Source organism: Mesocricetus auratus, unplaced genomic scaffold (genome assembly GCF_017639785.1).
Source record: "Mesocricetus auratus isolate SY011 unplaced genomic scaffold, BCM_Maur_2.0 Super-Scaffold_100011, whole genome shotgun sequence".
NCBI classification, from domain to species: Eukaryota; Metazoa; Chordata; class Mammalia; order Rodentia; family Cricetidae; genus Mesocricetus; species Mesocricetus auratus.
In genome coordinates this window covers 74,070,953-74,204,039 of record NW_024429195.1, presented here as the reverse complement: position 1 = coordinate 74,204,039, position 133,087 = coordinate 74,070,953, and the positions used below count along the sequence as shown (strand labels likewise).

General features: G+C 43.1%; 1 protein-coding gene and 1 long non-coding RNA gene across 4 annotated transcripts; one reads left to right on the top strand and one right to left on the bottom strand.

Moving 5' to 3' along the window:
- Positions 1-19,454: 19,454 nt before the first annotated feature.
- Positions 19,455-30,037, bottom strand: LOC110340523. 2 transcript variants are annotated; one of them, XR_002382317.2, is made up of 3 exons: positions 29,410-30,037; positions 28,273-28,493; positions 19,455-22,471 (listed from the first exon to the last, which is right to left on the bottom strand). It is a non-coding gene; the product is annotated as an uncharacterized LOC110340523 (long non-coding RNA). The 2 variants fall into 2 exon arrangements; XR_005880526.1 differs by having other exon boundaries at positions 28,273-28,483.
- Positions 30,038-33,402: 3,365 nt separating this feature from the next.
- Ntn4 (netrin 4) lies at positions 33,403-131,834 on the top strand. 2 transcript variants are annotated; one of them, XM_013111922.3, is made up of 10 exons: positions 33,403-33,926; positions 36,935-37,464; positions 69,693-69,971; positions 92,018-92,144; positions 94,902-95,090; positions 117,138-117,351; positions 117,681-117,793; positions 123,697-123,765; positions 126,487-126,657; positions 130,243-131,834. In XM_013111922.3, exons 1-10 carry the CDS (start codon positions 33,872-33,874, stop codon positions 130,377-130,379), a joined length of 1,884 nt encoding a protein of 627 aa, XP_012967376.1. In that variant the 5' UTR covers positions 33,403-33,871; the 3' UTR covers positions 130,380-131,834. The 2 variants fall into 2 exon arrangements, with proteins under 2 accessions (XP_012967376.1, XP_012967375.1); XM_013111921.3 differs by having other exon boundaries at positions 117,678-117,793.
- The last annotated feature ends 1,253 nt before the right edge of the window (positions 131,835-133,087 follow it).

Genomic DNA, 133,087 nt, shown 5'->3' with positions numbered 1-133,087 from the left:
ATCCTCACAATGATCCTGCAGATATTGCTAACATCCACATCTTATTGAGGTTAACATAGATTATGAAACATATTTATAGTCACATGCTCGAAAATTACTTGGCCAGAATTTGATCCATTCGTCAGGAGTCAGAGTTGGGTCTCTGATCTTGAAACTGAAAACACAATTTTTTTGATGGTTGAATAACTGGATAAAATTTCATGTTCAGAAATTTCATTTATTTATTTTGGTTTTTATGAGACAGGGTTTCTCTGTATTATTTTGGAGGCTATCGGTCCAGCCCGGCCTCGAACTCACAGAGACCCGCCTGCCTCTGCCTCCCGAGTGCTGAGATTAAAGGCGTGCGCCACCACCGCCCGGCTCATGTTCAGAAATTTCATTTATTTTTTAATCAATATTCTTCAGGAAAAAAAGATCTCTGCATCTACAAGTATCTTCCTAAAAGAGCACTACTACAGTGCCTGTGAGACTTATTTTCTTCTATTTCAAAGGTGCAGCATTTCATGTATTAACTATGTGTTGATTGTAATTGCAGAGATATTAAAATACGTGCCTTAGCATAGGTAGTATATGTAAGGTGTGAATACAGATTCTCTGTATAGCAGTATTAACTTCTCTACCTGAGTCTACTGCAGTGGTTAAGCACACAAACTAGAGAGCCAGTTTACTTGATACCAAGTAGCACTGGGGAAATAACTTAATTCCTCCGATTTTAGATATCTCATCACAAAATGGGAACAATACTAATACACTTGTCATTCAAGATATACTTATGAGACCTAGCTAGGTATTTTAATTCAGTTTCTAGATCCTTTTGCAATAGATGGATCAGAGAAATTGTTTATAACATCTATCACTTGCTGCAATACAGCTCAGCCTAGAAGTGCAAGGCCTTGGTTTTGATTCCCTAACACTGAGAGAAACACACAGACACAGACACAGACACAGACACATACTCACACGCACACATGCACGCATGCACACGCACACACGCACGCACAATCTACCAGCCATCAAAGGGCAGCTGAGCAACTGAGGAGCAATTTAGCACTGATAGCACATGTTTCTGCTTACATTTTGTTTTCAAAGGCTGTATTCTGTTTTGTTTTGTTTTATCTGGAACTCTAATGTATCCCAGGAGGGCCTCCAACTTTCTAGGCAGAAGAAGACCACCTCAAACTCCCGATCCTTGTCCTTCACCGCCCAGGTGCTAGAATTACAGGTGTGTACAACCACATGTTCAGCTCATGCAGTGCTGGGAACTGAACCCAGGGCTCTCTGCCAACTGCACTGCGCCCCCAGCTCTTCAAAGGCTGCCTTTTAGTAAAAAGGTTTTCAATTGTCTTCAGTAGCCATTTGAAGGCTATCCTACAAACTACCGTCTTGCCACGTACTGGAAGTCTTATTTTGTCATCTTCCCTCAGTGATCCTAACTCTGATTTCTCATTGCTATCACACAAACAAAACTTCTTTAAAAATGTCATGCCTGTAGCCAAACGCTAAACTTCAAATTTCATGTTCTGCAGTGAGACCTGAGCCTTGGTAGGATTTGGATGCAGTCCCACAGCATTCTAATTTGTAGCCAGGAGTGGATGAGATCAATCGAGTCTTATCTGCACAGTTCCCCCACTCTCTTAGTAAGCTTCATGGGGAAAGACCTTGTGCTAACATTTCATTTTGTTTCTAATGAAACATCTGATCAATATTTGTGTCTGAGAATAAGAAGGAAAACCAGCATACATGACCCAGACTTCCCAACTCAATACACTACAAGCTGTTGTTACCAGTCAGCTGGCTGAGCCTGTTTTCATTTTTTAAAATTTTAACTTATGCAGATTGGGGTTTTGCCTGCGTGTGTGTCTGTGTGCTATGTGTGTATCAAGTTCCTTCAAGGGCCAGAAGAGGGCATCAGATTCCTGTAGCAGGATTTTTCTTTGGGGGCCATCAACCAGTTCCCAAATTATGGCAGGGAGGCTTATTATTAGTTGTGAACATTTGGCTTTAGCTTAGCTCTTATTTCTTGCTAGTTCTTATAACTTAACCTTTTCTCTTCATCTATGTTTTGCCTCGGGGCTTTTTAACTTTCTTTCTGTATGCCCAACTCAGCCTGGTGACTGGCAGCTGCCTGGCTGGCCACAGGCATCTCCGTTTTTTATTCTGCCTGGTTCTCTCCCCCTTCTTCTCCTCGTTTTTCTCACGAGCCTAGATTTCTCCTCCTAATTATTACTCTGTCTGCCCGCCAGCACCACCCCATCCCTCTCCTGCCTAGCTATTGGTTGTTCAGCTTTTTATTAGACCAATCAGGTGCCTTAGGCAGGCAAGGTGAACCAGCAACACATCTTTACATAGTTAAACAAATGTTATTGTTCCTAGGCAGGCCTCCGGTGTTGGTACCCTTCTTGTCCCTATAGCATCCAGTGTACAGCTCTATCAGGGCTAGGTGCCAGGATCCTGCCCTTAAGGCTTGGCAGTTCACTCAAGCTCCTCCAGTAACCCTGGCCAACAGTTTTTCATCTCTGGCTACTCAACGGCTTTCTGTCTTCATCACCCACGGCTCTCTGCTCTCTCTTACCATCTCTGTGCTGCCACCGCCATCCTTAGCTGCTGCCTCAAAGGTCTACAGAGCTTTCAGAGCAACAGTTGTTTGGCGTCTACCAGTCGCTGCTCTCCAGAGCTCTTCAGCACCGTGTCACCGCTACGCCACCACTTCGGCTACGCCACCACTTCCGCACTACCATGCTGTCTCTCCACCGTTGACCCGGGCCATTGTTCCACACTTTCCCCTCTGGGTCCTGGCTCAGCCTTCTCCAGTAATAATACAACTCAAACGCAAGGGCGAAAGCCCGGCTGGAAGAGGGGACTCGGGTCTGTAATCCCAGTGCTGGGAAAGTGAGTCCAAAACGAGCCTGGGCTACACTGTGAGCTAGCTGCTGGCCGACCTGGGCTACAGAGTAAGACCCTATTTCAAAAAGAATGGAAAGACCACAGTAGAAAAGTCCTTTCAATCGGGTTCAATAGTGCCACACCAGGGGACAGTGCAGAAGATTCTCTTCAGGTTGAAGCCAAGTAGCCTGCTAATCTAGCCAGAAGAGACGAAGGGCAAGGGCGTTTGCACCAATCACAGCATAGCCCTTCACAAAGAGGTGTGGTCGCCAACACCAACAAGTCTTCTGCTAGGCTGCTGGGATAAGTTGCTCGGCCTCTGCCCTGCGGAAGGCGTTAGAGGGGTCACACAGAAAGCTGCCTGAAGCAGCCATGACTTGTGTGGTGCCTCCTGGGGCCAAAGTTGCGCTTCAGCAGCAAGTAGCTGTGGTTGCCGCACAGCTACCTCAGACCATCTCCTGGAGTGTTCACAGCAGTTGGGATGCCATGAGGGCAATCCAACTGCCTGCCCAAGATAGACGGTTTGACCTAAAGGCCTCCGTTCTAGGTGGCTGGTCACCGGGGAAGGGTCTAGCAGCTCTCAGTTTGGGAGTCAAGTCTTGCTGGGGTCCCAACATCTTAGCTTATTTAAAGGAACACCGAGAGAAGTACTTACACTAAGGGCCTGTGAGTGACAGTATTTAACTGTGAGTCACTCTTAGTCAAATGCCTCTAAAGAGAGTAGTAGGCGTATTTTTGTCTCTTACAATTGCAGTCAGAAATAACTTGAAGGCTTATTACGTATTATATTTCATCACCAGACATTTATTTCATTGTCCTTATTAAACTAAATTTAATACCTATCTCTTCTATAAAAAACAAAGATTATATCTCTAACTTACTAATAACAGACCATGTCAAAGGTCCCTCAGCAAATTAATCAATTAACAAGTGCATGGCCACAAGCCAAGGGGATTTGCTGCCCTCTAGAGGGTACTGGGCTGTATATGCCAAGGTCCATGAAGAGGTAAAACACAAGTTTGTTTGATTTTTTTTTCATGGTCAAGGAAAAAGCATGGAGTCAATGAATGTAAGCATATAAGATTTTAATTTCTGTTCCAAGTTGACATGCTCATTCTCTTGCTCCTCATTTAATTTCTGTCAATATTTGGGGAACTGATATCCAACAAGTCATATTTTATGGCCATCGCCTACAAATAATATTTGGGACACGGTGAGACTAAAAGAGAGAGACTTGAGGGTTTCTTCACTACGGATAGCAAGGCTCGGGTGGGTGAAAAGGAAAAGCTCGCCCGCGGGGTGGGTCCTACATGGGGTGCAGCCGGGTGTGGGCATGTATCACCACCCTGCACTTGTCCGTCTCCCTCCATTTTGCTCACATGAGACCCTGGGTGGCTCACGCTGTCACGAGCAGACAGAACGGTGACCCAAGCTTTCTAACACACAAACCCCACTGCACGTTCATCATACGCACCAGAAATATTATTAAAGCGAAAATGTCTGAAGGCCCGAGAGAGACCAGACACCATGGGCTTTGCCAGAAGCTCAGTTAGTGCAGATGTAAGTCCTGTACGTGAAGTTACAGCAATGTTCACCACAGTAGAAATGAAAAAGATGTAGTTAAGAGGCACGGTTTTAATCTTTTTGTGTCAGCAATTGCGTGGTCCTAGTCAATTGAATAAGCAGCTCCCCTCCCCCATGCTGCAGAAGAGTCATCCACAGAGCTGTACCTGTCCATCAAGGTATATGAAGGGGGCCGGGGAGATGGCTCACTGGGTAGGAGTGCTTCCTGTGTAAGCATGAGGACCCGAGTTCAAATCCCTAGCACCCACATAAAAGCTGAGCTTTGTCAAATGTGCCTGTAACTCCAATATTGAGGGGTAGAGACAGGAGGATTCCAGGACCCTCTTGGCCAGCAGCCCATCTAAAACAATGAGCCACAGGTTCGAAGATAGGCCCCGCCTCAAGGGAATGAGTCAGACAGCAATAGAGGATAGCCAACCATCTCTTCTGGGCCCTACATGCATGTCCATGGATATATACATGTACACACAGGTGCCCATAAACACATATACCACATATATACAACATACACATAAACAAAGAAAGTTTATGGAAACACAGCGTTTGACATATAGTAGTGGCTCAACAAATGTGAGTCGATGATTAATGAGCCAAGTCTATAATGAAGAGTCAGAAGGTCACATGGAAGGCAGCGGAAAGAGAGGTCAACGTAAGAAGTGACAAGCCATCCCTGCCCGGCTTATTAGGCACATCAGCTTAGGCATTTTCGTCCTTCATCATCTTGGGAAATCCCTTGGTCCAGGGGGATCAGGGATGACTAGTCACTGTAGCTCAGAACCCAGACTAAGAGACTGGAAGTATCCTAAATGTTCACTGTGAGACCACTGATTCAGTGAACAACTACCATGCGGTGGCTAAGTCACCAGAGCCAGATGGCCAGTGTCACCAAGCTTCAGAAGCATGGTGAACTAAAGGGAGTGAGCTACAGGATTGCACAGCAGCATTTACAAAACCACAACATTGTGAGCATCTGTATGCAAATATGTAACACAATACAAAAAACGGTCGTGGGGATGAAATCAAGAGAGTTCATACAGCATCAGATATGCTGGCTTTGTTCTAGTGCTTACATATCTGAAGAAATTAATCAATGCATTAAGATTTGCCCAATCTGGGGGACAGGTACACAGGGAACAGATACTCAGGGAACAGATACACAGAGGACAGGGCGATAGATATAGAGGGGGATAGATTCACAGGGAACAGGTTCACAGGGGGACACGTGCACAAGGGGACACATTCACAGGGGGACACATTCACAGGGGGACAGGTACACAGGGGGACACATTCACAGGGGGCAGGTACACAGGGGGACACATTCACAGGGGGACAGGTACACAGGGGGCAGGTACACAGGGGGACACATTCACAGGGGGACAGGTACACAGGGGGACACATTCACAGGGGGACAGGTACATGACATAGGGGGATGGATTCAGAAGCATTATTTTATTCTCCATGCTATTTTTTTGCTTTGGGTGTTTTACTTTGGGTAAAATAATCAAAACAGTAGCATTAACATTTAAATTGAAAGTGACTTCAAAATCACTCTGAACATACAAAAATGGAAAACAAACAAACAAAAACATGTACCATTTTTTAAGAATTGGCCATTGGTCATTTAACCAAGCCAAACAACAGTATTAAAAAAAAAGCTAATGCCCCTGGTAGTGGAGCTCACTGACACTTCACCAACACTAGATGTCGTCTCACCTCAAGCCTTGGATTTAGCCTGAGCTTTTCTGGTACAAATGAACTGAGTTGGGCTGTTGTTTATCAAATTTTCCAGTTGGTGCAGAAAATGAAACTTCAAATTCACCAGGTTGTGCGTAAAGACACGAGGAACCACTAGGACACTTAAAACTTAATGTATTTACTTCAGGTTCTATATTAAAAACAAAGAGACTATTCTAAAACCTCCTGGTTCTGTCAGCCATGAAATTGCATGGGGGGATGACAGCCGGGAGTAATTCCCACAACTGTTTCCATTTATGCTACTCAGGCCATAGTTACAATAGAGATATTGGGAATTTGGGGTTTTTTGTTTGTTTATTTGTTTGTTCTTGTTTTATTGTTGCTTTTTTGGTCTGACTTTTGAGACAGGATTTCCCTGTGTAGCTCTGGCTGTCCTGGAACTCACTCTGTAGACCAGGCTGGCCTTGAACTCATGGAGATCCACCTGCCTCTGCCTCCTGAGAGCTGATATTAAATGCGTACGCCACCACCATCTGGTGAACATTTTGTTTTAACAGGACTTACTATGTAGCCCAGGTTGGTCCCTAACTTGAGAGTCTCTGCCCATATCCCTATTGCTAAGGCAACTATTGTTTTATTCAGTAACGTTCCACCAATGCAGGAGTCACACGGCTCTCATAAAGCACGCTTGCATTTCTCCTCCTATAGTGATGTGGCCACAGGCTCACAGTGAATCACCCTGACAATGGTTGCTTCTTTGATAAAATGTTTTGTCTGTGTATGCTAACTCCAGATGTCATATGTAAGAGTTCATGTTGCCGTTACTCTTGACGGCTTGAAAACCATTACCATTTAGAGCTACTCACTTGGGGAGAAGTTCAGTGTGGCCTGTGGTGGATGCTAGCCAGACTAGGGCAGACTGAAGGCGCCCTCCACTTCGTGGAGCTGCTCTTGAAGCCACTGCTGGGATCCATGGATTTCCTTTCTTATCTTTTCACTAATGATTGTAAATATATGAAGATCATGTGGCTTTTCCTCTCTTCACCCTCCACCCCCTTTAAAGGAGACAGAGTGTCCTCCTATTACTCAGGCTATCTTGAAATTCCCTACGTAGCCCAGAGTGGCCTCAAAGTCACAGCAGTCCTCCTGCCTCAGCTTCCTAAATTCTGAGATTATAGACATAAGTCACATGCCAGTCACTTTCTCCTTAGATACACAACAGAAATAGCTGGGATCAGAATAGTGTAATTTTAGAAACCTAAAATACATAATATTCATGATTAAGTTCTACCCCTTCCTCAAGGAATATAGGTGTTGAGTTAGCAGGACCATATGGTCCTCCTCAGTCAGTACCGAATGGATGAATGAATGAATGAATGAATGAATGAATGAGAAAATCCAATACCTAGGAATATGCTATTTTGGCTTTGGGATAAGAAACTTATTGCACTCCTGTTGGTTTTCTTTCCTTTTCTTTTGGGGAAAGGGCAGGGTTTATCTGTGGAACTCTGGAGTTCTGACTGTCCTGGAACTAGCATGTAGACCAGGCTGGCCTCAAACACATAGAGATCCGCCTGCCTCGGATGGGATTAAGGGTGTGCGCCACCAATGCTGGACCCAAGAGGAATTCTTAATTACAAACATTTTGATATTTGTGCAGAAAATTCTATCTGAAAAGAGACCCTGTGTGTTTTACCTGGGGAGTCCAAAACTTTTACAAATGAATAGAATAAATGTATTTGCCTTTGCATACAGAATTACTAACTCTGCCACCTTAAATTCACTTTATATGCTTAGAGAATCTGTTTCTATTTTGTTTTTGTTCAATGTCTCACCATATAGCCTAGGCTGGCCTGGAACTTGCTATGTGGGTCAGACTAGTCTCAAAGTGGTAATTGTCCCATCTCTGAATGCTGGGGCTACAGGCATCCACCACCGCACCTGACTGTAAGAGAATTTAAGGCCCGGACATGACTGTTTTTCATATTAAGCACAAACTAGGTGATAGTATGTTGTGACAGTTTTAACTTACTGAGATTCAGCTCCTTAAATTAGTACAGCAGTATTTGCATGAAACCAATTTGTACACCAGGCAGTGGTGGACCATATCTTTAATCCTAGAACTTGGGGTGCAGAGGCAGGCAGCTCTGTGTGAGTTTGAGGCCAGCCTGGTCTACAGAGCAAGTTCCAGGATAGGCTCCAAAGCTATAGAGAAACCCTGTCTTGGAAATACAAGCATCTGAGCTGACTTGCAGTGGAAGAGCCATTGGCCCCAGAAAGTGGTGAGTACCTAGGGCTGATTGTGGGCTCAACCACCAGGACATCTGCAGAGAGACGCGGAGTCAGCCACTCAGGAACTCCATGACCTGGGGGAATCATTGCAGCCTCACTGTTCCTCATCTGTAAAGTGGGAACAAGGACAGCATTTCTGGCCTAAGGTTCTTGTGGAAACAACCACCCAAGTCAGTGTTTGTTCAGACTACATCAGTACCTGGAGGATGGCATTTGACAGTAGATATTAAAATTAGCCTAGGAGGCCTTTAGGCTTACAGGGCTACATTCTATTATTATACTGATTTCCATAAGACAGGACTACCAGATGTACCCTAAAGATCCCTTATTCTTATGCCTTTGTGAAAGGTGTTTCTTGACACTTTTTAGCCTATTCAAAATTTAAAAGCCATCCTATCTACCCGCCCCCCTTCCCCTAGGCACTCTAGTCTCTGGGGTATTTTGCTTTATATGCGAAAGGTTTTATTTGTTCTTGTTTGAGGGGTTGTTTTGTTTTGTTGAGACTATGTCTTACTATATATATCCCAGGCCAGTCTTCAAACTGACAGTTTTCCTACTTCAGCCTCCTGGAGCACAGGGATGGCAGGCATGTGTCACCATAGCCTGTAATAGTATATAATATAGTGTATAACAATAAACCAATCTCACAGCAGGCCTCTAAAGAACATTCAGATGTTTCATACACACCAGCACATGAGCTAATTCTCACTGAATGAATAAAGACCACAGGAGAAGTTAAAATGGAAATCACTCTTGAATTATAGCAGAACGCAAGTTAAGTAGGCGATATATTTGACATTCACATGGTTACTAACCAGTCTCTACTTCTATAGAAATTTGGGGGTTCTAGTCCTCTCTTCTACCACTGTAGGCAAAGCGTTGGTAGATTAGCTGGTTCCCCTTCATTCCTTCTCTTCTGAAACGTGTGGTAAAGCAAAAATGCCTCAAGCAATCATTTGCGGATGGGGGGGGGGACAGCTGCGCGTGACAAACAACTGATGAGGTTTAAAAATGACTGGGAGGTGGGAAGTCAAATGCCCTTCCCAACTGATGCGCCAGCAAACAGTGTAAAGCTGATTCCTTATAAACCCCAGCTGGGAAGCGGAGCATGACACGTTTTTGGAGAGTCCCTTGATTTTCCACAACTGAGGCTTTAAAATTTGGTCTACAAATTAGAAACTATTCAGTCTGCTGAGAAGACATAGTTGGGGTTTAAAAATGGCATCCTTGGCAACCTGAGTTTAATGTAAATAGGAAAGCTGATCTCTTTGGATTCTTTTTGTTGCTGCTGTTGATTTTGTTTTATGAACCAGGATCTTGCTGTGGGACCCCAGTCCTGCTCACACACACCCTCTTCCTGCCTCAGCCTCCCAGGGCCTGGGAGTACAGGAGTGCCCCGCCATGCTGGGTATGCCGCTTCTTTCTAAGGCAATCCTTCTGGAAGATACTTTTGTATTTGTAATCCTTTTTTTCTATCATGCCTCTGAAGTTTTCCTGGAAGTGAACCAAATGGCATTCTTCATCATATTTCCCAAGGAGCTGTTATCACTAAAGTGTGGCTCTGATGCCACTGACACCTGCTGTGCAGCATGTGTTTGGTACCAGACAATGGATCCAACAAGATATTATTGCTCTATTTCAACAAAGGTGATGTCTGATTTTTTCTCCCATGTAAATATATATATATATACATGTATATGTACATATATATGCATGTGTGTGAATACATATGTATATATATATTTTTTTCTTATCTTCCTTTTCTTTTGTTTTGAGACTGAATCTTGCTGTATAACCCAGGCTGGCCTTGAACTTGTGACCCTTCCTCCCCAGTCTTCTCAGTGTTAGGATTACAGGTGTGTGCTAACACATCCTAGTGTTTTTCCTTTGGGGTTTGCATTACAGTCCAGAGATGATGTAATTATTTGTATCCCCCTGCTGTGCCATGGACTCCCGGGGAGTCTGTAGACATCAGTTCAGGCTCCTTTCCACTGGTTCTTACAAATCAGGCTTTTCCTGGGCAGAACACTCCAGTACCTTGGAACTCAGGTACCTTTCTCTCTGGCTTGCCTCCGTTGTTTAATTACTCTCCTTTGTGTATTCTAGGAAGCTGTTTCTGCTCTCAAAATTCTCAATGTGCTCAAAACACAGTTCTGTTGGCAAGAGGCTCACACTTCGCTTGTTTCCTTATGACAATGCCAACAGCTTTCTGGGTAACACTCAAGCCTCCACTTTTGTCATCATGACATCGGTGGGTGTCCCTTTCTGAATAACACCATTTCCTCAGTGTCATGCTGAACTCTTGTTTTTTTACTTATAATCTTAACTCTAGAACAGCGGCTCTCAGTGTCTGGGCTGAAACCTCTTTGGGAGTTAATGGCCCCTTTAAAGGGAATCACATATCAGACACTATGCACATCAGATATTTACATTACGACTCATAACAGTAGCAAAATTACAGTTATGAAGTACTAACAAAAAATTTATGGTGGGAGGGGTCATCTCAACATGAGGAGCTTTATTAAAGGATCACAGCACCAGGAAGGTTATGTTATATACTTATTAAGGTCATTCTGATTCCTTTGTTTTCTTTATACAAAGTGGGTCTGAGTAATCTTTTCTTAAAAACACTTTGCTGTAAAAAGACATGTGAGCAGGAAATAGGGAAGATTTTAGTCATTATTCCTTAAAAATTGCCATTTCTCTCAGCTAATTCACACAGGAAGCCTACGAGTTAAGCAGCATTAGAAAGCCATGAGTCACTGGCACCCTTCTCTGCTTGGGTTTAGCCTGTTGTTAATTCTAGAACTTCATAGACAGTAGTTACACAGAGAAACTAAAAACACATGCATGGACTTCCTAACCTCCATGATTTATGATGTTTAGCAATGTCTGTAGAAAAAGAAAGACAAAAATAGTCTAAGTATATACTACGATTGCTATAGTCTAACAGTTTGCTTTTGTTAGTTTGGGAATTAGCTTCTAAATTGTACACACATTGACATTTCAGCCTATGTCTGGGTTTTGAGAGAGGCAACAGACTGGGACAATGAAGGAGAGTGATCCTAAATATATGAGGATTAAAACAGAGTTAAGCAATGACCCTGTGGTTAAGAGCACTTGCTGCTCTTGTAGAGGACCTGGGTTATGAGTACTCACATCATAGCTAACAAACATCTGTAACTACAGTTCCAAGGGATCCAATGCCCTGTTTGGGACTCTGAGGGCTCCTGTACATATTTGTTACACATAAACTCACAAGAGCTTATATGCACATATGTACTTTTTTAAATTAAAGAATATAATATACTAAAATTAGGCTGGTAGACAAGCTTGAATTTCAATTATCAAATATATATTGGGGCACTCACAGTGAGAAAATACAAATTTTTCTCTGTGAACATTTTAGCAATAAATTTGGAAAATTCTATTGGCAAAGTATATTTTTCAGCTATATGGAGAAAATGTAAAACGGTTCACTTAAGTACATACTATGTGCAAGGCATAATTCCTAGACCTTTACATATATATTATTTATTTAATTCTCATAAAAACTATGTGATTGACACATGGTCTCAATTTGAAGATGACGGGCATGTAGAAGGGCCACAGTCTTCCCAAAGTCACTGTGGTAGTGAGAGGGTGTTACAGTTTGGGTCTGAGGTACCCTGCAAAGCTCCTATGTTGAATACTCAGTTCCCAGTGCAGCAGTGCTGAGAGACAGAGCCTTAACATTAGATCATGAGGTCACTGGCCTTATGCATGGATTAGTCCATGTATACACCCATAACTTAATGGGTACTGGAAAATGCTGAGAACTTCAGAAGGTAAGTCTTTGGAGGAAGTAGGTTGTGAGAGCAGGAATCTTGAAGGTTATACTTATCCCCAGAAATAACTACCTCCTCCTCCTCCTTCCCCTCCTCCTTCCCCTCCTTCTTCCCCTCCCCCTCCCCCCTCCTCCTCCTCCTTCTTCCTGCTTCAAGAGTTGATTGTCCCAGGTGTTTTTCACAGCAGTGACAAGTATGCTAATATAGATTGCCATCTAAAGTTAGAGCATGTGAGTTTTCTCATCCCATTTCCCAACACAATCAATAACCTCTTGATTCATTTTTGTTTCAGCAATTAGAATGTCTGGTTAAAAGAGCTAGTTGTGGTAGGTTGGTATTCTATTATAGCACACAAATGTGCTGTATATAGAATATACAAAAATATTAGTACCATCAGTTACTACACACTTGGTTCAGGAACTAAAGACCCAATAAAATTCCAATACTGAAAATTTCTATAGTCCAAAGAGATAACACACACACACACACACACACACACACACACACACACACACACACACACAGAGAGAGAGAGATTCCACTCTACTTGATAGAAAAAGTAAGTAGTCATTAATTTTTATTAAGTGCTTACTAGGAGCCAGGCATTATTAGTGGTGTTTAATCTTGCCACAATCCGAAAAGATACTAGTATTATTTTCTCATTTTATGAGTGAGCTTAAATGGGAGGCAGTGCGCTCACTATTTGTCCGTGGCTTTTCCGAACTTTAGTACTTCTTGTTTTACATGGGTGAGTGATTTAGAAACTTCGAGTTGACTTCTTCTGGTAAAGACGGTAGAAGTGTCTGACTTCCAAATGGTTCGGAGGATAACACAGCAGAAGAAGAACCAAAACAAAGCTCTGGAAGCCTTCGTGTGCAATCACCACTAACTAGCACATGGCAGACTTTAATGGGAAGACTATGGCCAGCTGTCTCCACCTCCCTCCTCCTCTGTCTTAACCTGTTCCACTGTGGTGCCCAAGTAGGCCAGACTAGGTGATTTATACACAGCACGAATCTATTTCTCAGAGTTCCGGGGAGTCTTTGTTTGGTGAGGGTTTGCTCTCTGCTTCGAAGATGGCACCTTTGGGTGACAGAAGGAGTAATAAAAGGGAAAACAGGCTTCCCAGGGCCGTCTATAAGGGGCACTAATCCCATCCAGAAGGTGGATGGGATTCACTTCACAGTTACATCACCTTGGACATTGGGTTTAGTCATGAACTTTTGAGGCACCCATGTAATAATGGTTTCTTCTGAGGAGATCTTGTGCAAGTTCACTTCCAAAGATAGTGTCTATGGGTGCATAGGGAATACCCCTGCCTTGTTTGTGCTCCTGAGGAGAGAGGGGAAGAGGTCACCATGAGGGGGAATAGAGAGGTAGTATCGAGAGATGCTTCTGCCTCCCCCCCCCAAGCATTTCCCATCATCTATTTGATGGTTCTGTTTGTACGGCAGACTTCTGTCAGCATCTTCTAAGCATATGAGAACTTTCTAGAACGAATGTGCTTGCATGAGAACTGACCTCCAGGCCCACCCAAGCTGTTATGGTGAGGTCACTTGAAGTCCTTGTTCTGGGTCTGTTTGCCGTCCTTTCCTGATGCGTCACCAAAGCTGTCTGGGAGTCACACCCACAAAAACAACTCAGAGGCAGATTTTTTCCTTAACCACTAAGGGCACCGGTGGAACAGGATATTTTTAACTAGGTCACATAGTTATCTAATTGATCATTCTTCCTCTACTTTCAACAGATATTTACCAAGAATTGATCCCTAGTGCCCTCTCTAATGGTGTCTGGTAGATGAATTAATCCTAGTGGATTTTCCTTGGTCATCCTTGGTCACATCATGGTATCAGCAAGCCTGGTGCCTTACTCAGAGCTGGGAAGACTGCTTTAAGACATCTTTCCAAGCCTTTCTTCATCTCCGTTTAGCTCATGTGCTAACAACATTGTCACTTGCAAATATCTCAGAGCATCCAAGCTTCATCCCCTTTATCTTGATTTGTACTCTGGCTCCATCCGATAATAGAGTTGCATATTTGCACACTCTGCTAGTCCCTTTGTGGTGCTATCCCCTGTGAGGACAAGGTCTGTGATACCTAGCTCCAAACAAAATAGCATAGCATACATCTCTCTCTCTCTCTCTCTCTCTCTCTCTCTCTCTCTGTGTGTGTGTGTGTGTGTGTGAGTGTATGTATGAAAGAGAGAGAGAGAGACAGAGACTAAACTTTAGATTTGTAGCTATAAGGACAGATTGTTGTACTCCTTGCTAACCTCAGTTATGACTTAACGGATTGCCTTTCTGAAGAGAGATTTATAGTTTTGGTCTGAAAAAACTAATTTTGACACACAGTGGACATGGAATAGAAGTTTTCTTTATTTATTTTACACTGTTTATTTTGGGGGGTTGTACGTTCGGAAGTTGGAGGACAACTTAGGGAGTTGGTTCTCTCTTTTCACTATATCCGTCCTGGGTATTGAACTCAGATCTTCAGTCTTGGCAGCAAGCAAAGGTATCCACTGAGCCATCTCACTAGCCCAGAATGAAAGGTATAATCAAAGCAATTATACTGTATGTATATGGTGACACTGAATATCGTTAAGAGTGGTATATCTCACCATGAAAGAATTATTGTTAGTCCCCCAATGTTTTTACAGGAAAAGGAAAAAGAATCCACCATTGGGCTTATTTAAACTTAGAGCTGGTCCAAACAGGATTTGTGGGCGTGCCATCATCACCATTTACCACCACAACTCATCAAAAAACGTTTTCAATACCACTAGTGAGAATTATTAATTGTAGGGTTTTTGTTAATTTATTTGCTTGTTTTCAAGATCTGGTTTCACTTTGTAAGCCTGACTGTCCTGGAACTCATTCTGTAGACCAGGCTGGCCTTGAACTCAGAAATCTGCCTGCCTCTGCCTCTCGAGTGCTGGGATTAAAGCGTGTACCCCCATCATCCAGCTAACTGTGGTATTTTTATATTGTTACTTTCCTCTAAAGAATATCTCCATTCTTTCCTTGTTTCTTTTTCCCATCCTCATTGCCCTGATATTAAATGAAGCAATACTTTTTCTTAATTACATAATATATCCCAGATATTTTCCTCTTGCAGCTGGTAATTTAAGCCTTCTTGACACACAATTAGGAGTGCTTTGGGAATCAGGCTTTAGCAGATTGTCATTGCTCCCTAGCAAGAGGTCCTACAGTCTTAACTAGAGATATGAGCCACACAGGGAAGGTTACCCTCTCAGCTCCATGGCTTGTGTCCAGTAACATTCCAGGTCACACCCCTCACATAGACATAAACGTCAACAGCATTCCCAATGTGGTACAACAGGACTCATCTCCATGGAGACACACCATTAGACATGAGAAAAGTAGAAGTTCAGGAGACATGAGCTCTGAGAGTAGGGAAGGTCAAGATACAGGCTCCCTTAAGAAAGAAGCAACTCAAGCAATTGCATGGTTGACATCTGAATCCTATCAGTGCAGAACACTGGGAGCTGGGTAGAAATAAGCATAATTTTAAGCACTCTGTTTACCTCACAAGACAATATGAGAAACCAGAAGTCCCCTAGTATGTGACTTTTCTAAACACACTACATGTTCTAGCCAATGTAGTTAGGAAAGAAAAACAAACAGGTTTTAAGACATCTTTAAAAGTCTTTGGGAAAGGCAAACTACTTAATTACACATGACATTGTTTAAACAGAAAAAAAAATCAATCTGGACAGATGATCAGAACTCAAGTTTTGGATGGCTGCTAGGTGTAAGATGAATGTACAAAATCCAGTAATTACCAGGCATCAAGCTCAAAGAGTTAGACAGTACTAGTTCCTAAAAGATGGCTCAGTGGATAGAGATGCTTGCAGCCAAGCCCGGCAACCTAAGCTTGAACCGTGGAACCCACACAGTGGAAGGAGAGAACTGCTTTTTGTAACCTCCATTATGGCACACCCCTCCCCAATAAAAAAATAAATCAATAACTATAAAAGTAAACATATATCATTCATGAAAAACAAACCAAAGTAGGTCTAAAGCCAATCTAATGAAACATCGGTACTACTTTTAATAAGAAAAGTTTATAAAACTACTGAGATGCCAGACGGTGGTGACTGCACTCCTTTAATCCCAGCACTCAGGAGGCAGAGGCAGGCGGATCTCTGTGAGTTCGAGACCAGCCTGGTCTACAAGAGCGAATTCCAGGACAGCCTCCAAAGCCACAGAGAAACCCTGTCTCGAAAAACCAAACCAAACCAAACCAAACAAAAACAAACAAACAAAAACAAAAACAAACAAAAAACCAACCAAACAAAAGCTACTGGGATATTTTTGAAAGGGCCTAATTGCACACTCTTAAATGTACAAATTCGGTTCCCTCAGCATATACGTCCACCTGAAACTGACTGCAAATATAGTATAATCCCAATTTAACCCGACCCGTGTGACTAGATGAACCGGAAATGATCCTCTGACGTAGGAAGTTAATCTTGGCTTCTCTGGAGAGCCTCGTAGAATCTATGGTATCTCTTGTAGAAAGTTATTCCCTGTAAATTCTGTTTCAAAAAGGATGACTGTTAAGATATGCTTTGCAAAAAATAATATATATATATTTCTTATCAAGATTTGGAATATTTGTGCCGACATTGGAAAATTAGTGTGTTACTTGACAAAGCAATTACCCTCTCAGGAGCAAGATAGCGTTCTCCATCTACCACTTGGAAGGAGAAGTCTTGAATCCCTGCCCAGTGCCCAGTATGGATATGGACCTTAGGCTTCCGGATATAGAGAAGAATGTTGTAGGGTTCACATTGCCACACATGAGAGCATCCCGGGGTATCTGAGTGACGGAACCTCACCCAAACGCTCCTTGTTAAAGTGTAACAGGTATGCCACCTGTCCCGTCAGAGGCCAGTAAGTGATCTTTGAACAGGGTCGGAGTTAAAGAGTAAACCCAGGCTTGACGCTTCTGCATTGTTAGAGCTGAAGGGCTCGGAACAGTGACGTGATGTGAGTGTGCACTCAGTGTTTGCTCCTGAGATCCGCGCACTGTTTACATTTGATGGCAGCACACATTAGCTTTGAAAAAGGCTTTCCAAATAGCCTGGTTGCTTTTGAAGCAGCTCTTAAAACTGTACCACTATACAAGCAGACGATCCTCTGTAATGCCAACAACACCGAGGCTCGGGTGTGTAGAGTGCAAAGAGGTTACAACATAAAAAGCTATAAAAGCCGAGTCTTGTTATTACCTTCCCGTTATGAATTACCACGAGCACAGCTTCGGAGCGTGAGACTGACATAAAAGCGTCATGTAGAATATGGAAAAAACCAACCGGTGACGTGGTGACTCCCCCTTTACCCCACTGGTCCTGGAGCACATCCTTTTCGTTATTGGAAAGAGTCGTCAGACACAAACTGAAAACTAGATGGAGAATGTGTCTGGCTGTGTCTCGCATTTTTAGTGCAAAATGAGTTTTACTTGCCTTTTCTTGCCTTGTTCGCTAGCTACTAAGAATGCTCTTTGAAAAGGGTGATCAGAGTAAAGCTGTATAGGACTTAAGCAGATAGATCAACTCGGTCTACCTGAGCTTTCTAGAACACTCCATCCTACAACTGTAATGAGCTGACTACTCTCAAACTCACGGGGAATATACAGCAGGATAGGCCATTTGCAACAACAGGAAACACAGGTTTTACTCTGAAACCACAATAGAATTAAACCAGAAAAAAGTTCTGAAAATAGCTGGAGGTTCCTCAAATATGAAAATTAACATGAAACATGATATGCTGTCGAGTAACCCATGGGCTAAGAGATGTCTGAAGAGTAACAATATTTCGAGTTAGCTGATCATGATGACTCACACCTGTAATGCCAGCCCTCTGGAGGGTGAAGCAAGAAGATCTGTCTGAGGGTTTCTATTGCTGTGACGAAACACCATGACCAAAAGGCAAGCTGGGGAAGAAGGAGTTTATTAGGCTCACACCTCAGCATTGCTGAAGGGAGTCAGGACAGGAACTCAAACAGGGTAGGATCCTGGAGACAGGAGCTGAGCAGAGGTCATGGAGGGGTGCTGCTCACTGGCTTGTGTCCCATGGCTTGTTCAGCCTGCTTCTTCCCTCCCTCCCTCCCTCCTTCCTTCCTTTCTTCTGTCCTTCCTTCCTTCCTTTCTTTCTTTCTTCCTTCCTTCCTCCATTTTCCCTCTTTCTCTCACTCTTTCTTTTTCTTTCCTTCTCTCTGTCTCTCTCTCTCTTTCTTTCTTTCTTTTTTTTTTTTGAGAAAGGGTTTCTCTGTGTAGCTCTGTAGACCAGGCTTGGTCTCAAACTCACAGAAATCACCCTGCCTCTGCCTCCCAAGTGCTGGGATTAAACGCATGTGCCACCACCACCCAGCTCAGCCTGTTTTCTTACAGAACCCAGGGATGGCACCACCCACCATGGGCTTGGCATCCGCCATTGTTCATTAAATGAGACAATGTCTTACAGCTGGATCTGGTCCAGGCATTTCCTCTGCTGAGGCTCCTTCCTCTTATGATTTGAGTTTGTGTCAAGTTGACATACAAATCCAGGCAGTACAACCTGCATGAGTTCTAGGCCAGCCTGGGATACAGAATGAGACCATGCCTCCAAAATAAATTCTTTAAGTAAGTGAAAATACAGCTTAAAGTTTGTGGAACATAACAAAAACAGTCATCAGAGGGAAGCTGGGAGCACTGGTTGCCTACTTTAGACCAGTGGTTCTAACCTTCCTAATGATGTAACTCTTTAATGCAGTTCCTCATGCTGTATCTGCCCCAACCATAAAATTATTTTATTGCTACTTCATAACTGTAATTTTGCTACTGTTATGTAAAATTGTAATGTAAATATCTGATATGCAACCTCCAAAAGGTCGCAAACCCCCAGTTGAGAACTGCTGCTTTAGACTGTGGGCATCCATCCTCCCCAGCAAGGCAGGAGATTCTGTCTTCAGAGGCTAATGAAAAGGAGAGATGAGACTAATTAGCAAACACAGGAAAAGAAGTTCTGCTTCAAGTACAATTCAATCATATGTGAATAAAAATACCACTTTTTCTCTTTTTGAGTTAGGGAAGATACTTTATATTTATTCATCTTTATTTCATGTACATTGGTGTTTTGCCATGAGTGTTGGGTCCCCAGGAACTGGAGTTGCAGACAGTTGTGAGTTGTCATGTGGGAATTGAACCAGGGTCCTCTGGAAGAGCAGCCAGTACCCTTAACTGCTGAGTCATCTCTCTAGCCCCTATTTTAAAGCATAATAATTATGCAGATATGGATAAGGCAAAAACAAACACCATATATTAGTGGTGACTGTACAAATGTATTGGTACAAATGCATTTAGATAACTGTGCAAATGTATTGGTAACTGTATAAGTTTGCAGAAGTTGTAAAGGGTATATAACCTTCTTAGAAATTTTGGAATGTAACCTAAATGTAGTTTGACTTGGTAGTTCCAATTTAGTGGATTATCATGAAACAATCCCAGACTGAGAAAATATTTAGTTCACACAGGCAGATACTAAAGTATTATTAATAAACTGAAAATAACCCATGTCCAAATAACTATTAATGAGAGTGAGACTCACACATTGGAATAGCAGATAGTCATAAAAATTGATCGTAAGACAGTATTTCTCAGTCTATGTTTCTCAGCCCCTCTGGGGGTCAAGCAACCATTTCACAGAGGTCATGTGTCAGATATACTGCGTCTCAGATATTTACATTAAGATTCATAACAGTATCAAAATTACAGGGGTCATCACAACATGATGAGCTGCATTAAAGGGTCACAGCATTGGGAAGGTTGAGAAGGTAAAGAATTATTAGTAACTTTGTCATATGGGGAAAGTAGCATGGAGGAGATATACCAAAAGAAAAGCTTTTCCTCTGTTTAATGGGTTCTCCTTTTACAGCTTTTCTGTTTCCCTTAAGCCCAGGGCGAGCTCAGTAGGTTTGCTAATGATCTCTGGAGTCTGGATGGGACCTCTCCTCTGACGCTTTGCTGCCTGTTCTCTCGTGTAAAACGAGGGTGACTCAAGTGTCTTCCCAGGTGATTGTCAGTCCAAAAGTTCTGCTCCTGTGGGCTTAGTGCTGGGCTTGCTGGGCCACCAAGGCCTCATCAAAGGCTAGCTATTGTCATTGGTTATACCCAGGGAGAAAGTTCCATCAACAGTAGGCACCCGAGGACAAGTTCACCCAGATTTGCCCAGGCTTGGCTCTCCCAGGGCTTTGTTTACTTAATCCTCTAACTGATCTGCAAATGTGAGGCTTTAGATAGCGATTGCAGGGTATGTTGTGTCCATAAAGGGGCAATTAAATTTTATATACATATAAAGTACACACTGGGGAAACATAAGCATCTTTGAGTCTCTTTATGTACTTTAAAGGTGCAGTGCCCCAAACACCCGGGACACGGAGAGAACTCAAAGCTACTGATTGTGGCTACTTATTACCTCAAGACTGCTGGCCCTGATTTCTTTTTTTTCAGAGCAAGAGATAACAATCTCTGTCTCCTTTATCCTGTGGGTGGGTGAGAGGCCATAAAATACAGTTTTTCACAGAACAAAATCTCCACAAGGTCATTAGTAGACTAGGAAATCCCCTGGTGGATCAGGATTCTTGTCGATATAAAATTTAATTTTATTTTAAAAATGTTAAAATAACTCCATCTAACTTTGTGCTCCAAACCACAGTTCTGGCACTCATAAATAGGACATTCATGCTCACTGTAACATTTTGGGGCAGGGGTTATTTGGCTCACAATTCCTGATCACAGTCCATCATTGAGGGAAGCCAAGGTTGGAGCCCAAAGCAGACACCTGGAGGCAGAAACTGAGATAGGGACCACGGAATGCTGCTTACTGACTTCTTCCCCATGGTTTTCTTATAGAACCCAGGACCAGCTGTCTAAGAGTCGCACTGCCCACGGAGTCCCGGGCCCTCCAACATCAATTGTTAATCAAGAAAATACTACAGGTAAGTCTTACAGAGCATTTTCTCAATTGGAAGTCCCTCTTTCCCAATGACTCTAGGTTGTCTCCAGTTGACATAAAGCTAAGTAACATTGAACCTATGACATTAAAGTTGCCTAAGATACTTGCATTTGAAATGACTACGGATGAGAAAAGGCAGGAAGTGAATACATAACGATAGAATTCAGGCATCACCGAGGACCAGGCTCCTCCCTAGCATCCTTACATAATTTACATAACTGCTCATCACGACAGAAATTCCTCTACTGTGTTGAGATGACATGGGAGCCACCGCAGGACAGGAGACAGGCAATGTGAAAGACTTAAGGTTTCAATTCTAAGGCCACCCCCACCTTCAAATAACTCCACTTGTTTCATTTGGGGATTTGTACCCAAGATTTCCCTGGGCAAAAGAGTTATGAAGCTAACATGGATTGAAAGTCGTGTCATTATTTAACTCACAGTAAGGCACTTTTTTCTTCACTGTTGTCCACTTACATGTGTGCTTGTCAGCAAGTCAGAGTTGCCCATCTCTACTAAGAACCCAAGGTGAGGAGAATCAAAACACAGGGTGCATAGCACAGCTCCTTCTTGGTTCTTATAGATCCTGATGGCCGGTGGGAATCTCACATTTCCCCCTTTGTTTCAGTATTTGTAGAACCCTAGTCAAGATCCTTAGGAGTCAAAAACGTGTTAGGAGACTGTTAGAAGTAAAAGTCAAAATATACAGTTTCTACTTGTTGACTTATGGGCTGTCCTTTTTTTTTCCACTGGGTAAGCAGTGTGTCTGATGGTAGAGAAACACACAAGCCAAAGACTAGCATGCAATTCCAAAATGAACATGGTTCTCACACACTTAATCATTTCATAATGTTACAGGTATGATCTCACTGGAAATCCACAGCCATCCTGGGACTTATGGGAACTGGTATTCCTTACGCTCCCCCACAGATGGGCTCAGAGTCTGAAGAGAAAGCTCAGAGAAGGTTCTGGGGCCTGAGCCCAGTTACTGAGTGGAGAGCTAGGGCTGCCTCTGTTTGCTGAGATTCCTCAGAGATGAGCGAAGGGTGTCCCCAGCTCCTTCTTTTTGTTTTAAAGAGTATTCTAGTGGAGAGAAAGCTTAAACATGGGAGCCCTGCTTTATTTCCACTGTTTCTACCCCCGAAAGCTTAAGTCACTCTTGATAAGCAGCAAGTTCCTGGAAACAAATAACAAATATCACTGTCAATTCCATTAAAAAACAAACAAACAAAAAACCCCACAAGCTTCAGTTAAACATGAGAATCTCAAATTATTCTTCAAATCACAATAGCGATTCACCCACCAACACTCTGCCTTCAAGACAGCCACCACGGAGCACTCTGATCAACAAGGCACATCTAGGTAGGTACGTGGACCATTTGCTTACCCAGGACTCTTCTTTCCTGCTAACCCTTGACACTCTTCATTTCAAGTTAAGGGTTGGGGTGAGTACCTTGAAGCAGAGAGAGAGAGAGAGAGAGAGAGAGAGAGAGAGAGAGAGAGAGAGAGAGAGAGAGAGAGAGAGAGAGAGAGAGGAGTGTGGACCAGCCAGTCAAAGGATGGCAAAGCATTTCGAAGTGATACAAGATTCTGAAAAGAAATCAAGGACAGGACAGGCACTTGGTATCTTAAGGACAGCAGGCTGTGTGGTGAGACTTCCCACTTTCCAAAAGAGATCTCCCCGTAACATTTTTGTTTTGTTTTGTTTTCCGAGACAGGGTTTCTCTGTGGCTTTGGAGTCTGTCCTAGAACTAGCTTGGCTCCCTGAGCATTTTTAAAGATTCCTGGGCTGGAGAGGTGGCTCAGGGATTAAGGGCACTGGCTTCTCTTCTGGAGGACCTGGGTTTGGTTCCCGCACCCGCACGCTAGCTTACAGCTGTCTACTACTCCAGTTTCAGAGGATCCAAGATGCTCTGACCTCTATAGCTACATGACATGTGGGCAAAACACCAGATGCATAAAATAATGAGAGAAGAAAAGACAGGTGGGGAGGAGGAAGAAAAAGAGAGGGAGGAGGGAGAGGAGGAGGAAGAGTGCCTCTTCCCTATTTGCAGTGAAACCAGGATCCATTCAAACATCCCTGAAATGCAACAGGGAGTGAGGAAACGACAAATCCTTCCTCTATAAGGAAGGAAGGTTTTGCATTAGAGGGACTAACCACCCGCAGGAAAACTTGCCGGTGTTCAAGAGCAATAAGCATCCTGTTCACTTTGGATTTAGGGGTTCGTTTCCACAAATCCATTGAGAAATCTTTGTGCGGCTAAGCAGAATCCCTGAATAGATAAGCTCTACCATAGACTGAGTAAGGTATTGTTAGAAGCATGAAGAAATACAAAGCAACTGATTTTTATATGAGCCAGAGCTGCTCAGTTTCCCTTACAGCTCATTCACAGATTCTTCAAAGTATATCAGCGTGAATAACCATTCGTGTAAGTCGTGAGGATGGTGTTAGGGTTTGACATCATTTAGTGAGGGTCTTCAGATGTTTCTGGGAACTGAATTCCTATCTACAAAGAGGTCTGTTCTGGAAATTTGAGGGTTAAAGAAAACTGTAATCATTTGCCTTCTAAATTGCATTGTAATCTTCTGAAATTTCACATTAAAAAATTCAGGTAGGTGTTTGATTGAAACTTCACAAGTTTAGAATTGGAGAATAGATTTGTTTGTTTGTTTGTTTGTTTTGAGACATTGCCTCACTCTGTATCCCAGGCTACCCTTGGACTCAAGGCAATCCTTCTGCCTCAGCTAACCAAGCATTGAAATTTCGGGTCACTGAACCCAGCTCCCAGGAGTCCTGATTTTACCACCCAGCAGGGCTCATCCACCCTCAACACAAGCATCCGTACCTTCCCAGTTGTTGGGTTTGGCTGAAATCCTCAATCTCATGTAGCTCTTCTGCCCTCCCAAAGCCTCAGAGTTCTGCTCACTGCTAATGTCCTTCTACATATGCCTCTCTTCAGGTACCACTGTATGCATTTTGGTGCTGTGTAAGTGTGTGTGCATGCAAGCATACGTGTATGCATGTGTGAAAGTGTGCAGGGTGTATGCACGTCCTGCATGGCTTCATGTGTCCAATCTATGTGCAAGTGGCCCAAAGGTCAAAAGAGTGCATCGATTCAGAGAGAACTGGAGAAACAGATGCTTGTGAGCCACCACGTGGGTCCTGGGAATTGAACCCTGGTCCTCTGCGAAGACAGTAAGAGCTCCTAACCACTGAGACATCTCTTTAGCTCCCGTTTATGCTTTTTTGAGTAGCCTGCCTTAAATAGCTGTAATTCTTAAATAAAGTGTAATTTCAAGAAATATATGGCATTGTTAAGGGAGAAGGTTATCTGTAATTTGTTACATTGATATCTCTTTCCATGCTTCTTCATCCATCCATCCATCCATCCATCCATCCACCCACCCATCCACCCACCCATCCATCCATCCATCCATCCATCCATCCATCCATCCACCCATCCACCCATCCACCCATCCACCCATCCACCCATCCACCCATCCATCCATCCATCCATCCATCCACCCATCCACCCATCCACCCATCCACCCATCCACCCATCCATCCACCCATCCACCCATCCACCCATCCACCCATCCACCCATCCATCCACCCATCCACCCATCCATCCACCCATCCATCTATCCGTTCATTTTAAGTACTAGGAGTCAAACCTAGGGCCTTATACACACGAGACAAGACTTCTACCATTGAACTACACCTTAGTCCTTTGCCTGTTTCCTAGGTGTGTTTCCCATCATCATACTTAAAGCATGTATTCAATATTGCTTCCTGTTTTCATTCAGTATAGAGGAGGGAAGCAGGGAAGAGAGGAAGAAAGATGTCACAGCAGTTATTATCAGGACTGGATTTCCAAGGGCCTGCCAGAGTCAGCCAGAAGGAGAGGAGACACCGCAGGAAGCTCACTATGGGTGGCAAGGAGCCCGGACAAACTGGTCCGGCATAGAAAGCCTGAATGCCAAGCCGAGCAGCATAAATCCATCTGCCAAGGGGCAAGGAGCCATGGGATATGCTAATTAGGGTGAAATTGCTAACTTTTGATGACATGCACAGACCCATGTTTTTGTGACATCCAACCTCCCTGTCTTTTTAATAGAATCCTGACTTGGCTAAGGGACTTTCTTTTAGTCTGGAGAAGCTAACTGACCCTGCTCTGGGTACACAGACATAAAGAAATGGGCAAGGCCTCTAGGAGAAAGCGTCTTAAGGTCAGGCTGGAGAAATGGCTCAGGAAGCAAAGGAGCTTGCTACCAAACCTGAGGGCCTGGGACGGATGCTCTGAACCTGTGCAGTTGAAGGAGATGATGAAAGGAGGGAACCAGTTCCCTAAAGTTGTGCTCTAACCTCCATGAACAAACACACATAAATAAGTATAACTATAAAAAAAAGATTGTGGCTTAGAGCAGTGGTTCTCAACCTTCCTAATACCATGGCCCTTTAGTACAGTTCCCTATGTTGTGATGACCCCAACCATAAATTGTTTCATTGCTACTGTTACAAATTGTAATGTTAATATCTGACGTGCAACCCCTGTGAAAGTGTCATTGGCCCTCCAAGGGCTTGTGATCCACAGGTTGAGAACTGCTGCCTTAGTGGTTAAGAGTACTATTTGCAGAAGACGTGGAATTGATTCCCAGCACCCACAAGGTGGTTCACAACCATTTGTAACACCAGTTCCAGGGGATCCAATATCTTCTAATCTCTGAGGTTAGCAGGCACACACATGGTGCACATACGCACATGTGGGCTAATGCCTGAATAAATATATTTCTTCTAAGATTCAGCTGGTACACACTCTTTTATCTTCTCTTTTCCCATTTATCTTCCCTGTAGATGGGCAGCCATACTGTGCCCATGAGGAAGAAAACCATACTAACCCCATGACTTCTTTGAATAGCGACACTGCTCGACTCTATGCTTCCTGATTTGTGTCATGTGAGGAAAATCAAGCCCCATTTTGCTAAGATAAACAGCTTAGTCATGCAACTAAATGCTATTCTATCAAATATAATAGTGTATCCATTTGGAAGGGAGATTCACAGTGGAGCACGAGTATTAAAATGTCTGAGAGATCCTATTTAACTTAGTCTGGCCTAATTAAATTTACCTGACTGCTGAATTATTCTTCCACAGAACATGTAGACCATCTTGCTGAATCTGGGTGTTCTATAGAAATTTGAAAAAGGGTACCTGTTTAATTTCAATCAAGGCAGAGAGAAAGCTAACTCTGTGAACCCCCCTCTCTCCCATGAACCCCAGCTAGCTGTAGCAGCTTGATGAATCAGGCTTAAGTGATAGCAAGTTCTAAATGTGTGACTTTAGTAGGCTTCAGTTTTCACACGAGAGAAACAGGGACTGTCTAAATGATTTATTTCCACCATTTTTTCCTCTGCTAATGTGTGTGTGTGTGTTGGGGTGTGCACACAGGTATTATGTGTGGAGATGTTGCACTCTACCTTATGTTTTTGAGACAGGGTCTCATCACTGAACCTGGAGATCGTCGATGCATATGTGGTTTTTACATGGGAGTGGGGATCTGAACTCAGGCCTGATGCTTGAATAGCAGGTGCTTTACTTACAGAACCATCTCCCCAGCCTCGATGTGGATGCTCTACTGCAAAATTATTAATGAGGTAAAATGATAATACTAATGGTAAGTATTCATAAGCTCCCTTCTCTTGAAGATAATAGATGAGACTGTAGTTCTATGCTGATGAATAGTAGTTAAAGTCTACTAAGATAGATTGTAAGGGAAACACTCTGAAGGAGGAAGATGATATGCTTAGTTTTGGAGTTGAAGTGAGCTCAGTTCAATGTTGAATTTAAGGTGTCTAGGTAGGCTTGCTCATAGACAGCTAGAGATAAATGAAGTGAGATCTGGGGGTGAGGAAGAGAGATGGTGGCGAGCCCATGGGCTTGGTGGGGTAAGCTGTCACCGTTAGGGCTTAAACACTCTGAATGCATTTGTCAAAGGGGGAGCTGGCAGCTAGTGGCAGACCACTCCCCTTAACCTGTACCCTGCCCGCTGCTCTTCTAAGAGGCGATGTAGGGAAAGCTCTGCCAGACACACAGGAGTTCAAAGCCCGAGTTCCAACTGAGAAGACAGCTGAGTCAGTAGAGTGCCCACTGTGATGCCCAGTGCCCATGTAAAGAGCCTGGCATGATGGTACATGCTTGACTTCTAAGGCTGGGGACACGGAGACAGGAGGATCTTTCAAGCTAGCCTGTACCCTCGCCCCAGATCATAGTGAGAGACCGTGCCTCAAAAAACAAGGTGGACAGCTGCTCCACCTAATGACCCCTAAGTTTGATCTCTAAACTCTGTACACACACATACACATATGTGTCCTTGCACACTCATGAACAAACATGTATACCAACACAAAACCCCAACTTGTCCATTTCCCCAGCTGTGGAGAACTTGGCTCAGTTATTCAACTTTTCTAATGCCTCATCATGGGAGTGCAGCTTGCCTCAAAGAGTCACTCTGCTGACTAAGGGCTGAGAGTAAGTGACAGTTGAATGTGCTGCCCCAGACAAGTTTATATCACCTTCTTTAAGACTCAGGAACACTGTGGAAGAAGGAGTGAAACAGTCATTAAAGTCATGAGCTCTCAACAATTATGAATGACTTTACCGGGTCTGCATAACAATGGGCAAGGATGGAGAGCTGGGCCTCTATCCCTCACTGTTGAAGTATTTCCTAAGAATAGATCCAGGGGGGTGGGGAGAGGGCTGGAGTGATGGCTCAGTGGTTAAGAGCACTGACTGTTCTTCCAGAGGACACAGGTTCAATTCCCAGCACCTACATGGCGGCTCACAACTGTCTGTAGCTCCAGTTCCAGAGGATATGACACCCTCACACAGACATTTATGCAGGCAAAACACCAACAGACATAAAATAAATATAAGAAAAGATTAGATTAAAAAGATTTAGGGAAAGAAGGAGTCAATACCTCAGCTGTATCTACCAGGCAGGGTCCAGTGGATAGTTCCAATCCAACAGTCACGCAGATGGCCCTCATTATTTATGATGATCATTTAATGCCAATTCCTTCATCCCTCCAGCTGGGGGTTGGCTCCTTCATGCTTTTATTTCCTGCAGAGAACTTCTCACAAAGTCGTTTTTAAAATTAAGCCAGGGCCACTATTTCTCCTACTGACGACCTGTGTATTACTCAAAAATGAAATTTCAAGTCAGGTCAAGAGTATATGATGGACTTACATTTTTATGTTTTGCATTTAACAAATACAAAATTATGTCTTGTGCTTTTCTGAACATTAACTCATGTGATGTTCATAACCTCCTTATGAATTAGATACTGTTGTCATCCCCATATAGAAATTTAGGAAGGACACACAAAACCATCAACTAACTTGCCCATGGTCAAACAGTAAGCAGGAGACCACGAAACATCAGAGTCCATATTTCATGCTCCTAACCACTACCCTACTATATCAAAGATATATATCAAGGGAATCCCCCATATTGACTAGTCTTTCATCCTCAAGACCTTTAGTGGTTGTTTCTTCTCTTTAGGTCCCTACATTAAAATATAAAGCAGTAGCTGACAGCACACATCTGTAACTCCAGGTTACTCAAGAGGCTGAGGCAGGAGGATTACCAGTTGAAATGTTGAACTCAGGACCATCCTGGATAACTTAGAGAATCTTGTCTCAAAATAAAATAAAAAAAGGAAGGTGTAGGCAAACTTGTCTGTCGTACTAGCCAGTTCCCAAATAACCACATAGAGAATATTAATTATAAATGTTTGCCTGATAGCTTAGGCTTATCTCCAGCCAGTTCATACAACTTCAATTAACCCAATTCTATCAATCTATGTGCTGCCCCAAGGTTCATTTATCTCATCTATGAACTTCCCATGTTGCTTCTCTCTCACGTGGCTGGAGACTCCTCAGACTCTGCCCTTCTTCCCAGCATTCTCTCTGCCCAGAAAATCCTTCCTAGCTATTGCCAATCAGCTTTTTATTAACAATGAGAGCAACACATTTTCACATGTGCAGAAGGATTATTCCACAGCAGGAAGGTGTGTGTGTGAGGGAGGTGTGTATCTCAGTGGAAGAGCTCTTACCTAATGTGATTGAAGCTGACAGTCTTTGAGAGGAGCATGGCTCCCGGCATTGGCGGATGCAGCGCCTTTGGTAGTGGCCATCTCTGCACGAGTAACAGAGGCATGAGCTGATTGCTTTCTGCTTTCTCGGTTCCATCTCATTAATTAGGACAGGAGAGGACAGGTGAGCATGTTTTGTGAAGAAAGGTACCGGTTACCTTCCTGGAAGAGCCGGTGTGTTTTCAAAGGCCTCCTCCTCCCTGGGATCGAGCAGCTGCAGCCAGGAAGCACGTGAAATGAGAAACAGTGCCATTGGCAAGAGGCTTAGATTAAAGCTTGAGGGAATTCCTAAAATGATGTTCCTAAAGGACCTGAAGGGCAGAGGCCAGGAAGAAAACGGAATGCAAGATGATTTCAGTGGGAACATTTCTCCATCCAGCCTTCTCCACAAGGTCTGCCAGCTCCAAAGAGAGAAAAGGTTGTATCCACAGAAGACTAATTAGCAACGAGATTCCACAAGCCTGGCCCTTGCACCATTACATTCATCAGGTGTTTACATATTTATGATCCAACTTTAGTGGTGACATCTCTCCTGTCACTTTCTCTTTGTACAATTCTCTATGGGTTAGAACACACACACACACACACACACACACACACACACATTCATGCAACGAGGGCAAAAGAGATAATGTTTCTTGACCCTTAAAGAAGGATACAAGATATAATGAAATAGGGCTCTTTACAAAGACCTCCCTTTCATTATTGATGTAGACTAGTGACACATGAGTGGAATAGCTTCATTCTGGAAGTAGATATTATTTTCTATTTAGGAGAAGAAGTTCGTTTGAGCAATTCTGAAAATTTTTTAGTTTTTAACTTTTTTGTTAGTGTGTGTGTGTTGATTGAACAACAGAGAACAAAACAGAACAAACAGAGAGTTTGGGGTCAGCCTGAGCTACGTCAATAGCAGGTTCCAGGCCAGGCCAATCTGGGCTATTTAATGAGACCTACTATCAACATATGGGGGGGGAGGGAGGGAGAGAGAGGGAGAGAGAGACAGAGACAGACAGAGAGAGAGCGAGAACTTGTATTTACTCTGTATAGTTACAAATGCCTATAAGAAGGTAAACGCCACAGTTACATAAAAGAGTCCTGAAAACAGAAGGATGCTTTGATTCTTTTGCTTACTGGAACGCTCAGAAGGAAAACTGCATGGCCAGTGGGCAAAGATTTCATGGTGAAAGCAGAGCTCCTGGTGGGGCTAGAAGTTGAGGCCCCAGCTTCAGTCATCAGGTTTTGTCCTGAGTTTTTATGAAGCAGCCTCTTCATCGCCCCTTGGTGCTTCATCTCTGGGCTAACAGGCCCTACACTGCTGGGGCTTTTACTAGCGGGGATAGACACTGCTGCTTACGCACCTGTCTTCATGTCTGCAGCTCCAGGTTCAGCATCCTCTCGATTACTACGCTGCCTTGGTTCATTCCTTCTCCTTAACAGGATCCTGCTGCATTTGAGCATGTTATCCTAATACACCAAGCCCCAGAAAGCACCCCCAGGAGACACATTGAGATTGGGGCAAAATTTTAAATATGGACCAGGGCCACTTGTGAGTTAAGTTCTTTGGTGTGTGGACTTTTTGACATCTATTTAAGATATTAGAGGACCTTTTAACATCTTTCCAAGTTGTCAGGAATATTCTCAATTAAATTTATCAAGACATGGAGCTGGAGAGTTGGCTCAACAGTTAAGAGCACTGGCTGCTCTTCCAGAGGCCCTGGGTTCAATACCCAGCACCCACATGGCAGCTCATACCTGCCTGTAACTCCAGTTCCATGGCAAAATATCGATGCAGACAAAAAATAAAAATAAACTTAAAAAATTTCAAGACATTTGAAAATTTGCTGTTGAAGTTCTGTGATTTCTCCAACCCTCTCTGTAATCCATGACACTTAGAAAATTCTGATCAGTTCTTGCAAATAACAAAAATCATAATCAGTGATGTCCTCATCCCTGAGAAGATTTTCTTAGGTTGGTCAACTCTCTTGAGTCCTTTCCGTAAAATGAAAATATAATCTGTAACAACTTAGACTAGAAAAGCATTTTTTAAGTAGTCATGGCTAGCCTCAAACTCGTTATATAGCCAAAGCTGGTCCTGAGAGCATGATCCTCCTGCCTCTACTATCAAGTGGGAGGATTCCAGGTGGGAACCACCACAAGGCATCCTAAGAGCATTTATTAGAATACTCACTACCTTTTCTTTTGAGATAGTCCACACATGAAGCATTGGTACAGAGAGCACACATTCCACTAGAATGCTGGAAGGCACTCTCATTTAGCTGGTTTTCTCCTCGGTTTCTATTCTTAGCATATAACAATAGTTTAGAGATAACTCAGTCAAAACATTTGGTGAACATCTATTGCATGCCTGACAAGTGTCTTCCATTAAGAATAATGAGCAAAATAAGAGAAAACATAATTGTGTCTTGTATAGACTAAGTGTCTAGCTGCCATTTAAGGAGCTTGCAGTTTTCTTAAAGGAGCATAAAACTAGTTACAAAGCAACCGGGGAAATTCGCAGCATTGGTGAAGACTGAAAATGCTTTGGAAATTCATAACCAGACATGGATTAGCTCTGCCTCAATATGTTGACTCAGAGATTAATAGTAAATACTGTCTTTCTCTTCCTTTATCTTGGCCAGTAGGCTAATATTTGGGCCAAGGGCCTTAGCCTGTTGTAATTTCCTATCGTTTGTTTAATAGAAAGAACAGTTGGAGCGGCATTTTAGCGACTTCATCGGTAGCATTATCTGTGCGAGCCAAAGAAGGCTCCAACATTGCCAGGATTTGAAAACTCACAGGGTTTGTTTTCCAAAGCTAATGGCGGCTCCCACGTCGTCTGCCACTTCCAGTTATTGGCCAAAAGAATAATTTTAACGCCTCCCAAGTGGCTTATACTAACCTCAAGTCAGTTCCTTCTGGGAGATAGGAACTTATATGTCCCCAGCTGGGTCTTTATAAATAACATCTACGAGTGTCCCCGAAGCTCCAATTGTCCCATCGATAATGTTGATGATTTATAACTGAATGTTATCTGAAAAGCAGTTTATTTTCTGGAAAATATTCAAAGGCAAACCCTGAATGCTGCAATACAAAATTGCATTCGACTTAACTTTTGCCAGTTTCCTGAGATGTGTAAGTAGAATTATATTTTCACAGCAGTTCCAGAAGTCCCAGGCTGAAGTGCTATTTAATCTCCTTCCATAAACACCAGCCCTGGGCTACAATTAGCTGCTTTGTGGTTGCTACTAAATTGCTCCCCGTAAGATATTTCATAACATTATCGTTCCCCTGAACACCGGTACTCTGAAAAATGTGCACCGAGGACCCAGGCGTTCTCTTTGTTATGTCCCTGCTCTAGACTGGGATGTTCTTAAAGAGCCCATTCCCTGGTCTGGGATCCTGGACTTTCAGACTCTTGAGTTTGATGAGAGATCTGGTATACACCCTCGGCTCCTGTAGGCAGCAGCTGTTAGCTGGGCTGCACCCCCCAAAAGGCGGCAAAGACTCAGACCACACTTGGCACCTGGTGCGCGCTCAGTGCGGGTACCCCAGGCTGAATTGGGGGTTCTGAACCCAGACCGTGGAGCTCCCAGAGAAAGGATGCCGTGGAGTGGAGGGATGTAGGCTTGTTTTTCTGGGTGATTTTGCAAAGTAGTAGTTCGCCTGTTTCGCGGGTTTTTAAGCCCCTTGGCATGCCCTGACCTGATCAGGAGAGAGTCAACTGCTCTCAGGAATGTTCCTGGAGAAGGTGGGAGACTGCTTCCCAGGCGAGGCCCGTGGGTGCTGGAGGGCACCCGCGAGGTCATGCGGGGAGATGCGCACAGCGGGGGCGGCCAGGACCCCTCCCGGGGCGCTGGTGACGACGACTGGACCGAGCCTCTTCACCGCCCGGGCTGTCAAGCGCGCGGGGGTGGGGGTGGGGGGAGGAAGGGGTGGAGGTGCGAGGGGAGGAGGAGGGCTGGCACCGGAGCGCCGCGGTGTCGGTGCAATAAAAATGCATCCCATGGAACTGCCCATGGAGAAGGACGGGACCGAGCCGCAGCGGCCACAGGAGGTGGGAAAAGCGGAGGAGGACGGCCGGGAGGCGGCGGCGGCCGGGAAGTGAAAGGTCTCGCAAAGTTCAGCGTTGGCTGCGGGCGCCGAGCCCCGGGCGAGCGGCTCACCCGCCCTCCCGGCCGCTCTGCGGGCAGCGGCCAGGCCGGCTATGGTCCCGGGGCTCCCGCCGCTCCTGAGCTGCCCGGGCCCCGCCAGGCCGGTGCGCGACGGTCACCCTGCCGCCCGGCGCGGCCCCGGCCCGCGGCTCCGTGCCCACGGTGCCCACTGAGCGAGTCTGGCGCCCCGGGAGGAGGAAGAACCACAGAGCCCCGGGTGCTCCCGAGGACCACTGCCGCTTCATCCCACCCGCTCCCGCCGCTGCCCGGCCATGGGGAGCTGCGCACGGCTGCTGCTGCTCTGGGGCTGCTCGGCGGTGGCCGCAGGTGGGTGGTGACGCGGCCGGGCCCCCACCCCTCTTCCCTTGCTCCTGTCCCCCACCCCCAAGCTCGGGGACTGGGGGATGTAGAGGACCCTGGACAGAGAGCCCTGAGCTCGGCTACCGAGGATGAAGCGAGTGGCCATGTTCCGTCTCCTTTGCCCGCGACTCCGCACTTTCAAACACTTGATTTTTTTTTTTCCCTGCAACTGAGATACACATGTCCTTGAATAACCAGATATTCTGGGTACGCCCTGCAGGAGATAGAGAGATCAGTGTTTCTTTCTGGGTTTGGCTTGAGAAAAAAACTGCCTTTGCACTTGGCGAGGGGAACAAAGGACCCAGCTCGCCATCCCCGGGCTCTCCATGGCCTGAGGAGTGACGAGCTTGCGTGGGCCGAGACCGCTTTCTCAGTTAGAGCGATCACCACCTTCCCGGATCTCACTCTGTGTACTTGGGAACCCAGGTAGGGCCACCTGGGGTGAGGGTGAGCGCCCTCTTCCCCGGGGCGGTGGCTGCAACGCAGTAGAACTCGTTGCTGGGGACCATGGGGGGTGATCACTCAGGTGGTGATTGCCCGGAGCTGGCTGACCGCCCCTGGGGAATTGGTACCCTGGTCGAGGCTCTGCAGGAGGTCGGAGGCGGGTCTGCTCCTTGGCTCAGTAACTGGACTATGGGCAACCGTCAGATGCCCTCTCCCTCCCACTAGGGTCCTGGCTCTCTTGGACTGCCCTTAGGCCACCGGTTCCAGGCTCGCTATTTCTGAGTCCCTGAGCCCATCTCTGCTTCTCGCCCTTCTTTCTCGCAGGCCACCTGGCTTTCAGTTGGGCTCGGTATAGCACAGTGGGGTACAGGATAAAGAGTATGAGGCACCCTGATTTCATTCTCCCTCAGATGGACTTGACTTGCTCCAGAAGGCAGAAGGTGTGGTTAGAGGAACCCACTGGAAGATTGGGAGCATTGTGGCAGGCATCTCTTGGGTTGGGCTGCTTCCACTCTCTTTCCTCAGAGCTGCTGGCTGGAGAGTCACCATCCTCCATCAGTGCATACCCCCCCTCCCTCGCCCCAGTCAGCTCTTTAGGGATCGCCACTGTTTTTGCTCACTGATAACTATTTATTACCAAATTATTAGGGCGTGGAAATTTTATTCATTATTTTTCCCAAGGATCAGTGAAACATCTCACTGTTAAAGATCTCCCTTGAATTCTTCCAGCTCACACTCCTTATTGTGCGCTACCCATCCACGCTCCCACGAAAAGTGAACTTTTCATAAACTCTCCCCCTTTCAAGCCATGTTATGACCAAAAACAAAAATAAGTAAATAAACCATGGGAGCAATCAAGAGGTTGTAAATAGACATCACAAGGCGGGTGTTGCAAGTCAAAGATACTTGTACAGGCAGTATGAGCTTTTCCCCCTGGAATGCTTCTCAGGTGAGTCATAGAACACAGTGTTTGTGTGTTTCTGGCCCCAGACAGCTGTTGTGCCCGCTAATCAGAACAATGGCAAACGGTCTGGGCATGGTGCATATGTTCATTTGACACTTAAGAAATAATGCCCGAGGAAACCCCTTATTTTGGTTGCAAGCCTGTGAGGTGGTGATTGTCACTGTGTGAAATCTCCCCTCTCCAGTCAAAGCTGTCATTTGGCTCCACCCAGTGCCCCGGTGATAACAATTCAGAGGTCTGTCTCTTAAACAGAAACATCCAATTAGCCGGAGTTTGGGCTTTGGTTTCCTTTCCCTTCTTTTCCTCTGTGTTTTAATTTTTCTTAAATGGACAATTTTTTTGCTTCTGGTAGTCACAATTAAAATGACAAACCCCAATTAAGGGATTATGACATGTAGCCAGAATGTGAATAAGTGGGTAGTGTTTACCACTCTAAGTACTCCTGAAGCATTAAGGTGGGTGGGAGCATTGGGAGGAAGCGTATGTCTCTTTAAGAGGATGTTTAGTTCATGACAGTTGTTAGAGGTACAGTTTGGTGTGCCAGACCATCAACAATCTCCAACTAAGCCAACAGGTAAGTATCATGCAACCTACCATAGGAAAAGACACTTAAGAAGCAGAAAGCAGGGACAGTAAGCTTTCTGGTCATTGGTAGTTTGGAGGTGGTTTTTCTTTTTTGTAGTTATATTTAGTTAGTATTAGACATGGACACCACACATTGCCATCTGAACTGAGGTGTCATCGTGTATTTATTAAATATCTTGTGTTGGATTTCCTAGAGAACTAATAAAGAAAATGAAGGAGACGGGGAGATCACTAGCTCAGTTGCTAAAATGCTTGTCACACAAACACCAGATGCTGAGTCACACCAAAAAGTGAGGTGTGGGAGGGCCCTCCAAGCCCCACACTGCAGAGGCCGGGACCAGTAGACCCAGCCTCACTGGCTAACTAGTCTAGCCTGCTTGACAGCTTGCAGGCCAGTGAGAGACCCTGTCTCAGAAAACGCAAGGTGAAGGACTGGAGAGAGGCTCAGTGACTGAGAGCACTTGCTGCCTTTGCAGAGGACATGGATTCTGTTCCTAGCACTGAATACTAGGACTCACAACTGTCCATAACTCCAATTCCAGGGGGTCCAGTACCCTCTTCTGGCTTCTTCATGCACCTGTGTACATGTGGTATACACACACACACACACACACACACACACACCGACACACATATACACACACAGACACACACATACACACACATGCACAGACACACACACATACACACAGACACACAGTATTCTGGCCTCCACATGTACATTGTGTACACTCACTTGTATACACATGCAATTGTACACACGAACACACTATCATCTATCAAGCACACACAAAATTGTGTGCATGAATCACTGTGCGTGTCCAACAGTGTTCATGGTCCAGTTTGGCGGCAGCTTCTCTTTATAGAAATGCCCAAGGTCTTTGGAGGACATCTTGACTGTTGCAGATAAATCAGGCACACAGCAGATCATGTCTATTTCCAATGGGTTTGTCTTGATTGACATATGCTCTCCCCTCCTTAGGATTGAGTGGAGTAGCTGGAGCTAATTCCCGCTGTGAGAAGGCCTGCAACCCTCGCATGGGGAACCTGGCTTTGGGAAGAAAACTCCGGGCAGACAGCACCTGTGGTCAGAATGCCACCGAACTGTTCTGCTTCTACAGTGAGAATGCTGACCTCACTTGCCGGCAGCCCAAATGCGACAAGTGCAACGCTGCCCACTCTCACCTGGCCCACCCGCCCTCTGCTATGGCAGACTCGTCCTTCAGGTTCCCCCGTACGTGGTGGCAGTCTGCGGAGGATGTGCACAGAGAAAAGATCCAGTTAGACCTGGAAGCAGAATTCTACTTTACTCACCTAATTATGGTGTTCAAGTCCCCCAGACCTGCAGCCATGGTGCTGGACCGGTCCCAGGACTTTGGAAAGACGTGGAAGCCTTACAAGTACTTTGCAACCAACTGCTCGGCTACTTTTGGCCTGGAAGATGATGTTGTCAAGAAGGGAGCTCTTTGCACGTCTAGATACTCAGATGCTTTTCCATGCACCGGAGGAGAGGTAAGGGCACGTGTTTCACTCTACACTGTATGGAAGGAGAGGTAGAAAAATGCTACCAGCCCACATTTTTTAAAAGCGTGAAGCTATACTTGTAGCAACATGAATGAAATTAGAATTTTTTGTGAGCTTTGTCATAAATTATTCCTCACCCTTGGACATGGATGTGTAGTTGTTCTCAAGCAGATTGCCCACTGGCTGGATTTTTGTCAGAATTCTAAGGTTCTGGGTTTTTCATTTGTACCATCCCTCTGTTCGGGATGCTTAAGGCTGCTGGTCCCTCCAGCTAGCATCGATATTTACGATGTTGCTGAGAAAGCCCGCTCATGAAGTTCGTGCTGACATGTTTTACTTGTAACATAAATAGGTAGTAAATAAAAACAAAGCCGGGGTGAGGAGGATATGTTCATCAAAAGACCATAAAGACAGCAGCTGAGAAGGTGGCTCGTTGGCGAAGAGCTTCCCTTGCAATAACGTTAGCTCAGAGCCCCCAGCAAAAAGCTGTGTGTGAGGATGTCCGCTTGCATCCTCAGTGCTGGGGAAGTAGAGACATCAGGGTCCATGGGAATTGTTGGCCTGCCACTGGCCAAATCAGCGAGGAATGGGCTCAAAAAGTAAGGGAGAGAGCCTGGGGAGACGGCTTGGTTGATAAAGTGCCCGAGATACAAGCATGAGGGTTTGAGTTCAGACCCTTGGCAACTATGTAAAAGCATGATGGATCCCCCAAGGCCTGCTGGCTGGCTGGCTAATCTATCCAATCAGCCAACTCTGGGTTCCGTGAGAGGTATTATCTCAAAAGATAAGGCTGATAGTTGAAAGATACTTGATGTCAACCTCTGGCCTCCGAATGCATACACATACACACACACACACACACACACACACACACACACACACGGAATGCATTACACACATACACACAAATAAGGTAGAGAAGTGATAGAGGAAGATGTCCACCATCAGCCCCTACTCTCCATGAGCAGGTATACATACATGTACATAGATACTACACATGCACACACATACACTACACACATACAAATAAGGTAGAAAAGTGATAAGGGAGGATGCTAGCCTTCTATGCCTGGCCTCCACACAAATGCACATGGATTCAAACATGTACACATACACAAACGTACACACACACACACCCTTAGAAGTTTGGTGTTAAGATGTGAGAATGTGTAGCAAGCAAAGGAAGATAGTTCCTTTTAATACAAAAGATGATGTGAGGCTCACATGTACATGAGCTCCACTAAGGGACTTGGGTCTGTCCTCTTTCCTGGCCCAAAGTCTAGCCATGTTCATTCTGTAAATCAGCCTTGCCATCTGCAGGTCTAGTTTCTATATATTTTCCTTCCCCGTGGGCAGAATAGGTCATTTTAACTTTCATAGAGACTCCCGGGGAAGCTCTTGCTAGGTATATGAGAGTACACACAAAGAACTCTATGAAAGCAAGCCAGGAGACGGATGCTTTCAACAACTAGATCAAGAAATGCCCATTAAAAAACCACAAGGAGGGTTGGAGAAATGGTTCAGCAGCTACAAGCAATGGTTACTCTTCCAGACGACCCAAGTTCAATTCTTAGCACCCACATGGTGGCTCACAACTGCAGCTCCAGTACTGGGGCTACAATGCCTTCTTCTGGTTTTCATGGGTACCAGGCACACACACGGTACACAGACATACAAATAGGCAAAACGTTTTTTAAATAAACTTCAAAATTAAAAATAAAAATGAAGGAAAATATTCAGAGAGAGAGTCATCTTTCTGATGCTGATAGCTACCATAAGTGATGTGCAGCCAGGGGTCATCTTACATAATCCCCTGGCATCAGGACTTTCAGTGATGTCTGGAGACACTGTTACCCTGTGAGGAGTGGTGATCACCATTGAGATCTAGTGGGTGGAAGCCAGGGTAGAGCTAAGTCCTAGACAATGCCCAGAACAGCATTCCCTACTTCTTCCCCAACAGAATTATCTAGTCCAAGATGTCAACACCACCGTGGTTGAGAAAGTAGGAGCTAGGTATTGGGCATGCATCCAATGCACATGACACAAAGGCTTTAGTCACCGAGATAAGCAGCTCGCAGGAGTCATTTCCACAACTACTCACCAGTTTCCCAGATGGCAGCATTTAACAAACATTTATCGAGTCCCTGCTGTGTGTCAAGTACTGTTCTCCTTGGTGCTACTAGTTCTGCTTTGGGTTGGTAGAGGATCTGTTTGGGGGGCCTGATGAAGAGTTTAGAGTGGGAATTCCTTCCCTGGGGTCTCAGACATAGAGTCCCAATGCTTGTTTCCATGGGTTCGCCTCCAAAGCATTCAAGGCCAGTGCTACTGGAACCAGAACCAGGAAAGACATGGTTCCCCACTGTTTCCCATTCTCCTCAGTAGCCCTTCAAGCTTGCTTAATATTGTAAGCCCTTTATGTGCTGTTCTGATGGACATGTTTAGAGATATGACCATAGGGAAGAAAAAGATAACATAGAGTCTGTTTTCTTATGTGGAGAACACTTTGTGTTAAAAACAAGTGAATGGGCCAGGCGGTGGTGGTGCGCACCTTTAATCCCAGCTCTCGGGAAGCAGAGACAGATGGGTCTGTGTGAGTTTGAGGCCAGCCTTGTCTACAAAGAGAATTCTAAAATAGGCCCCATAGCTACAGAGAAACCTTGTCTTGAAAAATCAAACATCAAGCCGGCGGTGGTGGCGCATGCCTTTAATCCCAGCACTCGGGAGACAGAGGCAGGCGGATCTCTGTGAGTTCGAGGCCGGGCTGGACCGACAGCCTCCAAAACAAAACAGAGAAACCCTGTCTCGTAAAACCAAAGGGGGGGAAAAAAAGAAAAAAGAAAAATCAAACATCAAAACAAAACATCATCATCAACAACAATAACAAACAAACACGTGAATGGTTTGAACTCTCAGACTGCTTTGGAGTTGAACCACAGGCTCATATCAGCTCTCCGTACCTCAGTGCTACTGGACTTCTTGTGTTTGCAAAAGCAACAAAAATAGTGCGTAGACAGATGACGGAGTCTGCTGACTAACAGGTGTCACACTGGATTAGCACAGTGGTTCCACAATTACTCAGAGCTGGCTAACACAGTACTTACCTGGGCTGTACTGGAAGTGCAAACTAAACTGTTGGATGGCTCAGCCAGTCAAGGTTTTGTCTTGCAAGCACAAGGACCTGTTTTCCATCCCAGAACCCACATGAAGAAGCAGGGCATGGTGCCACACACTTGTAATCCCTGCCCTGGGAAGGCAGAGACAGGCAGATTCTGAGGGCTTGTTGGCCAGGCAGTCCAGCCTAGTGGGTGAGCTTCAGGTCAGTGAGACCCTGTCATTAAAAAAGAAAAAGGTAGACAGCCCTGGAGGAACAACACCTAAGCCTTTCTGCTAGAATCCACACATGTATATGAGTACCTAAACACAAATGTGCACACACTCATGAACAATATCAAATAGTTATTGTCACCAATGCTCATATCACATTCCAAGCAGGGGCTACAATTTTTATCATGTGTTTCAATGAACATATACCATTTTTTATTTTTATTTTTTTGAGACAGGGTTTCTCTCTGTAGCTTTGTAGACCAGGCTGCCCTGGAACTCACAGACATCTGCCTGCCCCTGCCTCCCGAGTGCTGGGATTAAAGACATGTGCCACCACAACCTGGCTTCAGATACCATTTTAAAATCATGTTATAAACATTTTTTGTTAACCCTGCTATTTTAGCAGACTTCTGTTTTAATGACAAGGGAAACATGTTCAGTTTAGCATCCCCTAGAGCAGTATTTACAACAGTAATCTACTGCTGAATTTCTCCCCTAAACTTTCTCTTCTGAGTTAGCAAGCAAAAGAGCCTTGCTCCGTGTGGTGGCGGCACAGCCTTTAATCTCAGCACTTGGGAGGTAGAGACAGGTTGACCTCTGTGAGTTCCAGGATAGCCAAGGCTGCTACACAGAGAAATCATGTCTTAAAAAAGAAAGAAAGAAAGAAAGAAAGAAAAAAGGAGAGAGAGAGAGAGAGAGAGAGAGAGAGAGAGAGCCAGCCTTACTTCAAGATCAGAGCCAAAGGCGGCTTCCTAGTACCTATCAAGAACTGAACTCCCCTTGTCACTCTAGAGCAAAAGTTGAATGGAGTGAATTGTGCTGAGCTACAATTAATTTTGCAGCTAACACTGCAAATCACCAGGCTGTATCTTTGGAAACTCAGTGTTCAGAAAAACAAGCCAGCCACTCGGATTTCAAATAGGACATCTCAAGTTCCATATCTTGTTTGCTAATTACCTCATAGATCTGTATCTTCCTGAATTTTATATGACTTGTGTCTTCAGTAGGCAGGTGTAGTTGTGCCCCTGACATAGTTTAGCTTCCAGGGCTCATTCAGAAATCTGGAGTTGAGCTTTGAGATCTTCTAGCTGCGTGTCTAAAGAGTCCCATGCCTGCATTGAACAAAGCTGGAGGGACCACATTCTGAAAGCGGGCTGTGAGAACTTAGGTGCATTAACTCACCCAGGCTACTTTGTGGAGACGAATGCTGATGGTTTAACCCAGGGCCTTGAACATGCTAAGCAAGCTCTCTGCAGCGAGCCACACACTCAGCCTCAAAGGATGACTTTTTTAAACCATAAAGTTAAACCTGCTACACAGACTTCTGGAGGTGGCCAGTAATGTAAAAGGATGGGGTGTGGTTATTTTGTAAAAGCATACCTCCTACCCAGAGGATGAGTCTGTTGCTCAACAATTTACTGAAAGCTGTGGGACAGAGTTAGGAACAAAGGGTCTTTTGACCTGAAGTCCAGTATTTGTTCCATAATTGTGTTCTCCCAAAACTACTGTGCATCCCCGTCATCCCCATCTCCCCTCACTGTCTCAAAGACATTTATTTGATGCTATTCATTTGGATGATATATAGAAGAAAAAGAATTTTCCAAATAGCTTTTTCTCTTAAGAAACAATATCTTGAGATGTCAATGGAGTTTCAAGATGGACAGATTCAATGGTCAAGTTAGTCTAGGAAACACAGAATGGGGTCATGACCTATTCTCTGTTGCTATAACAGAATGCCTGAATCTAGGCAATTTTCAGGAATAGATGTAAATTTGGTTTATAGTTCTGGAGGTTGCCAAGTCCAACATCATGGTACCAGCGCCTGCTTAGCATTCTAATAAAGTCAAGGGCATCACATGTTTTCACAAAACAACTTGCTAGATTGGGTCTTATAAAACTACTAACCTCATCACCTTCTAATGCAATCCCAATTACTGCTTGAAGTTCCTACCTCTAATACTATCAACATATGAATTTGGAGCTTAAGTTTCCCACACATGAAATTTTGGTGAGCAAAGTCAAACATCTCCAACTCGGTTCAACAAAGTTAAACATCTGTAGACACAGACACTATCATTTGCCTTGCACACCACTGAGAGAAAAAGGAACATGGCATTCAATTCGACTGGTTTGGCCATGGCCCTCTTTCTGCAGCACTCCAGTTACAGTCTGTCAGGACTCCAGAGCTCCACGGTGCACCATGTGGGAAACCCTGCAGTGGAGGTAGGATGGGCTGCCACAGCCCCAGTGATGGCACAGGCAGGTCTGGGGCTCGGGTGGTTTGATTTCAAGACTCTCTGTCAACTAGGGGCTTAGTTTGACAGAGTCGTAGATAATAGCAAGCTTGGGACTAAAGATGGTGAGTTAATTGGCTCTTTCGGGATGAAAAGAGGCCTCCTAACATCATCCCTGGACAAAGAAAATGGAGGAAAGTGAGGAGAGATAGCAAATCACTCAGGGTCCCCTCGACTTCCAGGCTTCCTGCAAGTGGGATTTTGATCATGTGAACTGAAAGCAACTGTCATCTATCTCTCTGCTGACTCCCTGTTCCATTGACTGGTTCTATTAAAAGAACTCTACACAAAATTTGGATCACAACCAACTGGATCACCTAGATGTTTTTTTCCCCTCCAGAACATAATGAACATATCACTCTCAAAGAGAAAAGTCATAGGCAGCAATAAGAGAAGCCAAGAGCACAGAGGAGCTAGATCTCCAAGCAGTCCTGGAACAGACAAAGTCTGCTAACAAGGGTAGGGATTGTGTCAATCTTATTTATGACTGTTTCCTTGGCAAGCAGGACATTGCTTTGGTCACATAGGCAGTTGACAAATATGTAACTGGGATAAACGGAGGGATGAGCAATAAGCTGGAAAAGTGCAGAAAAGTGTTCTTAAATAGAACGAGAAGGCAAAACCAATGAGGGCTGAGCAGGAGGTGAGAGGCAGAAGTTCCAGCTGACATGGAGAAACTGAGGTGGGAATAATAGAAGACAAATGTACAGAGGGATGATTAATCAGGATGCCAATATCCACCTGCCCAGTCATTTAAATAACTTTTGAGCTGCTGTGTGTCAGGGCTCACTCTAGATTCTAGTGGTATATCATTGAACTGGACAGGATTTCCCTGTCCTAATGAAAACTTTAGATTCTAATGCAGGGGTAGATGGGTTGGGGAATTGAGAATAAATAAAATGTGGCGTGTACCAGAGTATGATAAATACTAAGGAGAAAATAAAACACAGGAGATGGAGAATGTCAACAAGGGGTGATACTCTTAACATTTGTTAAGTGATCTATGTTTGATAGAATGGACAATGACTGAGCTTCTGGAAAGTCCTTGATTGAACAACACCTGTAACTTAGGGACCTCTCCCTCTCTCTCTCTCTCTGTCTCTCTGTCTCTCTGTCTCTGTCTTTGTCTCTGTCTCTGTGTGTGTGTGTGTGTGTACTATGCATGTGTATGCACATCTGTGTGCATGCATATGTGTGCATCTGTATGCAAAGGCCAGAGGAGAACACTGACTGTCTTACACCATCAATCCCACCTTGTGTTTTGAGAAAGATTCTCTCACTGAACTTGAGCTCACTGGTTGGGCGAAAGTCCCAGGAACACCCCCCCACACACACACACCTCCCCAGAACCAGGATTCCTAGCTTTTACATGGGCTTCAGGAATAGAACTCAGAATCTCATACTTGTACAGCAAACACTTCACTGAGTCACGTGTCCCTCAACTTCTAAAAAACAAGTAAAATCGAAACTGAATGTTAATAATTATGGCACAGAGTGGTCAAAATCCATTTTTTTTTGGTAATCAGCCAAAACCCACTTCCCTAGGATGAGAGTATTTGAAAAGAACTTTAATGTCACCTGGTTGAGGGGGCAGTACTATGATGACAGGGGAGAAGAATACTACTCATGAGTGATTTGGAGGCTGGATTGTTTAAATGGCTTCCCTACAGCTACCCCACTGGACCCTGCCTTCCCAACCTCTTTTCCCACTACACATGCTACCCTGAAATGTGCCTGTGACAAGTTGGGTGCTGTATACATTCCTTTTCTTTGCGGTCCTAAAGCCTACTGAATGAGAGGCCATTTATCGACGGACACCTTTAGTAACCTAGGGCAGTGTATGACTAGTCCCCCAAATGCGTTGTGTAGATGGCATTCCATTGGAGATCCAAACATTTGGTTGTCTCTTTAGGATATTGACAAGTCTGAATTCTAATACATGGTGATGAAAGTCTGTAGTGAAAATGATCAGCTGACTGAGTTTTTATACGTATTTACATGTTTGTGCTGAACTATGCTGGGAGATTTTTTTATTTAAAGGGTAAGACAAACTAATACAGGAGTAGGAATGTGCTTTAAACAGTACTCTTTAGTTAGCAATTTTCCTCAGTTGCTGACATCTGCTCACACAACAGTGGCGGTGATATGCCATGAGGGTGAGCCAACATCTAAGTAGCCTTCCAGTGGGAAGAAACTTGTAAGCATACTGCATACTTGAGCTGGGCATGGTGGCTCACACCTTTAATGTCAGCACTGGGGAGGCAGAAGCAGAGGGATCTCTGTGAGTCTGAGACCAGCCTGGTCTACATAGTGAGTTCAGCAAAACAAGAAGAACCCCATTGGTCAGGCACCAACATGAATTGCATTTCATAGACATAAAAATGGAGAATTGGTGAGTCAGAGTAATTCAGTCAAGCAAGCGATGAGCTAGCCAATATGAGAGATGGGATAATGAGCTTACCTTGAAATTATTGATATGATTAAGTTCTAATATAACTTCAAAGTAGAGAAGGCAGCTGTCAGGATGACTCAGTAGCTTAGGATACTTGCGACAAGCCTGATGACCTAAGTTTGATCCTCAGAACACATAGATGGAAGGAGAGAACTCACTCTTGCAAATTGTCCTCTGACTCCACACATGTGCTGTCACATATAACCCCCCAATAAATAAATAGAACAAAACCGTTAAAGAAGAATTCATTAAGTAGGAGACAAAACTAAAACTAGACTGTGACTTTTAGGGATTGTAAACAATGTCCAGACTGACAAGTAATTTGAAATGAGTTGCATTGTATACTTTGGGTTAAGAAATGACTCTTTTCTTATGTTCTAAAAATACTTATAACAAGGGACAATTTGACATTAGATGATTTAAAACAGTGTTTCTCGACGGGCGTTGGTGGTGCACGCCTTTAATCCCAGCACTCGGGAGGCAGAGGCAGGCGGATCTCTGTGAGTTCAAGGCCAGCCTGGTCTATAAGAGCTAGTTCCAGGACAGCCTCCAAAACAATACAGAGAAACCCTGTCTCGAAAAACCAAAACAACAACAACAACAACAAAACCCAGTGGTTCTCCACCTTCCTAATGCTGCACCCCTTTAATACAGTTCCTCTTGTTGTAGTGGCCACCAACCAGAAAATCATTTTCATTGCTACTTCATAACTGTAAATTTGCTACTATTGTGAATCTTAATGTAAATATCCGTGTTTTCTGATGGTCTTAGGTGACCTCTGTGAAAAAGTCCAAAGGGATTGTGACCCATAGGTTAAGAACCATTGATTTAAAATAAGTCATACGTGGAGAAGTGTGCAACTTTCTAGTGTCATTGAGCATGCTTTTTGATTGGTTTGATTTTTGAGAGGGGGAGAGTACCTTTCACTTAGCTAGTACCTACTCAAAGAAGCTTTTCTAAGTTAATTATCTAATATATTGATGTGTCTGTCATCTTGAAGTTCATCCTCAGCTAAAACTGTATAATGTTATATCTATTCATTCATATACAGCATTTTGATTATATACAGTCTAAGGAATCCTTTCTCTAGGGATTTTAGCTAAAAATATATACTAGCACCTATTCTAAAAAAGATTCCTTCAATTTAAACAAACCTCACCCAGGGTGTTATTGGTTAAAATCATTTAAAGAAGCTATAGAAAAGGGGGAGGCAAACATAGATGTCTAGATGCCCGATTGAGGGGAGAGAATGCGTGTGTGGTGCGCGTGCTTGCTTGCGTGCGTGCATGTGTGTGTGTGTGCGCACACACATATACATGTACAAGTATGCAGACTAGAAGCTAACATCAGGCATCTTCTTCTATGTCTCTCCTTCTTATTTTTTGAAACAGGGTCTCTCACCTAATCTGGAGCTCACTAATTTAGCTTGACTGGCTGGCCAGCAAGTTCCAGGGACCTGCCTATCTCTACATAGTCACCATGGTGCTAGCTTGCATCACGTGCAGCTTTTATGCAGGTTCTGGAGACCCAGACTCATGTCTTCGTGCTCAGGCAAGCACTTTACCTGATGAGCCTAGCCGTGTCCCCAGCCACCTGAGTGAACTTTTCCTCCAACAAAATAACACCCTGGTGGCTTTTTAAAAAGTCTGTTTTTCATTAGTTTGTTTTGTACTCATTCTATTTGATGCTTTAACTTTGCCAATATTTGATCAGAATATTCTGGAAACTTTGAGAAATCAGATTGCAAAATGTCATTTTTTTGTAGTGAGTCATGGAAATATTAAGGCTTAATGAAGAACGTATGAGAGGTAGATACCTGGAAGTCAGGTGTGTTCAAACATATGAGGCAGCTTCAAGACATAGAGAACCCTCAAAACCAGAATAGGGATTAAGGGTATTAGGTGTTGGGAGCTCCGTAAACCTGTGAAGGTGACTCATACTAGCAACGTGGGAGTGACTGCTTCTCACCTGAGGTGGGAGGTGTGTGGGAACTTAGGGAGCTCTCTTCCTATTGCAACATGTGTTTGCTTATTGAGGGCCATTGTTCTTTATATCACTGTATTCAATCTGTGGATACCAGCCCCCAAAGCCCTCTCCAGCACGGATTCCCGTAAGAAGGACATGTCTCAGACGCATTTGTTGAACTCAATTGAATTAGATGAAAGTGACGAAAAAAATATTTATTGACTGTACTGGATGTCACATGTTTACTAAGTAGTGATTCTTTCAAAATATTCATGGTTCATTCTTACTCTCTGTAATAGAAAAAAAAAGCCCTTCTAACTTGCAGAGAGAAAGTTTGGGGGGTTCGTTCATTTGTTTGTTTGCTTGTCCCTGTAGACTTGGATGAGTGACAAGGAAAAATGCTAAGCAGGGAAAGGGGAGAGGATTGCAGAAAGGGGATGAATGTTTAGGCAGGGCCTCCAGGAAAACCCTCACGAAAACTGTAGAATGAAGTCCCAAAGGCAAGGTGGGAGCTGCCGGCCTGTGCAGGAAGAAGCGAGGGCCCTGGGCCTGCTGGCCGGGTGCTTTCAGAAGTGCGAGGCAGCCGATGCTGAGGCAGACTGGTCAAGACGTAGCAGAGCAGGTGAGATGGAGGTGATGGAGAGTGAGTAAACTGGGGACATCTCAGAAGCAGGCTCCACAGGGAGGTCCAGACTCACTTCCACATCAGTTAAAGTCAGACCACTATCTTCAGCAGCTTCCTATACTTAAAAAATAAACCCCAATTTGCACCACCAATTGATTTGACTTTTACAGTGTCATTAGTTTTTACCCTGAGTGCTATTAAGTTATTGGTGATTCTAAACAAATGATGGATACAATGCATTTTTTAAGAAAAGACTACCCAGGGAGGGAGGGTGGAGGAGGAGTTGGGGACCTGCAGGAATGCATGGCAGAAAAACAGACTAGATCTCATAGAGTTTAGATGGGCAGAAGAGAGTGGAGGGGCAAAAATGGTTGGATTTGGGTTACTGAGACACTCTCAGGAGTCCTAAGGCATTCACCCAAGTCAGTCTCCCTCACTTGCGGGACCTTTGTTGATTGCGCTTTGAATTCCGCTGTGGCAGGCCGGAAGGATGGGCCCATAAAACGACAAGTGAGGGGGAAGTGCAAGCAGCACTTTGGGTTTCCCCAAGAGGCACCAGGACAATCAAAGAGAAGGATGAACGGTGACTGGGACGGAGTGGCAGTGGATCCTTACGGGTCCAGTGTCTACGGATCCCCTCCATCAGTTACTTCTACTCCTCACGCACGGGCTTGAATTCTAACTCCAGCACATTTTAGATGGACGGAAGGATGGATGGCCGGATGGATGAATAGATGGCTGGATGACTAGATAGTTCATATTCATCCGTAAGGACTTTGCTTAGGCCCCATTCTTTCCCTAATCTCAGGGGTAGCTACATTGCACATGAGCATCACATGCGTGCGTCCCAGGACCCTACACTCACTTCTGTTGTAGCAGCCATCACATTCTTTTGTGAGCTCCTTAAAGAAGTGCAGACCATACCTGAGTGTCTAACGCGCTGCCTGCCATTCGGGAGCTATTCACGAAATAAAGGAACTCTGAGATTATTAATATTACTGATGACAACTTCGTCTTTTTGTGATTTAAAGCACCTTTCTGGCAGAGAACCGGGTATAGGGCACATAAGTAGTGTGCTTGAGAAGCCACTTGCCAAATGCCTCTTAAATATGCCACTCGGGATGACAGATCCTCAGGAGGACAGAGGACAAGTATAGCTTTTCACAAAGATGATGTCATGGGTTCCATTCTTTTGCAAACCCAAGCCGCAGGCTCTGTTTCTAGTCACCTGAGGCCTGCCTGGTATGAAGGAAAAACTCCCGACTAGTCCCACCTCTTGGAGACAGCACAAGGTACGTGGAAAGGTTCACTCCAGGGAGTCATTCCGTTTTGTCGTCAGTGTCACTGCAAATGCCTGGGCAGGGGCCTCGTGCATGCGCTCCTGCAGTACTGCCAACTGGGCTCTCGCCACACTGCTGTGTTTATGGCACGGGGAGTTGTTTGGGAATTCTGGAGAATGAGCCTCGCGATGCTATCTGTCCCTGGATGAGCTTCCTTGGCTGTTGGCTTGCTTGTATAAAGCCAGGCTTGTCCCTCTCTCCCCGAAAGACCTACTCTTTCAAGTAAGCCAAATCCAACATCCACCTCACCTGCTTATCTAGAGCTCAGAGGAAACAGTAGTCGAGAGAAAAACCATTTTTGGAGAAAGAGTTTAAATATTGGCAGGGTGGTGGTACACACTTTTAATCCCAGCACCCAGGAGACAGAGGCAGGCGGATCTCTGGGTTCAAGGCCAGCCTGGTCTATGGAGTGAGTTCCAGAACAGCCAGGGCTACACAGAGAAACCATGTCTTGGAAAATCAAAGAGAGAGAGAGAGAGAGAGAGAGAGAGAGAGAGAGAGAGAGAGAGAGAGAGAGAGAGAGAGAGAGAGAGACAGAGACAGAGACAGAGAGAGAGAGACAGAGAGAGAGAGAGAGAGAGAGAGAGAGAGAGAGAGAGAGAGAGAGTCTTAACTGTGTCTGGTCTTCTCCAGTTGCCCATACATTGTGTGTTTAAGGACTTGATAATCTATTTCAGAGTTTTAACACACGTCTCCTAAGGATGACTAATAACTGAAAGGTGGAGATAGTTGCCTTGCAGACTAGTTGGAGAGTCTGGAGCGCTGGCTGACAGGAAGGGAATGGGAAGGAAGAAGCTGACCATAAAGGCTGGATCTGATCTCCCAGACTCGATCCCATGAGAACTGGAGCAGCTCCGGGCAAGGGTGACAGAGCCAGAGTTATAGGAGGGAAATGCAGGGACCAGCATGAGAAACCCTTAAGCAAAACTCAGAAGATTAATTTCAGTAGGGATACATGTAAATTCCTCTGCTCAAAACTCGGCTGACCTACTACCACCAGGGAGGTGTGACTGACTTATCAGCCATTCATGTGAAAAGTGGGGGGGAAACCCTGAGGGTTTTAGTTGACTGTGATTTCAGTGTGAATCATCAACATATCGGGACTGCCAGAAAACCTGAATGCAATCTTAGGCCACATTAGCAGAGGAGCAGCACTCAGACAAAGGAGAGAATAGCCCTCTGTCCTCCTCTCAGAGCACAGCTAGAATATCACGCTCAGGTCAAGATTTTCCTATTTAGAGACCGTCGAGCAGAGCTAGTGAGAGCAATTAGAACCCTTGTTATATAATGAACAATTAACTTGGGGTATTTCGCCTAGGAGAGGATTTATGGATGCTCAGGGATTGGCAGCATTCTTCAGATATTTGAAGAGGGATTAAATGGACTCCGATGCTTTCAGAAGGCAAGAGTATGACCAGAGAGAGACTTTCTGAAAACCTAAACGTATCCCGAATCAGAGTGTACTCGCCAATTTCTTGTGCCGGGAATGTTTCAGGAAAAAAAAAAAAATCTAAGGACCCACGGAGGGAGCCTCACGTGCAGAGCTGGCAGTCTCAGGACTTCTGACTCTGTCCCCTCCCAGCTCTGAATGCATTCATTTCGACTTAAGAAATTCTTTACATCCTTCCCGTTTGAGGGCGGAGGTCTGGTGATAGGTACTTACCCAGCACGGCAGAGCTGGGCTGCTGATGTGGCCAGCTGAGCCGCCCCCTCTGCTGCTGCAGACTCTCAAGCTGCAGTGGAAGGGAAGGCCTGCTTCTTAACCATTAACCCCTAGGAAGTCATTCAACAGCCAGGGGAAGGGAACGAAGATGGAGAAAATGAATCCCTACTGTCCAGGTTTTTGCATTGTACGGATGGGGGTTCATTTCATCCTTATTTTGTAATAGATCAGATGCCATGTGGCCGTTTGAGAGAGGAGCTGGAGCCCCCATCTGGCCTGTGCCAGGGGCCAGCAGTTCTGGCTTTTACATCCTGATTCTTCTGCTGTCCGCTCCAGATGAGGCTCTGTCATCTCACACTGCAGTGTAACCTAAGTAACTGCCTCCTTATTCAAGGGACCTTCAGTTCTTTTTTATAAACTGGGTCAACATAAGACTCAGGTATCTCATATGTAACTGTGCTTTTATAAATGACTGAGTACTGTGTAATTACTAGTAATAAATCTCTATCGCATTACTAGTGAAGATGACACTTGGGGACACTTCATTTGGTGACCAAGCAGATATTTGGTTCTAGGGATGCAGTAACAAACAGAATACATTCCACTTCTAAAGTCTAAGCAATAGATGTAAGTGGATCTTTCTTTTTAAAAATTATTGTTGTAATTCAGTTGGGCAGTGATGGTGTACAACTTTAATCCAAGAACTTGGGAGACAGAGGCAGGTGGATCTCAGTGAATTCAAGGCCAGCCTGGTCTACAAAGTGAGTTCCAGGACAGCTAGGACCTTCAGACAGAGATACTCTGTCTAAAAAAAAAAGATTGTATTTCATGTGAATTAGTGTTTGCCTGAATATGTCTATATAGCACAGGTATGAGCATCATATAGGTGCTGGGAATTGAATCTAGGACCTCTGGAAGAGCATCCAGTGCTCCTAACCACTGAGCTATCTTTTTGGACCCCTAAATAGACTCCTTTACAACAATAGTCAGTTATAAATTAGGGACTTCTTGTAGTAACTTTGAGCATTTGTCAATGTCCCCTAGATCATCGAGGATCTATCATTTTACCTTAGTGCTTTTAGACATTTAGTGGAGAACAAACATTCGTCTTGGTTATTTAGTAGTAGATAAATAAACATAAAGAATTATATGCTTTTTTTAAGCCATAGACCAACCATCTTGTTGGACAGTAACACAGTTGCTAACAATGTTAGATTTAGAGAGCAATGTCCAAATCAGGCTGAAAGGACAATTCATATCTCTTTGGTCCATATTTAGGTCTGCCTATCTCCTGTGACTTTACAAATTATTTTAACATTGTATCATGAATTTCAAGTACAAGATAAAGAGCTAAATTTTAAGAGATATTTTTAGGTGGCAGATGAAAGCATGAGCCTGAGCAAGACTGAAAGAAATGGACCCACCTACACCTTTTTGGTATTCCAGACTCCTGAAGTAGTTTCTAAGTAACCTTATCTGGAGGCTGCTTTGTAGCGAGCTTACAGTGAGCAACAGTTAGCTCTCAGCCCTCTGGGCTCCCTCCCTAGTCTTCAGCTAAGTGTAATAATGCTTTATGACATTACATGAAAGGTTTGTTGTTAAGATGAATGAACTTTTCAAATAATGTGCTTTTCAGCTGGGTGGTGGTGGTGCACACCTTTAATCCCAGCACTTGGGAGGAAGAGGCAAGTGGATCTCTGTTAGTTCAAGGCCAGCCTGGTCTACAAGAGCTCAAGAGCTAGTTCCAGAACAGGTTCCAAAGCTACAGAGAAACCCTGTATCGAAAAACCAAACATGTTCAAATTTCTCTTAAGGTGTTTTTCAAGTTAGTCAGGGAGTTAGAACATGTTTACAGGATTATCAGTTTAAAATGTAGTAAACAGAACACATACACACACACACACACACACACACACACACACACACACACACACACACACACACACCTTTTTTCTGAAAACCTTTAGGAAAGATGTCCCAGGCTCACATGAAAGTCCACAGCCAGGAGTTCCGTGGTGCTTCTTTTTTAGTTTTTTAGCTTTCCCCTTTGAAAGCCCAACTAACAATGTACTTAGCCATTTCTGCGTGGTCTTGTGTAGCAGATTCTGCGAGCAAAGCCCATGCAGCTGGCTGCAACTCCAGGAGCTATACCACTTATGCCGCTGCCCTTGGTGCTGCGCTCTTCAGAGGCCATCTTAACCTTATGGTCAGTTTCTAGCTAGTCATCTGCATCTCCTGAGCTGCTGGGGAATTCTGCAAAGACACTGCAGGTCTTTTACCCAGAAAGTTAAGTTGGTGACTGCCCCCCTTAACTATTTGAAGGATTTCTATACTGAAGACTAAATAGGCTTATGTTGTATGGCCCCAAGGTAAGTATTAGACATCATGTAGGACAGGGGGAACAATTTATGTTTCACATGTAACTATTGAATACTTAGACTCATTTAGTTTCCCCAGACCTCCACTCCTGTGTGGCTTCAGTTTTATCTGCCCTTCTCCCAATGAATTTAGTTAGCATGTGACCAGAAATATCACTTTCTTGGGATCGAAATAATGCAAGGCAGATGTTATAGAAATGTGTAGATGATGATTTTATATTGTAATTCAGATATAAACTGACTCTTCCCCTCCACCACGTCCCAATATAATAACCTTTGTTGTCAGTCTCGAATGGTTGTTTTACCCTGACTGGAGGTGACAGCATAAAAGCCTACACAAGCCTGTGTCTTGAAATCAGCACTCAGCCTTCTCATGCCACAGTCCCCGCTGAAGAACTACACCCGCCAAAAGCACCGCAAATCTTTTCAAACTGCATATTGCTCAAGTTCCAGAAAACCTTTGACATCCATTACGATTTAAAAGCACAGTCAGAAAAAGAAATGTTCAGAAACAGAGGTACATGCTTGGCATCACAGAAGGAAAAAATGAGAGTATGTTCATCGGTGGCTTAGGCACAGAAATAAAAGAGGCCGTTTGCTACTCATCCAGAGGGGTAGATGGTGTAGAAACTATGTGGCATGAAATGTGTAGACAGTTTACCCAGAGAAGGAAAGCTAAGTTGATGACCACTTCTAACCATTTGAAGGATTTTTCCATATTGAACATAAAATGAATTTACTTTGTTTATCTCCAATATAGTGTCAGAAATGACAAGACAGACTAGAGCTTAATGCAGATCTTCTGATAATGAAAACCATCCAGCAGTGGAATGTGCTGCTCAATGAGGGCAGGACCTCGTATCAAGTGGGGGGTTCATACCAAATCAGTGGGTCTCATAGCAAGTGGGTGGGACTCACAGCAAGTGGGTGGGTCTCACAGCAAGTGGGTGGGTCTCACAGCAAGTAGGTGGGACTCACAGCAAGTGGGTGGGACTCACATCAAGTGGGTAGGTCTCATATCATGAGTAGGTATCAGCCTGTTAAGAAATTAGGATTAAGTAGTCTTTTGTTCCCTTCTGTTTCCTAAAAAAATAAATAAATAGAATTGTTCCATAGCATTTTTGATGGAGCTCAATTTTCAAGAATTAAGGGGCAATTGGAATCTTGTGGCGTTCATTTTTCAAAAATTAGAGACATCTGCAAACCATATGTGATAGCACATGCCTGTAACTCCCAGCATTTGGAGGCTGAGGAGGAGTAAGTAGAGGCCTGAGCTACACAGTGAGTCCAAAGACAGTCTGGACTACATAGGGAGACTGTTGCTTGTCTTGCTTTTGCAACAAAATACCCAACAAAAGCAACTCAAGGAAGAAGAGTGTATTTCGCAGCCATCACGATGGAGAGGTCAGAGTGACAGGGACTTGGAACAGCTGGTCACCTTGCATCTACAGTCAGCAAGTCAAGAATGCTTAGCTGCCTTTCTTCTTTGTTTGGTGCAACAATCCATCTCATCAGAAGGTGCCACCCACATTGGGGGCAGTCTTCCCACTTCATGTAATCTAGAAAATCCCCGAGACAAAGCCAGCAACGTGCTCCCGTGATGATTCTAAGACCTGCTGAGTTGATAACCAAGCTTATTCATCACAGAGACACTGTCTCATCAAAGAAGAAAAAAGGGAACAAAACCAGGAGTCACTTGAGACAGTATGTATGGTTGATTTTCTTCTTCAGTATTATAACCTGGGTACTGTGTGAAATACAGTACCGAATGGTTCCTCTCTCAAAAAGCTTAATAACATAGACCTGAGATTCTCATCTTATTTCATCATGGGTTTGTCGTCATTTAAAAATAAAATTTGCATTACACTTTAAAGACATATGTGGGCTATAGTGAGAATTTATACTAACTAGGCTTGCAATTTGGCCAGGTTAGGAATGGTTTCTTTCTTTCTTTCTTTCTTTTTTTTTTACTATCAAAATGAACAGGATAGAAACTATTTGTTTAGGGGCTACAGGGATGGCTCAGCAATTAAGAGCACAGGCTACTCTTCCAGAAGACACCCACATGGCAGCTCACACCTGTCTACAACTCCAGCTCCAGTTTGGAACCCTCACACAGACTTTTGTGCAGGTATATGACACCTTTGAACATGAAATAAACATAAATTATAAAAATGTATTTAAAAAGAAACTATTTATGTCTGTGTGTGTGTTTCTGGGGAGTCAAATGTAGGCCCTAACATACACTAAGCATACATATATTCTTCCACTGAGATATGTCCCCCAGCCCATCTGTAGGAGCTGAGATGAGGTTTCACTTGTTAGCCTACTTCTTTGAGCCTAGAATTTCTACCATGAGCATTTTTGCTTAGAAACTCGACGGCTTGTAAGCATCCTTAAAACTCTGTGATTTGAACTCTTCCCTAGAAATCTCTATTCTGTGGGCAGAGGAAAACATAGCCTGCTTTTATGGTATTGTTTTCTCTCTTTAGGAGTTGTACGAATCCGTTTAGCCATATCCCAGAATGCTTGAGGATGTGAGTACAAATGGGAGAAGGTTTGTGCTTTACTTTTGAAAGGCTAGTTAGCCGCTGACCTTTCTGTTCACAAGTCTTTCCTCCTAGACAGCTTTCTGTTCTTTCCCTTAATTCAGCTCTTGAAACTAATCCTCATACTTCATACTGGAACTTAGTGGGGAAAGCTATGTGGGCCTATTATCTACTGGGAAAACTTTTCACGGAGGTAATTAATACTGCTCTTCAAGGTTGCCTACCAGTGAAGGGCCAAGTGGCCCTGTCCTACCTACTACTCCAATAACAGCAAATATTGGTCTGTGGCCTAAGGCAAGTTGTGAGAACCTTTTGAAGTTCATGTGTTTGGTAGCCAGGGTCTCCCCACCAGGGAAACAGGGTTTGAAGTTTGTTTCTCAACCTTAGTCAGGATATTTGATTATTCCTGAAAAATCTGAAAAGAGGAAAGAACATTCTAGCGTTATGTTTGTGTTATGGAAATCTCCCATTATGCACACTCATGTTCAACAAGGGAGTTCATGTAACTGGTTTTCTGTATCACTATAGGGAGGTAGGGAGGTAGACAGACAGACAGACAGACAGACAGATAGATAGATAGATGATAGACAGACAGGCAGGCAGGAAGGCAGATAGATACAGATACCTCCTCCTTTAATGTACTTCATTCAAAAAAATCTCTATTGCCCCGCCTCAGAAAAGAAATCCGTTTTCACTTCCACCACACTTCTTCATTAGAATACCTTGTGGTCATAATGAAATGGCCAAGGCAAAGAGGAGTCTAAAAGCTGATTATGTTGATGGATGAAAACAAGGCTAAAGCCTAGGGAAAAGCATGGCTCTGCTGTTCAGACACTGAGCATGTCTCCTAACACAACAAAGTACAGACGACAAACTCTGCAACTGTTCAAAGGAAAAGAATCTCAACTAGAATCCTCAGCCCTTCAGAGAGGCAGGGAGGTGGAGCCTGGAAGGGCAAACAAGGAAAGAAGAAATGCATTTCCTGCTAGCACTAAGTCAGGTAGAGGTTTTCCCTTTTGTCTCCTTCCTAACATTCCACAAGTACAATTTCCTAAAAGTTGTAGCTCTGATATGGGATTTCAGTTTTGGCCTATGAAGGATTATCAGCTACAAGATTTAGTTCCCTGCAGCTTAAAACTAAAAATATAACAAGCAAACTCCATAATATACTTGTTTTCAGGTTCTAGACATAGACAACACAAGATTGAGATCTGAGAAAGGAGAAACAAACATGGCAGGCCTTAGGGTTGCCTCTGTTTACCAGTGGTTTACTAACAGGACATTTCCAAGCCTCAGCATGAAGAGGGAAACCCAGATTCTAGTGGCTGTGTTGAGGATTCAAAGAGGAACACGTGGAAGAAAGTCAAGACTGCACATTCCTTGAGGGTGGGTTACTTGTGTGTGGGGGGGTGGCTAAGAGATCAGTTCAAAGGTTAACTCAGACTTTTGGCTGAATTCCAAGCTGAATATGTACATCCTAACCCTCCACAAGCTTGCAGGGAGCACTTGCAGAAAGTTGTAGCTGAATAATACTGAGAGTGTCTTAAAATGTGGTAAACAGCTGGTCTTCCCCCTACACAACATCAAAGACGTCACAATTCACAGGCATCAGGCAGAGTGGTTACAAGGATTCTCAGAGAGCTTTAGTGGTGGAACTAAAGCTAGAAGATTCATTCTACCAAAGGAGATGGCTCAGTGGGTAAGAGTGCTCGCTTGGCAAGTGTGGGGATCTGAGTTTGAATCCCCAGCACCCACATAAAAATCGAGGCAAGGCTGCACGTGTGTATAACCCCAGCACTGAGAGAGCAGATGAACAGATCCTGGCACTAACTGGCTAGCCAACCTTGTAAACGGGTGAGCTTTTCCTTCAGCAAGAGACAGCTTCAAGGCAGTGATATAGAGAACAACAGGGAAGACACCCAATGTCCTGTGCTATCTAGCACATATTCAAAAAGAGCTCATTTATCACAATTAAACTAATTTTATACCTCATAAGTCTAACCCATCCATGAGAGGTGCAACAAAATCTACCGAGTAACAATGTAAAATTCACAATGCCTGATCTCTAAACAAAAACTATCAAGTAAGAAAAAGAAACTCTTCACCAGGAGAAAAGTTAATAGAACCATACCCAGCCAAACAACATAGCCAACAGAATCAGCAGGCAAGGACATAAAAGCAATTATTGTAAGTATATTCCACGTGTCCAAGAAAACATGAGCATGTTGAAAGCAGCCATGGGATACATGCAAAAGATTCAAAGAGAAGGTCTAGAAGTGAAACACACACTATCCAAAATGAAAAAAAATCACATATTCTTCAAGACATTAAAAGTAGAAGATGTGGTACAGAAAAAAAGTTTGTCATCAGTAGAAACTACAAAAGAATGCAGACCAGAGGTAAAAGGAGATTGAGCAAAATAATAAAGCAACATTGAATTGTGGGAGAACATCAGTTCTTCAAAGATTCATGCAATTAGAGTCTAAAAGAAGCAGAAGGAAAAAAATGAAGGAATGATGGGGAAACTTTTCCAAACTTGGTGACTGCTGTCAATCTACAGACCTAAGAAGCTCAATGAATCTCAGGTTAAAAAAACAACAACAACAAAGAATGAGACAAGTACCAAGGCTGCCAACACAATTCAAGAAAGAAAAGGCTAGCATTTCCAAAAATGGTGTCCATATAATTAGACCTGTAAAACTTAAAACCCAAATCAAAAAATTCTCAAGAGTTTTAATGTTCCAATAGTCGGTTCATACTAAGTAAAAGCTGACCTGAAACAGACTATCGGCTCAAATAGAAGAGCTCAAATCCATAAATCTTTGTTTGTTTGTTTGTTTTTCAAGACAGGGTTTCTCTGTGTTGTTGTGGAGCCTGTCCTGGAACCCGCTCTGTAGACCAGGCTGGTCTCAAATGTATAGAGATCTGCCTGCCTCTGCCTCCCGAGTGCTGGGATTAAAGGTGTGTGCCACCAACACCTGGCTTAAATCCATAAATCTTATAAAAGAAGTTATATGTGACCTAGGGTTGAGCAAAATATTTCATAGATGGGGTATAAGAAGCACCAACTGTCAAAGAAAAATACAAAAAAAACTTTTTAAAAATGAAAAGACTTTGCTTATTAAAACACTTATATGTCATCCTATGAGAAAGATTTTAAAACTTTATGTCTGAATGTGTTTTTATGTAATAATTCATGAAAATCATAACTCAAGGAAAGTAACAAACACAGGTGAAAGGTTTGGATAGACACTAAATCAAAGACATGAGCCAAAACATAAAACAATGCATAATCCAGGAAGCCAATGGAAAACCACAGATTAAAATCACCACGAGATAGTGTCCAGATTCCCTGCAAAGTGACAATGACTGATAAACAAGTGTTGACAAGGGTATGTCGCAGCTGAAGCTTCTCATCATGAACCCATAGCAGAAATACAACCGTGCTCAACACTCCAGCCGAAGCCTGGATGTTCCTTACACACAGACGCTTCATTCACCACACCACCTACCGATTCCCCTCCTGGGAAAAGCAGTGGCTTCTATTCTCATTACAACTTCTATGGGATGCTTTAATGCACAAACATCTCAGATGCCTCTCGACTAACGAATGGATAAGTGACTGCTGATATTCCTCTGTTTCTTTCTGGTTTGTGAGTCCTGGTCCCATAGTCTTTCTTGAAACCTTTACAGACTGACCCTTATTCTCTCTGAGCTGTCAAAAGTATTCTGCATTCAGCAGGGTGTGGCAGCTCACACCTTTAGTTCTAGGGCCCAGGCCAGCCTTTCTACGTAGTTCCAGGCCAGCCAGGGCTACATAGTGAGACTCTGTCTCAAAACAAGCAACAACAAATAACCTCTGTATCCAGCCAAACCAGGCAAGGTTTCCAGTCTTTCCCCCCTTTAGATTTGCACCAGCCATTGTGGCTTTTTCTTTCTTTGAATCTTTGGACATACATTTTTCCTATGACGTTACATTCATCCCTGGCCCTTTCTTAGATTTTCTCCTGGATCTTTTCTTCCTGCTGATCTCTACCCATGGCGGCCCTCGAAGTTTGGCCTTTGTCTTCTCATTTCTCTTCTGGCGTTCACTAACTTGCCTCTCACACTTGGCCCCTCTTCTCCTGACCTCCCTGGCAGCTGCCTCTGCCCTGGTTCTTGTCTTTGTCATGTTAATTCTTCAGGAGGTAGACTCCAGTCTTTTCTCTGCACTGGTCACCTATTCACTCTTCTATAGCCAAAGTTAGCTGAATTTGGACTCCAACAACCTGGTTCAGATGTTAGTTGTGTCACTTCCCAGATACATGACCTTGAACAAGTTAACTTTTTTTTCAGAGTTCCTTTATCTGAAAGATGAGAATGAATAACACCATTGCCAATACCCTAGGTGTACTTTAAGGGTGAAATGAGATAAAGGAGAATGAAAGCTGTTTATAAACTAGAAACCATTGTCAAGCCTGACTGTGAGTTTTCACAAACACGTATCTGTAGCATGTTCTAAGCTTTGCTTGTACACGGAGCGTAAGTCCCCATAGAGCTCATGGCCTAGAAAGGAATAGAAACAATTAAACAGGTTTTTTAAAAAGCATGATAACTTCCAAGTCTGGAAGGAATAATACATACCTGAGATGGCACATGAGAGGACATCTAAGCTGGACTTATGATGAAAAGGGACAATGAAGACAGAGTCCCTAAATATAATGGCATGGGAGATAATACCAGCAAGACAGTGGGAGGTGGCCAAGTTACAGGGTGGCGATGGATGAGGATAGCAGAGGGTGTATTCCAGGTCAGGAACTCCTTTGGAAAGGAGCTTTCTAGGAACAGAATGAGGTTCAATATGGCAGAAAAGGGGGAGAAAGGAGGTCATACATGATTTCCTGTCACAGGGCAAGCAACTAGAAGCCCCTGTTGATCCAGGATGTGAGCCAAGCCTGCTCTTAAGAAGTGGTCATCAGTACTGAAGCACTACGCAGGCAGACAAACAGAATCTGAGAGGCTTGTCATCAAGTCCTAGACATGGACTGGCGTCCACCAATTGGTCTGTGTCCCAACGAAAGCAATGTCCCCAGGGAAACACTACGTGTCAGTCAGTTTCATTTGTTAAGTGTAGTGATTTCTTTTCAAGATATCTCTACATCTGCTACTTTTGTCAAAAAAAAAAAAAGAAAGAAAGAAAGAAAAAGAAAAAAATTGTTCCCAGCTTCCTCATGTGCCACACAGGAACAGGGATTGTCACTTTCCCAAGAGTACGGTCAATCCCAGCCCCAGCCACTATTACAATAGCAAGTAGAGGTCTGATATAGCATATGCAACCTTTTCTAATTCCATAGTTTAAATTCAACTTAGACCAGGAATGACCAGCTACAATGTAGAATTAGTGGGGAAAATCCTTAAGGGGGAGGCTGAAATCCTGGGTTCTGGTCCTAACTATCAGCAACTTGCTCTCTGATCTTGTAAATCACTCTGAGCTTGGCAGGACTGGATCATTGATCCTAAGCGTTCTTCTATAGTTTGGGTCCTTTGATTCTAAGTGCTGAGTAAAGGAAATGCTAGGATTCCATACTTATTGGGGAATTGGGGACATTTGTTTTCCACCTCATCTCTGTTTTTACTTTGCTCCTCTGTTGTTTCTTGTTGCTCCTTTGGGACCTGTCTTTCTCCTTCTCTGAAGATATTTAAGATGGGGCCCTTTCATCACTCGAAAACCGTAAATATGTCCTTGAAACACGCAAAGAGGCTTTTGTGTACTTACAACTGGAGGTTATTATCGGACAAGCAAGTCACTTGAGTGCACAGCATTCCTCCGGCCGCCCCACTGAGAGCTTTATTGGGTTCTGTTGCTCTATCTTAGCAGATAAGACTCTCCCACTTTAAAAGGTGGGCTATCTGATGAAGCAGGGTGCCTAATGCTCCAGGAGTGTAAGCAAAAGGATTCTGGAGCTGCCCAGAAGTCAGACATACTTCTCCAAGACAAGTAGGTGCTTCGCTTAAAGTGTTACAGTCAAGGACAAATGTTCTAAAATTAAAACAACCAGCTGTTCGACTGCAGACGCCCACATGTCAATTATGCTGTCCTCTCCTTATCTAGCCTTAAAAGAATTTCTGCTCTCTGCAAGCCTTTTGAAAAGCCTGAAACTTCGCAGACTTTCCAGGAGGAACCCTGGCCATGAAGGCAGAACCTGTTATGGAGCATGCTAGAGGGTGTGCTCGTTGCATTTCTCAGGTGGATGCGAAACCCATCGACTTCGATGATGGCAGGCAGCTGGCTGCAGACGTCAAGGGGACTTTATTCATCAACCAATAAAAGCAACACATATTCACAGCATACAGAAGGACATCCCACAGAAGGGAAGTAGGCTTTCCAAGGTTGCTCTCAAATTTCCAGCTGGGTCTTGATCAACATATATGAAATATAACTGCCACTGGGTGTGGTGGCTTGCACCTATAATCCTAACACTGGGGATACAGAGACTGAAGCAGGAGGATTGACCTGAGTTCAAGGCCAGCTTGGGTTATTTAGTGAGTTTCAGGCTAGCTTGTACTATAGAGTATGACCCTGCTTCAATTCTACTACTCATCACAATCATAATCATAATAAAATTAAATTCAAAAACAAAAACCAATACCTATGCTACAGAAAGCACCCTCCCCATAAAGGGAAGAGGGAATAGTTCCCATAGGTCACCCAGGCTACACAGAACCAGCATGGATCTTGTAATGCATTATAGACTAATTAGAGGGTGTTCCTGCCTCTGCAGAGAAGCAGATTGTGCCTGATACTTCAGTCAGTGTTCTATGACTGTAAATAGACACCATGACCAATGTAACTTGTAAAAGAAAGCATTTTGTTGGGAGCTTGCTTGCAGTTTCAGAGGGCTGAAGAGAGGAACTGGGCCAGGTCTGGGCTTTGGAAACTTCAAAGCCTACTCCCTAATGACACACCTCCTTCAGTAAGGCCACTCCTAATCCTTCCTGGGAACTAAACATTTAAATACATGAGCCTCTGGGGTCATTCTCATTTAATCACAACATATACTAACAAGTATATAGGGTTTACCTAACAAACTTAAAAATAAGCCTCGAAAGGATCCAGCTCTGGTCAACTAGTTTGATTGCACCCCAGGATAAAGGCCAAGACTACCAAATTACCCAGCACCCAACAAAGTAAGCCTCACAGTGTCTTGCAGCCAATCAAGACTTGCAAAGAACAAAAAGTCAATACACGACGGGAAGAAAAGACGCACCCATGGAAACATGGAAAAGATGATGACAAGCCTGTGTCTCTTGTCACTGAAGTGAAGGACATTCTGACTGGTACTAGAAGACACCACAGAAGACGAGAATTGGTAATTATGATCCAATAAACTATAAAGGGAGGAAAGACCCAGAAAAAGAAGTGGGGTATCAATGAACCATGAGAAAACTTCAAGCAACTTAATATGCGCGTAGTTGAAATTCACATGAGAAAGAGAAATGGAGAGGAAAAAAGAAATGATGGATGACACTTTTTTGTTAGAATATAACCATAAACTCACAGATCAAAGAAGTACAACAAAATACATGAAAACACAAGAAAAATACCCAAAAGGCATATCATAACCAAATTGCTTAAAGACCAACAGTAAAAAGAAAAACTAAAATCAGCCAGAGCAAAACATAGCACACTGTGTGAAGAGGAACAAATGAGGGAATGGCAAGGCTTTTGCCTTAATCAATGCCATCAAGAAGACAATGAAGATAGAATATAAAAGAATGGAACAAAAACAATTGCCACTTAGAATTCTATACCCAGCAAAACTTTCTTTCAAAGTGAAGATGGAATGGAGACTTTTTCAGACCTAGAAAGGTCTCCCTTGCCTGACAAAAAGTTCATCACCAGCCAGTTTGTACTTCCAGGAAATGTTAAAGGACTCTCTTCAGATAAGAAAACTGATACCAGATCAGCATCTACAGCTACAAAAGGAGAAAATATCATCAAAAATGGAAAATGTGACTACGTATGAAAATTTGTTTTTCTTGTTTTTAAATTTTCCTCAAAGAGGACTGTCTTTTCAAAGCAGAAGTATCAATAATATGTTTTGGAGGCTATAATATATGGAGAACCAAAATGCAGAACAGCAGCACAAAGTTTAGGGGTGGCGAATAGGAACATACTGGACCGTAACACAAGTGTCAGCAAGTGTGAAGTAACACCCAATGTATTTGGAGATTAACATAGTTTTGAATAACTCACAGGTCAAAGAAGAAATCAAAAGCATTTTGACCTGAGTGGAAATGAAGAAGCAGCAGATAGAAGCTGGAGGGTGTAACACAGAAGCCCTGGGGGGAAAGTCTCACAGCAGCAACTCAGGTTCTCCTGGTGTGGGAATAGCAAGTGGGAAGCAGGGAGTAAGGAAATGGGAAAACCGGGGCAAACGATGGAGACAAAAACTGCTTCTCTGAGAGCGTGAACTTCAGATTCCACTAAGGAAGAAATGCAACTATGATCCCAAAGCATCCTTGCTCCACACGTAAGAAAACACACCAAAGATCTCATATTTGTATATTTGAGGGTTTACTCATCTCCACCTCATTCTTTTCCTTATAAGTACAAAAATCACAGGCAGTGGTGCCTTTCATCCCAGCACTTGGGAGGCAGAGGCAGGTGGATCTCTGTGAGTTCAAGGCCAGCCTGGTCTACAGAGCGAGTGCCAGGACAGTCAGGGTTACACAGGGAAACCCTGTCTTGAGAGTTGGGGCGATGGAGGAGTTCAGGCAAGACCAGGGATTGGATAGGAGAGGATCCAAGATTCATTCAGAAGGGCAGATCTTTTTAAATTATGCGTTTTCTTGGCCCCATTGATTTTACTTTTGGAAGTTAGGAAAATACCAACTACGTCCACATTTCACTTACAGTGTTGTTCATTGTATTTGGTTACATGGAGAAGGAAACAGCCTCATTGCCTAACAATAGCAGCCTAGCTAAATAAATTATGTCATCCATACAATGGCATTCTAAGCAGGTTTTTTTTTAACTGTGTGGCAATGTTTCTTACTCTCTCTTCTGCATCAGAATTACCTAGAGGGCCCACTGAAACACAGAGTGCTCAGCCAAGCTTGTAGAGTCCCTGATTTAGTTGACCTGAGATAGGGCTCAAGAATTTGCTTTTCTAAAAAGTTCCCCAAGGGTGCTGTAGATCCAAGGGCTACCTTTTCAGAACTACTGGTGTAGAGGCATATTTCCTGAACTGGAAGAATACTCACCAACTGTACAGAACTGTTGGCACTCTATACAGGAGTTTAGGGCGAAAGATATGAATATCAAGTTCATATTCCTGGCTGTCTGTGGCAAACACATAGTGTGGGAACTTAATTGCCTTCTAAAGTATGAACAGAACTTCTCTGTGATGAGCAGAGTGTCAGTAACTAAAACACAATAAAAATAAAATCACTTAATCTAAGGAGAAAGAATCACGAGGCACCGGGTATCGGCCCTAACAGGCTGGAAGGAGACCTCGTCTTCATCAGCCTCCTTGTTGGGAGTGTGCGTTCAGGAATACCTGGAGGCAGATCAACGATGGATCAAGCCCCTGGCACCTCCTGCTCTCCATCGGGCCCAAACAAGAAGAGGCTTCTGGGATACGGACGGCCCCACAGTGCCTTACTTCTCTTCTGTAGTGGCACACAGGCTTGTTCCGGGTGGGACCCAAGGGCCACCTGCCAGGACTTTGCAGCATCTGGATTGGCGTACTTTTTGTTTCCTGATGTAGGCTAGATCCCCTTCCCAGAGTATCAGATTAAGGCGTCTCCTCTCAGGGGCGGGAGGGGGGGAGGGAGATTTCATGGTTTAAATTCCTGTTGGCTTTTGTGTCTGCGGCACTCTGCTGTCTCCTTCCCAGCACGCAGCCTCAGGGGTCATGATGTCCCTTCCCTGCTGATACCAGCGTGCCAACTGTGGTGTCATGCTCACCCAGCACAGAGTCACCATTCAGCCTCCCTGGACTGCGCTCAGGAAGCAAAAGGGCCTCCAAGTTTCCCTAAGCCTTGCCGGCTCTTCGGATCTTCCTCCCCCTGTGCTGGTGCTGACCGACTCTCAGGGTGAGCCGGTGGGGAGGGAGAGGCAGTCCGGGTAAATGTCAAGAATGTGAAGGGTAAACACGTGACCGGAACAGAGTGCAAACAGCTGCCACCAATGTCCAGGAAGAGGAAGGGTGGGTGGGCAGACAGAGCATGAAGCACTGAGGCTTCTCAGTGGGCACTGCTTGGCTGGCACCGGGTCGTGCCTCTCTATGCCTGCGTGAAGAGCTAAAAGAAATGCCAGGGTCGACTTTACAGCCCACGATGGCTCCAGCTTTTGGGAGTTTTGTTTGCTAAGTGTCTCAAATATATGAAGTATGTTCTGAATTCTGTCTTTAAGAAGCAAACTCATGATTTCTACGATGACTACCAACTATGTGACATAGTATTTGTTGGAAAACTTGATTCCTTGCTGTGTCCTTTCCCAGCAACTGCACCCGTGGGCAAGAATGGACCAGAATATATTTAAGATAACATGTGTCTAGGTTTGAGGTGTTTAAAAATGCGTGCACTGGTTAGTTAATAATGCGGCCTCTCTTTGTTACTTCTGCGCCAAGTCCTTGCCTCTCCTGCTTGCTGTGAAATTCAGCACAGGGTCTATATGGGGGCTCCACACAGACAGAGGGTGCTTACAGTCTCACCATTACTCAGGTGCAGAGGGGAGTTTTGTAATTCATTTTAGTCATTTATCAAAAATGCACTAGACACCTACAAAGTGGCTCCTGTGATGCTGGAACTGCCCCCAGGAAGTTTTCACTCCCTCCTGGGAAGACATCAGATCAAAAAGAGCTCTAAGTAGACTGTAAGGTACTAAAGTACTGTTTACTGTGAGTACTATAAGTACTTTCAGGTACTAAGCACAGGTACTGTAAGTACTGTTTACTGTTAGTACCATAAGTAGACTGTCAGGTACTAAGCACAGGCACTATAAATACTAAGGACCAAAATCGGGCAGGGTCATTGAAGACCGTTTTATTCTGAAGAAACTGCGTCTTTGGCAGGGTGGGGAGGATGGTTAAGCTAGAGTGAGAGGTAATTTAGTCTTCTCTTTTACGCTGAAGAGTCATTTTGGTTACTGACTGTATAAAGGTTAAGTGTACACAGTGTTCGGTGAGGTCCTCCACAGCCGATTCCCTGCCTTTTCCTGCTTTTGCTATAAAGCACATTTCTTTTGGGGGGGTAGAGTGGGGAAGGATACAGGGTTCCTCTGTGTGGGCCAGGCTGGCCTTAAACTAGGTGATCTACCTGCCTCTGCCTCTTGAGAACTGGGATTAAAGGCGAGTGACATTATGCCTGGGCATTTCCTTCCTTCCTTCCTTCCTTCCTTCCTTCCTTCCTTCCTTCTTTCCTTCCTTTCTTCCTTCCTTCCCTCCTTCCTTCCTTCCCTCCTTCCTTCCTTTTTTTAAGTTACAATATTTATTTCTTTTATGCATGTGAGTGTCTTGCTTCCATGCATATGTGTGCTGCACACGTGTGTCTGATGCTTGTGGAGTGCCGGAAAGAGCGCTGGATCTCTAAAAGCTGGCGTCACCGACGTGTGTGAGCCACCACGTGGGTGCTGAGAGCTAAACTCGGGTCCTTTACAAGAGTCACAAGCACTCTCAGCTGCTGTGCCATCTCTCCAACCCCCTAAAATTCGTTTCTACAATGAAAATTTTATACCTAAACAGCCTTAAGAGAAAGTTATTTTTCAAGAAGAAAGAGAGAGAGCGAGTGACAGCAGCGCTGAGGATAGAGAGCTTTCCAGCAGGGGAGCATGTGCAAGGCCCCTTGGCCTGATCAGAGACAACTTTAAAAAATATGTTTCCATAAAGTCACTTGAATACATTTCCCCCAAGCAGTAGCTTTTCCAAAGCCTACATTTGATAATTATTTTTGTATGACTTAGTTGTCAAAATATTTATTTTTATTTACTATTATTAAGAGTTTTTAGCTGGCCAATGATGGTGCTTGCCTTTAATCCCAGCACTCGGGACGCAGAGGCAGGCAGATCTCTGTGAGTTCCAGACCAGCCTGGTCTACAAGAGCGAGTTCCAGGACAGGCTCCAAAGCCACAGAGAAACCAAACAAAACAACAAAAAAAGAGTTTTTAAGTTCTCACAGCCCAAAAGATACTCTCAACATGCATAATGCTCAAGGCTGCCCAGGGTTTATTGTCTTTATAAAACTTGTGTAGTAAGCATGCTTTTAAATACTGTTTCATGTCATAATACCTCAGAATCTCTCATATCCCTTGTTTCTGTTGTCTGTGATGTCCTCTCCTACCAACCTTGCTCCTCCAGGTGACAGGCAAATTGGGGATCAGGTACCACTCGTGTCAGAACCACTTTATGACCCTAGTAGAACCTCATGCATGGCCAAAGGTTTCTTCCCAGTAGCCAAAGCCCACCCCTCTGAGCCTTCCTCCCTCCAACTTCCTTTCCCAAACTTCAGAGTCCATCTGTAACCCCCACCAGAGAAGTGGTCTCATTAACCAGGTGGCTTATTTACCCAGGAGCACCAAACTGATGGGGGCACTTTTCTCCTTACACTTGGATATAAATGACTTCTAACTCATTTCAGAAATCAATCTGCCCTCAAGGGCAGCACATTCACCTTCTGTTAGTCTGTTAGGGATATCCTTCTTTAAAGTGCCACAAATGTGGGATTCAGTCCCAGATAAGGAAAACCACAAATATTTGCAGAATAGCAATGATGGCCCCAATTGTTAATCAATTAGTCTTTGAAAGGGTTAAGTTTCACTCAGAAACACAAGCTCCTGTGTGTTTTACAGGCTTTACAGCTGCTTCTAACTGGCTCTCCTGTTTGATTTTTGACTACTTTGCTATTTATTTACTGAAGTGGTCGGCATCCAACAAACCCAGGGCCTCCCCTGTGCTACCCACAAGCCCTTATTCTTTACAGGTACAGTCTGTGCCCTGGCCTGGGAAGTGATGTTATCTTTTCAGAACAAGCGATGACTCTGATGGGGTACCTGGCCACACATCCCCACTGGCTCCCTGCAGTGGGAGACACCTCACAAACGCCTCTCAAGGCCTCCCTCTCTGCATGTCAGTCTGCCATTTGTTTCCTGCATTCTCGGCCCTCTGTCCTTGTTCACTCGTCTTGGTTTGGTTTTGGTTTTGGTTTGATACAGGGTCTCTCTATGTTGTCCTGGCTGGTCTCAAACTCTTGGCTCGTGTGAGCCTCTTGCCTCAACTCCTATTTGCCACCATGCCAGGCTTATTGTTCTTCCTGGAAGAAGTCAAGCCTGGCTCTGCTACAAGGCCTTGAAGCTTGCTGTTGCTCAGATGCTCTTCCCGGTGACCTCTGCAAGGCCACCTTCATCTCAAGAGCCACGTCTCCGTGGGTTACTCACAGGGTAATTCTGCATCCCAACAGAAGGCACACCTGTTCCTTAGAATAACAGGGTGGCTCTTCTCCAGGTGTGATCAAGGTCTAAACGCCTCAGGTTATCTTATCATTCGCAGATAACCAAGGGTATAAATCAAACTGGGACTACAGTGGTCAAACAATGCAGGACTTGCACACAGCCTGTACACACATGGTGCTTTCTTCTCTCCACAGGTTATTTTCAGGGCTCTGTCACCGCCATATGACATAGAAAACCCTTACAGTACCAGAGTTCAGGAGCAGCTGAAGATCACCAACCTCCGTGTGCAGATGCTCAAGAGACAGCCCTGCCCTTGTCAGGGAAACGACCTGAATGCCAAGCCCCAACACTTCACACACTACGCAATCTATGACTTCATTGCCAAGGGCAGCTGCTTCTGCAACGGCCATGCTGATCAGTGTGTACCTGTTGATGGCTTCAGACCTGTCAAGGCTCCAGGAGCATTCCATATGGTAGGTAACAAAAAAAAAAAAACCTAGAAGTTATCTTCGGCTTTGGGGACTATGATCTAACTTCCCTGAGCTGATATCTGCCTAACAGTGCTTCTCATTTCCTCCTTGGTATCCACCCCTCCCACTCCCTACTCAACCCACAAAGTACTACTGACTTGTTTTTGAAACTTCAATTTTGGAATTACAGTCAAGTGTGATAACTAGATTCCTTGGGAAACATCCATGGCAGTTTTTTTGTGCCATGACCTTTGGATCTGAAGCATAATGTGAGCAATAGATCTGAAGCGTAATGTGAGCAATAATGCAAAGCAGGCATAATCATATTTGCAGCATCTCACACGCGAGCTGCCTTTGGCTACGGTAAATAGGGACCACTGCTGAGATTATGGAGTGAGGAAAACAAGGTCTTCACTTCAATGTCTGGTGGCTTTTCTGCCCATCAGTAGGACGAGTAGCAATTCTCTGTGAGAAGCAGCCTGAACTCCCTTCGCGGGAAGGCAGAGCTAACTTCTCTTACTTCCACGCTCTCAGAACACAGACAAACGCCTCACATTCATTTCCCTGCAAACGTCCTTGGGCCCTCCCTTTGAGAGCGTAACTTCCTGAGACCAGGGAATGTGTTTTCAGGATATCCATATGCTCAGGACCCAGCAGGTTACCTGAGCTACAAGCAGGTGCACAGTAAGGGAATATAGAACACAGAAGAAGATTTAAAAGAAAAAAAAAATCGGTATTGGTCATCTTTCCTATCCACCAAAACAGGAAAGGTCTCGGACATCAAGTACTTCAGAAGTATGGGTGGAGTTAGAAAGAAAGAAAAAAAAACGAGTAGGAAAACTCTTAAGTCTTTTTTTTTCTTTATCTTTTCGAAATTAATTTTTAGCTTAGCATACAAAGTAACGGATTTCACTGTGATATTTTCACACTTGCATGCCGTTATACTTTAGACTTATTCCGCCTCTTCTCTTCCCCTCCTCAGCTCTTGCTGTCTGTCTCTCCTCCCCAGAAGTCCTTGACACATCCATTCTATTTAGAAATTTTCTTCCAAAATAGTACCCTTTCTGCCATTCTGACACACACACACACACACACACACACACACACACACACACACAGGTGCGTATGTACATGCATACATATAAAGTCTAACCCTAGATTCTGCACATGAGAGAAGGTATGTGCTGTCTTTATGAGTGGGGCTTACTTTATTTAACACACACACACACACACACACATGCACGCATGTATACAGGTGCATATGTACATGCATACATATAAAGTCTAACCCTAGATTCTGCACATGAGAGAAGGTATGTGCTGTCTTTATGAGTGGGGCTTACTTTATTTAACACACACACACACACACGCACGCACGCACGCATGTATACAGGTGCGTATGTACATGCATACATATATAAGTCTAACCCTAGATTCTGCACATGAGAGAAGGTATGTGCTGTCTTTATGAGTGGGGCTTACTTTATTTAACACACACACACACACACACACGCATGTATACAGGTGCGTATGTACATGCATACATATATAAGTCTAACCCTAGATTCTGCACATGAGAGAAGGTATGTGCTGTCTTTATGAGTGGGGCTTACTTTATTTAACACACACACACACGCACGCATGTATACAGGTGCGTATGTACATGCATACATATAAAGTCTAACCCTAGATTCTGCACATGAGAGAAGGTATGTGCTGTCTTTATGAGTGGGGCTTACTTTATTTAACACACACACACACACAGGTGCATATGTACATGCATACATATAAAGTCTAACCCTAGATTCTGCACATGAGAGAAGGTATGTGCTGTCTATATGAGTGGGGCTTACTTTATTTAACAAAATGGTCTTCCATCCACTTTCTTGCAAATGTCACGATCTCACCCTTTACAGCCCAGTTCAATTGTACAGAGTTTGTGCATCTCATCACCCAGTCAGCGGCTGACGGTCTCCCGGGCTGGTCTCCTGGCTAGTTAATTTTGTTGCAGTATGGTTCAAATACAAATGACTGAGATACTCCAGACACAAGTAACTGATTCAGCAGGGATGCCCAACATTTTGGCTTCCCTCAGCCAAATGTTGTCACCTACAAGGGTCATACTTGAGACCTGCACAATCAAATCACATGACAGGAAAATAAAAGCTCATAATGTTATGAGTACCTTTTTGACTTGTGTGCTGGCTGGGTCACATTTATGGTATAGCAGAAAGCAGGCTGCCTGTGGGCTACACTGTGAACATCTGTCAACCAGAAAGCTCGTGTGAGAAAGAGTGCTCCCACATCTTGGTGACTCATGGAAAGATGCACGGGCCTTTTGTTCCCTCTGCTGTCTTGTTCTCCAAGCCATGCAGGACTACGTCCCAGCAGACTCCTGAGAAAATGGACAGACGGAAGCCTTGGGGCCCCAGCACATGGCACAGAAAGGGTACTCGATGAGTATCTGTGGAAGGAATGACCTTTTAGACAACAAGAACCCCTTACCAACCAGACTAAGTTGCCAGAGCAGCGCATTTGAGTGCACAGATTTGAAAGCAGTTATTTCTTTTTCTTTTTCATTCTGTTGAAATCCATAAGGAAAAATTACTCAAACATAACTGATTTTTTAAATATAGAAACTTTAAAGTCAAATTATTCTAGACAATATTCTGTCACCCAGAGAATTATCAAACAATAAAGGAAAGCTGAGCGACTGAGAAAGAGAGATCAGATAGTCAGTATCTATCCATGTCAAAAGGATGGAGTGAGCCCAGTTCTACAGGAAGATCCTATGGAATGGAAGGCTTGTCTCCTGACTAGTCTTGAAAGCAATTTCATTTTAAAATAGTCCTAGTTTCTGGCATCTCTGCAGACTGAGCTTCAGCCGCAGGGGGTTAGCCCAATGTACCTGAACTAAGCATGTACCTGACTAAAACAGGGCAGGCCAAGACAAACCTGGAGCTAGCACCAGGAGATGGGCAGAACCCAAGACAAGTGGCCAGGACTGTCAGCCACCGGCTTCAGTCCTGTCTTTAAAACCAGAAAAAAAAATCCATAACTATTGGACACTGAAATGGTTGGACACATGCTCGAATGCAATTTTATTTTATTTTTCTGGATTTGTGAAGAGTTGGTAAGTTGAGTGTCGCTTACCTGAAATACTTGAGACTAGAAATATTTGGGGTTTTTGGATAGTTCCCATATACACAATAAGATTATCCTGGGAATGGAGTCTGAATCCTAACATGAAATTCATTTATGTTTAATGTGGACCTTATACACAGAGTGTGAAGATAATTGTATACAATAGTTACAGTGCATCCATGTTTAGGCCATGACCCATCACATAGGTCAAGTGTGGAATTGTGTACTTGTGCTATCTTAACGATGCCCAGAAAGTCCTGGATTTGGGATTCAGAATGTTGGATTAGGGGTGTTTAAGTTGTTTTAAATTTGGAAATTGGGGCTCAGGAAATGACTCAGTTGCCAAAATGTTTGCTGAGTAAGCATGAGAGCTTGAGTTTTGATCCCTGGAGTCCAGTAAGAAGCCAAGCATGGCAGCACACGTCTGCAACAGGGCGGAGTAGAAGTGGGTGGTTCCTAGAACCTCACTGGCCAGGTAGCCTAGCTGAATTGCTGAGCTCCAGGATGACTGTCTGAAAACGAAGGTAGAATGAGGAAGACATCTAATATTGATCTCTGGCCTCCACATATTTTGCACATACATGTACACACAAAAATATTTACACCACACACGTACAAATCCTAAATCTGGACATTGTTGCCTCTTTTGACTTGCTGAGTTCTTATTCTTAGAAAGAATAATCCTTGACCTCAGTGGCACATACAATGGTCAAATGTCATTTCATGTGTGCATGTTTGTCAACACTATTTATTGTATGCATTTGACTTACAACAACAGCTGGATTAATAACGTATGACTTCAGAGTGGTGTCTGGCCTCTTAAGAAATGTTATTCTTTTATCGGTCACTTCATCATAGGTATGTTCATATAAGTGGGAGTCGTTGCAGCACATTCTTTTTTCTTTTTTTTTCTCTTTCGGAGTAGCTCTTGACGTGTAGTTCCTGAAACAACACTGTCCACATTTCCCATCAGCTTGTGCAAAGTGCAAATCTTTAGACTCTATCCTGGAGTGACTGCATCAGGAACACTGGGGTCTGTTGAACAAGTCTTCCAGGTGACCAGGGCATTTCAGTCTGAGGTGACTGGTTTAAAAGCTATGTGCAGCAAACAGTGATCCTAGGAGTCACTATAATAACAGAGTCTGATTTTCTAGACTAGATTCTTTTCACTAAGATTTTGGAAAATAGTTTTTTCTTTTCATTCTATGTGTATGCATGTTTGGCCTGCATTCATCCACATGGATGCCTGCTGAATCCCCTGACTTGGTATCCCAGATGTTGCAAGCCACCGTGTGGATGCTAAGACTCAATCCCCAGTCTTCTGCAAGTGCAATAGATGCTCTCCACAGCTGAGGCTGTCTCTCCAGCCCCAGGCTAGAATTCTTAATGGATGATGGTAGTGACTTAGGGAAGTTCATGGAAATGACTCCTGTCCTATTGTCTTAAGCTATCTAAGACTGCAGTGTCATTCCTTGTCTGTAGAAGGGAGATTCCAGTAGGCAGCTACGTGTCTTTCAAGAATACCACTTCCTCCCTCTTCCCAGATCCATCCCAGCCAGCTTTTACCAGCTGCATTTCCCTTCCTTTTTCCAGAAGGCAGAACATTGCAGTGACTTAGCCAGGAGCGCCAGCCAGCCATGATTATGACTCATCACAGCTTTCACTAGGTTCTTATACTTAGCTTCCATATACAACGAGGATAACGTCTGCTTCCATAGTTGCTGCGTGGATTAAAAAGTATGAGGTTTCAGGCTTGGTGATACATGCCTGTGCTCCCAGGCCTCAGGATCCTGAGGCAGGAGGATTCCAAGCTTGAGGTCAGGCTGGACTGTATCCTGAATGCTGTCTCGGGAAACGGAACATAAACCGTAATGGCCGATGTCATCTCTAGGGTAAACACTTCTTTCCCATCACCTGATCTCAGGCACCGCTACTGCTTTTCCTACATACGCTTCTTCCCAGTTACAACAAAAATAAAGCAAGGCTTATGTGCTACTGGGTGTGTTTACAAGGCTAGGGGGTTTGTGGCTCGAGGAACTGTGCTTTGACTCCAGCCTGTTGAGAGCCCAGAAACTATGCGAGGGGAAGACCTATGGCTTCTTCTCTTTGCATCTGAGAACTCATTTAGTTCCTAGTTTTTTGTCTTTTTTTCCCTAGTAGCTGGTGATTTTACAGCTGTTGGATGATGGATGGCAATGAAAAGGAACATGGAAGTTTTTTTGTTTTTGTTTTTAACTGAAATATCCAATCCACTGGATAACACCAGATACCATGGAGTACCATGGGAAATTAATTAAATGCCTTGAGCTATGCTTGTTAAGGTGGATTTATAGTTCATAGTGAGAAACACATTTAAAAAGAATTATTTTGACTACTGCATTCTAAATTTAAGACTCAATACTGATATTTGGGAAACCATACCAGCTGGGTTTGTGGACAAGGTAACCTAGTCAGCTAGCAGTGTGAGGTCTGCTTGAGACTCATTCAGTAGTTTTTTGTTTTGTTTTGTTTTTGGTTTGGTTTGGTTTTTGAGATGGGTTTCTCTGTGTAGCCCTAGCTATCCTGGAACTCGCTCTGTAGATCAGGCTAGCCCCAAATTCACAAAGATCCTCCTGCCTCTGCCTCCTGAGTGCCAGTATTAAAAGCATGTGCCATCACAGCCCAGCAATAGTTTTTTGTTTGTTTGCTTGCTTGCTTGTTTGTTTTCTTTTTGCAACTGAATATGAGTACACTTATGCATGTTTGTACAACTCAAGTATCATAAATACAAAACAAATTTAAGTCCACAATTCCATCATCTTTCAAAAATATCCTGTATTATAAATAACCCCTGAGATGGCCCAGGGGTTAAGTGTACTGGCTGCCATCCAGGAACCTGGGTTCTGAGTATCTACATGACTGCTTAAAACAGCCTATAACTCCAATCCCAGGGGATTCGATACCCTCACTGGGCCTCTGTAGGCACCACACACACACAAGGTACACATACATGTATGTAAGCAAGACACTCATACACATAAAATTAAAAGAAAAAAATGAATAAAAAGAAAATGCTGTTTGTGAAATATATTATCAGAAAACTAATCTTTAAGGTTTTGTGAAAAAGAACAGAAAGTTTTAAACAATGTTATTAAATGACATGTCTGAATTGAGATTTTAAAATCATTTTTCTACAGTAGGCTACATATCCATATTTGGAAGTGAACATCTGTGGGTTAGTTTTAGGTCTTAGCATATAAAAAAAAGCAAAACAAAACAAACAAAAAAAACAAACAAAAAAAACCCCACCAAGCTATCATGGACTATCAATACCAATAATTGCCATTTATTGGATGTTTGTGTTATAACAAGTCTTGGGCTATCATGCTACAAAAGCCACTGAATTTAATCTTCACAACAGCCATATAATATATCATCATTTTTTTTTCATAGAAGAGGAACTAAGGATTGTTGCTCCAAAGGACGCTGTAACGATAATCGACACAATTACTGAAAGTAAAACTAAGTATTTATTGTAGAAATTACTCACAAGATACCAAACAAGTAACCCAGATGAGCCAAGTAGTCCCCCCCTGCTGCCGAACCGGAAGCCGAACTCCGGGACAAGAGACCAAGACTTCCTGTGTGCTGTCTTTTATGCCTTCCCCCGTAACGCCCCCTAGCCATGCCCAAAAGTGGGCCTGGCTAGTGATGTAGTTCACCGCCTACATACGTATATGTCTTTACGTCCGGCCGTATACATCTCTAGTCATGCCTAAAGTGGGTGTGGTTAGCGGTCTGGTAAACCACCCTTTTATTACCTCATCTGTATGCGCCTCTAGTAAGTCACATGGTTAATGGCGGCATACAGACTTCCTCCTACAAAGGATGGAAATGTCTACTGGCTTCCCAAAAGCTACTAAGGGGATGGCCACACTAAATTTACCTGTCAAGACTCAAAAGCTCATTCTCTTATTGTTATACTGTGAAAGACATGAATCCAATTATGGCTAACTGGCTAAGAACGGAGGAAAGAGGGAAGGGAGGATGAGAGGGAAGAGAAGATGATGATGGGTTATGACAATGCACTGTGGAACCTAAACCTAGTAAGGATGGAAGAGAGGACACACAAGTAAAGAGTTTAAGTGCCCTATAAAGCTCTTGACATCCATTATTTCATGTGATGCTTGGCACATTGTTTAGTTTTTTGAGACAGGTTTCAAGACAGCTCCGGCTGTCTTGGAACTCACTCTATAAACCAGGCTGGCCTTCGACTCACAGAGATCTCCCTTTGCTTCTCACGTGCTGGGATTGAAGGCATGCAACACCACACCAGCCAAGAAAAAAAACACAACAAACAAACAAAACAACAACAACCCCTTATTGGAAGGACTCTTATAGAGATAGGAAATCTATCCAGGTTGTCTACCTTTAAATATGGCAGGCTATTTTAGGATCAATCTCCTTCTCTTCCATTCATCAACCAGTGAAATAGTCCAAAGAAAAGAAAGTTTAAAAAGACAGAGAGAAAGAAAGAATGTAAGCAATAACTTGGATATTGGAGTTGAACATCTACAATGTAAATAATTTACATGTGGCTGTCTTTTAGGGTTTAGGGTGATGGCTATCCCTCAGTTGATTAGGGAGAGGATTTTCTGGATCTAAGAGCCTTTACTTCCATCTGTGGTCCTACACCATTTTTTGCGGCTGACAAAAGCAGCCTCCATCCCAGTTGTTTCATTTGTCACACAAAGACCTGGAAGAATAGGTGGCCCTGTCACCAACATGATGGCAATGTATTCCTAACATTAAGGAGACATAAATCCGTCCCATTTTGCCCAGGTCGTGTGAGACCTTTCTTAGTTCATGTCAAGGTCTTACCCTCTTGTTCCAACACCCTTGAGTTAGCAGATAGCTCTGCCAGCTGTCCTTTGACAACGAGCAGTCACTCAGAGTGGTGAGGGACTACAAAGTGGCGTTAAAAAGTGTTCTGCACTCGTGAAATAATACCTTATGGGGTTTCTCTCAAGACCGCTCATAGAATACGTAAATGTCTATTTATAGACCTTCAGTTATTTCACAGTGAGGTAAGGTAAGGGGATAAAAATACCTGAAAGCTAAGATGCTGATGTCATAGCCACCACTTCTAACAGGGGAATATAAAGTCAGTGGAGAAGTGAGGTAGAGGTTCCAAAATGCTCATTCACCTTTTCAAGAGTGTGATTTGAAGAAATCATAGCCATATATTTGGGTCAAAAATTGGCAATGTAGAAAAACGAAAGCAAATCTCATAGTTTGAACTACTAAAAATGGGGAATGGACAACACAAATTTGGCATTTTCTTTCTTTAAAGTGCCCGCTGGTAGGTAAAGACCATCTTTATTAAAGGGTCGCAGCATTAGGAATGTTGAGAACACTGCCTCTTAAGCTTCATATTGATTGCTTAGTGTTTTCGGTTGATTATTATTGTGGTTTTATGAAAGCAATACGTAAAGAACAAAACATATTCTAGAATCACCTCAAGAAAAGATAAATCCTCTCAGGAAAGCATTGCAAACATTTGCAATCATACAGATATTAACAATGGTCAGAGGCACACTTCCTCAAAGAATGCTAAACTGTCTTCAGTGCTTCTAATAATTGGAATTCTCTAAAGTTATATAAAGGAAAAATACATAGTTAATTCCTGACACCAACAGTGTTTTTCCTTCTCTCAGTCTTTTGTTGTTGGAACATGCCCACTGAACAAAATAATGGTCACTGTGCCATTGTTTTTCTTAAACTTTTTTTCAGGATAGAGGTGGAATAAACATTCTTGGAACATTTTTAATGTGATTTTTCTTGGTTTATCAAAAACATAACAGATGTCTATTTCTATTTTTTAATGGATTTTAATAATAAAATTCCACTTTAATCTTGACTTAACTCACTTTTTCTCCCCATAAAAAGTGTTTGTGCGAACACAGTGAAAGGAGGTGTTCCACAGAGGCCAGAAGAGGACATTGGAGCCTCTCAAGTTGGAGTTCCAGGCCTTTGTAAACTGCCCAGTGTGTGGACTAGGAACCCAGTTCTAGTCCCTTGCAAAATACAGCAAGCACTCTAAAACTGACCCCATAAGTTGTGTAACTTTTTAAAAAACCAAATAACTTACAAATACGATCACATATATTATCTTAAATACATCATTTATTCCTCAAAATAATATATAATACTGGCTTTGTAGTTAATTTATTATAATAGATATTTTTAAAATTCTTTTCCTATTACTTAAGTTTCATACTATAGAAATTTGTGTTTTTAATTAAGATATACCTTTAGATAATTTTTGTTCAGGCTTTGCACTATTTTTCTGTTAGGAAAAGAAGTTATACTTTTATTAAGGAAAAAAGAGAATGGTATGTTCTTGTTTATACAAGTTTATTCTAACTCAAATCTAGATGACTATACAATTTGAAACTCAGTTTAACATCAGAAAATCAACCAGCGTAATCTGCCATAACATAAGCAAAAGGCAAAAATCTACCTCATCTTCTCAATAGATGTGGGGAAAGCATTTGACAAAAGTCCAACATCCTCTCAAACATAATGACGAAAAGCACTCAGTAGACTAGGACTAGAGAGGCCATCCTCCACACAGTAAAGGTTATCTACATTGGACAGCACACATAATGGTGGAAAAACAGAGCTTTCCCTCCACTCTCAGGAATGAGACAAGTATTCCTGTTCTCACTGCCTGGATAACTTTGTGCCGGAAACTCCAGGCTAGGCAAATAGTACAGATAGAAAAATTGGTAGACATGGAATTTAAGGCCATCCTCTGTGGTAAAGAGAGCTGCAGTTGCAGAAAGCCTGAGACTCTGTCTCAGAAAATAAAAACAAAATAAAACAATACAATGAAAAGGACAATGAATAGTCTGTCCAAAAACTGGTGAGCATATTTCAAAAATATATTTGGACCTATACCACACACCTTGCAGAAGGTAACTCAAAATGGACCAACAGACCTAACACAGGGTTAGCATTGTAACCTCTTAGAAAGAAACATGGATTAACTGTGACTTTGCTTTGGGACATTCAGAAGCACAAGCAACAGCAACAATAATAAATAATAATAATAACCTTTTATCTCAACACTCAGGAGGCAGAGGCAGATGGATCTCTGTAAGTTCAAGCCAGCCAGGACTACATAGAGACCCTATCTCAAAATAAAACAAAACAAAATAAATACATTTGACTTCATTGGAATCAAAAACTGCTGAACAAAGGACACTATCAAGAAAGATGCTGGGCGTTGGTGGCGCACGCCTTTAATCCCAGCACTCGGGAGGCAGAGGCAGACAGATCTCTGAGTTCCAGGCCAGCCTGATCTACAGAGCCAGTGCCAGGACAGGCTCCAAAGATACACAGAGAAACCCTGTCTCAAAAAACAAAAAGAAAAGTGGAAAGATGGTCTAAATAGAATGACAGGAGAATTCTTCCAAATCATCTCTCCATGAGGTTCTAATATCCATAGTGTATGTAAAGAATTGTCACAGCTCAACAGCAGAAAACCAACCTAGTTTTCAGAGGGGAACACCCACGCACAGACATTCCTTTAGGGAATTCACGCAAAGGGTCGGCATGTGTGCGGAAAGGCTCTCAGTATCTTGAGTCATTTAGATGGATACAAATCAGAACGACCATGAGACACCACTTCACATTCGCTACACAGCAGTCACCAAAAGAATAAACAGTAACAAGTGACAGTGAAGACATGGAGAGCAAACTGACAGACTGCTGAGGAGAGCAGTCCGGCATTTCCTCAGAGGCTTGAAGACAGAGCTGTTGTGTGATCCAGAGATGTTTCTCTCCCCTGTGAATTGGAAATATGTTTACATGAGATCTTGAACATGAGTGTTCAAAGCAGCGTTATGCGTAGCAGCAAAAGAGTTGATTCCACACAATGCCTCTCACTTGATGAACACAGCACACCCATAGGCCAGTATCATCCAGCCTTTTTTTAAAGATTTATTTATTTATTACATATACAGTGTTCTGCCTACATGCCAGAAGACGGCATCAGATTGAATTGTAGATGGTTGTGAGCCACCATGTGGTTGCTGGGAATTGAACTCAGGATCCCTGGAAGAGCAGTCAGTGCTCTTAACCTCTGAGCCATCTCTCCAGAGCATCCAGCCTTAATAAGGAATGAAGTTCCAATACACACTTCAACACGGCTAGATCCCGTAAACATTAAACTACGCAAAAGAAGCGAGACACAAAAACCCATGGTCTATTTTTCCCTTTTACATGAAATGTACAAAGGGGGGAAAATGCATAAAGGCAAAATAAGTTGGCCAAGTGCTCCGACTCAGCAAAATGGGGGCGTGCCGGCCTCATAGTGTACTTTTAGAGAGATGGAAAGCTCTACACTTGTGTTAGCTTGCACAACATCTTCTATACTGAAAACCGTAGTGTTACACCCCAAAAAGATGAAATTGGCAAATTCTTTGGGAATATTACCTCAAAAAGAGAACACAGCTGTTACAACAGTCTCTCTGAATCAAACCCAGCGGATGTCCATAGAAGAATTTGCACACTGGATGTATTTCTTTTCTAGTCTTGGTCCTAAAGCTAGCTGTTTAAAAAAAACAAAAACAAAAACAAAGACAAAGACAAAAAAAAAAAAAAAAAACTGTGTCTTTGAAGGAGACCGGAGCTTTCACTACCTGTGGCTGCTGTTTCTGGCCACACTCAGATGAGCACAGCTTTTTTAACAGTTCTGTCAGAGCTGCCAAGCGAATGGAACTTTTAAGTGACTTGCTTCTACCTCAGTCTTTCCTATGAGCACGCCTAAAATAAACACAGATTACACTGTACAGCACTCATGAAGAAACAGTCGATTTTCTACTATGAAGAGAAGTCTTTGAATAAATCAGTTCAACAGCAAGAAACTGTGGAAGAACATATGCCCTAGCAACTAGCTTCTTGTGCTACAGTCCGAGGCTCATTTATCTCAAGCAAGTCAACTTCTGTGACGCCCTCTGCACTGTATAGAACACTGAGTGACAGACAGACAGAGCTGTCAAGGAAGAGGAGAAACGGTGGGAAATTCAAACTAGAATGAATTAAGAAGGGGGAGGGGTGTAAGAGAATGCAAAGTAGTTGGTAGCAAGGAATTTTCCTTTAAAATAAGCCAAAGCTATGTGAGCACATTGAACAAGTGTCATTGAGGTGAAAAGTACTTAGTAAACCACCACGCTCTCATAGAATTTTCCTGCCCCCCACTCATTATGAAAACTCATCTAAATCCTAAAAGATGTTGAGCAAGATCCTACAAAACCTTCCTTCAGCCTCACGACAAATTGCTTCACAGAAATCGCTTACAAAATGAGTTCTATTCACTCTCTCTCTCTCTCTCTCTCTCTCTCTCTCTCTCTCTCTCTCTCTCTCTCTCTCTCGTTCTTATGTAACACAGGATGGCAACAGCGTGTGGGAAGATGCATGTCACTAATTTCACTGTAGCTATTCCCTCCTGAGATTGTGAAATTAAATGACTGCTAAGAAACTGAAATTGAGATCTTCCTTTTATTCCCTCAAAGAGATTACATCATAAGCAGCTATTTTAAATATTCGTGGGAAGGATTTAAAAAACAAAATCCCCTTGATGGCATCAGTGTTCTAAGATAGAACTTGGGGTGTCTGGAGGCCTCTTGGGGAGTCTGTCTTGTGCGCTGCTGAAGATTTGCTATGAGAAGTATGAAGTGTGACGTCAAATGAAGAAAACAACACTTAACAGAGCCCTGCAGGCACTCGAGACAGCTGGGTGGCCACTAGCATCTGTCCCCAGAACTGAGTGAGCCTGGCGGTCAGGCACTAGTTTGAAAGACATTTATAATTAACTGTCTACCAAGGAAGGGCTTTCTTATACAAAGCACTATAGGAGATTGCAGGGGAAACGTAGCAGTATTTATCCAATTAAAAAAAACTCTTTGCTGTATTATTAGAAGTTAAAGAAACTGGAAGGTATAGAGCCAGCTTCATAATCTGAAGCAATGGGGTCTCAGATACAATAAAAGAGGTGTCAAGAGCATGTTACTCTACGGCCGTTTCCTGCATGCAGATCTAAAGCCCAACAATGTGTACACACTCGCCCAACTCACTTGGATGATTTAGTTAAATAACATATCTGTAGACAGAATAAGTTTAACTTAGTACTCATAAATATTTTTTAAATCCACTGGAAGCAAAAAAAAAAAATAATAAAGAGTTCTCTGTGATGCAAAGAGGGAGAAATGTGGGGTCCCCTCCTAAATCAGCGGAGATATCATCTTATCTAAATGCCTCTTCAGAGCCTCCTGGGCTCTGCAGTTCAATGGTGTTATTTACACTTTTACATCAGAGAGAGGATCAAGCACCTAGTGATGCTGAAATGAAGAAGCTATCAGAATTATTTTTGTAAAAATATAAGACATTCAAAACTCACTTATCTTTATAAAACATGTTGAAATCCTATCTTTAGAAGTAAATCCTTAAGGACTTTCTTTTCTTCTGTTTGTTTTTTTTTTAGACTGGGTCTACACCATTTAGCTCTGGCAGATATAGAGCTGTCTAGGCCTGGACTGACCTTACCTTGTGGTCCCCCACCTCCGCCTCCCAGAATGCTGGGTGTCAGGTTGTACACAACACACTCAGCCTTTTTATTATTCTTATTCTTCAGAGATAGAGTGTGCCCCAGGCTGCTCCTGAATAGTGGTATTCATTCACTCCTGCCTCAGAGCCCCAAGAAGCCGAGACTACAAGGACAAGCCACCAACCATGTTTGGCTTCAAGTAGTCTTTGAAAAACAAGAAAAAGAAAGGAAAGAGGGAAGGAAGGAAGGAAGGAAGGAAGGAAGGAAGGATGGAAGGAAGGAAGGAAGGAAGGAAGGAAGGAAGGAAGGAAAGGAGGGGGAAAGGGAAGAAAGGAGAGGGGAAAGAGACAGAGGAGAGAGCGAGGGAGAGACAGCCATAGATTGAGTCTGGAATATGGCTCAGTTGGTAGAGCACTGTGGCAGTGACCAGATCCTGTCTCCACAAAACAAAACAGCCACTTCACAGATACCAAAGTTAGATTATCAGAACCAGTTAGACGTTATAGCAATCAAATGAAAATTTTAAAAATATACACATATTTAGGCAAATACAAAAATACAGAATGCTGATGTAAGTCAGGCATGGTGGCCCAGACCTAAAATCTCAGCACTTGGAATGCTGAGGCAGGAGAATTGCTTCGAGTGAGAGGCAAGCCTGGACTGCACAGTAAGTTGAAATAATAATTTGCATTCTTTCAACACAACTTACTCTCTAATACAACTGATTTGGACTTCTATGGCTAAGAAACATTTGAATTACTGGTTTTCTATAACTTATATCAATGTAAAACAGCTCAATGAAAATAAAACTCAGAATCAACCCAGAAAGCTTCACTAGCTAGGGCACTAGCATTTAAGAGTTTTTCTTCACAGCTTTTTTTTTCCAGCACAAGGAATCTGACTAAGTAAATAGAGGAGGGGACAAACAGATCCTTCAGGGAGTGAAGTTTCCAAATGAAGGCTATCTGGGCCTCTACTGTCCACAACTACAAACAGAAGTACTAGTGATCCCCGGCCTAAAAAGGAGAGACTTGCTTTGCTCTATTTAATTCTCTACAAAGTAGAAGAGCATCTCACTTTACAATTACTTAAGAGCCCAACATTTAAATTGCTCTGTTCCCTAACAAAAAAACAAAAACAAAAACCCATGGTATTGAGTCACTACTATATTTTTAAAACAATGAGAATAATTAACTTCTTTTGTTTGGGCTTTTTAAAAAAAACTGAATGTGTTTGAGCTGCAGCAATAATTCAGCTGTTAAGAGCACTACAACTTGTGAGACAAGCTTGTTTCTAATTTAAATAAAAAACAAAAACAGCAATGAAAAAAGAGCACTAGAACTAGCTGTAGATCTGCCTGCCTCTGCCTCCTGAGTGCTGGGATTAAAGGTGTGCACCACCACTGGTCAGTCAGACCAGTTTTAAGTGCACAGACAGAAAGGGTTTGTGTACAAGCAACGAGTTTCTTATATTCTCCATTCCTACTTGCTGGATACTTACTTGTGGCAGGTGTGGAAAACTGTGGCCAATCTTCCCATATTCCCTTACCCTCAAAACAGCCTGGTTTCACCACAAATCCCAGCCAACTCGGTCCTAAGCATTCTGTTATTTTTTTTAAAGTGTGAGTCTGTATGAGTATATGTGTGTGTGTGTGTATGTGTGTGTGTACATAGACATATGCATACCTACACGCAGGCACATGCATGCCACAGCACAAGTGTGGTGGTCAGAGGACAACTTGTAGGAGTTGGTTCTCTCATCACACCCTGTGGGTTTCAGAGGTGAGATTCAGGTCATAGCCTGGGCGGGCAGCATCCTCACCCACTGAACAATCTCACCAGCTCCCAAAAGCTCTTGAAGGGCAAACTGGCTTGGGACACACCAAGTGGATCCCTAGAAATCTACTCTCTAGGGATTACAAGCGGGGGTTAGGTTGGGAACTCAGGAGTAAGACAACTAAAATTCAACCCATTCTGCCACTTTTTGAAGTTTTGACATTGGGACAAATTATCTAAGTCCTCTGGGCTTTGGTTTAATTCATTCTGAAACTGGGCAATGCCAATTATTCTTGCCTTCTAATAAGGTTTTTGTGTGAACCAAGTTAATTAATATTTATAATGGTGCCTAGAAAACCGCATGGCATGTTGTAGAAGCTGTGCAGTACAATCACTACTGTTGTTATTATTATTATTATTTACCGTCATCCGTGGCAGATCCATGTTGCAGCAGGTCTCTCAGATATGCAGCTGAGACACTCAGATATGAACTAATATAGCCTTTACAGAGAACACCTTACTCATGACAGTTTGCCAAACGACTGTAGGGAACTCATGCCCACTTCACATGCAAAGCTAACTCCCAGCCTTCTTTGCAGTTTTAAATTAATGGCTAAAGTCCTCAACATCCTGCCAAACATATATCAACTGAAAGAAAAATTAGCGCATATTTACTGATAATCTATTATACTCTAGTTACTGGAAATTCAAAGAAACCGAAGGCACTGTTCCCTGCAAGAAGTCTACAATCAGTAGAGAGAGATAAGCATTTTGTTTCTCACTCAAGAGTGCAAAAAGCTCAGCACTTCCTTCATAAATTTGCATTGGCCCCATTCACGCTTTTTCCTAAGTGTCAGTCAAGGACTGGTCTTGGCAAATTAATGAAGGAGGCAAAGTCTGTCTTTGGCCCCTTTCCCCTCTGTCTAAGACATTCCTTCCTCCAGAAGTCCAATCCTCCTCCAAATAACTCCATCTTCCGTGGTAGGATTAAGAACCGATATTTCTAATCTCTGCTGCTAGGGTTTTCACTAATCGCTTAAGGTATATTTTTATCAAGAGCTCTGGAACCTGACACATCACTAGAGCTGGAAGAACAGACCTCTCCAAGAAGCATTTCAGGGTTCAAGCTAGAAAAAAAGGACAGTCTTAACTGGGAACCAATTTTCATTCTGCATTTGTAATCACTTTTCCCTCTCTACCTGTCTGCACAGCCCACGCTTCCCGATACAAGCTGTTTGCTTTAGGGTTCTGGTACAGCCCAAAGAATAAACTACACAGCTCCCTGTTTTCGTTGCCTTCTTCCTGTCTGTATTATCAGGCAAGGATTGGGACTCCCTTCAACCTATTTTGTCCACCCTGACAGAACGCTTCAAGCTCCTTCCCACCACTCGTTATGAAGTTCTGTCTTCCCCATAGAACTCTTGCTTCTGCTAAATTAAAACACGCAAGCAAACCTCTCGTGAGGAAGGGCATGTTTCATTTTCTAATGAAAGACATCTTTTCCTCGAAGACCTTCCTATCCATGGACTGTAGTGCAGCATTGCTGTGCTTTTGCCCCATATAAGAAGAGCAGATTCCAGCAGGCTAGCCTGTTAGAATTTTTCTCTTTTCATGCAGAAGAAGTTTGTTCCTTTAGAAGCTAATCCTTTTCTCTAAGAGGGATATACTATCTCCTCGGAAATTAACCAGTTTTTCTTCCAATTTGCTCTTAAAAGGATATACAACTTCTTTTCACTCTAGGTAATCAGAGTTAAACAGAGGCCATTGCCACCATCAAGTGTGCGTTCTTGGCTCACAGACTCTGTTCTTTTTCACAAATGTTTAAGTTTTAATGATAATAATATTCATTTTCTACTGGAATTCAACATTGACAGTAATGAAAATAAAACCATGTGTATATAAATAATCACAGACAAGAAAATTACTCCATTTTTGAAATTCAACCAAATTTCTTAATATGTGATTGTAAAACATGCTTCCAGTAGCTTGCACGACTGTTTTCTGTAGGATCTGAACAAAAGACTCAAACTCTGGTTGCACCTCCTTTCTCAGAAATGGTAGGGATCTGATTTTGTCAGACATTTCCTAAAGAAATTAACATGAGTCCCATGAAACATTAGCCCTTTTGATATGGTGAAGTCCACAGGCACATCATCTTAGCCCTTTTGATACGGAGACACATCATCACTAGGTAACAAAGTACATGGTTATTGGGGAAGAATAATTAGAACAATCTTTCCTCTAAGATGACTTCAGCGGTCTCTAAGCCAAGTGAAACTCCATCTCCAGACTATTCATGTTCATTTATCTGTGCTACACAGGGCAAGAGATAAGAAATGTGCTCTTGGCTCTTCTGTGTTTCATGTCAGAGTTTCTGACTTTGGTGAGAGGGCAACAGGCCCTCTGATGGCTCAGAAAGGACTGTGGATATTGACTAGATGCCTACAGCTGGACAGCTTCCAGACTACAAAGATGCAGGCCTTGACATTGCACTATTTTTTAAGGACTCCAAACATTTTTAAAGGTCGTCTAAACCAATCTTCCATTTAATACTGAAATAGTCTATAACATCTTTGTACTGAAGAGATGGCTCAGCGATCAAGAGCACATATTGCTCTTGAAGAGGACCCGTTTTTGGTTCCTAGCACCCATTTAGAGGTTCACAACTGCTTATAACTCCAGTTTCAGGGGATCTGACACCCTCTTCTAGAGTCTGAAGGTACCAGCATTCACGTATGTACACACTGGTGTGCAGACACACAGATACATATATAATTAAAAACAAAAATCAATGTTTTAATCTACATTTAAAAATCTACATACAAATAAAAGTTATTGATACTAACTATAACCAGATTCCCATCATCTCTTGCCATGAGTAATGTCCTCAGTTACATGACAGAAGACAAATGAACCAATAAAAATCTTCTGACAGCCTGAAAGGCAATCGTGCCTGATTTTTGGCCCCACCTAAATTCTTATTTTGCAGCTTCAAATATGAAAAGATATTTTCCTTATCTCTCTGGTTTTAACACACGATTACTGTAACAAAACTGCACCGTTCATAATGAACACATTGGTCCAGTAATTCCTTGAGTGGCTTGTTTCAAGTTTGTACAAGTGGAGGAATGTGCTAAAAATGAGTAGGAAATAGGTTTATTTTAGTGGTAAAGAGACTTGTGTGCAATTATAAAAGCTTTGACTGGGAGCTGGGAGGTGGTAGCACAAGACCCAGCATTCAAGAGGCAGACAAACAGATCTCTGTGAGTTCAAGGCCAGCTGGTCTACAGTAAGTTCCAAAACAGTCAATACTATATACAGAGAAATCCTGTCCAGTGGTGGGGGGTGGGGGGGTTGCTTTGGACATTGAAAGAGAAAAGTATTCTTGAAATTAACAGAGGTATTTCTGAAACTCCTACAAAATTCAAATACCTCGATTAATTACAAGTTGTGGTTTTGTGGTCAAGATTCTCATTTTCCAGTTAGACAACCAGACAGCAATGTTAGATGAACTCTTCGGTGCATAGCTCTGTCTTCTTATTCTTTACCTAGTTTATGTTTATGTACGAAATAGGAGTTATGTTTAACTTATTACCAAAGTTTCCTTTTCCTGTTTGTTCCTGGGGAATGCCTAGTTTTACTTGCACATTTTTCACGAGCATCAAATAGTGGGTGATCTTTCAAGCTTGAACAGCAGCAGCTGCATCGCTGAGGAAGGGTTTCTCGTCTCAAACTGTCTGGGTAATGATTTACAGCTATTTTTGGTAATTCTCAAAATGACAGCTCCTTGAATTTTTCTATGTGCAGAAAAATTTGCTGTCCCAGCGTCTTCAGACCCTGGGAGGTCCATTTCAGTCCTTGGCAGATGGGAACAAAGGAACGCTCTGGATGAAACAGGCCTGTCAATATTATCCTGTGATACATGTGAATGTTTGACGAGGTTGCCCCCAAATGTCTGTGAGCTCCTGTGGACTAGGATTTGGGGGACAAAATACCCTATGAGTTGGGTAAAATTATGTATAGGGTTTGGACATTCCAAGACTGAACTTGATAAACTGGATTCTTGGCAACAGTTGAGTTTCTGTAAAGAAAATTAGTAATACCTTTCAATATCATAAATGGATGCCAAAAGGGTTGAAAAGATACAAACAAGGAATAAAAATAATTACCTTTTAAACAGTGTCACTGGCTACTGGGAGACATAAGCTGGGGGCAGGGGTGAACAAACTTATTCTTGAAGGTGAACAAAAGCAAGTGTAGCTAATACGCTCCCCAATTATTTCTTTACTTAAAAATCTTTTGTACCTGCATTATACACAGGATAAATTCCAGACTCTTGGAGCTGACATTTAACGAATGCCATGATCATTCTAGACCAAGCCTGTGTCCCTAATGCATACTCTGGTTGATTTATTGACTGTTCTTTGGACATCCCTTTGCAATTCTCATCATCGCATTTCCATCCATGATGCAAATCCTGCATAGCCTTCAAGACCCAGCCTCAAAGTCCACACTTGCTCACAGATTTCCCTTACACATTGGTTTACTTTATTACATAGCCTGGGAAGTTTCTTCTCAGCTTGTCAGAAATGCAGCCTGATCAAACCCCATGCCTTTCTTAGTGCCCTCCACATCTGTCAACCTATGATCAATTGTAAATCTTTTGAGTCCCAACATCGTTTTCATTCTTTTGCATTTATTTATTGTCTTGGAAATCTTTGTGCTCCAATTGTACTATGTCCTTTCCTTTATAGAAATTTATTTTAATTATGTATATATGTGTGCATGAACACACCCATGGGCAGGTGCACACACAAGAGTGCAGGTGTCTAGAAAGGCCAGAGGTGTTGGATTCCTCTGGAGCTGGACCTACAGGCAGCTGCGAGCTTCCTGACATGGTTGCTGGGAATTCAACTAGGGTTGGGTCCTCTTGAAAAGCAGTACATGCTCCTAACCATTGTGCCATCTCTCAAACCACCCAAATCCTTTTTTATTATTATTATTACTATTATTATTATTACTATTACTACTACTACTACTACTACTACTACTACTACTACTACTACTTTACCTGTATGCGCACCACATGCAGTGCCGGTTGCCCACAAAGGCCAAAAGGTGTTAGATCTCTGGGTCTGGAGTTATAGATGGTTGTGAGCCACCATGTAGGCGCTGGGAATCAAACTTCTAGAAGAGCAGCCAGTGCTCTGAACCACTGAGCCATCTCTCCACAACCACCAACTCCTCGTTCTTTCTTAAAGAAAAGAAATGCTGTGGCTTGGGAAATGGTCCTGCAGTTAAAAGTGCCTTGGGCTTTTCCAGAGGACCCGAGTTCAGTTCCCAGGCCAGGAAGCTCACAATAGCCTGTAACTTCAGCTCAAAGAACCCAGCTTCCTTTTCTGGCCTCTGAAAGCAACTGAACACATGTGACATATATTAGAATACACATATAAGTAAAAATAACTAGAAAGGTGATATTTTGAGTACCAAACTCAGTGTACCATAGTGATTGTACCTTCTAGATCACCAATAAATATTCAATGACAGATTGACATGATTTGTTACCTTTATGCTGAATTGTTTTAAATACTGTTTTTCAACAGAAACTTGCAGATTCATAGTTATAGACCCCATTCAAAGCTACTTTACCAAGTTTCTTGTCTATGGTCACTGTATCAGTATCCCGGTAATTCTTACTAGGTGACACTAATGTTGTCAGTGAAATAAGGGCCAAAAATATCTCCTTATGAATTCTACCAAAGCATCCTTCTCTGAGAAACACACTATGTTAGATGAACCTCAAGGATTCAATTGTGGCCGGCGTTGGTGGCGCACGCCTTTAATCCCAGCACTCCTGAGACAGAGGCAGGCAGATTCTGTGAGTTTGAGACCAGCCTGGTCTACAAGAGCTAGTTCCAGGATAGCCTCCAAAGCCACAGAGAAACTCTGCTTTGAAAAACCAAAACAAAAAAAGCATATGAATCTTTTTTCTTTTCTTTTCTTTTCTTTTTTTTTTTGGTAGGGGTCTAGGAATTGAACCCAGGAGTCTTACACATGCTAGACACATACCCTACCACAAAGATACATATTCCTAACATGTTATGTAGAACAAGTCCTTAATTGCATTTTAAGGCACTAGAAATATACACATATATTCAAATGTTGATATTAATATTTTTAAAAAGACTACAAATTTCTAAATTTTCTACAGTAAAGATGCACTATTTATTTTAAACTAAGAATTTTTTTAACTAAGGATATTAAAATTGACTTAAATACTTAGCCAATACTGCAGAGTTTCTTATTAGGGTCATAGATCCTATAGCCAAGAAAACGTATTGTTTCTTTTGAGGGGAGAGGGGTTAATCACAAGACAGTCAAAAACAATTATTCCTCATGCTAGCTAACTTCTTCAAAAAAAAAAAGTGAATTAATGCCTTCCTGCTGAAAGCAACGGGTGCCACGAGATGAAGGGAGAGTTTCTTCCTTGGTGACGCGGCCCATGCTCCCAGCTCTGACTTGACGTGGTTGCTTTGCAGGTGCATGGGAAGTGCATGTGCAAACACAACACAGCGGGCAGCCACTGCCAACATTGTGCCCCGCTGTACAATGACCGGCCCTGGGAGGCAGCAGACGGCAGAACAGGGGCTCCTAACGAGTGCAGGAGTAAGTATCAAAAGCCTTCTTTGTAGAATGCACTTATCTGTGAATTCCTTCTTATCTCTTGAAACACAATATAAAGTGGTAGGTGACAGAAGCTATACGAAATATACCCACATCATTGGCCAGCGTGACTCCAGCCACTGGAAACTGTTAGTTCGTAGAGCTACCAATAGGACTGAGTGGTCAAGGATGTGCTGTCTATTTGCTTGGACACTTGTGGGACCTAAATGCTGTCCTTGAGAACTTGACATGATACAAACATGAGCAGACACCCGAGCAACTAAGGGTTATAGCGTGCGACTGCGCTCATAGCTGCGATACTGGATGCTAACCATGAAGCAGCTCTTTTAAATTCAGTTCACAACACCACCCGAGAGAGCAGATGGTATCAGTCCTGTTTTAGAAATCAGGAAACTGAGGCTCTGTAAGGTTAGACGTCTGGCCAGAGATAGAAAAAGAAGGAATAAGGACTTGATCCCCAGTCTTTGGGGTCCATCAGATTCTTTCCCCACTGATGGATTAGACCTGAAACTAAACCAGCACGTCAAGGATGGGATTGTTTTACTAGGACTAATTTGGGGTTTGCATATGGAGAAGGGAAGATAGGGCATAGGAAATGAACCATTTTTCCATTTGTAGTTTACAGTGTTCTGTCTGGTCCAATGGTAGCAGGCTATCATTCAAATGGGCAGATGTTCTGAGAAACACGTGCCCACAGAAATGTTTCCAGTCCCAACACTATTTTGGGAGGATTTTTAAATCGTGTGTCTACTCATGTTTGTGCCATGTCAGGTTCTCGTGGACAGCATTTAGGTCCCCCAAAGTGTCCAAGCAAATAGCATGTTCTTGCCCACTCAATCCTTTGGCAGCTTTGAAACTGTTTGTACCGTGAACAAATCTCCAAGAAGTCTCTCCCCACACACAATCTGGAATCAGAATGCATTTATTTCTAAGAAATATAAAGGATTTCCTCTAAGCATAAATATCAAACTATCATCTGCCTTTTAAAGATACGAGTCTGGGAAAAATACCATGACATGTGGAGGAAACAATGAAAAAAAAATAGCTCTAGGATTTTCAAATACAGTTGACTTCCAGGATAAGGGTGGGGATGTCTGGATTCTTTTCCTAAATCACTTATCAAGAGAATCTAAAGAATTTCTCCTAAATTCCTAGAGTGCCATTCTGGTCCTTTCCATGGAAACCCACTGCATATCTAAATACACAGACACAGAGACGTGTCACTTGGAGCTAAAGCCTGATAAGTTTAGAGATGTCATTGAGAAATTATTACATAAGGAGCACGGAGGTCCCTCTATAAACCGAGGCTTCAGTAGTGGACTTCCTTATACTCACCAAATGACAACAACTGAGAAATGTCACTCCATAGACAATAACTTAAACCAGGTCTGATGGCTCAGGCCTGTGATCTCAGGTACTTGAAAGGCTGAGGCAGGAGAATCCCAAAGTTAAAGCCTGCCAGGACTATAAAGTGACTTCAAGGATAGCCTAGGTAACTAAGTAAGACTCTATCTCAAAATAAAAAGTAAAAAGGTGGGCCAAAAATAGGACTCAAATTGTAAAGATGCTTGCCACCAAGCCTGATGACCTGAGTTCAATCCCCAGGCTCTACACAGTAGAAGGAAGAGGGCACCTGAGTTCCAGCTGGAACCCACATGGTGGAAGGAGAGAACTGATCCCTAAAGTTGTCCTTTGATATGCAAACGTGTGTGCAGTGGTGTGTACACACACACAAACACACACATATACATACACGCACGCATGTATGCACACACAATAGCACATGTTAAGCCCTGGGTTTAATCTTAGTTCCACAAGAGAGAGATACTTAGGCTCTGTTCACTGTCCACCAGATGTTTCTTTCTAGGCTCATGGGTGAGCCTGAATTATGGTTTGTATCTGCAACATACCCTGTATTTTTCAAATAATGCCAAGAGTCTTAGGTTTTTCTCCACTAAGAGATCCACTGATCCTCAGAAGGTAGCAGAAATAGAAATGGTCAAGTATTACCATCAAAGAGGAAAACAGGTGACCTCTCAAATATCTTTCCAAAAGAAACACCCACCTCAGTCTACAGGGTTACCAGAATATCTTTGCCTCAATGGACATATCTTCACTTTGATAAATGATTTAATTTCCTTTTCTGTTGCTGTGATAAAATACTCTGACAAAAGCCATATAAGGGGTTTATTTTGGCTTACAGTTCAAGGGCACAGTCCATCACGGCAGGAAAGTGGAGTACAGGAACTTGAAGAGGATGGCCACATTGTATCCACAGTCAGGAAGCAGGCAACGGGGAATGCATACTAGTACTCAACTGTTTTCTCCATTTTGTACAATCCAAACTCCATGCCCAAAGATTGGCCTGGTCCACAATTATGATGGCTCCTTCCACACCAATTAACATAATGAAGATAATCTCCAGACATGCTGAGGCCAATTTCCCAAGTGATCTAGAGTCTGTCCAGTTAGCAATTAACTCTAACCATCACAATGACCTTCATGCATATACTAACACTTTGAAATACCAATATACAATGGAAAACAGAAATCTAGATAAGAAGCATAAAATTAAAGTGGCACCCTGATCAAGGGAAAGCAAGATATTTCCTTAGATATTCCTTTTTGTATTAAATAAATAAAATTTCAGTGTAACAATGACTTCATTCTATTTTAACATCTCAACCATGAGAGAACCTGCTGCAGTGTTTAGTCCCTCCTGTGCTGTTTTACCGCCAGCCTGCAAGTGCAACGGGCATGCCGACACCTGTCACTTCGACATCAATGTGTGGGAGGCGTCAGGGAATCGCAGCGGTGGTGTCTGCAACAACTGTCAGCACAATACTGAAGGACAGCACTGTCAGCGCTGTAAGCCGGGTTTCTACCGTGACCTCAGGAGACCCTTCTCTGCCCCAGATGCTTGCAAAGGTAAGCATGGCGCCTAAGGTGATCTATGCAAACGAGACATATCTTACTGTCCTTCCCTTTGCAGGCCCAAGGGAGAAAGTTTATGAAATCCTCAGACAGTACACACGGAGATATCAGATAATTTATTATCAATAGGAGCCAAGAATTTTCAAGCTGTTCAGTCAAAACAGTCTAATATTCATGAAGGGAATCTCCCTTCCTTCCCCCGAGAAAGAAGTTTCCTTAGCGCCACAAGAGAACATGAGACCTAGTAAGAGCAATGAAGACGGGGGGAAATATCAGTAAAGAGGACACAGTGAGTAAGAATATGCTGATGGAATTGAGTGGTCACCTACACTTTGGCTATGTGACCTTGAACACCTGAAAAAAAAAACCAAGGATTTTCATGCCATGATGAATGTATTTCAGCTGACACTGCTCAAGTGTACCCTGTCGTCATGACTAATGCAGGGAGTAATAGTTTTATGTTCTCTCTTAAAACGCGGGATGCACAGGTAGGTTCTGCTTCTCTGCTGGCATAGCTCCCAGAAGTTCACTTGAAGAGAGTAGATTAAGAGGTCTGCTTCCCGTGTGTAGCATTGCCATATGTGAGTACGAAGCAGGCAGAGGGAGCCAAAGCATCGTCCACTGGGGTGCAAAGCTTCAATAACCACGATGGACCTGCAGGCCTCTCAACTAGAGGCTGTTAGACAAGAGAAACCACTTGCCTGTCAATGGTGGTTGATGATCATGTCCTTTATTTTAATGAGGACTCTGGCTTGAAATCAATGACGTGAAGAGATCAATACAATGGGAAACAGCACTCTGGGACACCGCCACCCAACCCCACTCCACCCTACCCAGCCCCCCTTTTAAAAGGAAAAAACACATTTCTCTTAAAAATATATAATATCTTAGCCGATCGTGATGGCACATGCTGGTAGGATTTGCTGAAGGGGGTGGAGGCAGGGGGATCACAGGTTTGAGGCCAGCCTGGACTAAAAATACATGTTTTGAACTTGAGGGAGATGGTGAAATCGCCACACGCAGTTTGGTGGGTTTCTTGTGGCAAGCTTCGTCTCGTGAGCAGTGGAGGGTAGAGAACAGCATAGCTCATCGTTTCCTTGCAACTCTGAATCCGCCTCAGAGTGCAGCGGATTTTGAAGATGTAGCTATTTTTTTTAAGATTCATTTTTATCTTATGTGTACTATTGGAACTGAAACAAAAAATTCTTACCTAAAGTGCTGACTAAAAGAACTGCACAGAAAAGTGCTTCAATATGGAGAATGTTCAACCCAACACCATTTGTATTAGGTGTGTTTAAAGAGGTGGGAATGTGTATATGTATAAATGCATATCCCATAGCCTCAGACCACTAGTCCAAATGTCTAAAAATCAAAGTGCATTACCCAGCAAATTAAAGAGGAAAAGAAAAAGCATTTGTCATTGAATAACCTAGATAGCTCTCATAGGAAAATAGGCAACGTTTTCTAATGTGTATAATATTTTCTTCAAATATAACACTGTTCAGTGTACCTAATGTATTCACTTATTTATCCATCCATCCATTCATTTGGTGACTATCTATTGAGGGCCTATTATGTGCTGAGAGCTTAGGAAGCATCAGGGAACAAAACAGAAATCCTTACCCGGGAAGATATATATTCTAGTACAAGAGACAAGCAGTAAATACGATTGCTAAGTATATAATGTCAGGTAATAATGGGCTGGAGAGATGACTCCATTAAAGGGACAGGCTCACAACCAAAAATATAAGAAGGTATTAAGTGCTGGCATTACCAAAATAGGAAACGTAGATCATGGCGAGTGGGGATGACAATTTCACACAGTACAGCAGGAAGAGGAAGGACAATGTCACACAGTACAGCAGGAAGAGGAAGGACAATGTCACACAGCACAGTAGGAAGAGGAAGGACAATGTCACACAGTACAGCAGGAAGAGGAAGGACAATGTCACACAGCACAGCAGGAAGAGGAAGGACAATTTCACACAGTACAGCAGAAGAGGAAGGACAATGTCACATAGTACAGCAGGAAGAGGAAGGACAATGTCACACAGCACAGCAGGAAGAGGAAGGGCAATTTCACACAGTACAGTAGGAAGAGGAAGGACAATGTCACACAGTACAGCAGGAAGAGGAATGACAAAGTGTGATACTGAGCAGGACAAGAAGGGAGTTGGGTCTCATGCTTGGATAGGTAAGATGAGCCAAGATTTGAAGACAATGAGAAATGTCTAGGCAGAGGGGACACCTAAAGCAAGTATTCCAAGACAGGAAGGTGCCGACTCTGTCCAAAGACAATCATGGAGGTCAATGTGGCTGCATTAGAACAGGAGTTAGGGAGTTGGGGAAGATGAGACTAGAGAAATGGCTTGGGGCGATTTATACGTGCTGATGGACAACCATGCAAGCACTTCTGTAACACGCCTTCTAATAGGTCTTAATAGTAAAAACCCGGAGCCAGATATTAGAGGGTGAAAGCTGAAAGATCAGAGAAGCAGAGCATTCCCTAGAGCTCTTACCGCTACGAAATCTTCCGCTGAAAAGAGACCAAGTTCCTGTCTCCCCCCTCCTATATTCCTCTCTCTGCCCAGCCATCTCACTTCCTGTCTGTCTGTACAGCCCTCCAGACCTCTGTGCTTACCTAATAACTAGCTCTGCCCTCTGATCTTCAGGCAAGCTTTCCTGATTGTACAAACGAGATATCACCACACACTTCAGCTTTGACTCGGACAAAAATGATGAGCTGTGCAGTGTCTGAGGAGAGAATGTGGCTTCGCTTCAAAGGACAGTTCTTGTATTATACAAGGGTGACATCTGTCTCACTCGTACTTCTCCCATTGGACTTAATGAAAATGACCAAACTAGTGATCTCTCAAATGTCACCCCTGGGGGAGTACTAGCAGTGTCAACAGGGAGGCGTTAGATGTGCAAATGCTTAGGCACCAACAAAGACCCACAAATTCAGAAAGTCGGTTGATGGGACTCGAGAATCTGAATTTTAACAAACCCTCCAGGTCACAGGTCACACTGTATCCCCCTCCCCCATAATTGTATATTGGTTAAAACAATCTCAATCTCTAACAATTCACTAACATCTGAGCATCATTATGGGATAGCAAATAGTCATTTCCATTAGAGAGAAAACCAAACAGAACAGTGAAAGAAACTCAGGAAGGTTCTTGGTGTTGGCTAGATTTTAGAGAGCCCTGACTGCCATCTTAAACATCTTGATGATCACTGAGAAGGGCGTAGTGGTTCACACCTTTAATCCCAGCACTTGGGAGGCAGACAGAGGCAGGTGGATCTCAGTGAGTTTAAGGTTATCCCTGGTCTACATAGTGAGTTCGAGGACAGCCAGAGCTATGTAATGACAACTTATCTTAAAAAAATAAATAGAAAAAAAAGTTAATGTTCAGTTTCCAGAACACAGGAAGCCATTGCAAAGAAAATTTTAATTAGTAAAGTATTATTGAAAGGTTCAGGCATTACTCTGGCCTGCCCTGTTACCTGGCAGAATGCACTCAGGCAGCACTCTGGCCAGTCCAGAGTTCCATGAGAACCAGTCTGCATGCAGGTGCAAAGGACTCCTTTAAAAGGACAGACCCCTGCCCACTTACTCCCACTTACTCTCCTTTCTCATCTCATCTTCTCCCTTACCTTACTCTCTCTGTCATGTCTGTCTCCCCCCTATCAGTCTCGCTATAATAAACTATGATTAATATGCTCTCCATGGCTTGTGCTATATCACACCGGTCCTGGTTCCTTAATTAACAACAATTTTATATTTGCAATATATTATAGTGATGTATAATTGATTCATCTTAAAGCATTCTATGTTATTCACTGTCTTAGTTTTAAATGTCTGCGTGTGTGTGTGTGTCTGCACATGTGCATGTAGGGGGCCAGAGGACAACTTTCAGGGGTTGGTTCCTGTTTTCCTTATTGAGGCAGGGCCTCTCCTGCTTCTGTGGGCTTCCAGACTTCAGCCCACAAGCATCCAGCAGATTTCACTCTTCCCATCTCTATCTCTCTTCTCACCATAGGAATTCGAGAACTGCGAATGTGCTCCACCGCATCTGCCCTGTTTTAAAAGATTTTATCTTAGTTTTAATTCTGTGGATGTATGTCTGTGTGTAGCTATGTGCACAGGAATGCAGGTGACCCCAGGGACCAGAAGAGGGCATCTGATCCCTCTGAGATGGGGTTAGGGTGGTTGAGCCACCCAAGGTGGGTCCTGAGAACCAGACTAAATTCTTCTGCTAGAGCAACAAGCGCTCTTAATTGCCAAGCCATTTTTCTAGCCCCTACCCCCTCCTGATCCTGTTTTTGTTTTGTTTTGTTTGTTTTTTAATTATGGGTCCCAGGGATAAAGTTCAAGTAGTCAGGCTTGCATGGCAAGCACTTTCGCCCTCTAAACCATCTCTCTGGCCCTTACCATTTTTTTTTATTTTGTTTTGATTTTATAAAATAAAAAGACAAAAAAAAGATACAAGAAGGATTAAAACAAGGGAAACTCATTTTTGAATGACAAAGCTGATGACCCATAAGATCTGCTGTGTATGTGACGTACAGACATGAGTTACCCTTATAGAGAATCACTATAGTTGGGAACTTTCTCTCCATCAGTTTCTACTTTCATGGAATGAAGTATCAAAAACCAGGCTGCTTTAAAAGAAGAAAATCCAAACTATTTCCTTGTGTGGTTCCAACAACAGCATGTACGATCTTACTCAGACTAACAATTTAACTGTTTTTGTTCTACTGAGTTCACCAAGGCAGAAGAGTAACCTGCCCTCAGTGTGTGGTCCAGACACCAATCTCATTGGCATCCTCTGGTAGCTGCTGAGAAACACTGAGCCCCTGATCCCACTCCAGGTGAAGTCAAAACTTCACTCTGACAATTCTTCACGTGGCTTTATTGTATTAGCAGTTGAGAGGTCTGCAAAATGCCTTCCAATGAAGATTAAAAATATGCGTGCACTTTCTAGAGTTAAACTGCGTAAATGAGTTAGCAGAATATCTACTTAAACCAGCATACAAATCAACCAAACATTCTTTTCTGTGTGCTTATAAACTTAGAATTTTAAAATAAATTTGAAGAAGTTTTACTGAGAGAAAAACAGAAATCTAGATAGATATGTTTGATCTTCAGCAGAACTCTAATTCCATGAAGTGTTAGCAGAAATTACAAGAAGGGATGTTTTCCTATGACTGTCAATTTAGGAAGTGAGTTGACTAAAGTTTTCTTTACCACGAGACTCCTCGAGGCCCAATTTGCTGCCGTTCACTAGAAATCTTTTTGTATAGTGGCTATATCTATGTGCAGGCTTCACTTAAAGACATTTATTGTCCCCTCTCCAGGCACCAGGTCTGTAAGATGTCAGGGCCTTCCTGAACAGGCTGGGAAGACATTTAGAGGAACAGAACCCTTCAATACAGTGGCAGTGACCTGATGGGTGGGCCAGCCCTGGTTGACACTCACTAAGTGCACAGTATTCTCTGTTCACTCTCCAACGGGCTGAATGTGAACTCATTGAACTTTTTCAAAGTGCTTTGCTATGGTACCATTATGATCGCTGTGTTGTGGGAGGGAAGACACACTGCGTGCCCTGGGGAGAGGGTGGGAATAGAAATGAGGACAGTTTGAGGAAGGCGTTCTCAGGAAATCCCCTACAGTGTTTCTTCATGGGCCTTGTTTGTTTCCTCTGAAATTATTGTCCTGCTTTCCAACGCTGATGAGCGCCTCTGTGGCCTTGAATGGGTTAGCTAAGGAATGAAGTGAATTGATGACATCCCTCCTTATAGCAGCTCCCATGCATTTTGTGGGATGTCACCTGGTAGCCTTAGCTCCCTGGCAAGCAGAGTGACATTAACACTGGGAGCCAGCTCTCAGGTTGCCAGCTTCCTGCACAATAGCCACAGGCTGTTGGCCACATTAGAGTTCTCACTGGTTTTGTGCCTCTCCCTGTCCCAATGTGTTAAATGGGATGGTCCTTTTATGTACACTTTAATGTCACAGCTCCATCAAACCTGGCCCTGCACCAAATCTGCTGTCAATATATTAATTCCTATGAGCAATTAAGTCACCTGTTTTCACTTCCTCTTTATTCCAGCCTTTCCCAGTCTAGTGTGGGACTATCCGCCACACATTTCCAGGCCAAGGAATCACTTCTGAGGATTCCTGGGATGTTGTTTGTTTGTTTAAGACAAGTGGAGATCATTGAAACTGAATTTATTTACACAAGGAAGGAAAAGAAGTGTTTTAAAGGACAGTGCATTTAAGGTCTCAATACACAAGGGAAAACGTGAGCCTCCCAGCTGAATTCAGGGCTAAGAACAGAAACAGACTCAAACTAAGTGGTTGCTAAGGGCAGAGAGGAAGGGGGAGGTCTCCCTCTCTCTGGGCTGAGCTGCTCTGAGTGTCAGTGTGCTTCTGAAGGGACACAGTTGCTTTCAGAGAGACCCACTTGAAACCCCTCTTATGTGACTATATCCCATGGTGGTTTGGCTATGGCAGATGGATTAAAAATGGGAGAATAAGCCACGTGGCGCCCAGTGGTGTACTGACTTTTGTAGGTGGTAGTTTTACTCTTGTGGCTCTTCGCTCTTTACTCTTTGGGGGGCTGCCACCCAGTTCCCAAGTAAGTACACGGAGGCTTATTCTTTCTCATGAAGGCCCAGCCTTAGCTTGGCTTGTTTCTTGCCAGATTTTCTTAAATTATCTCATCTACCATTTGCCTTTGGGCTTTTATCTTTCTTTATTCTATGTACCTTTCTTTACTTCTTTCTCTGTGGGTGGCTGGGAGGCTGGGAGGCTGGGTGGCTAGGAGGCTGGGAGGCTGGGTGGCTGGGTGGCTGGGTGGCTGGGTGGCTGGGTGGCTGGGTGGCTGGGTGGCTGGGTGGCTGACTTCGCTGTCCTCTCTCCTTCCTTTCTCAGTCCTCCAGCTTTTCTTCCCAGATTCCTCCTATTTATTCTCCCTGCCTGCCAGCCCCGCCTGTTTCTCTCTCCTCCCAAGCTATTGGCAGTTCAGCTCTTATTAAGACCAATCAGGTGTTTTAGACAGGCAAAGAAGCACAGCTTTACATAGTTAAACAAATGCAACATAAAAGAATGGGACACATCTTTGTATCATTAAACAAATTGTTCCACAGCATAAACAAATGTAACACATCTTTAATATTTGACAACAGTCTTTTAGTGGGGTGGAGACAGAGTCCTAATTTGTAGCATTTTCCAATGTCTATGGCTTTAATGCTCCCCCTTGGCCTGTTTCACGCTACCAGATTTTGAGGGAGGGGATAGAGAATACTGACTAGGGACTCACATGCCAGACAAGCTCTCTACCATTAAGCTACACCCGAAGCCCCGAACGTTTTGCATTACGAAAGCAAACAGGTGGTGAACATAAGAGGGATGCTTCTTTCCTTTGTACATGGCCTAGCCACCTTCACACTCCACTCTCCCAAGTGCAGGCACACTCTCTGTGCTCATCGGGTATGAATCGGAATCACTTGAGAGCTCTTGCTGAACATAAAAGACTGAGATCTCCTGACTCAGAAACCCCAACAGCAAGCCACACTTCTTTACAAGCATCCTTGGTGATTCTGATTTAGCCTTTCCAACTCCCTGATGGCCTCTGAGGACCACTGTATACACCAGTCCTATTTCCAGGGGTGAGCTGTCTTCACTTCCACCTTGGAATGAAAGACTCTGTAATGTGATCTTCTCACTGAGGTAACCGTGCCTCTGGCAGGAAATCCTAAAGCATTGCTAGCAAGCACACACACACACACACACACACACACACACACACACACACACACTGGGGAGCATCCGTGTTCGATGTCTTCTCCCAGGCAAGATGGTTAGCATAGAACCTGCTTTTTTTTTCCAAGATAATCTGTGAAAACATTCTAAGATGTCTGCTTTCTGTGTAACTATTTCAGAATATTCATCTGGAAACTCCAATCATTGAACTTCTTATTAATAGTATATATAGCTTTCATGTGTGAGTATGTGTGTAATGTGTGTGATTCTTTTTTTGCTTTGTTTGTTTTTTGGGGTTTTGTTTTCTTTTGTTTTTTTGAGACGGGTTTTCTCTGTGTAGCTTTGGCTGTCTGGAGCTCACTCCACAGACCTGGCTGGCCTCGAACTCACAGGGATCCGCCTGCCTCTGCCTCCCAAGTGCTGGGACTAAAGGCGTGCACCACCATTGTCCAGCTATGCGTGTGATTCTTTAAAGCATTTAGTTTTGCTCCATAATGATCTATTTTGGAACAGTACAGCATTGTAATACTGTAGGTTTGTTACTGTGTTGACATTGAAATAATCCTTGAATCCAATTCTCCCCAGATTTTCTCCTTCCTCGTCCCTTCTTTTCGACACTAATGGATTTATGAAGTGTTGTGTGGGTGGGAGATTGAGAGGGCATGGACTACTGACAGCCGCTCTGTGATGCTTCTGTGCAAACTTTCCTCTCTCCCCAGAGCAGGTTCTAAACAGATGTCTGAACACATGCCTGGCAGAACAGGGTTAGCTCTTTCTCGGGACACACCCACTTAGTTCATTTACAGTGGATGTTTTAATGTCAAGAAACACATTTTTAACCACGGCGTAGTCTTCTCAATATGTAAGGAAAAGCAGCAGCTGGAAGCAGTAAGGCACCGAGCAGTCACCTTCTGGAAGGTCAGCACCCTCCCTTCATCCAGAGTGGCCAGAATAAGTTCAGCCTTTTAGGAGCACATGAATAAAAACAAACTTGTTCTCCCCCACCCTGAAGCTCAAATCAAGTGTTTACTAAGATCCTATCTGGCTCCTTAGTTACGATTACACACACACACACACACACACACACACACACACACACACACACACACACACAGAGTCTGTCAGCCAAACTGCTTTCTCCCCCTTGCATCTTCCCACTGTCTTCTTTCTGGCTGAGGCAAAAAGAACTCGATGCACAGGAGAAATACAGCTGCCTTGGGTGGGTGGCTGATTTTCCGCCCTTCATAGTCTGTTTGCATAGTCAGTTCATAGTCATTTCTTCACTTTATCACTATCTGTTATTTCCTATTCCCCTCTAGTATCCTGGTCTCTCCTTCCCATTCGTCTTACAGGTAAAGCTTTTACATTAAGGGAATCCAGAATGCCTTACCATGAAACACAGTTAGGAACCAGACACAGCTTCAGTTTTCTACTCTTGTGCCTATGTCCAGGGCCCGGCTTCTCAGGTGCCAGTAAAGTCCCTTCGGGCAGTAGCCCACTGGGAACCCTTCCTTTCCAAGTGCAATTTGGCACGGCCACATAAGTTCATTTTACAGCATATGAACGACACAAGCATCTCCGTTTGATTCTAAAGCAAGAGCGGGTGATTCCCAGGTAATATCAAAATGAAATAACTGCTTTTGAAAAGCGGCATTTATATAGAACCAGCAGTGTGGCAGCTTTTTAGTTTTAACCCAAAAAGTAAAACTATAGGGGTAAGAAAAATGAAAGAAATAGAAAAAAATCAATATAACAACATAATGACCATACAAAGATTAAGCAACATATATTAATATTTACCCTCTCCCTTTGAGAATTGTTATAAACTGATAAATAAAAGTCAATAAAGGCTGGAATGGTGGCACACATCTTTATTCCAGCACTAGGAGGCAGAGGCAGGAAGAATTGAAGTTAAAGGCCAGCCTGGGCCACATGGCAAAGCCTGCCTAAAACAAACAAACAAACAAATAAATAAATAAACAAGAGCTGGAGATATAGCTCAATAGAAGCGTATCCTAGCACTCTCTCTCTCTCTCTCTCTCTCTCTCTCTCTCTCTCTCTCTCTCTCACACACACACACACACATACATAACTAGAGAAGCGATGAATATTAGTAAATTCTCTGCAGTATCTCTCAAACAGCAGGTAAAGTTCATTGAATGAATAAATCAGGTATACCATCTTACACTTGATAAAGATGATAAACATTAAGTAAACATTAAACCAAGAGTTTCTATAGACACCCAAAAAGAGGAGGGGACTACGGAGTGGTGATTTCAAAAACAAGTTATTGCCCTAGAACAAAGAGGTATAATTAGAGATAATTGCATGCAAGAAAAGAGAAGAATTTCAGATTGACTCATGTGGGAAGGATTGCTTTCGGTGAAAGGCATTATTTTGGGTGGGGAATGTCTCCTGCAGAGTCATAGTACTTTTTATTACAGGTAATAAATAATAAAACTGGACTAGATGAAGCATTAAATGTAAGAAATAGCTGTGACCAAGTGACTTGGCATAACTGACTGTATTTGGTCATTTGCAATTTTCTACAGACTTATTTGGGGTCTTGTTTGCTTTCTTTTTCTTTTTCCAGTATCTCAGTATTATATGCAACAGTGCTAAGAAACTATAAAACCTGTTGGGGGTTCACCAAAACAGAAAATCAGTCTATGCTTACAGACAACTAACTTCCTTCCTTCCTTCCTTCCTTCCTTCCTTTCTTCCTTCCTTCTTTCCTGCCTTCATCCAGCAAAGGCCTGGGCTTTACTGGATATAAATACAGGAAGATGAGGATCCTACCTTGTAGACCTCACACTGCACTACAGAAATGACACTGAGGCAGTGAGAGACTACTAAAGACCAAAGACCACAAGTCATTAAGAAACACTAGATAACATAATTCATTCGTTTAAAAACAAGTCCCAAATGAGGGGCTGGAGAGATGACTCAGCAGTTAAGAGCACTGGCGCCTCTTCCAGAGGACCCAGGTTTGGTTTCTAGCACCAACATGGCAGCTCACAACCACCTGGAACTCCAGCTCCTGGGAATCTGATGCCTTTTTCTGGCCTCTGTGGGCACCTACACACATGCAGTATGCCCACACTTGCACGCGCGCGCACACACACACACACACACACATAAAAATAAATCTAAAAAACAATAACAACAACAATAATAATAATGAAACAGCTTACTTGATACCTAACAAGTGCCAAGCCTACTCTGCTCATTACATATACAGGAAAATGGACCCTCTACCCCAATGGAAATAGATCACATTTCCCCCATGTAAATACAGAATTAAAAACTGCAAAAGTGTTAGGAAGAGAAAGAGACGCCATGGCAGATGATAGCCTAGACTCATCAGCTCAGAGAAGAGGTCCAGGCGCGTGCAGTCAGTAGACTCATCATGTCAGCTCAGAGAAGAGGTTCCAGGCGCGTGCAGTCAGTAGACTCATCATGTCAGCTCAGAGAAGAGGTCCAGGCGCGTGCAGTCAGTAGGGAACAGGGCTTCTTTCTCCAAAGGACAAAAGTGCCTTCAAGATGACCCCACTCCTGGCAAGGTGGCAAGCAAGATGGTGACTGAGTAGAACAGGAATACAGGGGTTGAACAGGTGGCCTTTCTCTTAAAAGTATGACTCGGACAATAGTAATGACTGCGGTATATGACAGAACCAAACTCTTCAAGGTCAAGAAGAGCACCAGAAGCTTTCTAGTGAATTAAGTTCATCCATGTGCACAGGAGTGTTTGCTTCAGTTTCTCAATCTGAGATTATAACTTTTCTTCAAGCACATAAGATCTCTCAGATACGTCCAGGAATAAATAGAAACTGGCATGGTTACAACTGGTAAACAGGAAAGGAATGATACAAAAAAAAATCAACAGAGGTCTGACTATCAGCTACAGTCATGGATTAAAAATAAAGGCCATGACGTTAGTATTTATTTATTGAACATTTAAATTTTCACCAGAGGCAGATAGGAAATATAAATTACCTTCCATTCAATGTTTAAGACTTCAAATAAAAGCATTATCTTATGTGTGATGGTTTTTCCTGTGCCATGTGGCACCTCTAGCTCATGAGAATAAATTTCAGTAAATTAAAGGCACACGTTAATTTGGATTACTTATTAAATCAAGCACGATTGGTTTGAAAAATGTATGTCTGGAGTGCATATTGAATGTTACAGGGTAGCTATCACCAAATAAAACGTATTTATCATTTCAAGGATCCACAGGAAAATGCTTCCTAGGTGCTATCTTGCCTTTCACGTGGTGAGATCCATTTACATTATTCTTAGTTTCATGGCTGCTCGTCCACTGGCAAAACTGGTTGTTTCTGAGGCTGTTCACTACTATCAAGCAGAGATGACAGCAGAATGGAGGGAGTAAACAGTGACCCTCAGAAAGATAAAGGACTCCATTTAGCTACTACTTAACTTCGCACTTCATACATCTGTAACAGCTTATACTATCTCCTCTCTGCTCGAAGCTGCACCTCAAACTCACCCCCTCAGGTCCCCATCCCCCCCCCCCCATGAACTGCCAGCTTCTGAAGTTCCCCCTCAGAAGTCAGGGAGGGCCTTGGCCTTTCCAGGAGAAAACAATGCTGGGAGCCCGGGCGGCACTGCCAAGGGAGTGGCCACGGGCAGCGGTGAAAGGTCCCAGGCAGCCACTTCTTTCCCAGCTGAGGGCCTTGAACTCTGAGTGCTGTTTTTAGAAACGCTAAATCAGGAACAAATACTTTCAGGGTATTTTGCTCTTGGTGTGTCTTTTGCCAGCAGAACTGCCAAGTTAGGGAACTACCAGGTAACGCTAGAGAGCCCTGACTGCTGCTTCTATGGCAAGCCTGGTGTCACGGATCAGTCTCCGAGTGGGAGACGCCCAAACAGGGGCTTCGTTCCCGCTGAAGGTGTGAGTGAGGGTGAAGGGGCAACCGCGGGTCCCTTGGGCTTCCCCACCCTTCCTCTCCATGGCAGCCGTTGTCACTGGCGTTTGGCCTCTTCCACATCCGTGCAGTTGAGCAGCTTCGACCCCCGGTTCTACACTACAGGCTCACTCTCGAATCAGCGGGACCATAAATCACACCCTACTTGTCCCTCCTACTCTAATTTACTACATGAGTGACAGGTTGGTGTTTTCATCCGAGGACAGGACCGCGCAACCGAAGAGGAACTGAACTCTAAAGCACAGGGTAATCAAGAAAGGTATGCCACTATTTGCCACCACATTCCTCCCGAGGGCAAGGTAGAGGGAGGCTGGCTGCAGTGAATTGTTCAGTCCCTTGAAGATCAAGCCATGAGGTCACTGCTGGTTTACCCTGCGCTCTCATACCCTGTGGACTAGCCCAGTCCTGACATCCAGCACCTTTTATCATTTCTTTCCCTCACTCAAGAGATACAGTTCTTACTATGCTCCCTCATGTCTCTGGTTCCTGGCGGGTCATGTTAATGCTACAGCTTAAGAACCTCCCAGGTGAAAGTGTAGGTAGATAGGCAGGCAGTGGAGACATGCATGGATAGACCCATGGACAGAGAGTAGATGGATGGTGAGCATCTTCAAGCACATGTCATCCAGAAATCAATATCAGTTATTGATTACACAGACCACAAACTCCTAATGCAGTGCTAAATGCATATACAACCTATTCATCTACAAATTGCCTTGTGCTATAGATATTGTTAGCCTTCCCTAATGAGGCTGTCAAGACTTAAGGAAATTAATTTTATAAAGCCTTATAAAGAATAAGCCTCAGGCAGGGTGTGGTAGCATACAACTTTAGTTCCATGCTGGAACTAAAGAAGGAGGATCTCTGTTAGTTCAAGGCCAGCCTGGTCTACAGAGCAAGTTCCAAGTCAGCCAGGGATGCTGCACAGAGAAAATCTGTCTTTAAAAAAAAACAACAAATAAATAAATAAATAAATAAGCCTTATAACCAGGATTTTAACTCATTCAATCTGACTCCCAATTTTATCCCTTATCCACTTCATTATAGTATCTCTGTCTTGTTCTCTGTTTTTCTAAGAGATCTTATAGGCAAATTTCCAAACAGCTGTATTTACCATCAGCTCCTGTAGTTGGAATAAATGCACACTGTTGTTTGAAATCAATCTGTCAATCCATTATTTCATTAACAGTTGTACTTCCTGTTAGAAAGTACTCCAGAGCAGCTGCATGTCCTAGCCCTTTTCAGGAAATGTTCTAAAGAGGCAATGGCCATCAGAGATGTATTCCTACAGAAATCTTCTAGACAAAATTTGTGTCTCACTTAGCGATGATCAAGATTCGTTGTTTGAAGGGAACCTGCTATGGAATCTTCTGTACGGCAAGTTTCTCTACTGCATCTGCTTAGAAACATTGTACTATTACTTTAGATTTTCTTCCAGTAGGACACACCTCCATTAACTAATGCACTTCTGAAAATAAAGTCCTTTGCATTGTAAGAGAATGTTTACGGCTCAACCAGTGAAGTCCCCTGTTACCAAGTCCGATGGCCTAAATCCAATTCCTGAAACCCATTAAAGGTGGAAGGAGACAACCAACTCCATGAAGTTTTACACATACAACAACACACGTGATACTAATAATTAGGAAATATTCTATAATCTTCACTATAGAGTTTCATGTCTAATGACAAGCAACAGTCAAGGACTTAAAACATTGTGTGTCAAAACTTTGACAGCCTCAGAAAGATAAATGTAGAACTTGTTTTTCTCTCATTTGTGGTTTCTAGATTTCATTTAGACACATGAAATCATATATGTAAGTGAGCCATGAAAGTAAAGTGAAACTTTCTGGAGTAGCAAAGAATTAATCAGGAGGATAAGCAAAAGGGAGGGAGAGGGGCTTGGGGGAACAATATGCTCAAAGAACATTATATAGTTGAGCGATAATGTCCTTATGTGGCCCAGTACAATGAATGTATAGTAATGAAAACAAAAAATAGTTTTTAAAAAAATTCTTGAGTTGAATTTAAAAAGAATAATTACTGGGCATTGGTGGTGCACACCTTTAATCCCAGCACTCAGGAAGCACAGGTAGGCAGATCTCTATGAGTTCAAAGCCAGGGAGGGCTGCACAGAGAAACCCTGTCTCAAAAAAAACAAACAAACAAAAAGAATAATCAGTATAAAATATGTGTTGAGGACTCAGACTCAAACCATCACCTGCAGACATCCTCTCCCCAGCCCACCAATCTCCCTAAACAACAATAACAAGTGTGTGCATTCTGGAAGAGAAAAAGAAATGCGTATTCTTTCTGTGTGTCAGATACTGACAGCCATCAAGTTTCAGAAGTCAAGGGCGCGAGGCAAGCCTCCCCCAGCAGTCTGGAGAGCAGCCGTGGAGGACGCTGGGGCCTTCGGCCTGCAGCTAGTTCTGCATAGTTTCCCACTGGTATTTCTGTCTTGTTATTATGCAAAAAGTCACGTTGACAGAAATCCATTAGCACACGTGATAGAATCACATTCTTCACTGGCCATTCCTGACATATGTGTCGATTTAAAACATAAGGTCCTACTGAGAGGTCAACTCCTACACATATTTTTTTTTGCCTTTTTCCATTACTGGAAAAGCTATGAGTGGAGTCCCATGGACAGGGGTCCTACAACATCTACCTCTGTCTCAGTCTCCTGTGGCTGTCAACAACCCAAATGATTCAACTGAGTGACACAGTAATGCTGGTTTAATCATCTAAAAATTATGAAAATTTTATGCTTGTATGATTTTATTTAATGTCGTCTCTATGATGTTTTGTACATGCTACTTTGGTATATTCCTATTTCATATTATATAAACTTTCCACATGGGTTAATTAAAAACAAGTAATAAAACCAAGCGACATGGACAGCAAGACAGTTCGCCAGGAAAAGGCACTTGCCCTGCGACCTCCATTTGATTCCTGGAGTCCACATATGGGTGGAAGGAAAAATCTGGCTAAACAAAGTTCTCCTCTGACCTCTACACACATGCCACGTCAGGCCCACACCCACACATCATAATAATACATACATCATACATATACACACATCATACACACATACATACATAACACCCATCATACATGCACAACCCAATAATAAAGATAGGCTATTTTTAAGAACAAGTGATAAATCAATAGTGATTTGATATCTTAAGAGAGAATTCTGGAAGATCCTCATAAATTAGGAAAAAATTAGGAAGCTTAATAAAGGCATACAATACAAAACTGCATCAACTAAAATGACATTATTACCACAAGAAACTCAGGGGTTTAAAGATTAAAATCTTCTCTTTTTGTATTAGGTAAGTCCCTTTATATTGGAATAGTTGTTATTATTTTTTAATTTTTAATATTGTGTGCATATGGTATGTGTATGCTGTGTGTGTGTACATGGTATGTGTATGGTATGTGCATGTATGGAGTGTATGTATGTATGTGTGTATATGGGGTGTGTGTGTATATATGTGTGTGTATAGTGTGTGGGTATGTATAGTGCATATGTATGGTGTGTGTGTATGGTATGTGTGTGTGTGTATGGTATGTGTGGTATATGGTGTGTGTACATATATGTGTGTATGGTTATGTGTGTATATGTGTGTATGGTGCGTGGAGTGTGGGCATGTATGACAGGCACAAGCACGCATGAGTCAAAGAACAACTTTCAAGAATTGGTTCTTTCCTTCCCCCAGGGTTCTAGGAATCAAACTCATCATGAGGTTTGCACCTTGAAGCTAACTCTCTGGCCATTTCATCAGTTCTGGAATAATTATTCTTGTAAACTGAGTCTCTTCAAAGGGCAAAGTCTATCTAGTTCAGCTTAGATCCCTAGCAGTCTGCTGAGTACTTACTTGCACACAGCAGCTGCTCATTAAATATTCATTGACTAAATGAATGGATAGATGACTGTTGCCTTATGCAAACACACCATTGTCCTTTTTGCCACTTGTTAAGAGATTTTATCATTGTGTTTTAATTTGATTTAATGCAGGGCTTTTTAGTATGTAGAATTTATAGTTATTTGTTACATATAGATACATGTATTAGCTCTCATTCAGTCCTCCCTCAACTAAACAGAAGCATGAGACTCGGGAAGGTTAAAAAAATAACAGCAACAACTGTGGTGCATGCATTTAATTCCAACATCCCTGAGGCAGAGGCAGGCAGACCTCAGTGAGGCCAGCCTGGTCTACAGAGTGAGTTCTAGGACAGTGAGGACTGCTGCACAGAGAAACCCTGTCTCAAAAACAGACAAAGCTACAACAACAACTAGGCAATCTAGGAGGTAGATATGATCCTCAGACTTTACAGTCTAGTGTGAGAGAGGAAAAACACCCCTCTTGATAATTTAACATAAGATGCTGACAAAGCTCTAAGGTTTCAAAGAAAGGACCAATCACATCCATTGCAGGGATCAGGACTGAGGCCTTAGAGATCACAAACTAACCCTACAGATAGGCCCCGGGAATGGCTCCCTTGGGTGCCAACCCAGGCAGCGTGGAGAGGGCTGTGGAGAGTGGGTGACGTGCACCCCTCTTCTCTCATGAATGCCATTGGTTTCTGTTGCAAACGGTCTGTCTTTGGACTGCTGAGGTGGCTCGGTTGGTGAAAGGTAACAAGCCTGATAATCGAGTTCGGTACTTGAGCCTACATGGTGGAAGGAGAGAGAACTGCCTTCAGTCGGTTGTCCTCTGTCTCTACACACTTGCCCTGAGCACTCGGCACCTCAAACGGATGAATCGGGGATGACGCCTAAGATAGACGTGAATGATGTGTGGGGTCGTGGAAACTAAGTGTGCAGGGAAGGCTATCCCCTCCCTCGGTGAAAGCCCAGAAACAGGAAACAGTGGAGTGTGTCTAGAAATGGAGGGTAGCACTCCGTTAGCATAAGCGGTGTGTGCAACAGAATAAAAGACAAGACAGGAGAAGTAGTCTAGGGCCATAGCATGTAATGTCTGGCATCTTCAAACTGCAAGGCTTCATAAGCACTAGAATTCTTATCAACTCTCGTTTCTTCTTGAGTAAATGAATAATGGAGTGAATAAAAGATTCCTTCTGAGGGAGAAAAAAAAGCAACATTCTACGCCACTGTGATGGCTCTCAACCCAAGAGAGCATGTGTGAGGGGAGGGGAGAGAAGGCCACATACACACACAGTGTCACAGACCTTACCCAGTGGTGCTCATTTGAGCACACTGCTCTAACACTAGTAAAGCAAAGAGTATCGGGCCAGCTGTCATTTCTGCAGGAGAATCATCAGCGACCGGCTGATAGTGTTACTGGCCTATCGTCAATCTTATGTGCCCCGTGCACTCTGTGGTATTTGTCACTGTTAACCACTTTCTCAACCTTTGTCTTCCGCAGCTCATTTTATTTCTCCTCCCAACTGACCCTTAACAACCTGTAAGTTATTGCTCCCCCGCTGTCTGCGCTGTAAAGATGGCCTCCACGCTGTGTCTGCGTCTGTCTTCTCACGCCTCACCACGTTCTCTCAGCTTCAAACTACCCGAAAATGCTGTAAAATTCTGTTTGTGATCCTCCAGTTTTTTCCTATGCCTCAGATTATTTCCAGTCGTCCATTATAAGTTATTAGCATATCCCACAAGCACATCGAAGCTGATGTCTGACCCTGAGCTCATGTTTTTCTCCCTCTTCTGCAACCTTCACCCCAACACACATCCATCTACCCAACCTTCTCTTGCTTACTTCATACACAATGTCATTCTTTCTCACAAAACTGGATAGCTTAAACCTTCCTCAACATCTGCTTGCCCGTGACAAGTTCTTTCTCATCTGATGGTCTCTATAAATCTTTTTGTTATTGTTGGTGGCCCTTGTCTCACACGGGGTCTTAGTCTCAAAAACTCTGTGTCTTTTAACACAAAACTTTTCTATGCAAACTTTTCTCTTACTCCTTCTGCCTTATGTGTCCTTGTCAACTCTTGGTCTTTTGTCTCCCTAATGTTCTATGTGTCTGCCAGAATTGAACTATACCCATGTCCTGATTCTGTCTGAAAACTTCCTAAGCCATTAAATCCATAAGACAAAAGCTAATATCTTGGAGTAAGCTCTTCCACAGTCTGGACTCTGAACATAATCTGCCTTGACTCTGGATTTTTTAATTCTGTCCTACAGCCCTTCAACTCCTGTCCACTCAATTCATACTCCCCAGATGGGCCACGCTCCTTCACATGCTATTCCCACAAGCTGGGACCTCCTTAGGAACCTCCCTAGGGTAACACCATTAAATGCCTCTTCAGGCATCTACCACGTTCTGAACACCATTCTAAGGCCTCAAAAACAAAAATTAGAAAACCCCCCTGTCAATGATCGCAACCCAGAGTAATGGAGACAAATATGTCAACAGATAATAGTAATGGCCTGTGAGATGCACAAATTAGAAATATGCAGAAGGAACAGGAGCCACGCAGAGAGCAGCTGATGGTGGGGAGGTGGACAAGAAAGTGTGTCAGCATCTCTAAGACAGATGGGGAGAGGTGGTGCCAACATGGCCCAGGGCATCAGGCTGAAGCAGCTTCCCCATAATGCACAAACAGAATCAGAGGAAATAATCCAAGCAAACCTAAACACGATGGAGATAGTGAATTATATGTGCTTTCACTGCAATTAAATTTTTAAGTTGTTTTTTAGAAGTACAATTGGGGAGTTCCAATGGGCAACTACCTACCTCTCCCACCTTTTCAACATATGAACTCTCTCCCTGTCCTTTAGACTCAGATCTCACACCTGAGAACCACACTCCTGTGAGCCTTGGGGACTATCTCAATGAGAACCACACTCCTGTGAGCCTTGGGGACTATCTCAATGAGAACCACACTCCTGTGAGCCTTGGGGACTATCTCAAGCTGGGTAGCCTTCATCTTTGCTGGTTCCTATGCAGACCTCTACACCATAGTGTATGGAAACTTTTCTTCATGGCTCTGTTTTTCCTATAAGCCTGTGAGGTCCTTCATGTCCGATACCACTTCTCAAACATAGATCCTACTCCTCTATAAAAATTTCTGTTGCTTGATTAATTCACCTACTATGAATAAACTGTCTTTCAAACTCCACACTAATGGCTTTCCATACACGATTTCCTTTCACCCTCACAGCCACATATATGTGTTGTGTGTATATACATATACACATACACATACATATACATATGCATTCTTCAGGATATAAACAGTCTAATTTTCATTATTACAGACATGGAAATTGAGAGGCTGGGTACCTTTCCAAAGGTCATACAATTGGAGCAATGAAGTCAAATGGAATTTTAGATGTCAAGATAATTAATATATAAAATTTTGAAAGGAAAAATGTAGAATATAGAAATTTAGTTGACAGGTCATGGCAGAAAAACCTGCCCTGGTCAACAGCAGACTGTGTGCTGCACATCTTGCTGAAGAGGTTTTATATGGAGTAACTTCAACCTTCAGAAGAGGTAGTGTATTGAGGGAGTCGAGTCTTGGGAAAGCTAAGTTTCTCCCTCTGAATTACAGGGCTGAGAAGGAAGGGGCGCTAAGCAAGATCTCTCCCACATTTCTCATTTGACTCTTGGAGGGAGGAGTGGAAAGGAGATGAGGAGATTCTGAGGTGGAGAGATTATTGGGACGTTTGTCAACACATCAGAACCGTGTGACCAAGAGGGTAGAGTGAACTGAAAAGCCCAGGGAAGTTCTGCGGTAGCCCTGTAAGGAGTACTTATGTTGTTTTTAATTCAGGTAAATTTGAATTGAGCATCAGTTAGAGGACCAAACAAATCAAAATTTATAATATATAATGAGCCAAATAAGTGCATTTCATATAGATTCATTTACACACACACACACACACACACACACCCCAAGTTCACATCTTCTATCCCAAAGACAAGGAAAACACTGATATTGTGACATTGTGAGTGGTAGACAGTTTAGGGAGAGCTGAAAAGGCAGACTTGCAAAAATGGCTTCTCACAGATTTCAGTCTGAGGGACCAGGCTAACCCCACCCAGGTTAAATCTATGTCTTCCTATATGAAACCTGAACCTGCTCTGCTATATGAAATGGGAGGAAACCAACTAACGTATTGGATGACACTACACAGTCACAATCTCTAACCTGAGGTGCGACCTTAACACAAACTAGCCAATGGCCATACTTCCACCTGAGGTGTGACCTTAACACAACCTAGCCAATGGCCATACTTGACTTCCTAATCTTGCTCCCACATCTCAGACTTCAACTGTCTTTCTCCTCTAATGATCTCACTTCCTGTTTCATTCACAAAAGACATTCAACCAGGAGACAAATCCCACCAGCAACCACCTCTTACCTGCATTGCTGACCACAGGGTACATCTCCCATCCTGTCACTAAACTGGCAATGCCCCCGACTCTACTGTATCAGATTCCATCCCCTTCCCTTCTCAAATACACTCAGGTATCCCTCCATTAATTTTCCCCTCTCTTTTCCTCTCTAATGGCCATTTTTATCTTCTATTAGATCTTCACAACCAACATTAAACATCAATGGGCTACAGTCTTTCCTCCCTGACAACAAACAAGAACCCAAATTCTCATTTGGTTTCACAGTCCCAGCCAGTTTTCCACTTTGAAAACAACTATCTGGTCTCCTGATGGAATTCTCTCTATAGTTCCCTTTAATTACAATCCCATTTTCCCGAACTGAAACTTTTCCTGTGAAGACTTCGCGTTGTTACGTGCAAGAATCTACTCTCCTCTTTTTCTTCATCTTCTCTGCACAGCTGCGTTAGACAGATGACACCATTCCTCTTCCTTGAAGCCTTCTTTACTTTTAGAAGAGTGGTTCTCAACCTGTGGGTCAAGACCCCAGAGGGTCAACCGACCCTCTCATGGGGGTCCCCTAACACCATCGGAAAACACAGATATGTACTTATGAAGTAGCAACAAGAACAATGCTATTGTTGGGGGTCACCACAGCATGAGGAACTCTATTAAAGGTCACAGCGTCAGGAAGGTTGAGAAACACACCTGTGATTCGTTTCTCATCGAAAGTTCCTTCTCCATCTCCCTCACTGGCTTATCCACGTCGCTTTAATCAAAAGGTGCTCATACACAACACTTTCAACTTTAGAATGAATTACATGGTTCTTTTTGCAGCAGGCAAGCTCTTCAATTGCAGCGTGCTCATCTGTAGCTAAACTGTCATTCTCCAAGCACACACCAAGCTTGCTGAAGGAGGAGTCTCGGAAACACACTGTTTGAGGAGGTGAAGCCATTTGCCGGGCACAGCTACTCACCAGTCCCTTATCTCTTCTGCCACAGCCTGTTCCTGCCATCCAGTTGGATCAGCTACTCTTCCTTTCAGCTCAGCGACCTTCTGTGACCCTAGCAACGGTGACTGCCCTTGTAAGCCCGGGGTGGCAGGGCCACACTGTGACAGGTGCATGGTGGGATACTGGGGCTTTGGAGACTATGGCTGCAGACCTTGTGACTGTGCAGGGAGCTGTGACCCACACACAGGAGACTGCATCAGCAGGTGAGTGCGTATGTCTCTCCTTCTTGTCTATGAGTAGTTCAAGCTTCCAGCAATCGGGCAGTGACTGAATGCCATGAGCAGAGCACACATTGCTCACATCCCTTTAAAAATTATTTCCAACTTTCAGAATAAATTTGTTCTTGCGATATTTTAGGAAATTACTAGCTCATTCGCAAAAAAAAAAAAAAAAAAAAAGCTAATCTGTACAGTAATTTCCCAAAACAGCACTGCTGTCTAGAAAGCTAAATAGTAGGTTTGGACATGATTCATTTTTACTTGAGTTCTAAACGTCTCATTAAGTTTGCCATTGTTTTCTGTTTTGTTAGTAGTGCTGACATAGATTGGTACCACGAACTCCCCGCCCTTCCATCTCCACATAATAAGAGTGAGCCGACCTGGGAGTGGGGGGATGAACAGGGATTCTCTGCACTCCGACACTCAGGTGAGGCTGACCATCCGCTGTCTTATTTCCAAGTCTGGTCTGGAGCAATAGGGATTATGTCAAATCGGGGGACAGTTTGAAGCATTCTTTAGTTCTGAGGTTCAATAAAGGAATGGCCTATCCCCAAAAATGTGAAAGTGAAGTACAGCTGAGGGGTATTTTAATAGACTTTTGGGGTTTTTTTTCTTTCTTCTGGTTTTGTATATTTATCACAAAAAAAGTAGAACATCACAGTAAAAGTTGTAAATCTCCCCAGTGCTTCCTACCAGTTTTGTAAATTGCAAACTACAAACCCAGGCCATGGTTTGTTTACAACCTCCTTTCATTATCAGGAAGAACCTAACCCCTCTGTGGGTTAAGAAGTGCCCATGGTGGTCCCTCCTCCGTTCCCTTCACCCCGTTGGTCTGCACTGACCACAGCTATCTGATTCTGTGATTTCTGGCCCCCGAATCTTTGCCCCCACCCCACTCCACCCTCACCTACTCACCCCCACCCCTACCCGACTCCGAACACTCTGTGTTTCCAACCCACAAGAGGGTGTTCTCTGGTTCTAACATGGCCTGGATCTGTTTTCTTTTCTCCTTTTGCTAACATGGCTGTGTTTAATGCTGAGATGGGGCTGAGGCGATGCTCTCGCTCAGTAAAATGCTTGCACAACAAGCATGAGGACTTCCAATTTGATCTCTGTTGTATGACAAAACTTTTCCAACACACATGTCTATTCACCACAGACAGGAAGTCCACGATACACCAAAATACAGATATCACCAAAGTCCAGCTTGGTGAATCAACAAGTATTATTAGGGCTACTTGCAGGAACATGGATGACAGGATCCTCACAGGAGCAGAAATGACTCAAAGACAGCTGCACCACCAAGGCCCACCATAGCGGGGGTGGCAGCTCACAAACCTGGGGAACCTGGAGCACACTGCACAGCCTGCAGCCAGCTCAACAGGTTGCCGGGTATCCTTGCCAGGTTCTTCCTGCGTCCAGGCAGCGTGGCTACTCTCTGCTGCTTCCAGGAAGCTGGTCTGGTCTCAGGCTTCTTTGTAGCCTTCCCTATCTAAGAGTCTTCTTTGTATCAGCTTCCCATCTGAGGGGTGCTCTCAGCTTTAATGCTTACTCTGTCTAGGCGGGGCCTAGAAAATCTGGTCAGCTTCAAGGACTTCCTGAAACTGTTTTGGGTTGTTTACCTTCCTGTTGAGGGAGCTTGCCCTGCAGGATGGGATGTTTCTATCTCAGAAGTAAGTTCTAGACAACAATCTCCCAGAAAAAGCTTTTAGCAACAAACAAGCAAACAACCCTCCATGGCACGCACCTGTAAGCGCAGCACTTGAGGGAAAGAAGGGACCGACAGATGGATACCTGGGCCTGGCTGCCCAGGAAATCTAGCTGTGATCAACAAGTTCCAAGTTTAGCTGGAGGAACTCTGACTCAGAAAGTAAAGTACAACTGAAGAAGACACTTGACATTGACTTTAACCTCTACCACACAGATACCCTTAATGTTTACACATACATATACACATAAAGCAAGCTGAAAATGTGTCTGAGTATTGTGGTGGTTTGAAAGAAAATGCCCCCCAAAGCGAGTAACACTATTAGGGGGTGTGACTTTGTTGGAGTAGATGTGCCCTTGTAGGAGGAAGTGTGTCACTGTGGGGTGTGGCTTTGAGGTTTCCTTTGCTCAATCTAAATTCAGTAGGGTACAGTTCACTTCCTGTTGCCTGTGGATCAAGATGCAGAACTCTTAGCTCCTTCTCCAGCACCATGTCTGCCTGCATGCTGCCATGCCTCTCTCCCACCATGATGAGAATGGAGGAAACCTCTGAACTGTAAGCTAGCTCAACTTAATAGTTTCCTTTGTAAAAGCACTGTGGTCATAGTGTCTCTTCACAGCAATTGAAACCCCAAGGCAAGTATGAATGTACAAAGCTGTATTGCTCAATCATAATATTTTCCCAACACTTTATTATTTCCAGAGAAACTTAGAGCTGTCATTTAACTCAGTCCACATTTTAGATAGTGAAGAAACCATTGTTTTAATAAATTTCCAGAGGGAACCTATAGCCCAAGAACCAGGAATTTTGGTGCATGATTTTTTTCTGTAATAAAGTTTATTTTAATTTTTTAAAGATTTAAACAAGACATGGTAGCACAACCCTTTAACCCCAGTATTTGGGAGACAAAGGCAGAGGTATCCAAGACCAACCTGGTCTACATAGCAGGCTCCAGTATAGCCAGGATGGCATAGAGTGACACTGTCTTAACAACAGCAAAAAGATTCGTGAACCCAAATTTGAGAAGCACTGGTATTTGCAATTCTGTTTTCCTCACTAAATATGATGTCATAATAATTTCCCTAATGGTGTCATTTTAATTTACCATAGGAACAAGGTAGGAAATATAAAGTAAAATGAGGTTGTGTTATCTATTTATTTATGTTTGAGACAAATTCTAATTGTATAGGTCAGATTGGCCTGGGACTGGCTTCCAACCCCTTTCTCTGGCTCCCAAGTGCTGGGATTGCAGGTGTGCACCATGCTTGGTTCTTGTATTTACCTGAGAAAGAAGGAAAATACTCATGTTATATAGTGCACATTTTGTCACGTTAGTAGCCACTCTTAAAAGTGTCTTCTTCTTTGGTATGACAATGATTTCTACTCTGTAATGGCCTGCTGGACCAAATCTGTAATAATCGGGTCATTTGGACTACGGGACATCCACTAAGCCCATTGTGCATGTTATTAGGGAGATGGCAGCATGCCCAGTGAGCACATAAAGTGTCCCCACAGCTGTTAGGCCTACGATGCCCCAGGGAGCCTCTGGGATCCATCTGGATGAGTTCCCGAGGGAGAAAGACAGAGCAGCTTCAACATTCCCTTTGGTTATAGCTCAACAGAAAAGTGACAGCCAGTTTCTTAAGTGCTTAAAAAGCCTTTTCACCCTTGAATCTAGCTGCCTACCTGTCTCCTGATATACAGTGAACACCATTAAAAGATTTTGACTACAATTATAAAACAATATGCCAACCAATACTGGTATTTGTCACAAAATACTTATTTCTCTCTTTTCCTTCTTTTCCTCCTTCTTTCTTTCTCTTTTTCTCCTCTCTTCCCTCCCTTCCTCTTTCTCCCACCTTCCTCAGTGCCAGAGATGAAGCCCTGAGTGTTTTGTTCTTGGTAGACAAAGTCTTCCTTGACTGAGTGTTTTGTGCTTGGTAGACAAAGTCTTCCTTGACTGAGCTCATTCCCAGCCACCCTCTAACCTATCATTTCCACTTGTGAGGTACAAAATACCAGATGTGAAATCTGGCTTCCCCAATGGCAAACCTGGCTTTAACTAGTACCAGAGAACTGTGAGCAATGTTCATTTTTCAAAATGTCCTAGCGACCTACTGTAACTAAACAGGCCTTTACCATTTCCAGATTTCTTAAGTCCTGGCAAGTGAAAAATATTCTTCTCTGAAATTGGCTCTCATGATATGCATGGCTGGGCGTGAACTCCCAGGCTCATGCAGTCCCTTGGGTTCAGTCTTCTGAGCAGCTGAGACGACACACGTTCCCCACAGAACTCCATCTTGACCGGTGCACACGAGTGCTTAAACTCTAAGTGTGTGAAAAAGGGCTGTTGTCAGGGAACCAAAGACAAACCTGCAAATGACAGATCTGTGTGTGCTGCCCAAAGGACTCTGTGGTGAGAAATGGTGTACACCATTCACCTCCTAATTTCCTTGTGTTTTATGGCAGCATGACAGCCAGCATAGTCTCTGCTTCCATGAAGTTTCCAGAGGCCATGGGCCATTCACTTATAGCAACCTCTCAATGAGGGCCCCTACTGTGTGTAAGCAAACCACAATGGCTGGTTTTAAGCGCCTTTAGCTTCCCTCTCCCGCTATTTAACTCTACTTGGGATTTTCCACTTATAACCCTTATTCTCTTTTCTGTAGCATGGGCACTATAGCTGACAGAGTTGTTCACACCACCTTCCCTGGATTGGCCTTTCTGCCCAGATGTTCTGTCAGCTTTCTCTGGTTCACTGAATCCTCCTTGTCCTAGGCCATTGTCATCTCGGTCTGGTCAGATCCGTTTTTCCCTCTCTCCTGCTACATCTGGGTCAGTGCCTCTCAGTTTTGATATAAGAAGCCACCCTTCCGCTCTCACTGGAGTCTTAGAGAAGCCAATCCAGTGTCCTCTCTGTCTCTGGGACCTACGTGTTGCACCTGTGGTGACTAAGTCTGCACACGATGGAGTTTTTGGCTCCAGGGACAAAGCTGTGAGACCACACAACTGCCCCCCTACGTGGCTCTCTGGTGCCCCACTGATTCCTGCTTTTACTCAGTTCTGATTTCGGCCGCTTCCCCCTCTGACAGCTACTACTACTCTTCGTCCTTTAGAGCAACAAACTAGGTAGGTGATTGCTACTGAAGCCTTTAATACTACAAAGCCACTGGGCAGTGATGGCACACCGGAGAGGCAGAGGCAGGCGGATCTCTGGGAGTTCGAGGCCAGCCTGATCTACAAAGAAAGTGCCAGGATAGGCTTGAAAGCTACACAGAGAAACCCTGTCTAGAAAAAATAAAAAAGCAAAAAACAACAACAAAAAACTGTAAAGCCCTGAAATGCCTACCCCCCTCCGTGTCTCTATTTCTCTTAGTGATATCTCAATCCTCTGTCATTTAACTGAAAACTTTATTTTCATGGCATTCATTTTTGTTCAAAGGTGTTCTGAAAGTCTTCTACAGGGCCTGGCAATTCTAACAGGCACTTCCAGCTGTTGGAGGAAACGGCGCCATCTTTTGTGCAAATGGCCGTCCCAGGCAGGAAGCCTTTTCTTGCCTTCCCAGGTGTAGGACACTCCTCCCACCTAAGCCTGTCCCACCTCTATCTTACACCATTTAACCTTTTTAATACACTCACTTTTTTTACTTGCCACATTGCAAGCCTTAGGCAAGAATTGTACCTTAGTGTTATATTTTTCTCTTTTGACTTTTTGGGGGACCCGCCACCTAGCTCCCAAACAAACCACACATGGAGTCTTATGATTACTTATAAATGCCTGGTCTTAGCTTGGCTTGTTTCTAGACAGCTTTTCTTAAACTTAAGTTATCCCGTCTACCTTTTGCCTCTGGCTCTTATCTTCTTCTGTTTCTGTGCACCTGTCTTTCCTTCCTACTCCGTGGCTGTCTGGGTGGCTGGCCCCTGACGTCCTCCTCCTGTCACTCTCTCCTTGCTGCTCCTTCTCTTCCTCGGTTTCTCTCCTTCTATTTACCCTCTCTGCCTGCCAGCCCCGCCTACCCTTGTTCCTGCCTCCCTATTGGCCGCTAGGCTCTTTTTAGGACCATCAGGTGTTTTAGACGGCCACAGTAGCACAGCTTCCCAGAGTTAAACAAGTGCAGCATAAACAAAAGTCACAAGCCTGAGGATAATATGTTGCCACATTGTGTCTCTCTCATTCTTATGTGCTCTGAATGACATCACCATGCCCAGCAGGCCATAAGGTCTCCAATTACTTTCAATGGGCTTCCAAGTATTTGATTTGATTTTCATTGGCATAACTGGATACATAATATACGTAGTTACTTTTCTACAGGTTTGCACTTTTAGCTGTTCCTTTTTATTAATATGGAGTGTGGACACTGGGCTATTTATCACAGTATCAGTTTGTGCTTTGGAATTTGATATTGACTTTGTCTTCCATATTTTACTTAGGTTGATATTTTATTGGATGATAGTCAATTCTATTTAGAAAGGGAATTTACTTCTCTTCATCACTGCTTAACAGTTACAGATGTTATATGGATCAATAAAGGTGTTACCTGGATTTGCCTACTGAGCCCCCCACCCTCACCCCTACCCCCCCACCCCCACCTGTAACACAATTTTCCATTTACTTTATGCAGGTAAATGTGAATGTAAGGAACAAGTGTTAGGAAACCCCAAGGCATTCTGTGGAATGAAGTATTCATATGGTGAGTTTAAAGTCCTCTATGCTGTGTACATCCTATTCAAACTACGTACAGAGCTTTGTAAGGAAACACAAGGCTGAGGAGAGTCCCCAGCACATTAGATGCTTGGGAAATGGTAAGATGGCTGTTTGTGAGGTATTAAGATTCATGACTCAAGCCGGGTAGTGGTGATGCATGCCTTTAGTCCCAGCACTTGGAAGGCAGAGGCAGATGGATCTCTGTGAGTTTGAAGACAGCTTGGTCTACAAAGTGAGTTCCAGGACAGTCAAAGCTACATAGAGAAACCCTGTCTTGAAAAAAAAAAAAAAAGGAACAAGTTTTGGTGATTCACCTAGGTCTGTTCCCCAATATCCCTAAACATTCTTTTACCATTCAAATTTAAAACAAGCAAAAAATCCAGCATAAAATAGAGGAAAATAAAGTTTTTCTAAATAATGACTATTACTATCTTCAAACTCTAAATGGCTCTATATTTATTATGAAATATGTTAGGATATTTTTTTTTGCCAGCCATCCTTGACTAGTGTCTGAGGCTTTTCAATTGCCCCCACAGTTTATATGGCTGAAAATATGCATTTGAATAAAGAGAAAGTTTTCTCTTTGATTTATTTGATTCCCAAAACCAAGTAGAGTATTTTCATTCTTGGTGTCTAATCAAGGAAAAGTTTACTCTCTAGCACAATGGGGGGGGGTCCACTTGATTTATTTGTTTGTTTATTCTGGTTTCAAGTATTTATTGAATGACAGTTGTAACACAAAAAGTAAAAGACCCAGAGACAGATATTGGGGTTTAAGCTTCAAGCTGAAGATCAGAGAAGCAAAGCATCCAAGCCACTAGTGCTGGGAATAAAGGTGTGGGATCCCAAGTGCTGAGATCACCTTTGTGTGAGCTCTTTCTCTTTAGGACTGGATCAATTTTATGTAGCTCAGTGTGAGATCCATTTACCTCTACCTCCCAAGTGGTGGGATTAAAGGTGTGTACCACCACTGCCTGGCTTCTACAGCTAACTAGCGAGGCTGTCTTTGCTTTCTGTACCCTCAGGCAAGCTTTAATAAATCATCTCACATATCACCACAGACAGTGGTGAAGGAGCATCTCTGCTGTCTTTGAGCTCACAGGCTAATGGACCATGCTATGCACTCTTTGTGTATGTATGAAACTTCATCACCAGCAGCCTCATCCAAACTCCAATGCAACGCAACCAGGCATATGAACTTTTCACTCAACTTCTTAAAACTTGTAAGACTAGGTTCATTCTCAAGATGCTCTATAATTCTGATCTTTGATGGTCCTGTGAAGACAGCTATCTGACATGGTATTTTTTAAATCAGCTATGATAAGGTTCTCTCATTATACACAATCGTCTATCAAAATCTGTACACACGTACTCTTGATACAGAAAATTATATCCTAGTGTTCCTTATGTCTACACTCTTCCCTACCCCAACATACTTCACTACCTAATTTCTAGCTGCATACATTTCATAGGCAGAAGAACATAACAGAATCAGAAGCCAGGCAGAATCCTGTGATCATACTGTATTACATATGTAATTACAGATCATATTAGCACTATACGGTATACTGCAGATAGAGGGGGAAAGGACTGTAGGTGTTCTTACTACAGAGGAATTATGAATGTTTGAACAGGCTGATCTACCCTGGTCCACAGTTTACAATTTATATATTAAAATATCACATAGAATTTCCTAAGCACATGTAATTTCTATGTGTCAATTTAGAAATGTTTTTCAGGTATTACAAATTAAAAGATGGGTCTGGAGAGATGGCTTGGCAGTTAGGAGCACTTGCTGATCTAGCAGAGGATCAGGGTTCAGGTCCCAGCATGCACAGAGTAGCTCACAGCCGTCTGTAATTCTAGCTGGGCGGGGGGGGGGGGGAGAATCTGATGCTTTCTTCTGGCTCCCATGGGCACCAAGCACACACATACGGTACACATACATACAGGCAAGTGTTCATACACATAAAATAAAATAAATAAAGCAAAGCAAAGGAATACTATAGTCCTGTCATCATGTAGGAGGGCAGTTTACCTTGCCTAGTCAGCCTACACTGTACTCCAAAGAACAGTAAATAATAATAAAGTTACATAACATCTGTAAAGTGATGTAAAATATACCCTCTCAAAGCATTTTGTCCTCTGTCATAACATCATATATAGGAAACCACAGAAGTATACGATCATCAGGCTCTAAATGAAAACCAGGACAGTATTTCAACTTCCTATTTATTCTTTCTTTGTAGTTTTGATATATGAATATACTTTTTTGTTTTGCTCATTTGTTTGTTTGTTTTTTGAGACAGGATTTCTCTGCATAGCACTAGCTATACAGAAATTCACTTTGTAGACCCACTGGCCTTGAACTCAGAGATCCACCTGCCTCTGCCTCCTGAGTGTAGAAATTAAAGTTGTGTGCCACCATGCCTGGTTCAGCTGGATATACTTCAATTTTCATTTGCAGAAGGCAATGGATAATATCTTTCTAATGTCATAATATGGGAAGGTGTGAAGTTGAAACTGCCAAATAGAGAGAAAATAAAATATAAATGAGATTAAATCATCGCAACAATGAATGAGCCTCATGATTTTTAAAGCAGACTTCCACACTCTGAAATGGAAATGAATCATCAAATAGTTCAAATTTCAAGAGAAAACATGAAATTCGTGTGCTTTCTTAACTTTCGGCATTGTGTTCTTCCAGTGTTAAAAATCAAGATTTTATCAGCGCATGATAAAGGCTCACATGCCGAAGTCAATGTGAAAATAAAAAAAGTCTTACAGTCGACGAAACTGAAGATCTTACGAGGCAAGAGAACCCTGTATCCAGAGTCCTGGACAAACAGAGGCTGCACTTGCCCGATCCTCAATCCAGGTAAGCACTAATTAGGCTTAATGAATTAATCTTGTCTAGCTGTCTTACATCCTCTGACGCAAAACTCCGTAACTTCTGAATACCGGGGAAAATTCAAAAGGAATTCTTTGAACTGACATTAAGAATACAAAACCCAATCTTCTCCATGTGTTCTATAAACATAAAATATTTTAAAATCCAGCAGTATAATACTTTCTGTCCTGAAAGAGAAGTCTCAGATTGGTTCCAGGTGCCCACTGCATCGAAAGGACTTTCCTGAGCTATCTACCATTTGTGTGTTATTTGAAAGGTAGGTCCCCTTCATGCAAACCTGTTCCCAAAGGAAGCTCCGATTCGAAAGCACATCTGTGCCAATCACTCTGAAACCGTTTCTACTATTGCATGAGAGGGCATCTGTTCCCCCTGGAGAGAAAACAACTCTCAAGTTTTCATCATGTTGTTTTTCATTAAATGATCGTTCTGGCTTTGGATGAGAAACAGCAGGGGAAAATAATTTAAATACAATCTTAGAGAAACTTGGAACAGGAGCAAGGTTTGACTTGAACCTGAAAAACATACGGCAGAGATGATGGTGACAGCAGTCACTGATGCACTTGAGACCCTGGCAATGGTACTTTGAGAATGGAGGACCAGCTGAGGTTCATCTGTGACAACAGATGTAGGGTTCATCTGTGACAGCCTTCCATCGGGGTGTGTGAGAACTCTGCTAACGATACCAAAAACTGTAGCCTACGTATCCCCCTTGCTAAATTCGGAAGCAGGGTATAGATTTCTGATCACAGTACATCTTCAATGCCCATCCAGCATCAGCACCCAAATATAACATACCGCACAGACGATAGCGCCTAAAAGCCTGCTTCCGGTTCCTGCACTTGGTGACTTCCTGTTGGTGCAGTCACGCCTGTGCTTCAGGATACTGCTAAGACAGGTTCATCATTTATATTCTGCATCTAATTTCTTCCCCTAACGAGCTAGGAAAGCACAGTTATGTATGAAAGAGCTCTTTTTTGTTTTTAATTAACAAATTAAAAGAAACGGATAACAGAGAAAAACTACAAATATCCCCTTAATCTAAACATAACCAGCGATTTAAAATAAAAATAGTTTTCTCAAGTTAACTAATTTCTTATAACCTCTTTCTTTTCTCTAATATTTTACTTAATTTCACTTAAAGTTCAATAAGATAGAAAATAAACTTTTTTAATTATAAGAATAAACAGTTCCAAAGCATAAATATGAAGAATAAGTAAGAATCTCGGATTTTTGAATACAGGAAGCAAAGAATCATTCATTTAAATTCTGTTTCCCAATGATCTGCACTTAAGGACTCTTATGAGCAATTTTCTATTATCTTGGCAAAAGGGGAGGGGGAGAAAGCCTGTCCAGTTCTGCAGAATGACATTAAAAACAAAAGCTTTGACCATCTGAGCTGCCCTCCAGGAAGTGAGCTATATTTCCTGCTCGGGTTTCTGCCAGAGTTCAAGAACCAACTGAGCTCATCACAATTGAAAACATAAGTGCAATTATTCAAAGAATTCTTGAAAACATGTTTACTTGCTTTGAAGAAAAATCTAGAAGCTGCCAAAGCAGAACCAGACACTGTTTTATTTTGCTTTTGTTTTTCCATTTTTACAAGTGTATGAAAACCAAAAAAGACTGATTAAAAAAAAAGAAAAGAAAAACTCTGTATGCCTCAGCTTATCTCCTGTGCTGCCTTTGAAAAGGAGTGAGCTACTGGCCACCCGTGCCAGGCCAGTCCTCTGTGACTCACGCCTGCATTCCATCAGTCCTATGTCTTTGAATACCAGCGCTAGCACCAAAGTACACTGCCTTTTTCATAGATAAAAAGCGCTGTGCCCTAACCATATAACAAAGCAGGCATCACACTAGTAAAGACAGACAAGTTAAACACAAGTGATACTAAGGGGTGTAAAGAAGACCTTGTGTTAAGTTGTGGTTTGATGGAACTCCCTACTTTCAGGGTTACTCGGTGTCATCCCTATTAGTTTTATATGAATACTTTAAATGGAATTCCTGTGCTATTTTTCTATTTCTGCCTTTAAGGTACCTTAAAATACTGGTCTTGATCTACAACTTGTTTTGTTATTGTTATTATTTTAAGCCTTTATCTTTGTGTATTCCTGTTTTGCCTGCATGCTTGTCTGTGTAACATGTTCATGCAGTACACAGAACCCAGAAGAGGCTGTCCGGTCTCCTGGGACTTGAGTTACAAGCAGGGGTGAGATGCCAGGTGGGCTCTGGGAATTGAACATGGGTCCTCTGCACGAGCAGTCACTGCTCTTAACCACTGAGTCATCTCACAAGCCCCAAAGTTTTTGTGAAAGAGAATTTTATTATTTAAACATTAAGCAATGACAAGATATATACACTTATAAGTTTTGAAATGCTTATTGTATTTGTAAAAAGAGAACTTTATTATTTAAATATTAGATGATAGCAAGATTATATGTACATAAAACAAACATACAAAGTACATATAGCTTGCATGTTTGTTTTAACCCTGGTCATTGTACATTGCCAGGCAAGAATTCGGCCTCTGAGCTACATCCCAAGTCCTTTTTATTTTCAGACAAGGTCTTGCTAAATTGACCAGGTGGCCTCAGACTTAGGGTTCCCTTACCTTAGTGTCCCAAGTAGCCATAATAACTAGGATTACAGGCATGCATCCCTACACATGGCTCATAAATTTAAACTGACATTTATTTTAATTTTAACATCTAGAGTTTTAATTAAGATTTTAAAGCATAGAGCTCTTTGTCTTAGAAAGTTATAAGCATAATTATTTTTCTAGTCCCATATTTTATAAAATTGTTTCTGAATATCAAAATTATATATATATATATATAATGAGGACTATTATCTCCCTAACTGGTACATAAAGAGACAATCCATCACCGTGTATTTGTTTACCAAAATATTTTACTGAAAGCCTGAAAAAAAATGTATTATAAGGGCAGAACTAATTGTGGTCAAGTCTCATCGGGTTTTTTTTAATCTTTGCTTTTGCTTTATTTTGTTCACAAACAAGCTCCTTATATTCCTCAGATACAACTATAGAGATTACATGTCATTTTATGTCATTCACAACTCTCTTCCAACATGTTCCAAGTAGTTGCTTTATTTTTGTAAAGTCCTTTTTCTGTTTTTTTCAGACAGGGTTTCTCTGTATGGCCTTGGCTGCCCTGGAACTCACTCTGTAGACCAGACTGACCTGGAACCTACAGAGAACCACTTGCCTCTGCCTCCTGAGTGCTGTGATTAAAGGCGTGTCTTTCTTAATAGCTGCTACCACACACACTGATCTCCAGGGAGACTGACAAGTCCAGTGCCCATTGATCCCTCACATGTCTCCTGCAATACACAGGCCAAGAATCAGACAGTCCTGAGTTTGAGTCTCAGTACTGCTACTTAGGAGGAAGACCTGAATAAGTGACCTAAAGGTGTCATGACTCTCCATCTTATCCATGCCTACATACAACTATGAAGTAGGGATGTCTGAAATTCCTGAAGTCACATCCCCTTTTTTAACAGAGTATAATGTATGCATCTCCTCTGTGCTTTCAGGTCTGGAGTACCTTGTAGCTGGACATGAGGATGTAAGAACAGGCAAACTGGTTGTGAATATGAAAAGCTTTGTCCAGCGCTGGAAACCAGCTCTTGGGAGAAGAGTCATGCACATCTTAAAAAGAGAGTGCAAGTAGCACTGGAGGTGTGAAGTAGCACTGGACATGTGAAGTAGCACTGGCGGTGTGAAGTAGCACTGGACGTGTGGAGTAGCACTGGAGGTGTGGAGTAGCACTGGCGGTGTGGAGTAGCACTGGACGTGTGAAGTAGCACTGGACGTGTGAAGTAGCACTGGACGTGTGAAGTAGCACTGGGCGTGTGAAGCACCCAATGGGCTCTTCTCTGGGTAGATACACAAGTGTAACAAAAAAGAGACCTCGAAATGAAACTGGAATATTTTTTAAGTGCCAAAAAGTAGAAAAATGTTCCAATGCATAGGCCTTGTCTGGCCTATCTGTCCTGGATCTGTGTTTAAATACAGCGTTGTTTCATAAAGAGAAGTGAAAATCCCTGCGCTGATAGCTGCTTCCCGTGGAACTGGTTTCGAATGTCACAGCTATGGAGAAAATTTTAATAGCAACGTGATCGTTAACAGTCACCCCTTAAGGGCTGTATCCCTGACAAGTTCTCCCCCAGTTTTAGATATGCCATGTACATTGTATTTGATGCTATTTAAGGAATTAATGAGACTTTAGGGACCCCCCTCCACTCTTCCATCAGGAAAGGCATTTCTTAAAAAGGGCCTTGTCTTGTGTGCTGGGTATGGACGTCGGCGTGTGGGATATGAAAGGAACGTCTCTGTGTATATATAGTATTTCTTCGCGTAAAGCACTTTACCTACCACTGATGTTGTGAGCGTTCTGAGACCGTACTGACAGGAAGAAGGGCTGGGTGAAGACTTGCTGAAGCATGACCACTGCCACTGTGGGTACACGGATGCAGGGGCCATGGATACAGACAGCTATGCTGACCCTGCGAGAAATGCTGTAAAGACACAACCTAAAAGGAGAATGTTTGGATGAAGTCTCTGAGAGGTCACAAGATACTAGTCATGATGAAACTTAAAAAGAGAGAGAGACCTTAAGAGGAAGAAACCATTAAGTGTAGAAATAGGCTTACATACAGGGAGAGTAGACTTTAAATGTTGAAAAGCTCTTTTATTTGTGATGCACTTGTACACACTTCAAAAATTATTGTAAACACAGAATCTGTTCTATTTTTGTGTCTAGTATTTAAACATGAACATTGGACCAGTTTTCTTTTCTTCTCTTATTAACAGTACATGGTCATGACATTTACCGGTTTCCTAACACAACATATGTATAGTTCACCAGATTACTGTATTTCATTATCTTTCATTTTCTTTATCCAGGCATAGCCACTCTGTGTACAGTTTCTGCTGTACTGGAATTTTACAAACCAGGAGCCACAGAGCCGAAACTTTAGGTTCATATCTAGATCATCTTTTTCCCTGAGATCCTGTGGACTCACAAATATACATTATATATGTATATGTATATATACATATATGTATTGCTTTGTGAATTTGTTTTTATATTTCATGTATGTAATAAAGGAATATGACCTACTGACCTTTGCCTCCTGACCAATTCTTCAATGGTGCCAAAGATTAATTTCCTTTAATAAGAGAATTCAAGTCTAATTCCTTAAATTAAGAAAATTAATTATGGAGGAGTGGCTTAGTGGGTAAATTAAAAGCATTTACCATGCAAGCCTTATGATCTGAGTTCAAACCCCAGAATCCACACGATAATTAAGAAGTGAACTGGCTTGGGCAAGTTGTCCTCTGATTTCTACATATGTACCAGAATGCATGCATGCCCACATGCCACACACACTAACGAAATTAACATTAAAAAAAGGTAATCCCACCACTCAGTGGGTAGAGGCAGGTGTATTTCTGAGTTCGAGGCCAGCCTGGTCTACAGAGCAAGTTCTACAGCCAGGGCTACACAGAGAAAGCCTGCCTCAGGAAAAAAATAAAAGTAAGAAAGGAAAGGAAAAGGGAGATGCCGCCTCAGCGGGGCCACAACAAGATGGAAGAGAGAACCAGCTCCCAAAAAGTTGTTCTCTAACCTGCGTACATCAGCTCTACACAAATAACCTTGAAAGAAAATAAATTATGGAGAAAAGACTGTGTCTCCACCCAGTTACTCTGAGATTTAGGAACAGAGTGGAAGCAAACCCAAATGGATTTTCTTTCTACAGCCTTTGGCCATCGCATTGCCATTTTTGAAACATACTTATTCTCTGTATTTTTTTGGTTGTGAGCCTAGCCTTTAACAGCCAAGGCATCCCTCCAGCCCAACATACTTATTTTTAGCTCATTTACTTTTTACGTTAGTGGGGAGTGCTCATGTCACAGCACTCATGTCTAGGTCAGAGGGCATCTGGCAGGGGTCGTCCTGCCCTTCCACTACTCCGGTTCCAAGGATCTTGCTCAGGTTCTCAGGCTTGGCAGCAAGCACCTTTACCTACAGAACCACCTCACCTGCCCTTAATAATGACAAGAGTTCAATGCTGAAAACCCAAAAGGGAGCTCATGAGGTGGCGCAGTGGGTATTCATACCTGTCACCAAACTTCACAGCCTGAGTTCAACCCCCAGGTCCCACATGGTGGAAAGAGAAAGCTGACTCCCAAAACCCATCTTCTGCTCTCCATACGTGGACAGACACACATAAGCATACACACGCAAATATTTGATGTTTATGTGTAGACCATGTGTGCATGTGTGTGTGTGTCTGTGTCTGTGTGTGAGAGACAGAGACAAAGACAGAGAGACAGAGACAGAGATTGGGACTATTTTCACATGTAGCATGTCTC

Bases quoted from the DNA above. Each gene is read 5' to 3' on its own strand.
- Ntn4 (XM_013111921.3), top strand. From the start codon at position 33,872: ATGGGGAGCTGCGCACGGCTGCTGCTGCTCTGGGGCTGCTCGGCGGTG. The intron at 69,972-92,017 runs GTAGGTAACAAA...GTTGCTTTGCAG, and splicing joins CTCCAGGAGCATTCCATATG to GTGCATGGGAAGTGCATGTG. The intron at 95,091-117,137 runs GTAAGCATGGCG...CTTCTGCCACAG, and splicing joins TGCCCCAGATGCTTGCAAAG to CCTGTTCCTGCCATCCAGTT.